This window comes from Astatotilapia calliptera, chromosome 11 (genome assembly GCF_900246225.1).
Source record: "Astatotilapia calliptera chromosome 11, fAstCal1.2, whole genome shotgun sequence".
NCBI lineage: Eukaryota > Metazoa > Chordata > Actinopteri > Cichliformes > Cichlidae > Astatotilapia > Astatotilapia calliptera.
The window spans coordinates 20,408,360-20,532,627 of record NC_039312.1 but is presented as its reverse complement, the minus strand read 5'-3'; the positions used below and the strand labels follow the sequence as shown (position 1 = coordinate 20,532,627).

General features: G+C 41.7%; 1 protein-coding gene across 2 annotated transcripts; it reads right to left on the bottom strand.

The window, feature by feature from the left end:
• Nucleotides 1–40,003: 40,003 nt before the first annotated feature.
• efna3b (ephrin-A3b) lies at nt 40,004–114,260 on the bottom strand. 2 transcript variants are annotated; one of them, XM_026183650.1, is made up of 6 exons: nt 113,610–114,260; nt 113,095–113,307; nt 54,067–54,359; nt 53,197–53,262; nt 52,096–52,173; nt 40,004–43,655 (listed from the first exon to the last, which is right to left on the bottom strand). In XM_026183650.1, the coding sequence occupies exons 2-6, from the start codon at nt 113,202–113,204 to the stop codon at nt 43,537–43,539; spliced, it is 666 nt and encodes a 221-aa protein (XP_026039435.1). In that variant the 5' UTR covers nt 113,205–113,307; nt 113,610–114,260; the 3' UTR covers nt 40,004–43,536. The 2 variants fall into 2 exon arrangements, with proteins under 2 accessions (XP_026039435.1, XP_026039434.1); XM_026183649.1 differs by lacking the exons at nt 40,004–43,655; nt 52,096–52,173 and adding an exon at nt 52,221–52,874 and having other exon boundaries at nt 113,610–113,728; nt 113,830–114,260.
• Nucleotides 114,261–124,268: the final 10,008 nt, after the last annotated feature.

The following is a 124,268-nucleotide window of genomic DNA, read 5'->3' as shown; positions in this document are numbered from 1 at the left end:
CACGAGGTCTTTAAGGGTATTGCTGTCTAGGCATGTTTTGTCAGATAGTAAAGAATTACTACAATCTTATCAGTAAGTCTAATCTTGTGGTGTCTGCTTATAGCTGTGGTCCTAGACAGGTAACTTTAGAAAACAAACTCACAGATGGAATGGATAAAGTCCAGATCGTGGGGTGTCGACGGGATTGTGGCCTCAGCAGGAGAGGGCTTCCCTCGAGCAGGCATGGAGCGCAGCCTGGGTTAGCTGCTTCAGAGGCCCAAGACTTCAGGGAAAAGGCAGGAGGCAGTGCGTGTGTGTGTGTGCGCGCGCGCGCGCGCGTGCGCGCGTGTGTGCGTGTGTGTGTGTTTTATATGCCTGACTGTCCCTAGGCTTAGCTGGGCAGGCATACACACGTCCTGGATCACAAACACAGACACACACTGTATATCCTGCAGGCGGTGGGGGTTAATCATAGCTCAGGGTGCTTTTCCATAATGCCTCCCCCCAAAATAAGGGTAAAGTAAAGTAAGACGATGAAGAATTGAAAAAGAAAACTGGGACAAGAGGTCAGTTTGAACAAAAATCAACCCTTTTGGTAATTTGTTCTAATGCAAACCCAGACATTTCCACAGTCTTTTGTGTATATTTTTCTTCTGTGGGATGATAAATATGTCTATGATCTTTTCAGACTACCAACAACAGGACTCTCCAGTTCTCTCTCATACACAGCACCAGGAGTGACTGTTGAACTGTTTGTCACTGCCAGCACACTTCCGGCACTCATGCTCGGGGTCTCCCGATGATCTGTTCATCTAACACACAACCAAGCTTGCAATAAAACAGAAACCCACATTCAGAATTTCACAACCCCCACATGCACCTCCTTTGTGCTGCTGCAGCCAACAGTCAGATGGCTGGGATCTCCCATCATGCACGTGCATCATATATACATGTGTACAAGCACACACAAAGATGTAAGCATTCTCTGCGGCCGGTTTGACAGCGTTGTTGCCGGTAGAAACAATACATGATTCTCAGAGTGAGACTTAATCCTCCCATAGTGCGCCCGCACGCACGCACACACAGACACACACATACACACACATACACACACATACAGAAAGGGAATACCGGGGATCCTGTGAATGACAGAAAGGCAGAGAATAAGAAGATGTCTGAAAAGGAGAGAAAAAAGCAGCTCACTGAAAAAGTGTTTCAGAAGATGGAAAATTTGACAGTTCTAAAAGTGGATTAAAGGAAGTTGGGGAAGACCTGACAGCCATACAAGCCTTTCAGGGAGCATAAACCATCTTGTTTATATTCCAAGGACTTATCTCCAGGCCTCAAAGTATCTGTCACATGTTGTTCAGCACGCTGTGGAAATCCTACAATTGCATAACCTGTTTAATTAAGACAGGAAGCTAGTGGCGCTACCTGTACCTGGCAATGCCTGTTTTTTCAGTTTCGCTCTCTTTCAACCACATCAAAAATGTGATCATCATTTTTACGGAAGATAAACACACAGCAGAGTGCTGTGTAAAGGAACAAATCTATAAAACCAAAACATATGGTGTCAGAGCTACAAGAGAAGTTTCGGTCCAGACAGAATAAATGTTTTGATTGGAGGAGTGAAGAATATGTGGGAGGCAGCTATGTTTTAAAAAAGGAAAAAAATATTAAATTTTCAGTCTTGCTTCTTTCTTCTACTCCTTCCTCTCTGCTCTCATCCTGTCAGCCCCCAGGTGGGGATCAGAGCTGGCCAGGGATCTGTGTTTAAAGATTTGAAGAGGTTTCTTTAGAGACACACACACACACAAATGTGAAGGAGTGTTTAACAGGGAGGCAAGGATAAATTGGAATGAGGTGGAGTGAAACTTTGAAAGAACAACAAAGAGGTGTTACAGTTTAAAAGAGGCATGGAAACACTGGGCGTGAGCCGCACTGGAGTGCAACAAAAACCAAAACGGGGATGGTGGAGACCAATCTTAGCAGCTGTTGTTTAATAGAGTATCAACACATCTGTCCAAACACAATGGCACAGGTTTTTATTGTGGAGTTTAAAGATGTGTAGAAGTTCTCTGATCCCTGGTTTTATCTCTCTCGTTGGTGCATTAGCAGAAGCGAGATGTTATCCTTTTGATCACATGTCCATCGTCTTTTTTGTCCCGATGTTATCACACCATCGCTCGTCTGCCCTCGAGCCTCTGCTGCTAGTGTACCATTAATGTTGCTTAACCTTCCTCACAAAAAAGAGCCTTAGCTAGCAATGGAAAAAAGGTCACATGGAAGATTAACATTATGCTATAATAAAGGGGTATAAAGGGGCTTAAAGGAGCTAAATCAGTGTAATTTGTGTATTGACTCTAGTTGATCACAGATTGTATTTCAAAGAGCTGCCTTTTGTTCCCCCAACCTCTATCATTACCGTTAGCTTAGGCTTGTTAACACTTGCCATTGTTTCATCTACACATGGACAGCTCGTCACCCTGCTGCCCTCTGTCCCTTTATCCCCGGCCTCCTGCGGACCCTTGGCCCTCTGGCTCATAGCGGCACACTTCGACAAGCTGCTCCTTCTCTGGCACCACAAAGGCACGTCTCCTGGCGCTCATTCAAACCCATTCATCTGCATACAGGTGGTCCTCTATTCACCCACTGAGAAGCACGCTTCTGCTTTGCAGATCTCCATGTGTCTAGATTTAGCCCCGGAGCAGGGAGGGGGGGATACTAATTCTTGTGGTATCACACACCGAGACATTAGCAGCAGAAACAACTCGGATTTGCAACACGTTTCTGCTCGGACCACTCTGGAAAACAGCCATGGATGCTGAGCTGTTTCAAACATGCTGCACATAAGCTGACAGGGTATCAAAACAAGCCATGGACACACACACACACTGAAACAATGTTATATGTGTGTTTCTGTGTGTCAGTAGGGGGTAAATGAGCCTCCTCCCTCCCTCCTGGACTAACACTGTCTCACTATTCAGACCACAGGAATCATTAACTTGCCCAGTCAACAGGCACACTTCCCTCGTTCGCTCTCTCACTGCCTCTCTGTCCTCCTTTCTGTCTCCCAGGGACTCTCGCACACATGCCCACGCACACACAAACACAGCAGCACACAAAAGCACAAATAAGCCCCAGTGAAATATTTAACCATGCTACTCAGCTCACATTGCCTCTGCCATCATTTGTTATACTGTATCTCCTTGTCTGTCTCGCTGCCTGTTCTCTCGGCTCATCTGTTGTCTCTGCTGTCTTTCCTTCCTTTCCTTTCTTCTGTTCATCTGTTCAGTTATTTCCACGGAGCCCTCATCAGCCCCTGGCCAGAACGTACCGAGTGCAACTCTGCTTGATACTTTGCCTTTCTCTTGTCTTTCACACTGTGTGGCTTTTAAACATCGCCCTTTTCCCTTCCCATCTTTTATGCACTTTTTTCCCTTTTTCACAGTTCTTTCTCCCCGCCTGTCTTGATGTTGTCCAGTTTTCTTCATGCTCGTTGCCTCCTTGAATAATTTTCTTTTCCTATCTCATTGTGTGTGTGTGTGTGTGTGTGTGTGTGTGTGTGGTTTTTTTTTTTCAATTTCAACTACCTTAAGCTGTGCATTGGTTTGGAGCAAATCTATTATCCTCATTCATCCTCCCACCCTCTGTCCTCTTTATCTCTCTGTGTCTCTTTCTGTCTGTTTCTGTCTCTTTTCCTCTCTCCTCTCCTCACTTGCTTCTGGCCCCAGCCCTGTATTCATTAACATAGTGTTAATGATCCCAGATGGACTGACATGTACTCTATGGTGGCGAAGTGTGAATGGCTTCTTCCAGGGTGTATGTGGGTGGTTGTGTGCCGGTGTGTGTATGTTTGTGTGGGCACGTACGGCTGTTGGGTACACATGTGCATAATTGTGTGTACATACGTGCATGCCTGTGTCTACGTACATGTGTGCATGTGTGGGCACTTGTGTGGGCACATGTGCTCGTATCAGGATTTTTTTCTTCTGGCGGTAGATTGCTCTGTTGTTGATGATAAGCATCTTTCATGCCCTGCTTTTAGAAAGAAAACAATGAAGCTGATCACACCACAGCCAAGCGCGTTCACAGGGAATTTATTCTGCATTTCAGTATCAAGTGAGTGCAAACGGTTGGGGATAGTAACAGTTCTGGACTTCACCGAGGTATTAAAGTCCTTTTTTTTTTTTTACATTTTTGGGACAAACTTGAAAAGGCCTCGAAAAAAACAGTCTGAATGCTAAATTGCTTTGATGGATGTCAGTGGCACTGCATAAAAGTCACACATTTAAGTTTCACATTTGTGGAAACAAAACTAGACTTTACCAGTGCTTCTACAAAGCTACACATCCAGCAGCTTATTGTTTCTTAGATTGCCCCTTTAGCTTGTCTGCAAATTCTTCATGAGATTTCAAAAACCCATGTTCAACAGATTTTTGTGATTTTGTATACAGTCCCATTCACAACAAGTCGCCTAAAGGCACTTTGCATTGTAAGGTAAAGACCATAAAATATTGGAAAGAAGGAAGTCAATAATACAGCGGTGAAAACAGGTGAGTGAAGAAGAAACACTCAGTGCATCATGGGAAGCCCCCCAGCAGCTTAAGCCTATTGCAGCAGAACTGAGGGTTGGTTCAGGGTTGCCCGATCAAGCCATAATTATAATCAGTCAATCAATTATCAAAAATCAAAGTTTCAAGCCCAATCTTAAAAGTAGAAGGAGTGTCTGTCTCCCAAATGCACTGGGATCTGCGAACTGCTTTCTCAGAAGAGACTTTGGAAAACTATAGGTACCAAAAGTAGGTCTCTAGTCTGAAAGCAAGGAGCTCTGTTATAATAATGAGGTATTATGAAGTAGTTAAGATAAGGCCTGATTATTCAAGATTTTGTATATGAGAAGAAGGGTTTCAAATTTTTCTAGATTTAACAGGGAGCTGATGAAGAGAAACCAACATTGGAGAAACATGCTCTGTCTTTCTAGTTCCTTTCAGCACTCTCATTCTGCTTCTGGTATCAGAGACACCTAATAATAATGAGGTTGGAATATTGTCCAGAGTTGCTTTTTTCTTGTATGTAACACCGAGCTTCAGACATGTTCTCACTACTGGAAATATTAGTTTGGACAGGGGTGCTACTTGGACAGAGTGTGCTGTAGGAGGGGTACCGGACACTCATTCGCCCACTGCAAATTCACCAGAGTATTTGCGCAATCAAACTTCACACTGACTTTGTACTTGGAAGCTGGACAGCTAAAGACTGCAAGCTCTAGTAAAATACTGAGCTATTCCTGAAATGGTTTCAGGTCAGCCAGTGTCGCTCCTATTAACAAAAGTCTAAATCCTGTTGAATGCAATTACATTTTAGATGAGAAAGTTTTTGAATTTATGAGTATTTTGCAGAAGGCACTGCACGTGTCAATGTTCTTATGCACAATGCAAAGTGAGAAAGATCAAGGTCCATCAAGAAGTGTTTTAACAAATTTGGTATATAAAAACTTGACCTGTTTGCACAGAGCCTTGAGCTTGAGCTCAGCCAACACCAGTGTGATGGATTGAATGCTGACTGTGAGTCAGGCCTTATCAGCACCAGTGCAGGATTTCACTAATGTCCATGTGGCATAACCTGAGCAAATTTCTGCAAGCTAAGCTTCCAAAATCTTTTAGATGTCTATAATTGCGAAAGACCCCGTTTTACTTTGCTCCTGCATCAACACTGCTTTTGACCATGCGAGTTGTTCATAAAGTAATATAGCTGCTTAATGATTAAACAATATATCATTCTGTGGGGGGCACAGACATGCATGCTATGTTAAATGCGTCTAGGGATAGGTCCAAAGGATCATCATGTTAGTGAAGGCAATAAGTTAAAACCCTGCTCAAGTTGAGATCCAACTGGTGCACACACACACAAACACACTGTGCACACACGTGTGCACACAGTCTGCTAAGGTTACAATGTTACAGATGCTAGGGCAGAGTGCATGTATATGTGTGTCACAGATGCCTTAGCATTCTTAAAATGTATACGCACACTTTGCCTGACCCACCCGCCAAATATAGTTTATTGCACTAGTAGGATAAATCTCAGTATGCATGCACCATAAACACCCACTGCCATCCAACTTCAGCCAAACAACAAAACGTACCAACCAACAACTTAACTTTATCTTTTAATACTTCTGAGCGGCGCATCTATTTTTTTTTTCTATCTCTCTGCGGTGCTTCTTTCCTTTTCTCAGTAAGTTGTTCAGCCCTGTCACGCTGTTCCCTCTGCCTCCTGTTCTGTCTCTCTGTTCTTTCTTTGTCTATCACTGGCATGGTCACGATCGTTGCATAATTGCACAGTTGCTTAACTATCGAGAACACGCCGTCTAGCACTTGCCATGTCAGGGACCGGTCCATTTTCCCTTCTTAATGTAAGCACACACGACACAGACTCTGGTGCACACAGATGCACAATATCGATTGCTGTCGCTACCTAAACCATTATCTCTGCATCTTTTGTTTTTGGTTTTTTTGTTCCTATTGAGAAGAAGCATGGCATAAAGCTAATGTGCTACTACAAAGACACCTGTGGATGCAATTACAGAAAGCAACTTCCACCCACACTCCGTTCAGCCACACACCTAGAATTATTACGCTTCTCTTTTTGTATGCATTTTCTTGTGCACTTTCTGTAATTGTATAGCTTATAAATCCCCACAATCATATTTTACAAATACACATAATTACAGAGAGTTCAAAGAGGAAACGCTCAGAATTAGAGCGCAGATGTGATTCTTGAAGAGATTGTCTAATGAGGGACTGAAAATCAATTTAGTGAGCACAGTTCATTAATAATTGATGTTCTCCAGTCAAACAGGAGATGTGCCTTTTTGTGTGTGTGTGTATTTGTGTGTGCAGCTGTGGGCAAAGAGTGGTCACCATGGTGATCTCCTTAACCAGGGTCTTCTAAATGACACAAGTGGGTGGCAGAAAAGTCACACGAATACACACTGGCTTTACTATTTTAGTGAGGACTTGGTATTGCCAGTGTATTACTGCAGTAATCCGCTGCAAACCTACAGCTGCAGCAGGGCCACAAGTGATCAAACGGGGACAGTTCGTATAGCGTCTCTTAACTTTAGATGGGGTGAATTGTGATAGGGTGAAGCAGGGTCGACAGTTACCCTCGCACAAGGCTTACTCTGATTGTGTGTCAGAATAAGCCTTTATAATAAGAATTCATCAAATTGTCCTTATTAAGAAAAACGCCCTCATTAGATCAGTGAACAGTCCCCACAACTGTGCAGGAACTTAACCAGAGCACATGCAAACACACACAGACAGATATGCTTGGAGGTTTTGATGGTTTATCCTTGGCAGACGGATACATGCACAACATGTTCCTGAGGGATTTTCTATACTGCTGCCAAACCTGATCAGTACAGGGTCATCCATACACACAGATAGGCACGTTGGCGATTTATGGATTTGCAAGGACTGAAATGATCCAAACTACATAAGCATGGACAGGTTGTGCATCCAATTTTCTGATCAGAGTACGTGATGGGCTGAGGGAAGATCGGGTCATATCTTGGAGGTTACAGACAGAGTTGAAAACAGACAGAGAAGGAAGGATCAGTAGTGGTGGTGGTCTCCTCCCAAGCTCCTAACTGCTAACAGATGGTCTCCTCTACCAAAATGAACTAATAGAATAAAATACCATGATGCAGTTAGACACACGCGCAGACACATTGATCCTGCAGGGGAAGAGGCTCATGGGGATCTTAGGAATGTTTTTGAGATTATTCATTTTAAGCAAAAAGGAGGTTCTTTTGGAGGACTCTTTTCAACAGGGACTTTACTCAACCAACTAAAATGTTCCTCTGATGTGGGCTTTTAGAGGACTGCCGGGAAGGAATAAGCTCAGAACCAAGACATCTTAGTCACTGGATGGTGCGCAGTCAGTACAGCCTCAAAAATTAATGAGAAGCATAGCTATAAAGTTTGCAGAAAACATATTTTCTCATATGATTCTGACAAAGATTTTCAAAGCTGAAACTCAACAGCAAACAAAATCAAAACTTTGATTTTTGTGTTAAAGCAAGAAGAACACATTGTGACCTTATCTGGTTTTGATATCTGCCGTCTGGATCAGCTGGCTTGCCAAACCTTTCAAAATGCTGGAATAGATTTTAACACGTTTGACTCAGAGACTCCTACATCTGGGTGTAGATTTAGCCCCGTATGTACAATATTGAGGGACACTTTGAATGGACACCTTTCATATTTAGATCTTAAAAGTTTAGGTTTTGAAAGAATGAAACACTTGAAATCTGCTTTCTCCTCCTTAACTAATGATCAACAGTGGAGGCTTTTTCAATTACTCATTAGCCAGAAGTCACATTAGCTGGGATGCACTCAAAGGGCAGGTGAGGGATGGTTATCCAAAGGACAGTCAAAGAACAGTACCGGATGGGATTACTTGTATGTGAGACTGTATTGTTACTCTTACACGATTAAAACCAATCACATTACTGCACCCACGTCTGAAAGGAGGATAATGTATACTAAGGAGGCACACTAAGTCTGGTTATAACAGGCTTAAGCGTTATTAAAGGCTATGAACTCAGAAGCACATTAGTTAGCCTGCAAACTGTGTAGGGCCTCACTAAAACCTTACATGTTGTGGGTTTGACTTCAACTGGAGACAGAACTGATGGAAAAATGGAGGATGATTCCTGAAAACTGATTTTAAGGTCATCTGAGTACAAATGCGACCCCACCTTCCTCTGCTCCTCTGCTCTCCCTTACTAGAATAAATCTCTAATCCCATTATTGGATATTATATGTAAGTGGGTTAACATCAGTGGCTATGCCTATTACAGGGATAAGTGTGTGTATGCCTGTGTGTGTATTTGTGCATTATGAATGTGACTGCAGCTAACTCTTCAGTGTGTTTTCATAGGAACACATCGTGGAGGATGTCAGTGCATCGTCCTAAATCAGTCAAAGAAACATGTCAGATTTGGAAATGATTATGGTTGAGAAAAAATGTAGCATATCACTTATCAACATCATAGCAGAGTGGATGTCTGGAGGCTTGTGCCTGCTAGTATGCTGTCATTTAGATCATTTGCATGTGTATTTCATTACAGTGGTTATTCCTATTTACGGGTTCATTTACTGTTTTTAATTCTTTTAGCTATTGTGCAAAGATGGAACCTAAAAAGTAAGACTGGTGTTTTACTCACGTATGTTAAAGTTATGTTACTTTCTATGTCTGCATTACATAAGGAAATACACTCGGTGGTCGCTTCTTTAGGTAAATCTTCCTAGTTTCAGGTTGGACTTCGTATTTCCTTCAGAATCATCTATTTCGTGGCATAGATTCAACAAAGAGCTGGAAGAAAGAGTGACTGCAGATTTATCAGCTCCACATCCATGATGTGACTCTCTTGTTCCACCACATCTCAAAGCTGCTCTAATGAATTGATATCTGATGCCTGTGGAGGGCATGTGAGTATGGTGTGCTCATTATAATGTCAGGAAACACATTTGAGATTATTTAAGCTTTGTGAGAAGGTGCGTTACACTGCTGGAAACAGCCATGAGAAGATGAGTACTCTGAGCACATAGCCCATAAAGGAGGGGTCTCCAAGTCCAGTCTTTGAGAGCTACTGTCCTGTTCTGACACACCTGAATCAAATGAATGGCTTGTTTCCAGGTCTTTACCAAACTTGATGACATGCTGAAGAGGTAATCCAACCGTTTGATTTAGCTGTGTTGGAGTAGGGATGCATCTAATAGCTGCAAGACAGTAGCTCTCGAGGACTGGAGTTGGAGACCTCCGCCATAAAGGATACCCATCCTCTGATGGTCAGCAACAATGCCTAGGTAGGATCTGGCATTTAAACAATGCCTAGTTGGTACAAGTGGACCCAATGTGCTAAGACAAAAGAGAATTCCCCTCACACCATTAGCAGCAGTCTGAGCCACTGACAGAAGGCAGGATGATCCACGCTTTCATGGTGTTGATGCCAAATTCAGACTCTACCATCAGAATGTCACAGCAGAAATAGAGAGGCAACATTTTTCAATTTTGGTGGCCCAGCGTGAACCATATCCTCAGTTTCCTGTTCTGAACTGACAATAGTTGTACCCGGTGTGGTCTTCTGCTGTTGTAATCCACCTGCTTCAAGATTCGAGATGCTACGTGTTCACAGATCCACTTCTACATACTTTGGTTGTAAACAAGTGGTTATTTGAGTTACTCTTGCCTTCCTATTGGCTCAAAGTAGTCTGGCCATCGTCCTCTGACCTATGACATCATGTCGGTCTTTGTAAACCCTACAGATGGCTTTGCGAGAAAACGAGATCTAGATCAGCAGTTTCTGAAATGCTCAGAGTAGTCCATCTGGCACCAACAACCATGGCATGTTCAAAGTCGTTTTTCTTCATCATTCTTTGAGGTTCAGCAGGTTGTTTCAGCCATGTCTACATGCTTAAATGCACTGAGTTGATGCCATGTGAAAGGCTGATTTAAAGGTGAATAGGTGTACCAAATGTAAAATTATTAGTTTGAATGCACAAACTTTTCCCATGTTCTCATGTGATCAAATAGTATTGCAGTTCATACTGATAGATCTGAGTACTTGTGTCCCAGTCAGTTACATATAAAATAAAAAGTAAATCATATCTGTGATTTGTACATACAATAGTAACGAATTCATACCAGTACAACTTTGTATGTAACATGTTTTGTCGGTTCACTGCAAACTGTTAAATGTTACCCTCCTTGACTCTTAGCACTATGTGATCTGAAACACAATACTGCCAGATATTTCAATGAAATGCCAACTTTCTCAATCGATTTGTGCTGCTGGCTTCAACCCTGCACCTTGTATTATAGGGGCTTAAAAACAGACAGAAGTCAAATGTAGCAAACTTTACATTTTAATAAAATAAGTTTGCTGAATGATATAATTTTCCAATTAATCAGCAAACCCCTCTGGCTCAAAAAAAAGCTTTTAAGTCAGTTTCTCTCAGGGTTGTCATCTTCTGCAAGGTGTGTCTGTTAGCTGATAAGCAAGCAAACGGCAAATGGCCTTTGGAATTTTAGATGTTTTGATGTTTAATGACTTTTTTTAAATTATATTTTAAAACAGAGAACTGGAGTAGTTTCATCACACAATGATGCTTTTTTACAAGCTATATGGTGTTGACTGTTTACTTTGCTGTTTTCTCACTGTTCTCAGTAAAAAGAATTTAATTGCAGTCCTCCTTTGTGGTTTGCTCAGTGTGGTTCAGGGCTGCACTCACGTGCTCGTGCAACTCTCACGGTCATGCAACCAATCCCTGTAGTTTTGCACCACCTTTTTGCTGGCCTCCACTCCATCATGAATGCCCTGGAAATAATTCCCTGACTACAAATGGCTGCCAGCAGGGTTGCCAGTTCAATTCCCACCAGCTGTTTGTCTTGTATGCCTCAGCAGAGGCATGACAGAGAAATGGGAAAGATATACAATAGGCCAGCTCTGGCACTTCTAATTACAGAGCAGGACACAGCAGAGAGAGGGCTGTTAATGTTCAGACTGACTGCTATAATTACAATCAGCCTGGATTCAGCCTGGTACAGCCAGGCCCCATCTATAGGGCCGAGGTGTTAAACCACCCATGGCTCTCATTAGAGGACATGGGCTAATGAGTGCTCTCCACACACATACGCCAGCAACACACAAAACACATACACAGTGTCCAGAGTTCACTGTGCTTTTACAGCATTCTGGCAAGCTTAATTTCACACTTTTGCCTCCAGTGAAACACACACACACACAGTCACCCGCACCCTGTGAAGGGAGTGATTTTAAATAGAGGTATTATGACTAGAGCTGGGAAAAAGCCAATTAAGAGTGTGTGATTTTAATTATTCCATCAATTTTACTATGCACCACTCAACGAGGGACCCAGAGAGCACAGGAAATGAGCGTGAGGGAGACATTTAAAGAAGAAATAAAACGGCTTAACTAGGTAGGAGAGGAAATGTTTTCAGAGATACAAGGAAACTGGGATATTAAAAAGAGACACGCAAAGCGAGACGAGGTAGGAGGAAAAAAAACACGGAGCAGGAAAGTGGGAAAGGGCGAGGGAGGTAACCTGATCCCTGCCCTGATAAAGCCAAATTTATTTTGGAGGGCAACAGAAACAGCTCCGTGTCACTACGCAGATCTGTACACCATGGAAGAAGAGGAATAACCAAGTACGCTACGAAGTTAGAGACATGTCGACTGGGCTCAAGAGAAACAGCAAAACAGAAATGACAGATTAGACATGGGCAATGACAAGTGCAGACAATTTCAGCAGTAAATAGAGCCCGAAAGAAAGAAGTGAGAGAACTGAAAGAATGGACTAAAAAGCTTTCTCAGCTGTCTGAAGGGGCCAGATAAAGCCAATTACTTCACAGCATTTATGTCTCTGCTGCACGAACCAGTGTCAGACCCAGGGTTGACAGTGAGAGCGAAAGTGCACGTGGGCTGAGCGAACATATATCGCACAAGCGCTAATCAGAAATGACAGAAACAGAAGAAACTTCATGATGTCACTTTGAAATGTACATAACGTCAGTGAAATCACAGTTTCTTGTGATACACCCAGTGCAACCTCACTGGAGTTACTGGTCTCTGAGGCCTGGGTGGTGTTTTTCAAACTGTTTGGGTGGAGCACAAGTGTTTTGGGATTGAGCCACAGGGTGTTTCTCGATCACGTCAGTGTGCTTGTTGGCACTGTCGGGGCTGTTGACTTTTCTGTGGTGAATGACTAAATGCGTGGACATAAAGCAGTCTAAATAAGACCAGCATCACTCAGGTTGTCTGTCTGACTCAATTAGGAACAGACGGAGGAAAAACAAACAAACAAACAACACATGCACGTGTATACACATGCAATTTGTCTCCAACTTCACAGTGCTCATGCAGAATGCTTGGCCTGACCTACATCTTATCGCCCATAGCTTCAGACAGCAAACAGTAGGGTAAGCCTTACTTATGAACAACATTACGGACACCTACTGCAGCTTAAAGGATCCTGGTCCGGTGCCATCGGCACCGTGTTAATACAGCTGTCGGAGAAAATGACGGCTGTGCATTTGCAAGCTGTCGGAGAATTAAGCAGAAAGACAGTCAGTGAACAATCTGTATTTAGGGCAGTTTAAAAAAAAAAAAAAAAGTTCAGCCCTGATCCTTGTGTCCTTAATGCATTGTCCAGTCTGCTAGAGTCTCCACAAATTAAGGACGAGTCATTACAGTGACCGGACTGCATCAGGAGGATCAGACAGATTCAGACAGGCTACATTTAATTGACAGAATCGCGGGAGACAGACAGTAAGCTCTGTCTCACACATTTCCTTGTTTTTGTCAAGCTGAGTTGTGAAGAAATGAAAGGATTGGAGAAGTTTATCGGACATAGACGGGCAAAGGAATAGAAACGAGGGCAAGTGAAGGGCCACAGATTGTAATTTGGCCCTGCTTCCTACTGGTCAATTAGTCTAGGTTACCTTGGCAACAGCAGACACAGCTGGGTTTTATTATGGGGTATATGGGATATGCCAATGCAAACTGCCAACACAACCCGCAAGTCTGGGTTATTAATAGAAAGGAGCATGTACGTGAAGAAACACTCGTTGGATGCTAACATTAACCTGCTATATCTACCTTTGCCCTGCTGAGTCACATGTTTGGAGCGTACGTGCTTTGGGTCACAGCAAGCTTAATATTATACGGGTACTATTATCCAGTTGTGCGTGCACCTTGTTCAAGAGCAGATAAGAAAGTCATATAAAGAAGATATAAACCAAGAGAGAGCGGGCCTGTGCACCTGTACAAGTGTTATCACGACTCAGTAAAACTTTTATCTTACAACTGTATGCGCAAAGTTCACCTGTGTTTCTCAAGAATTGACTTTGAAAGTTGTACTGTTTTGGCCTGAACAATGTAAACTGTAATCGCAGCTCTGGAAGCTTTCTTGTTGTGTGCCTGCAAACTCCCACAGAGACAGGCACGGCAATGCTCTCAAGGTTTACACAGACACTATTGTCCCTTCATCAGACTAGCATTGTCTCTGTTTGTGCATCGGGTTGCACTTTTGCAGCAGTGTGTGGAGGCATCCATTAGTACATAAAAAAAGAGGCATGCACGAGCATGATGACAAGCAAGAAAAGAAAAGAAGGAAAGAAACACCCATTGGACCTTTGTCTTATCAAACCTTATAAAAGGTGACATCATGCCTGCTGGTAAGGCCGGCCACTGATACTATACTATTTACATCACCAGAAACACTTCTCTTGTTTACCTCACCACATGCTCTGTGCTTTCTCATCTGAGTCAACCATTAATGCGATACAGTGTCCACTCCTCTGTGATGCCATGGTGCGGTCAGCATTATTCCAGGCATCGAAATTTGAAGCCTCCTGCTAAGTGTTACAGTCTATGTTACTAGTTTAGTATTCCCACTCAAGTATACCTGATAATTGTAGCTTTTGTGTTCCTGTTTGCATAGCCTTTGTAAATGGAGGTTTGATGTGGTTTCAGGAGACAGCAGACTGAGCAGAATAAACAGTGGAGTGCAGTAAATCTATGAAGCAACAGCTGCTGAGAGTCCTGCAGCGAAGTGTGAATTTCCCTTATTTTATTGTACCTTTCTTTTATAATGCCCAAGGCCAAAGTGAATGATGTGGTGTTTTGTAGAAATGCTCTTCTTTATCATATAAAAAATAATGACTGTGATTTATGGAGAAAGCCAAGGTTTGGTAATTTTCACATGTAGTTCTCAGTTCTGTGCTTGGCACGTCAAAACCAGCAATTAAGTCATCATCTAAACCATTGAAGAAATGAAAATATTTGTTTCTTACAGACATGTCCTGCTCCCATTTTCAGTCCATGTAATGTCTATTTGAGCACATGTGGGAATAGAGCAGGCCTATAATGTATAATTCTCTACCCAGACGCCACCCTGGCCTAAACCACTGTAGTATTTCCAGTAGTGAGAACACATGTTATGTGGACAGCCTCCTTCTGTGTGCTACATGGGACAGTGTCCTGACCTGATTCTCCCGACAGTGTCCGGACTTGATTTGTAGAAACAGCTTAAGTCTGCCATGGCAGGACCTAGTGTAGCCCAGCTTTGCATTCTAGGTCAAGGGAGCTCAAAGGCTATGCTCTTCCCTTTATTCCAATCGTTTTATGCGCCCAACAATAACTGGGTCTCTGTTTGGTGCTGCTGTAGTTTCCTCGTATCACAGAGCCCACTGTGGCTGTCAAAAATGTGTTTGTTTCAAAAGCGATGGATTTGAGCAGAATTCTGCTTTTTGTCCGAAGACAAACAATTAGATTAGTGTGTGCAGGGGATGTGGGTGTGGGTAACAGAGTGAGGGGAGCTGGCATTCAAGGCTGTAACTGAACAAACTCATTTACTGGCCGTTTGTTAGGCCTGAGACAGGACCAAACAAGACACAGAGAAGCAGGATAACAGAGGTTTGAGAAAGAGAGCAGGCTTCAAAATAGGTTTTTTTATTTGACCTTAACTCAATTCGTGGTCAGGTTACAAATCATTGTATTTAAATCTGCAGTCACAGTAGATGTTAGCAAACACATGTACAGGGAGGCCTAATCTTACTGAAGATACGTACACTAACTAGCCACTTTGCTGGGTGAAGCTGTGACATCTGATGAACATTTTTCATTCTACTTTTATGTGATAAATCTCTCAGATGTTTGTTTTTGAGGCTACGGTGGGTGCTGCTGGTGGAACACATTGCATCAAATTCAAACATGTTCCTAATAAATATTTTGTCCACACATTAAGACACATGCATTGGCAGGTATACCTAATAAAGTGGTCTGTGAATGTGTACGTATTGTTACACATGAATAAGTCTGTCATGCAAAAATTACACATTCTTATTAAATAGACTTCAACACTCTGACAACAGCCACTTATGCTTCATGTGATTTCTAATTCATACGGAAAAAAGAAAACCATAAATTGTATAGTATAGGTCTAATTTTTTTATAGGTTGTAAGTGCTAAAATGATAGAGTAGAATTAGGTGTGGAATTATTTAAACATTACTTTGAAAAATGATCTTTTGTTAGCACAGAAATTGTCCTCTTTATCATTATAAAACAAAGGACTGAGTTATGAAGAAAATGCAAATGGGGGCACTTTCATGAGTACAGCTAATATGCGTCAAGTCTTTTAAAACTTATATATATGTTTTCTATTTCTTTTCCATATGGGAAACACAATTCAGCTTGACATTAACGATGAAACCTAAGTGCTGAGAAAAAGCAATAAAGAAAAACTAAAGTTTGTAGTTCGGCTTCTGCGCCATATATTTTAAATAATGCATGGATGGCACATTTTAATAATACTGTCCTCTTGCATTAGGAAAACCATGAAAAATGGGCTCTACTTGAAGCAGCTGCAAAAACCAGTCAATCAGTCATTTGTTTCTATCTATTTTTGACCCTGTCTCATCAACAGGTCTTCTTGCTAACACCAACAATCTACTGAAGGGGACACAATCTGCACATCATTGTAGGAAGCATGAATGACTGTGAATCAGATCCACCTGCTTTGGTGCAAATGAAAGTGACAACAGGTGCACTGGAGAGCCAACAAGACCACCAACAATATGGCAACAATTTTGCAAGCGGTGCCGACAGACCATTCCTCTCTCCTTACATCTGCAGACAGCACAGTGTTTGCTATCGTGTCTCCAGACTCGTCTGTCACATGTTCAGCGCAAACCAGCTCTAATGTGCGAAGAGAACTGGGCGCTAGTGGTGGCATGCCAGTTCTGTTGTTCTTGGTAAATTGCCTGAAAACAATCACATCGTCCTGGGCTGTGAGCATAGGTTCCTCTAAAGACCCTTATGCCAAACCCATGGAGTCTGATACGTTAGTCAGTAACATGCACATGATCGCTGGAGGTCATCTGTAGGGATCTAGCCGGGATCCTTTTGTTCCTCCTTGCACAAAGATTCAGATACCACTCCCGCTGCTGTGTTCAGTTGGTCTTTCACAGTTTTGAGAGTGTGCAGGAGGCACATATCCAAATAGCGTAATGATACATGTGACGACATGTATGGATTTATGGATTTAATATTCTGCAGGAGCTGGATACCCTGTGCAACCTGAATGAGCTGCAGGTACCATCTCATACTACCAGCACTGATGAGGAACCTTTGTATTCTAGGCCAAGGGAGATCAGAGGCTATACTCTTCCCTTTATTCCAGTAATTGTATGCTCCCAACAATCGCTGAGTCTCTGTTTGGTTTTGCTGTAGTTTCCTCAGAAAAGCAAAACTGGAGAAAAATCAGCCAGGCGGGATAAGGAGAGGGCAATGATCTGTGGCAACCACCTGCAAACCATTGCTTTCTGGGAGGTTGTCTTGTAGCTGCCTCTCCGCTGCACCTGGTGTCACTTTCATTTGGACCAAAGTGGATGAAACTGATTCACATTTGTTTATACTTGCAAAGTGGACAGATTGATGTCCCTGAAGTTTTACGGACTTTGTGCTGTGTAGTTATTTAAGATGACCACTTGATATGTTTGTTGTTCAAAATTCCTTTTCATGTTTAGACATTTGTTATACTTTGAGTTTAAAAGCACAACTGCTAATAACAATTTCAATAGGAGATTTTTCACATTATATCTATTTCAAGAGAAAAAGGAAAATAAAATTAATGATGGCTCAGTTTCATTGAGTCCTTTTCAGGGTGCTCCTATTTGTGCATGCTGGCTCACTGAACAGACTGAATAGAAGTTGTTTTTGTATTTGATCGTTTTTGCATTAACAGCTGTGCTTCTCTTACAAAGCTGCAAAAAGGATAAAAGAGAAACAAAACAGATCCCACAGTTAACAGCTGCATCCGTAGGTCAGTACCTTTGTTATTCCAACAAAAACACCAAAATGAGAGAGGAAAATTACAAGTATATTAATAATAATACGTAAGCTGCAATGCAGATTTGCATAGAAAAAAACAAGACACAGTAACATAAGGCAGCTTTATTACTCATTTATGTCAGATCTGAAGATCAAGGCCACTCACCATCTTGCACTTTCAACACTGCCAAAAGGGAGAAATCCTCTGTAGAGCTGGAAAGGCAAAATATCAAATTCTTCACTGACAGTGGCCTCAGTAGAGCGTGATGCAACACAGCCAAAAGGCATGTCGTGTTTTGAGTAATGGACACAAAAACTCTGGCTTTCACCCACCGGGGACCTCCTGCTGCGACTACCACTAACACCTTAACTATCACTGCTGAGGTCTGCTCCAGGATATAAACAATGGCAGGATATGTCCAGGCATGTTTGGTGAAAGTGGTTCTGGGAAATGTAGTAAAACACTTAAATAGTGAGGCAGGTTGTGAGGCAACAGAAGGAAAAACATTCTACATAAAGCAGCAGGCAAAGAGACGGTCGTCATGGATGGAGAAGGGAGGCCAACCAAAAGCAGATCTGTTCTTTGGGTCATGTAGTAGAAATTATTTATTATCTCTATGTTGTGCATATGAGCGAGCATTTGTCAGTATAAGAAACCACCCCCGAGACAGCATGTCCAGATGTTCCCAGATTATTTTTCATCATCATCTATCATCCTTCCCCTTCTGTCCTGCCCCACTGACTTACTGCTGTTGATACGTGTAATCCCACCTCTTATCTCTCCCCCCCCCTCCCACGGCCGTGTCTTCATTATGTATTTTTCTGTCCATCACTCTTCCCCATTTAATCTCTTCTCCGCTACAGGAGGTATTTTTGGACTTGTTTTGTATAACACGTCTTTAGAGGGCGTGGGTGTATTTATAGCTCACAAACTCTGGTACGACCCTTCAGTAGACACGTGTTAATATGCTGATGATGCCGAAAGAAGCAAGGACAGCCCGCAGAATTGGTGTTAATGAGGTGTTTGGATTGATTGTAATGTAGCATACTATATGTGTGCGTGTTTTTCCTTTTTCTTTTTTTTTTTTCTATCTACCAGCTTCATGGGAGTTGCACAAACATGCTCAGCCTTGGCGAAAACAGGAAGCGCGCAGGCTCAAATCCCCACTTGTAAAACCAGAGCAAGATTTTCTATATTAATAACTTGTTTTTTTTATGTAATAGTCCAAAATAGATGTTATCAAACCGTCATGTAGGATGACATTTTGATCGCAAAAAAATAAGCTGAAGTGAGGAGAAGGGTTAGACCCTGTTTTTAAAATCTTTATTTTTGAAGATACCAGATAACCCTTCCTGATGTACAACAAAACAGGGAGATTTTTTTTTTCATCAATTCATAAATATCTCACCTTAAAAATTAATTAAATGGTTGTAGCAAAAAACATTTTATACAGTAAAATACAGACGATTTTGAGCCATGGATATGCACTGATAGATTAACTGTGCCTGAAATTATTTAATACAATAAACGTAATATAAATGAAAGTTTAGTTGCTATTTTTCATTAACCAATGGATGAGGAGATAACGTAATGCCCCTTCTTCTTGTGTTAGTTTACTTTTTACATTTGCTGAAATAAATGACTAAAGTTTGTGATGCTACTTTTAATCAGACCAGAGAGGAAATTGATGCCTCTGAGTTTATGTAAACTAGTATCTCTTCAAAGGCAATGCAGTCTTTCTCAAGTAGCAATGTATAATCCATGTTAAATTAGGTAGAGACCAATGCAAATACCAGAGAAACCCGAGAACTTACACTGCCTAAGAGGTGTCAAATCAACTTTTAATTTTTTTGTCCACAACATCGATACACACAAGGGCAAAGGTATTATGATATATACTATAGTATTATGATACAACCGCTGGATGCTGGAGTATTTCTCCAGTTAGCGCTGGTTCCTGGTAGTTTCTGGCAGTAGCTCCACCAAAAACCTTCTAGTGATTACTAGTGGTTGCTAGCACATTGCTTAGTTCGCAAGTTCAATAAAAAGGTTCATGTTTGGCTGCCAGTCTGTTCTTTTGCATCACTTCCACTTTCCCACGCTCTAAAACTCAATACATCATTGCTGTAGTCCAGACATATTTCTGCCCACCTTGTTTAGGTCAATCAGCCTACATGCTTGCACTTTAAATTGCACTGCTCATCTTTCGTCCTCCCTTCCAGACTCCTTAATGCAACCCACCTCCTCCACATCTCCACCTCACACAAGTCCCTCCATACAAGCCTCAATCTCATCTTTGTCATCACCAACATTTATACTCTGAGAGGTCCTGTCCTATTTCCCATCTCTGTGTTAATTTCATTCAAATTGTCAAATAGCATGGCTGATTTTGTACATCATTAAATCCTATTCATTTTCTTCCAGTGATCTCTCCTAATTGAATTACTTGTTCACTAAATTGCTTGTTTGCCTCACACTTTTCACCATGTTGCTACAGCTCAGAGAGCAGAAGGCGAGTATTTGAAGAGAAATCTGTCACTTCCATTAAAACTACAATTGCAGCAATGTACTAGTAACCAGATCATTCACAACTGGTTGGACAATACACATTTTTTACCTAGTGACAGGTTTTTGCCAGGGGGGGTCACTGACCGGCCTGTGGGCTAGTGTGAATGGAGCTTTAGCAGAGATTTTCCTGGCGACTGTCATCAGCTTCCAGCAACCACTTACAACATTTTGGGGAATGTGTATTTTTCCCTCAAGACCAGTGTTTGCTAGATGGTTGCAGATGGTCGTCATGTCAAACAGACCATTTCTCTCTCCTTATGTCATTGTCATCCCCCAAAACGGCAGAAAAATTAACATACCATGGTTAGAAGTCACATGTTTGTAAAACCTCGGTAATGTTCCAGGATCCTTTACAGTATAAAGTATACATAGTATATAGTAAAGACGTTTTTGGTTACTATTTTCATATCTCATATCAATCTAAAGTACTGTCCAAAAGATATTGACTGTAAATCTGAGGTGCAGAAACGACATTGACTCACCTTGTGAGTTAAGTGTCTTTTTATGCTTTAATGATTCATAGGTCAGTGGACGGATTGAAAATGAGTGAAAAAGCAATAAAAGATCAAAGAAATTGTGCCTCAAGACTTTTACACGCCACTGTGGCTTATAAAAACAATACCAGTCTCAGTGCAGTGCTTTAGAGCAAGTCAAGAGAGCATGAAAATCTGTACAACTGTATTAAAAAAAGTGAGACAGTCCATCCTATTGGAGGGGAAATATTACACTCCAGACTAAAGTGGTGTATACATTAACAGAGAAACATTTCTCCTGCTGGAGTTGCACAGCTTGAATGGCTAAAAATAACAATAGAGCTGAATCAACACCACTCTGACACCACATCAACAAAAGATGCTTCATTAACACGTGATCTGCTACATTCGATTGTATAAAGTAGTCCTGCAATGGCTAAACGAACAACAGTAGATACAGAACAAAATAAATAAATATACACCCTCTCTCAGATCCTATCCCAGGGGGGCCGGAAACATATATTACCAGATTTTTGGGTGCGTAATGTCAAAAGTAATCAGGCTTTTAGTTTCAGCCTGATACATTCAGTTAATGCATTTGTGTTTACATGAATGTGCGGAGTAATCACTGCTAATTAAAGGTAAGGTCAAAAACAGGTAAATTAGCAAAATTAGCAATGCTGCAGAGTAACTTTCTTTCAGTGAATTTTCTGTGTATACATTCACTATCTGCAGAGGCTCAATCACATTAATTATGTTTGGGTCTTTTGTTGTTATTAAATTTGGTCTCGACAGTGTTTAAGATTTAAATGATTTCTCATTTCTGGACTTTTCTTCTAGACAACCAAAGATCTTACCATCCAAAAGCTTGTACTTTCTGAACGTGAAATAAAAACTTTGTGCAACCAGAGAAGGCTGGGATGAATAAAAACAGGAACTTTTTGTGTATTTTGTACAGTTTACAAGGCTGCACTGTATGAGGCAAGTATAACTGTACATTACAAATCAGAAGTAACATAAAAAGTGTATACCTGCCTTCCAGCTGTTACCTTCTGGAAAGATATGGAAGCGATTTTCCTCAGATATCTTGTCCTCAGTTGTAAATATTGATAAGAATTACCTCATGCCTTAGTACAGTCCACATCATCAGATGGTGAAAGAATTTCTATGGGAGCAGAGGTTAAGATGCATTGGACTTTCTTTTTCAACTCAACTGTGCAGTCCATACATTCAGGACATGTTGTTCATTTAACCATCATTCTAAGTTCTCTCTTCAAATGGATGAATAATATATGTACATTGTATTTTATATGCATAGTGTTCTCTATGTTAAAGCACGGCGTCTTGTTTTTATTTGTAGGCTGTGTACACTGTGGACCCTGAGCTTCGCAGTTTCATCCCTCTCTATACTAATACAGAGATGACAATAAAGTTCACTTTGACTTCGACATAGGCGTTAAAGACTTTAAGCGGCCATCCTTCCCTGTGGCATATCTGGACCAAACCTGAGGAAGAGGAATAGGCATTATTTAGGATTTGTCATGGTGAAAGTGCAGTCAGTGAGCACTGATTCTATGGTGTGTGCGCAAGCAGGAAGAATATTGGCTTTTGCCTCACAGATTTCCCCACTTGGATGCTGTAAAAGAAACAAACAAAACCCCCAATAGCATTTAATTTGTGGCCAATGTGAAAACAGACCCCTGAAGCCTACAACAGAAAGATAGCATCAGCAGAAATGCATCGTTTGATCTGCAGCACCCATCACAGCAGGACTGCGCTCTTTTTTTTCTAATCCTAGCAGGAAAAATGACAATTGCAGTTACAGATGGAAAGCTGAATGTATGTGTTTAATACTGGCGAAAGCAAACAGTATTACAGTGAGGCTGAGTAGTTGGATTTAATGGGAAACCATTGTGGTGAAATGAAATAGACACAAATGGCTGTGCATCAAGGGATGACCTTTTTCAGATTCAAAAAAACAAAATAGGGGTTAAGGTTAGAAGACTGCAAAGGCGAAGTACATTAGATAACAGCCATGCGTTAGCTAATGCATGAATGTCATATGAAGTTTATTAATAATAAATGTTTGTACAAAACAATGTCTCTAATGCGTTTCACCGCAGGAGCACACATTTGAAATAAGGCTGACAATATAGGACGTGGCTCAGTCTATATTATGAAATGCAGTGACCTGAACACACCCGTTATGTCAGTTGCATATAAGATTTATCACAGTAATAACAATAACTGCGTTATACAATTGTCATTATTATATCCCGATTCTCATAGTCATTATCAAAACAGTTGGTGTATTTCTGGCATCTGATTTATGCAAAGGTCAGAGGTCAGAGGGGATCAGGACAGCGCAGCAAAAAAGCCAACAGTTATGAAATCGCTGCAAATTACGAGCCATAGGCTTTGGTGAAATCCCATCACGAAAAACTACTCACACAAACATCGTCAGAATTTATCATTAAGGAAAGTGTATTTCAATGTCTGTGAATCTTTTAAAAACAATCAAAAAGATTAAACCGTCATTTTGTAAATTCTTGCTTTTTCATCTGGCATTTATCCTCAAAAATCTCGACCCCGATCGCACAAAGGGCACAGAGTGTGAGTGATGCAGTTCAAGATGAATCCCAATCAAAAGGATGTTCTATAATTAGAATCAGAGGGGTTCATCTGCCTCTAACATACCCCCATATAATGAAAGGGCATTCTGGGACACAAGAAGAACAGCTTTCAGAAACTCGACATGAAGCTCCTGCAACATTAAGCCAATGTTGATTTGTAATTACATGAGATAAGAAGATGAGTGGAGGTTTAGTGCATGTCTTGACTAAACGAGAGAGGTTATTTGTGTTCCAGGGGCCACGGGATGATACACTCATTTTACAAGCTTAGGCCACTGCACTGCCTGCTCAGAGCATCAAGGCCACGAGAGGATCTTTGCCTCGTTCTCTTTTGTGCTTCCATGTGCTAACAAAGCACGTGTAATTAAACGCCGATGCAGAAGCGCACGTGTTCATGTGTAATGACAGTCTGGAAGATCTTTATTCCCGCTCTTTATTTCCTGCTTGGAACTAAATGAACATAACCTACATTGCCAGGATGCAGGTTACAGCCTCGGAGATGTTTACTAATCAGCATCTGTGAGTGTGTGTTTGTTTTTTCGCCATCAGCTAGAAGAGTCAGTTTAGAATTTATTTTATTATGAGTATTAATGCAGCTAGGATATTTGCTGATATCAAGGATGTCTCCCTCAAGAAAAAATGAAACGTAAGCGTCTCCATTGTGCTCTCTGTTTGGAATTAGAATGAGTGGAAAGTGGTGATGGTGTCGTCAGTGTGCAGGTAAAAACAGAGCACAGCTTCTGCACTGGCTTTTTAATCAACACCTACTGTTGGCCTTGGGTTTGTATTCTGCCATGTCACTTTGTTCCAGCAAAATGGTAAATGGCCTGCATTTGTATAGCGCTTTTCTAGTCCCTAAGGACCCCAAAGCGCTTCACACTACATTCAGTCATTCACCCATTCACACACAGGCGATGGCAAGCTACATTGTAGCCGCAGCTGCCCTGGGGCGCACTGACAGAGGCGAGGCTGCCGGACACTGGCGCCACCGGGCCCTCTGGCCACCACCAGTAGGCAAACATGGGGTTAGTATCTTGCCCAAGGATATTTGGCATCCAGCCAGGAGGCAGCCTGGGATCGAACCACCGACCTTCTGATTAGTGGCTGACCTGCTCTGCCACCTGAGCTACAGCCACCGCAAATCAGAGCCAAAATTCACATCGAAAGCTGAATGCAGTAAAAACAAACCAAAAAAGTTCTTATACACTGCATGTAGCGAGGCTACACAACCATTGAGATCTGATTGTTCTATACACACATGCACACGCATGTGCACACTGTCAGTGTCCCACTAGTTGTTATTTTTTCCCCCATTAATTCCTCTATTTGGGCCAAGCATTACTTTGCAAGTTGCAGCATGCTCACAGCTTCAGCCGTGCTCATCAGCTTGTGTGTGTGTGTGTGTGTGTGTGTGTGTGTGTGTGTGTGTGCCATGACGGCTCAGCTGTTTGCTTCAAAGTTGTTGGGCATTTGAGGGACTTGTGGATAACAGTGGCGATGGTAGTCTTAGAGTAAAGAAAAAAATGATGTCTGCTTTTTATGCGGGACAACAAAAAAAAGCAGCTAGAGTCAAAATGAGGCAAGAGATTAAGTGGAAATCTAGGGACAAAACAGCAGCTAGACGACACACCATATGCCTCATGGTCCATTAAGCAGCACTTCAGTCTAGCTGAATGCCACGGATTTTCAAAGACCAACTTAGTCAACCAACAAATAATAGCAGAGCTTTCCATTTTATTCCCCATTTCCACATAAATTACTTACACACAAGAGAATCGTTTTTTCTGTTCATTCATAAATTAAAGAGATAATTTAACTCCCAATTGAGTGTTTGAGTATTAAACAGTAACCCACACAGTCAAAAAGACATAGTGGAAAATGCACTAGAGGTGGGTCTTAGCTTAACTTAGCACGAAGACTGACAGTAAATAACTACAGTCACGTGAAAAAAAACAACTTAATCCTTACTGCTTCCGAAGGAATTTAAGAGGGTAAGAATGAGCCGTTATATTATACTTGGTTAATTGATCATCAGAAATTTCATGTGTGTTTACATTTAAAATTCATAACAGTACAATTAGGAAAAGGACTGAACTAAAAGACTGACGTATGTTTATTGGAAAGGGTTGTTGGGAGAAAGCCGCTCCTCTCTAAAAATAACGACTTCGGTTTCCAAGGTTGCATCTGAACAGACTTTTGAAACAAGGTCCTTCAAACAGTAGAGACCAAAGTGGAGCTTTCTGGCCATAATGCACAAGACCCTATCTGTCCAAAACCAAATACAACTCCTATACAACCATTAACACAAACACCTCACAGCAGTGCCGAGCACGGTGGTGCAGGTGTGATGATTTGTGCTTGTTTGAGCTTTTCATGAATGAATGCAACAAACTGAAGCAAAGGTGTAAAGAAGAGCGGTCCAAAATTCCTCCACAACAATGTGTGGCTGATAAAGTTACGCAGAAACTCATTACTTCAAGTTCTTGCTGCTAAAGGTGGTTCTGTTTGTGAAGTTTCAATTTATTTTGTATGTTTAGGTTGATTTTTAAATTGTGAACTATTCTTGTTCAACAGTGTCGGTTTTTAAACTAAACCATCAGACTACATATAACATTCAATCAACTCCACAATTATCTGCGTCACAGACACATGGAGCCTTTATGTTGGATTACATATAATTTTGTGGCTTTACATTTCTGGCTGAATAAGTTAAGAAAGTCTGAACATGCAGAACCTAAACAATAGATATGAATCCTCTTAAATGTATTCCATTAAACCCGAATGACCCCAAGCTGACCACAGGCGTTCTTTTCCAATGGGGAAATTAAAACCTTTTAAAAAACACATTTCTATGTATCTGTGAGTCTACAGAAGTAGAGGGTGTGGCATTTAAAAAGTGCATTTAAGGTTTATGGCCACGTTTAATCTGTGACACTGCATGAGATGAGAAAGTATAATTGAGAAATATTTTTAATTTAATGCAATTTAAGAAAAATCTAGATGGAAATTGCCACATTTAAGCAAACAGCTTCGTGTTTGTTATACTCCTATTCTGATGAGCATCAGAGAATCATTTTCACCATCCCGACCTGACATTTGGGCTGTGAAGTAAACATATTTCTCTTTTCATGTGACATGGATAAATGGATGAATAATGGAACGGCAACCGTACCCTCTTCTGCAGGTGGTGTGATGGCACGTGTGTCACCGTGTGTGATAAATCCTTTTGGTCTGAAGACCTCACATGACAAACGACACAATATGTCCACCGTGATGGCAGCCTTAGGTTTGTGTTTATGTGTTGTGTTGTTGTTGTACAGAATTAGGTTAAAGTGTGCTCCGTACATCATATGCTCTCTAGACTTTGGCTAAAAATCAATCAACTGGCAGAAAAGAGACAAGATATGTATCATTTCAGAGATATTGACCACAGGTACAACAGTTTGTTCATGTTCACTCATGTGTGACATTTCGACATGAATCAGACAATGACAATGATTCGCCCAGGCTTGCCACATATGTCACAGACCACACGTCTCTATGTCACGTGTTCTTTGTTATACATGTGTATTGTTAGAATAGAATAGAATAGAATAGAATAGAATAGAATAGAATAGAATAGAATTCAACTTTATTGTCATTGCACATGCACAGGTACAGGGCAACGAAATGCAGTTTGCATCCATCCAGAAGTGCTTTAGTGATATAGATATATTACAATATATATTAGCAATAATATAGATATGTGAGTATATTACAGAAATGGGTCTATTATGTTATAATGTACACGGTATGAAGTATGTTGTGAATATTCTATAACTATAAGTATGTACAGGCTGTAGTGAGTACAAGCTATGTACAGGATATGGACAGGATATAAATATGAAAAACTATACAGAATATGAAATAAATAACTTTACAGAAATCTGAGATATACAGCTATACAGAAATGGGAACTATGCAAGTTGTAAACAGTTGTAAGGTTAAAAATTATCGTTAGTGTCTCATAGTTGAACTCTGTGTAGTGTTTCTTCTGTTTTGAAAAGCTTGAGGTGTGTGTTCATGAGTGACATGCTTTTTGAAACCATAGTACAGTGTTTCTGTTAAAAGGTAACTGTTACTACTACACAAGCAGTCCCAGCGGAAGGAGATACATGAAGAGGATGTGGGACCTATGGAATATTCAACACGCAGTATCTACACTGACGAGGAAATAGAAGATGTGGAGGGTAAAGGCAGCAGCGGTTCCTGTGATAAAATGGAGCAAATAGGACAGCGACCTCCAAACTGGGCGAGTGGATCCAGCATCGGGCAGTTCCCAGGAATGACATCAGAGAAGAGCGCAGTCCTAGGAAGATACTTCGCAGGACCCTCAAACTCCAAGGCCTCTGGTAGAGGACAAGCGCTTTCTAATTAGCACACACCCACTCACATGACAATGAATGTATCTGGAGTAATTTGGGATTCGGTATCTTGCCCAGGAATGCTTTGACGCGTGGACTGAAGGAGCCAAGAGTCAAATAACTCACCTTCTACTACCTCAGTTACTGTTATTGGTGTGGCCTTTTAGTTGGTGCCTTTTTCTCTCATCAAAAACGTTGCTGTATATATGCTGTATATCTACCAGGGTAAGTCCTTAGAGTATAAACAAATTTGGTGAAGGAGTTACAGTACTTGCATTGGATCACTGGCTTCAAAATAATAAAATAAAATTTTAAAAAACTGAAAAAAAAACAACGCATAGGTAGCACGCAGAGTAACGAGTTACTGTAATCTGATTACTTTTTCGAGTAACGAGTAAAGTAAGGGATTACTATTGCAAAAACGGTAATTAGATTACCGTTACTTTCCCGTAGGAACACTGCATTACTGCGTTACTAAAACCGTGATTTTTTTGCGAGAATGTCTCACGACAGTGACGTAAGCGAGTGCGCCGTTAGTGACAACAGCTGTGTGCAGATCAACAATGGATCACATATTGATTGTGGGAGAAAACTTCTTTTTACAGCGAAAAAAAACCCCTAAACTTCCAAGCAAGCACCGAGTGCACAACAACGTAATGGGAAATTCACAGAGAAAGTCGCGGATTCTTCAACTGACCGCGGCACACCTGCACCAGGGTAAACCTCCGCCTACCGCAGTGCTGCTTAATAGGTGAAAATAGAGCAACAGGACCGCTGAGTCTTTGACTTTATTTATTTTCTGCTGTGTTTTACTTGCATCTATTTGAAAGAGTGAGTGTAAACACAAAAAATATTTTATTTTATGTGCTGGAATGTGCAGAAAATAGGTTTAAATGTTAAACTAATTTATTCAACTCAGAGAATGTTGCATATATAATTTTTGCTTGATGCATAAAGTTAAAAGATTAAAACTGATAAAACAAGTAAAAAAAAAGAGATTTTTCCATTTGATTACATTTTGTATGATGGATTATGTAGAAAAAGTAGAATTGGGCTGAAAGATCTATCGCTTTATCACCTCTTCAGGTTGTAAATTGTGTTTTTAAAAAGTAACTAAGTAACTAAGTAATTAATTACTTTTGAAAATAAGTAATCAGTAAAGTAACGGGATTACTTTTTTGGGGAAGTAATCAATAATTAGTTACTGATTACTTTTTTCAAGTAACTTGACCAACACTGGTAGCACATTTACAGTAAGCCACTATTATGTGACTTCCTGCCTGCACACGTCATATAAACAGGTAGAACAATTGGTTGTCGTCATTAGCATTTCACACACTCCAAAATAAAGACTAAAGACTATCACTCCGGAAATCCTGGCTCAGATAATCTGGTGCTTACAGGATAAGAAAAGAGGACTTGGCGATTAAATCGCACAACTCCATTTCTCTGATTAATCAATTAGACCTAACTCCATTAAGTCTATCTGAGACATGGTCTCACAGTAAAATCTGTTCTAAGAAGTACAAACACTACGTCGCAACGTTGCTATCTCTCATAATGGTGCACTGACCTTGGAAACATTTCAAATACTTTATATATGCAATATGCTTTTCTAGTATCTTGATCTGACAAATCATAGCAGGATGTTTTCACTCTCCGGTCTCGGTGAGTCTTTCATCTCAAGTGTGCATTTAAATGTTTGCACAGTGTTAAAGTACATGTGTACTGATGTGTGTGCCAGACAGAGAGACAGAGTAAATATAACCATCCCATCTGTTGGGGCTGTGCAGGTGCTGTCTTAGAAGCAGAAGATTAGTGCTAAACTTGGAGAAGAGGGGGACTTGTGAGGAGGGGACAAGGGGCAAGTTAGGCGGTGACTAATGCCAAAGGCATAAATCAGGGGGAGACTGACAGCATCAGAGCAGCCGCTCGGAGGGAGGATGATTAAATAGAGAGACAGCAGAGCATGTGTGTGATGTGACGGGAGGGCCGCGCATGTTGCGCCCACACGAGAGATGAGGAACCGGGAGAAAGGAAAATGTACAGATAAGGAAGACAGGATGATAAAGAGAACTCGCACAATTCCTTATCTCATTAAGTCATTAAGTATGGTTGGACACATATATCCATACCCTAGTCAGGGTGATTAAGCAGTTGAAGCAAGAAAAAGCAAATCTCTTTGAGCATGAAAGCAAAATTGCTTTTAGTGAATGTGTGTATGTGAGTGTGTGAGTTTGTCCCCAGAGACTGGATTACTCCACGATTCACATCAAAACTGCTAGGTATTTCAGAGAAAAAAAGATTTTTGCTTCATGAGAAATCCATGGAAACGTCCACAGTGATGAACAAAGTAAGGCTGTCTTTTCACCTCTGAGCTAAAATCCTGGGTATGCTGCTGAGTTTTCTAAGAAAAACTTAAAGTTGCATTCATCTAAATGTCCCTATTTTAGAACAGAACTTAGAAGGAAAATCCACAAATCATGTCCTCTGGTTATTCCTTTAGCATCATGCTTTGTGAGATCAGATGATTAACTTAGCGCTTTAAATGCAGAACAGAGAATTGGGCAGCTTTTGTCGCAAGAGATTCAAAGAGACACAAAAGTTAACATGAAAAGGTTTACAGTTTTTACAGACACATGCTGTTCACCAAATCTTCACAACAGACAGAAAAAAGAAAAGAGTTTTTCTATAAGGTTGGCAAAAAATAAGCCGTTTACAGAGGTGCTAATGAGCTGCTCCAAGCTGTCCTTTCCAGTGTTTGTACAGCAGGGGTTACACTCATTATAATATATGAGTTTTCTTCTGTTTACTCAGAAGAATTCATTGTTGTTTCTCCAATAAGTAAATAGCACATGGCTACCTGTTAACAAGTGTCATGTTCCCACGTGTGTTTGTGGTTTCTGCTTCTTCTTTTTTTTCTTAGGTTGTTTGGGATTCATAGTTTTATTTATTGGTCTGTGTATATAGATATATTTAAATCTTCAGTCTTACAAGCCTTTAGTGGAATCTTTAGTTCTTGTGTCAGCTGCCCAGTTAAGTTCATTCATGCGTCTGTTTCCCCATTCAATCATGGTTCTCACTTCCTGTTTTATTTTGATAGTTTTGTTTCTAGTGCCTTGTGTCCAATTTTACTTCCTCCCTCCTGTCTCATTGTCCGTGATTATTGTCACTTGTGTGTCCTGCTCTGTTCACTTCTCCTAACTGGCCTCATGTGTATAAAAGGTGCTATCTCAGTCTCAGTCTTGGTCTCAGCATCTTTTAATGTCTTCTGCATGTCTCACTCAGTTTTGATTTTTTTTTTTTATACTTTCGGTGGACTTTATATCTTAGACCTTTCATCATCTGAAATAAAGGCTCGTCTTTTGTTCCTTTAGTTGTTTTTTTTTTATCTGCGTTTGGGTTCAGATCTCATGCTTTATGACAGCCTGACTCTGCCATCAATGTTAAAAGGTCAAATGAAATGTAAATCACATGCAGTGTTTCACAAACAAATGTGCTGATTTAATGTGTGAGAGAAAAGCAGAAATTGCAATAAATAAATAAATGAATAAATAATCATACTAATTCAAGTCATATAAGACAGGTTAAATGATCAGCATCAGTAATCAGGGATAAAACTGCATCTCTCAAATGGGTCAAAGAGTTGCTTAGCATTAGAATCAAAACTATAAAATTCAGAATGGAAACTGTGTAAGAAGGTTTGAGACCTTAAATACATGTCATTATCCTGAAATTTAAAACAAACAACAACGAAAAACCGAGAAAAAACTTTTTGAATTTTTGTTAATATGTAGGAGAATTTACCTGAGGTGCATCGCTTGATCACCCACACCCAGGTTTAAACACCATGTAGGCGTTATGATTAAAAAGGTGGGTGAGACGGCTTTGTGAATTTGGCTGCAGGTTCCACCGCATTCAGTGACTCAGCTAGCTTTCACCTTCTGGGCTGGTTCTGGAAAGATGCTGCATCATTAAGCACACACACACACACACACACACACACACACACACACACACACACACACACACACACACACACATAGACACACATACACAGACACATCATATGCATCAGCACCAAACAACATGTAATCCAGTACATCTTGACGCAATCACCCTTATGTTCAGTCAGAGCCCTGACTGAAACACATTAAATACTGAATTAACATGCAGGCAGAAAGGCGAGGGTCAGGTTATTCAAACAGGAACCATAAGGCAGAGTAGGAGGGCTTCCCTTGTGGCTGCATCAGTCACAGGACTCATCAGCACACAGACGTGCCTTAGGGGACATGGAAAGTTGGTGTGTCTCAACAGGGGGATCGTCTGTTTCATATATGCTCTAGTCATTTCTGTGGGTTGAAGGAAGGTCTGGCTAAAACCACGTCTTAAAGTAAAAGCACATTCCAGCACCATGGCCAACAGTTCTGATAACAGTGTAATGACTAAAGTTATTTTTAAGCTCAGAAAGCCACAAAGAATAAACTGAGTGAGTAAACATGAATGGACCTTGCATTTTCTGATTGACTACTCGGCGCCCTGTTCCAACACTGGTTCAAACACTGCACTGCTCAGTGTAATTATGTAGCTTTAATACTCTATTGGCATTTTTCCATTTTTAGCTTGAAATACTGCCTGGTCAATTCATTAGGTACACCTTGCTAGTACCACGTTGGACCCATTCTTGCCTTCAGAACTCTCTTAAGTCTTAATGGCACCGATTCAACAAGGTGCTGGAAACATTGCTCTGAGATTTTGGTCCATATTAACATGAAAGCATGACACAGTTGCTGCAGATTTGTCAGCTGCACATTCATGATATGAATTTGTTGTTCCAGTGCATCTAAAGGTGCTCTATGGGACTGACTTCTAGTGACTGTGAAGATCATTTGAATTCAGTGAGCTTACTGTTATGTTCAAGAGACACGTCTGAGATGCTTCTGGAAGTATTCTTCAGAAGATGGGCACACTCTCTTCATAAAGGGATGTGCATGTTAAGTAGCAGCAGCAATACACAGTTAGGCTGCAGTGTTTACATGATGCTCAGTTGGTGCTAAACAGTATCACCCACTCTATTACACCATTAGACCACCAGCATCTGCCCAAACCGTTGATATAGGGCAGGATGGATCCAATAATTTAAAAAAGCATTAAAATAAAAACACAGAGCTTTTTAAAAGTGTCATGGCAGCATCTAAATTTTTAGCAAACTAAAAAATACTAAAATTAATTATTTCCTCTTTATTTTTTTTTTATTTTAGTAACTAAATAGTTGTGATATGGTTATGTGGGAAAATCCCAGTAGATCAGCAGTTTCTGAAACACAGACCAGCTCATCTGGCACGAACAACCATACCACGTTCAAAGTCACTTAAATCACTTTTCTTTCTCATTCTGAACTTCAGCAGCTCTTCTCGGTCTTGTCTACATGCCTAAATGCACCGAGTTGCTGCCACGAGACTGGCTGATTAGATATTTGTGTTAATGAGCAGATGAACAGGTTTACCTAATGAGGCGAGTGTGTAGTGGTTGCTTTACCCCCTCATAGCTTTTTGGTGTTGTGCTTGTTAAGAATACATTAGCTAAGGTAAGGATAAGAGTTTTAAAAACAGGAGCCGGTGTTTTGTATTTGCATTAAAATTGAAAACAGCTTTAGTGTAAGACAAGACCTGAGGTTAGCCATGCAGCACAGACTTTTCAGCTTAATTGTAGTGTCAGAGGTTTTCATTGCAGAGCAAAAAACATGGGTAGAACTAGCCTGTCGTAAACAGCTTCATATTTACAAGCTTGGCCATGCATAACGTTGGTTTCTCTATAAAACAAACACAATCAGAGAAAGTCGGGGTTATTTTCTCTCGCTCTCTTCAGCCTGACTCATTGTGATAAATGAATGCAGAAAGAAAAGCTGCTTTCAAGTCTTTGGCTGGAAGACCTTGAGTTTACACAGTCATTTGCTGAATCCTTGGATGAGCAGTCCTTGAATAATTTTTCACTGCTCAATATGTTATAATACGAGTACTAAGACGCAGTCATATTGATTTTAACCTTTACAAAGCCACAGCAAAGCCTTCCCCATGAACTCACCTATTGTGACGTGTGCAAAATTAAACGGTTATATCATAACAGTGACATAAATTTGTGCGATTAATCCAGCAGCTCTAGTTACACAATGTCCATTGTGGTTGTAATGGATTTATGTATTGAGGTAAAGGATTACAAGTCAGGGGCATTAGGGAGCAGTGCCTCTGCTCGCCAAAGCTGCGACTGAACAGCATCATCAAGTGGTCAGAACTCGGTGCTGCAGCATGGATGTGTAAGCGCTCCCTTCGTTATGACAAGCATGAAGTATGAGAAGAGTCACAGTTGTGTTTGCGTGAGGAGTGGCTGTTTAATTCAATATATTTTTCTGTTTTTAATACTTGGAAGTTTGGAGCGTTTGCTTTTTTGTGCAAAACTGAGATATGGCTGCGTCATCTTTAAAATGAAGATATGTGAACAGAAAGACTTGACATCCGTGAGCATGACAAAGAACAAGAGCCTGATGTGAATAAAGACTGGGGTCAAAGGACCATCACACACTCTGAACTGTGTGCTCCTTGAAAAAGCAGACTTCATTCTGCCAGAAAATGATTTGTTGAATGGTGTCAGTCATAGTAGTCATCCCTCAAGCCTACTTCTCAAATGCTACTGGAAGTCTGAATCACTGACTGCATCCTTTCCCAGAAGGCTGATGATGTGTCTGCTTCCAGATGGAAATGATGAGCACATTAGATCAGGAGGATGGACAGCTGCTCGTTTTCTTGTGATTTCAATGATAATAAAGAAAGCAATCAAACCGCTTCTTCTTATCTTGGTTACAGATCTGCCCAGGTAGCATAGGAGTGTCTGATTGTATTTCCTTTCAGATAATTATTTTTATACTAAACATTGTTGAGCCCTTCTGCAGCTCCTACTGGCCTTGCAGTGGAAGTGCAGAAATCTTAGAGTGGTGCGTGAGCTATATTACCTAAATGCCTAAAGTGCCTGTGGTAGCCTGGAATATCCAACACTCTACATCATCATACTATCCTGTTTTTCTTTTTAAGATTCATTTTTTTTGTTTGTTTGTTTGTTTTGGGTTTTTTGTTTTAGCTTTTTGTTGACTGGAATTATGTGAGAGAAAGCAGGCAGACTGGATTATATATAACCGTAGAGTTTTCACAGCACCTGAAGTATTTGAAATAAAACCCTGTTCTTGTAGACATAGTTGCTACTCTCTGTTTTGTGTTGCAGAGTGGATCTTGGCCAGCAATAGCAGCCAAGCTAAAAGGTATCTGGTACCAAGATGTTAACAACAGATCTTTTAAATCCTGTAAGTTGTGAGGTGGGACCCCCATGGGGAATTTGGAGGCCAAGTCAACACCTTAAACTCGTTGTTGTGCTCCTCAAACCATTTCTGAACTATTTTTGCTTTGTGGCAGGGCACATTATCCTGCTGAAAGAGGCCACATGCATCAGGCAATGCCGTTTCCATGAATGAGTGTACGTAGTCTGCAACAATGTAGATGATGTGTGTCAAAGTAACATCCACAGGGATGGCAGAAACCAAGGTTTCTTAGATCACTAGCCAAGGCATCACACTGCCTCCCCTGTCTTGCCTTTTTCCTACAGGGAGTGCAGAATTATTAGGCAAATGAGTATTTTGTCCACATCATCCTCTTCATGCATGTTGTCTTACTCCAAGCTGTATAGGCTCGAAAGCCTACTACCAATTAAGCATATTAGGTGATGTGCATCTCTGTAATGAGAAGGGGTGTGGTCTAATGACATCAACACCCTATATCACGTGTGCATAATTATTAGGCAACGTCCTTTCCTTTGGCAAAATGGGTCAAAAGAAGGACTTGACAGGCTCAGAAAAGTCAAAAATAGTGAGATATCTTGCAGAGGGATGCAGCAGTCTCAAGATTGCAAAGCTTCTGAAGCGTGATCATCGAACAATCAAGCGTTTCATTCAAAATAGTCAACAGGGTCGCAAGAAGCATGTGGAAAAACCAAGGCGCAAAATAACTGCCCATGAACTGAGAAAAGTCAAGCGTGCAGCTGCCAACATGCCACTTGCCACCAGTTTGGCCATATTTCAGAGCTGCAACATCACTGGAGTGCCCAAAAGCACAAGGTGTGCAATACTCAGAGACATGGCCAAGGTAAGAAAGGCTGAAAGACGACCACCACTGAACAAGACACACAAGCTGAAACGTCAAGACTGGGCCAAGAAATATCTCAAGACTGGTTTTTCTAAGGTTTTATGGACTGATGAAATGAGAGTGAGTCTTGATGGGCCAGATGGATGGGCCCGTGGCTGGATTGGTAAAGGGCAGAGAGCTCCAGTCCGACTCAGACGCCAGCAAGGTGGAGGTGGAGTACTGGTTTGGGCTGGTATCATCAAAGATGAGCTTGTGGGGCCTTTTCGGGTTGAGGATGGAGTCAAGCTCAACTCCCAGTCCTACTGCCAGTTTCTGGAAGACACCTTCTTCAAGCAGTGGTACAGGAAGAAGTCTGCATCCTTCAAGAAAAACATGATTTTCATGCAGGACAATGCTCCATCACACGTGTCCAAGTACTCCACAGCGTGGCTGGCAAGAAAGGGTATAAAAGAAGAAAAACTAATGACATGGCCTCCTTGTTCACCTGATCTGAACCCCATTGAGAACCTGTGGTCCATCATCAAATGTGAGATTTACAAGGAGGGAAAACAGTACACCTCTCTGAACAGTGTCTGGGAGGCTGTGGTTGCTGCTGCACGCAATGTTGATGGTGAACAGATCAAAACACTGACAGAATCCATGGATGGCAGGCTTTTGAGTGTCCTTGCAGAGAAAGGTGGCTATATTGGTCGCTGATTTGTTTTTGTTTTGTTTTTGAATGTCAGAAATGTATATTTGTGAATGTGGAGATGTTATATTGGTTTCACTGGTAAAAATAAATAATTGAAATGGGTATATATTTGTTTTTTGTTAAGTTGCCTAATAATTATGCACAGTAATAGTCACCTGCACACACAGATATCCCCCTAAAATAGCTAAAACTAAAAACTACTTCCAAAAACATTCAGCTTGATATTAATGAGTTTTTTGGGTTCATTGAGAACATGGTTGTTGTTCAATAATAAAATTATTCCTCAAAAATACAACTTGCCTAATAATTCTGCACTCTCTGTATGTTGCATTGTGGTGCCAGGTGTTCCCCAGGTAAGCGATGCACATGCACCCATGTAAAAGATGTGATTCATCAGACCAGCCCACTTTCTTCCATTGCCTCATGGTCCAGTCATGATGCTCACATGTCCATTGTTGGCGCTTTCAGTGGTGCACAGGGGTTAGCATGGCTACCCTCACTGCTCTGCATAAGCAACACACTGTGATGCACTGTATATTGTAACACCTTTCTATGAGAACCAGCATGAACGTTTCTGGCAGTTTTAACTATAGTAGCTCACCTGTTGGATAAGACCTCAGAGGCCGGCCTTTACCCCCTTGCATCAATGAGTCGGATGCCGATGACGCTGTTTCACCATTGTTCACTTGTGATAGATACTGACCATAGCAGGCGAGGGACAGCCCACAAGAGCTGCAGTTTGGGAAATGCTCTGACTCGGTTGTCCAGCCATTAAATTTTGTCAAACTTACTTAAATTCTTACACTTGCCAATTTTTCCTGCTTCTAACACATCAACTTTAAGGACAAAATCTTCACTTGCTCCATGATGCATCCCACCCACCAACACGTGCCATGATGAAAAGATAATCAGTGTTATTTACTTTACCTGTCAGTGGTTATAATGTCATACCGGATTGGTGTACAGTCATGTGAAAGTCATTAGAAAAGTTCCACAGGTCTCTGAAGTCCTGTGGAAAACTAAGAACACCCTATGATTCAATAGCTTGTAGAACCACCTTTAGCAGCAATGACTTGAAGGACTTGTTTTCTCTATGAGTTTATCGGTTTCTCACGTCATGGTGTAGGAATTTTGTCCGTCTTTTCTTTACATTGTTGCTTCAGTTAATTTGCACGCACACCTCTCTTTGAGTCCTGCCACAGCATTTCAATCAGGTTGAAGTCTGGACTTTGACTAGGCCATTGCACCATCTTGATTCTTTTCTTGTTCAGCCATTCTGTTGTGAATTTGCTGCTGTGCTTGGGGTCATTGTCCTAATGCATGACACAATTTCAGCCAAGCTTTAGCTGTTAGACAGATGGCCTCACATTTGACTCTAGAATACTTTGGCATACAGTACGGTTCATGGTCGACTTAATGACTGTAAGATGCCCAGGTCCTGTGCCTGCACGACAAGCCCTCCACCACCAATCCCGTGCTTAACAGTTAGTATGATGTGTTTGTGCTGATATGTGTGTGGATTTCTCTAAACTAGTCATTATGGCGAAACATCTTAGAAGTCCTGTGGTTTGTTCAGATACAGCTTTCAAAACCAAAGCCGTGTTGACATGTTCTTTTAGAAAGAAGAGGCCTTCTCACAGCAAAACTTCCAAACAAGCCACACCTGTTCAGTTCTTTTCTAACTGTACTGTCATGAACTTAATCAGGTAACATGCTGGCTGAGCCTTGTTGTGTCTGAGATGTAGCTCTTGAATTTAAACAAAACATCTCTTGAACATTGCAGTCTGATCTTGTGGTAAATTTGAGAGGACATCCACTGTTGGGAAGATTGTGGCATTATGTGTCATGGTTCTCAAGATCTGGAGAGGTCGTGGTGTGTGTATTTTTTGTCTTAACCTCTCCCACCAGGGTGGAACTGGACCTTTGTTCCCCGCCTCTGAACCCACCCTGAACACACACCTGTGGCTCATTCACACTGATCCTGGCAGACTACTTAAGATGGCAAGAGAGGCTGCTTCCCCGCTGGATCGTCACACTACCAAGTGTCAGTGTAGCCTAGCCTATGAAAGTGTTCCTTTGATCCCCTAGAGTTTCCTCCTGACTTTGTTTTTTTTCCTCTGTGTACAGGCCTTCTAGACTCCCTGCCCGTCTTCCCTGCCATCTGGATTTCAGTGGATGTGTGTGAGTGAGCGTTAGCTTCTTAGTGTGGACATTTTTGAGTTACGGATCAAGTGGAAGAAGAGCGTGTGTGTACCCCCGTCTTGGACCTTCCCTTCGGACCCCGCTCTACCCCCTGGAGCCCCTGTGTTATCTGTTCCATATATGTATATATTCTCACTTGGTGTCACATTGCAAATAAACCCTCACCTTCTCTCTAAACTTCAGAGTCCTGCGAGTGAGTCCTCTGCCTACTAATCTGTGACATTATGTTAAGAACCCCCTGAATGCTCCAGCCCTGCAAATTGCCAAAACTTGCTAATCATCACTTAAGTGCATTTGATTATACTTAGCTTTAGGACTGCATATAGTCCTTTGAGCAGTGTCCTTTTCAAATGACTGTAAATATCCACACTTTGACTTTCTGTATAATCTCATCTTTCTAAATGTCTAACTCTGCATTTCATATCTCCATCTCCTTCTATACCCCAACTCTATCTGTTTATCTCAACCCTTGTGCTGTCCTGTCACTCAGTGGTGAATATGTTACCTCTACCTGTTGCATAACATCACAGCCTTTAAGCTTGGCTGCACTCTGACATCAGGAGCAGCATTATCCCTCCATCAGCCGGTCCAGACGTACAGGTACACACTGCTGCCCTGTCCCATTGTCATTCAAATGTTGGGTTGGTGATTGAAGTGCTTATCTCTCCTAATCGGAGTGTGTAAAGGTATTACTGCAGAGGGAGAGCCTTGCCACACCAACTTTGATATGGAAAATCACATCTGTGAGCTCCCAAACAACATTATCTACAGAGAACTGAGTATACCAGGTAAAACCTTTTTTCTGCAACCCCTCCATCTGTTGTCTTGGATTAGCTCCATGCTTATTTTGTTTTTTTTAGATCCTCAAAGACTTAGAGAGCAGGGAGGGTGAGGGAGATTAACAGGGGGAAGCAAATAAAGAGGCGAACACACGTCTTGTTAAAAGTAACATTTGTAAGCTTATTATTTTGTTATCATGATCATTGTTATAACCTCTGTTATGGTTCGTTCAGTTTACAGTTTATTTTCAAGTTCATTTAAAGTCATTCCAGTCGAAGGTAAACATGATTGTAATTGTTGTTTCCAACACTAGTAAATGCTTTTATTGTTTTGCCAGACAACAATCAGTCACATTTTCTCATTCATACGCACACATGGAAAGATCAGAAACAAAGAGTCTGTCGCTCGCTCACTCACTCGCGCTCTCTCAATAATTTGCACACACGAACGCACCCATGAACACACATACATGTTTTCTCGCCCGCGTGTCTGAGTTCTTAAGTGCAACTTCTTGAAGAGTGATTTAACCTTTCAAACTCTTCAATTCTCCCATTGGACACCCGAACCCAAACCTTTCCTCCTTCACCCTCCCACCATGAGCTATATGTACACCTGGGGCTGGATCACACATGGTCTTTTAATTGTTTGTTTATTTCCACAGGCACAATCTCTTGTCAGGGTGACATTTCATTAGACTTACTTGCATTCTTTTCAGTTTTTCTTACTAGACATGTTGATCATTTTAACCCATTTAGGTCTCCAAAAAGGCCAAAATAGGTAAAAATTACACCTTTAAAAAGGTTCAAAATATATCTCTGCCTCAGTGAAACATATGCTATCTATATACAATTAATAGCAAACAGACATAGTTTATTTTAAAAGGTTATCACTTTAGTACTTCCCTTTTATAAATCTGGGATTTCTTTAAGATAAAAGCACATGGCCAAAATGAAAACGAGAACAGCTAAAACAGATAACAAATACCAACTTTCTGTCCACACTATAAAATCCTCAACTCAAAAATACTTGATCTTACAATTCCCATGATGCAACTCTGTAACTCCTCTCAGAAGTCATGTCTTGTACAAGCCTATATTTTTCAAATGTCATGGCCCTTACTGATTAAACAAGACATCTATTTAAAATTTCAAGGCTAAAGTTCAGCTTAGTTTACTTATCCGTTTAACTTTTCTAAAGGTTAAAGTTATCATAATTAGGCATGTGGACTGCCAGGAAGCTGTAGCCAGTAGTTGTCTGTTAAGCCACTGAACTGTACCTTTTTCCTGTGCTTGCAGTGTTGGCAAAAGGCTAAAATAATGGCTTCAAAACTGGACTTCACAAACCAATATGTGATGTCACTGTTGCTGTGCCCATCTTTTATTTACAGTCTATACCCCAGAGCCAGAGATTACATTTAAAAACGTTCTCACGAGTTCACTAATGCTCCTAATTATCTCCTAACTCATGTATATAGTCACCGGAGCGTCTTTTAAAGGAAATAAAGCGACGCGCCAGTGTTGTTGTTAAAAACATAGTATGCAGCATGACTTTACCTTAAAGTTGAACGAGTTGAAGAGAATCACAGAGTGCAGCCCAGGTTTACATAAAGCTTAACCCAACCCAATTTTCAAACTTTTAAAACCCGTCTTCCCATCTCAACATAAGCAGTTATGTACCACAGCAAACTCAAGAAAACTGAAAATTAAAAAAAGAAAGGAAAGGAAAACAACCGCAAAGAAAACTGAGCTTCAAGTTTGTAAAAATGCTTACATCACATTTCACCTTGTCAGATTTCAATACATTAGAATTCCATTCTGTTCTGTTGTGACATTTACACGAGTACTTGAACGCCTCACGTACCGGTGGGCGAGCCGCGTGGCGTCAGTCCTTATCGACTAACGGCCAGCTCACAGTCCATCGTCATCATCCTCTTTATTATCATTATAATCAACATCACCTTCATCATTGTTATCAGCTACTATGGTAAGCCATGCCCTAGTAGAGTCCATCTGTTGGCAGGGTAGGGTAACCATGGTGAATAAGGTGCTAGTTGCTATGGAAACGCTATTCTGAAGCAACCAACTGGTACATTTGTTTGAGTTTTGGACTGCTGTACCTCCCCACCAAAGCACTTGGTTTGTATGTATAACTTGCTGCTTTAGTCGTGTTTTGATTTTTTTTTTTCTTTTTTGCGTTTTCATACTTATAAGATGTACAGTATGTGGATGTATGTATTTTTTTAGGCTGTTAGTACCTTTTAAAATAGTCTCTCTCTCACTCTCAAACACAGACAAACAGCACACTCGAGATGGTTTTGTTTTTTCCCCACTCGGGCACGCATAAAACACACTCAAACAGAAACGCAAAAATGTGGCAACTGACATATGGGCGTACAGAGAACAGGGTTGGTAGAGCAGGCCGCTAAACCAACATGGCTTGGACAGGACCTATTTATTGATGCTCGTGTGAGTGACTGCTCCTCCTCTCTCGTCCCCTCCTCCGGGTTCCCCTTCCTCTCCTCTGAACAGCTTGCAGTCGCTTGTGAGGAGCGTAGTATTGCTGAGTGTATCCATGGCTGCTCGATGGCCATCGTGTGCTTCATTAACCTCGGAGCTGGAAGAGGACGAACTGAGTACTTCAAGGAAAAGACAGAAAAGTAGCACAGCAACTTCTAACGTCCACAAACCCTTGCACTGTCTGTCAATGCCACATATTCAGGTTCCTTTCCCCCTCTTCTATCTTTTCCTCAAAATGGTGAGTCGACATTTAAATGCTTTGTATTTTCCCATGACCCCTTTCTGTCCTTTTGCCTTCTGAGCGCTGATGGTGAACACAGAATGACACAGCATAGTGGAAATGGCAACTGAAACACTGGTGGTCTGGAGTCCCAGGGTCTATCTGTGTATGAACTACCGGCTACTTTGACTACATGGGGCCAACATAGTTCATCAGCTGGCTCCATTTTTTTTTTTCCTCTGTGTGCTGGGAAAAGCTCCCAGTATCAAGATAAACAACAACAAGAACAACAAAAAGGCAATTTCAGTTCAGTACCGCTGAAATCTATATGAATCAGTTCATTTCAGTTCTATTTGTTGCAAGAAACTATGGCAACTAGACTTAAGGATTCTTACAGCCAATCAGATCCAAGGGAAAGTCTTCAAATAGGTTTCAGTTTGGTGGTTGGATTTCATCTTTTTATTAGGATTTGAGCTCCACCTCACCTGTGGAATAAATGCTTTGTGTGGTGTGCAGGATTCAACAAGCTCAACATTTGGCCTGCTCATGTACACACACACACACACACACATTCACACACACGCACACAGAAACAGAAAAACACACACTCACAAACAGTCTACCCCCACCTGCACCTGTGGGCACAGGCTGACTTTAATGCCAGATATGGTTCAGTCTGTGTCACCAAGTGTCTGAAGGTGCCTGTACTCTGCCAAAACCACACTCCCTCAAACACACAGCTGTACACACACAGACACACACATGCACGCACGCACACAAAGACACACGCACTCCCCCCCCCACACACACACATTGTGATTCTTCCAAACTCTAATTTCAAAGTCTTGCTCGTCTTGCTTTCTGCTCTATTTGCCTCTCCTCTCCTATCCTCTCCTCCGATATTGTACACCTTCCCAAGGCTAGTTGGCATGGTGACGCTAATGGGATGGCCGTTGCTAGGAGATGCAGAGAGCGGCCAAAAAGAGCATCGTCACGGTGAGAAGAAGGCGATCCCTGGATGGGCTGCTTCCACTGACGCTCTTCTCCAGCTTGGGAATAACAGGATTAAATTCAGCTTGAAAAATAAAAGAGAATGAGAAACTATTAGAACGCAACAACAACAGGAGAGAGACAGAGAGATCTTAATTATAATCATGTCAGATGAGAATTTTTCTGTACTTTTAATCCAAGGTTTTATTATTTGGTCATTCAGACGCCGTCTTTAACATCGGCAGCGCTCCTTATATTAGCTGCAAAATTTCTATGTCTGATCTTAGACCATGTTAAGGACAGTTTTTTCCAACTTTCCGATGTATCACCACTATAACCACATGCCACTTTATTAGGTACAAATGTTCAGCAATTTGTTCATGCAAATATCTAATCTAATAATAATATCTAATCAACCAATCACATGACAACAATTCAAATGCATTTAGGAACATTAGACATGGTCAAGTAGTATTAGGTAGTTTCTTTGTACATTTTGGGCTCCTTAACATCAAATGAGCATCATTTAAACACCACAGCGATCCTAAACATTGCTGCTGGCCTGACAATCCCTTTATGACCACACTGTACATATCTTCTGATGGCTGCTTCCAACAGGATAATATGCCACGTCATAGAGATCAAATCATCTCAAACTGGTTTAATGAACATGAAAAGGAGTTTATTGTACTCAAAGGACCCCAAAATCATAACCTGAAATCCATCTCAATACAGTAGAGCCCCTTTGAGATGTGGTGGAACAGGAGATTCGCATCATGAATAAATGTCAGTGCCTTGTTAAATAGATGCTCTCTAGGCAAAAGAGGTTCAACCCAGTAATACCAAGTGGCTGGAGTACACAATAATACACTAAAATAACAGATAATATAAAATATTAGCAAGAGCCTCTACTAATTGAGACTTCAGCTAAACTTCGGGGTACAAAATTTAGGCACTTTTTCCCCCTCAGGTGACGTGGCTGGGATGTGTTATTCTGTATAGCAAAGTATCACAGGGTGCAGTACCCAAACACACTGAGCCTTTCAGGATTTCTGTTGGTGTGTTTTTAGTTTTAAACAAGCATTGTTATTTCAGCTAACTGCTATCTCTTGTTACCTGGCCTCTGTACCAGGACTACAGCTGGCTTCAAATGGAGCACTTTGTTTTACAGTACACTCCACTGACACAAAACAGTCACAAGTCCTAAAGAAATATCTTGATTTTTGAAACAAGAATACCATGCTTACGCAATCCACAAAGCATAAGTCTGCATTATGTTGTTGTTCAAAGTCTGGCTCTTTGTCTCAGACGACATGTTGCCCATCCCTGTCTTAGATCATCTGACCAGATGCTCCAGGTGGTTTCAAGTCCAAGTTACAAACAAAGAGGTTTTGTACTTTTTCAGCTGGCACCTCTAAGCATCGGAACAGACTACCCGTTCATATCAGATCTGTCCTACATTTTTCCCCTCTAAATCCTCGCTTAAGACCTACCTGTCTGACAGAATTGAGACCCGTATGTAATTGGGTAGGCAATGTAATAAAGCGATTACTCTTTAGATTATCTATTGCCCAGTTGTCTTTTTTCCCTGTGTTTTGGTGGCATACTTCTGCAACACTTTTTTGCTGCTTTGAAGCATTCTCTATAAATAAAACTCGGCTCATCCTTCAGTGGAACATTTAAAAGCGTTTATCTGGCTTCCTAAATGTGCTATAATCTGGTTTCACAGCACAACTTTTTCTCAAATGTGACAAAAAAAATGATGACAGCCCAAGAGAACAAAAGGCAGCTTTCAGTCTTACTCCCACTGAAATATGGTCAGTCTGCACTAAAAACAACACAAAGACTGCAGCTGTTACCAGACAGCATTCATTGTTCTAATAAGGTGACACATTGCCCATCATACCTGAGACATAAATCTACTGTATGCACTGTAATAGCCCCAATACCCCTGCACTTACACCTGGAAACAGGCTAAAAATAGGTTTCTTGAGGGCAACACACCAAACTTTGATGTCTAGTCAAAGTGAGAAACACATGACCGAGCAGACAGTTTGCTACAAGCCTGCACCTATGAGACACACGCAGGGGCAGACACTCCCTCTGTAGTCATTTGATTAATAAGACTGGAGACCAGACAGGAGCACAATTTTCTGTCTGTACAGAAGGTCCCTGATGCTGATTAGCAACTATTGTGTTTACGGTCTGATGGCATTGAAATAAAGCAGGGCTGCTCTCAGTGTTTCCACTCGTCGCTGTATCTATCTCCAGAATATTTCCAGCTGCTCCGTGGGTCAGACAGGAGAGTAATGACTCTCTGACACCTGGTTTTAGAGATGGGCTTCTCTGGTATGCTTTGCCAGCCAGTCTAATGAGGTCCATGCAGCAGCGGAGCTCAGGTTAAATGCTTTGACCGTGGTGTAACTGAGTATGCAGCTGAGGGGTCAGGACACTGTGCGGCTTCAAACTGTTGTTTTGGTGCTGACTGACAGAGGAATGTGGTTTTGTAGACACCAACAGCAGACGGCAGAGCATCTCGTACAACTGGTTCCAAAGTGAGGCTCTGCTAATCGCCCCATTACACAGAGACACACAGACACTCATAGTCTGCCACTGCTGTTAATAACCGTATAATTATTGGCGTACAAGTTGTTTGTGCAAAGGTCATGTGAGGTGCATTGTGACCTTCTGACATGCTGGGCTGAGCTAAACATACAAACGTCTGCATGTACATATTACAGTGCACAAAAAGCAAGTAGCATCTACCTAATAATTAAGCTCAGACAGCTGTAAGTGTCTATAAATCTGGAAGTCACGAAATGCAGTGTTGTGCAAAAGTCTTGAGCCACCCATCATATTTCCTGGGAAACTTGCCAAGACATTTTTGAAACATGTGTAAACTGAAATGGAAATATAGTATATTAGGCAAAAACAACGTTTTTACAGTTCTAATGAGCTTGAAAATCACCACCTTTATACTTCTACACAGCCTGAATTCTCTGAGACAAGCTTTCCTGTCATTTCTTCAGGAATAGTTTTCCAGGCTTCTTGAAGGACATTCAAAACTCTTCCTTGGATGTTGGCTGCCTTTTCTTCTGTTCTCTGTCAAGATGATCCCACACTGCTTCAATAATGTTGAGGGCTGGGCTCTGGTGAGGCCAATCCATGATTGATGGTGTTCCACTGTGTGTTTTTCTATTTAGGTGTGTGTTTGCAGCACAGGCAGTGTGTTTGGGATCATTCTCGTGCCAATCAGATGCTTTGCAGATGGTATTTAATTTAAATCAAATCAGAATCAGAAATTTCTCATTTGGATTCATCACTCCATCAGACCTGTTGCTCCCATTTTTGTGTAATTTGGCCTTTTCTCCCTGTTTCCCTTCCATAAGCTTCTTTAAGAGTGGCTTCATTACAGCCACTCTTCCACTGAGGCCATTTCTGATGAAGCTTCAGTACAGTAGATGGAACAGCTGAATATCTAGATGCATTTTTCCTGTGTCAGGTCTTTGCATGATTTCCGGATGCTGGTGTAGATACTATTTTAGAGCTGTCACTTGTTTGTCCACCACTTGTCCAGTTTCCTCAGTTTTTTTTACAGAAAGCACTACACACCCGAAAGAGATATTTTATTCTGTCAAACTATATTATCTTTGACATTTTTCATAGACTCAGATAAAGAAATGAAAGGAAATCGTGTGTTTTTGCTACAGGCTGCTAATAATAAAGAGTCTAAAGATGTGCCAACACACAATACTGGTTCATCCCTTGAGTTAAATAAATAAATTGAGTGATTAATAGCTCAGTGATAAAGGACTTAACAAAAAAATCATCTGACATTTCCCTCAGACAGAAAGACTGTACTGAAAATTAGTGAAAAATCAGCCAATGCCCAAAGAAAAACTTTGAAAGACTTTCAGGAAGCCTGGAGAACCATTGCTCACGGCCGCTTTTTAAAAACTGCAAGAAAGTCTCCTTGGAAGCCAAATATAGAGTTGATCGTCAGCTTCAGGAGACGTGAAGAGGAACCTGCTCCGCTTTGCATAAGTGGAAACATTGTAGAGAGAGTGCCCAGCTTTAAAATCCTCGGCACACTCATCTCACACGGACTCTAAACACAACCTCTCGCGTGAAGAAGACACAGAAGCCATTTGACTTCTTAGAAACACTGCAAAGAGCAAACCTGCTCAAACAGCTGCTTGTGTCCTTCTACCACAGCTCGGTGGAGTATACTTAGCCTGGCATCTTGGTGTGGTATGCCAGCTGCACCGAGGCTGACAAGAAAGCTGTTCAGAGAGTCATTAAATCAACATAGAGGACAACCAGCTACCTTCACTCGAGCAGGTCTACAGACAATCAAGGTCCAAACGGCAATCTATCCATCTGTAGCACTCAGAGACAGGCTTCAAATTTCATTGTACTCCCATATAATCAAAAATAAAGGCATTCTATTCTAAAATATAAGAAAATAAGAGTAGCTTTTGCACAGTGCTGTAGCTTAGACTGGATTACGTCTGTCTAATCTGTATTTGTGAAGGAGTGTGTGAGCTAAATCCTCTTTTATACACATTTTATACTACATTATGTTACTGTGGGAGTATAAATCTGACCTTATTCTGTATTTTATGAATACTGAGTAATTTAAAAAGAACTTTTACAGCATTATGCAATTCAGTAGAAACGTCCTGGCATAAATAATTTAAGAGTGACTTTGTTGACACTGTGAGATGTGTTGAGTCTTCTCAGAGCTTATAATTTGTGGCGCTCTTGCATCAGAAAGCCCTCATTAAAGGGGCACTGCAGTGATTTAGTACTGCATTTTTACATAGTACTGAGGCTTTAGAGAAGCAGGTTAGAAAAAAAACAAACACACAAAAACTGTGACCGAGACTGTTACAAGAGCGCCTTTCATCAGATCCCGCCTGACTGGTTCATACACACGTCTTTCATCATAGTCTTTATTTAACAAACATCTCGCAGAGCCTCCGAAGACAATAGTCAACTGTCTGCAAAAGCCGCGCAGCTCTCGCTGCGACTAGTAAACAGAGTTTGACATGCTAAATCAGAGGCAGGTTACTTAAAAATAAAGAGCGAACGTTAGCTAAACAAACACTGGCTGTCCAAACAAACGCCACAAACAAACAGCTGTTAGATTGCTGAAGAAATTCAAAAGAAACTGACAGCAGACCGCATGCATGTATGCAAATAATTACGCTTTCCAGGAGTTTAACTGCAAGTAAACAGAATCATTAGCAGTGACATTTGGAAGGGATAAATGGTAAGCTCGAGTTATTCATGTTATTGGGCAAATAATAAATAAAACACATTTTAAATATTTACTTATTTGTTACACTTTGCTCCAGAATGCACTCGACCATCTCGCTTCTGTTTTTCTCGTGTAATCTTAGCTTTGTAAACCAAATATTTAAGGCGTGTTTAAAGGTTGCAATTGTGTTATTCAGCTCTCCCATACACCACAAAAATGCACAAATAGGTTTGCACGTTACAGCAAACGTGTAAGCTTGCCAGATAGAGATCGTTTAAACTGGTTGAGTGCAAACTGTCTCACAACTCTTTCTACAAATTGACCTAAAAAACAGTGACAGGTACTTTCACACCTAAGTCCAGCTAAAACAGTTGTTTTTCACTTTTGGGGCAGTTCGATTGGAGAGGTGTGATCATTCACGTACAGATAGACCCCCCGCTTTTTTTTTTCTTTTTTTTTTTTTAGAAAAAAGGTCCTCACAACAATCCGAAATAAGTTTATTTGTGATGAGCACGGGCTCTTGACCTCGATGCAACTACCGGGTGACCTGGAGTTTGAGCTCCTGTAGCCAGGTGTGCTGTAATGTAGCAGGGCTCACAAACTGCCGTCCTAAACACCTGACTTTCCTCTCACCTCTGCTTTGCCAGCTATATCTTAACACCCAGTGGGCTGAACTTTCACACATCCCTTGCAGTGGCACATCATAATTACCTGCTACCTTTTTTCCTCAAAAAGAAACCACAGCATAGGGAGAATTTACAAAATTTACAAACTGCAGGTATGAAAACGTTGATCTGTAACTGTGCTGTCTTCTGATGCCAAGTACCTTAAACACACTGTGCTCATAGGAATAGTAATTGCTACAACAAGCCCCATTAACAAGAACACGCTACAGATTTTTCTACTAATGGCCAGAGCTGATCATCGGATGCAGTAATCTGAGCCAACAGGGTGGGAAAATGAGCGTCCTCCCACTGAAAGCCTTCAGTAATCGCACGGTTGCACGGGGAGCAGCTAGCGCCATTCCATCTGCGTTGTAAATGAGATCTAAATGAAATCTAATGCCGTATTCAGCAGGGAACCACATTGATTGAAAGGGGAAGGTGCCCAGGAAATAAACTGCGAGGAGAGAAGGGGGGAGAAAGACACGGGTGGGTTCCAATACGCAACATTTGAGTTATTTCAACATTTCTACACACAATAATCAGGCAGATTTGAACTGCGCAGTCTGTGTGAAACTTCAGTAACAGTAATTAAAACTACGATGTGAGGACATCTAACCGGCAGCCAGGAGGACTGAGAGCGAAGGAGGAGAACAGGAAACTGTACCACTTCTTTGTCTTCAGCTCGTTTCGCAGCTCCCTGCTGATCTTCTCACTTCCTCTCACACCACTTGGGTTATCGTATTAATTTAATTGGCAACACAGCACTACAGGTGAAAAAGACCCATAGGGGCTGGGGTAATTTCTTTTCAGCTATTGTGTTAGCCGCTCACTATCAACAGTACAGCTAGAGTGCCATGTCCTCGAGCTGTCTCTATCAGTTTAACACATTAAATGTAGATATTCTTCTGTTGAAATGATCTTTAATGTCCTTTTCCTTCGCATAAAAAATCTGTACATGTGTAGCGAACAGATTTTATTTTGCAATAATCATGTTTTGCATTTACTGTATTAGAAAAGAAAGCAAGGAAGGACCAAGTACTGAGGAAATGTGATAAGAATATATCGTACATATTGTAATATATTGTTGCTAAGTAGCGAATGGGAATTTTTAGCTCTAAAAATTGTTTTGGCATAAAAATATTTCAAACTTTTTTTAATATCACTGTGATAGTGTTAATGAATACCATAAAACCTAAGATAAATATCGCTTCGGGGCGGGAAAAGTATTAAACGAGGGAAAAACTCAATTTCACACATCAAAAGGTGAATAAACTGAGTTTAGGTGGCTTTCTCCTCGACTGCATTGCTACTTGTGCTCTCGGAGGAAAAACGGAAGATGGGAATTAAAAGGCAGAGGCATGAGGAGGGCATAGAGAAAGGAGATGGAGTGAGAGTGAAATAAGATGAAAGAATGATGAGAGGAAAAAGAAGCGAGGGAGCGGTATCTCACAGAAACTCGCATGACCTGCAGCTATTTGCCGCAGCCAGTCATGAGTTTTCTTACGACAATTATTAGAACAAACTGACTTACACGCGTGCGCGCATGCGAGCGCGCGCACACACAAACACTCAGGCACACGGGGAGATTAACAACAACGCAACGCCATATTTTACAAGATACCTTGGAGGAGAGCGTGTGATAGCTAGACAGGATTATGATTGATACCAGCATGCCTGGTTGTGTAACGGCTGCTGGATAGGTAGGCCAAGCTACCTGCATGTTGTTACTGTGTTGCTATGCTGTTGCCACAACACTAAAAATCAACAATATGAACAGGTGATCCCAAAGTCTGTCATTTTTTGATTTACTTCTTCGCTTCTCTCTTAAATCGCTGCCAACAGATTTCACATTATACACACGATCAATTTAATCATATAACTCCAAATCGGAGCAACACAACGACAAACAGGAAGCACTTCCAAACGGGCAGGGGCTATCTGAATACGGGATATCTAAAGAGGCCCCGCTTTTCTGAATGAATTTTATACTTTTTGTTGTAAATTTTCAAGAAACTCTGTGTTCTCTGCTCATCTGGGTGAAAACGGCATGAAATGTGTGAAATGAATATTCATGTCGTTGTTTAGCAGGATCAGCAGCTTGCCAAGCCAGCTGGCGCTGTGAAGTTAACTGCGCTGAATATCATTTCACTTGGTTAGCCACTTTTGATGCTGCACAGTCGCACTGCCATCTATATCAATATCATTGGTCAGCCAGCTGACGCGTTCAAAGAATAATGCTGATGATCTTCTACCATATGCATTTTTTTTAAAAATTGCAAGCAAATCCAATACAAGCATGTCGTATCCATGTTTGCAATAATCCACTGCTGAAAATACAGCGAGCAGCATTAATAGGAAGTTGTTATTCCATATTTTCAGTCACTTAATATTTCAGACTAATAACTAATACATTGTTGCTTGTTTATGAATTTATGAACTCTGCTTTAACTTCAATGAGACGTTGAAGGCAAATAATCTGATTTCCTTGATTTGGTACTAAAGTGATCAAAATCAGAGTCTGTCGCTGTTTTTGTGAATCGAGCTGCAACAGACAGATGTGTCTTACACTTCCTGAACTTCCTGTGTGTATTACTCACCAAGCTCATCAATTTTTAGGCCTGGTCTAAGCGTGTAGACTCCATCTGTAGGCCCTGGCTCATCGTCCACATCAGAAGCTGTGTGTGAGAGAGAGAGAGAGAGAGAGAGAGAGAGAGAGAGAGAGAGAGAGAGAGAGAGAGAGAGAGAGAAAAGTAATTGAGCTGAAAAAAAAGGGAGCAGGGGTTAAACTATTGCTCCAACCAAGAGGACTTTAATTACTTCCAACATGACATCCAATAGAGTGGCATGACAAGGGTGCAGGGTTGAAAAACCCCACAGCATGCCGACTGACAAGCCACAATATCACAAGAAGCCCTGACAAAAAGATAGAGAGAGACGGGGAAAAGAGGGAATGTGAGGAGAGGCAGATCAAACTGAAGAGAGTCAGTGTGTGAAAAGGGATGGAGAGTGATGGAGTTGTGGGGGTGAAAGAGGGAGGAGAGGTTAATACTACAAAGGACCGGACAGGCCAGGGATCAAAGTCTGTGTGTGTGTGTGTGTGTGTGTGTGTGTGTGTGTGTGTGTGTGTGTGTGTGTGTGTGTGTGTGTGTGTGTGTGTGTGTGTGTGAAAGTGAGTGAGAGCGGGTCGAGAGATTGAAGGGTGGCAGGAGAGCGGATAACACTACATATACATAGCCACCCACTGACCGCACACGGCAATAAATGGATTCTGACAGGGAGAGAGGGAGGAGGGGTGGAAGAGAGAGGGAGAGGAGTGGAGAGGAAGCAGGAGGGGGTTGAGGGCCTTCAAAGCTGAAGCTGCTCCCTTTTTTTGCTGCTGTAAAGAGAGGGAGAGAGAGAGAAAGTGAAAGAAGAGTGAGACGGGGAAGAAGAGAAAAAAGAGGAGCTGGGACGTGGGGGGCTATGCTGTGAGTGAAAATGCTGCAGGAGACTCAGCAGCAGTATTAATAGCTCTGCCTGTTTTAGGCTGTATTTAGATTGTGTGTGCATCTGTATGCAGAGAGTGTGTGAGTTCGTTGGGAGCCTGGTGCTTTCCAGATGGGCAGAGTGGCCAGATGGGTCCAGGTAAAGCCTGCGAACAAGTCCAAGCATTATAGGTCAAACATCACCCCCCCCCAAACACAAAGCAGGAGACTTACCCGTGGAGCAGCAGACGTACACTCGTAGTCTCAGACAGGCGCGTCCGTGGTGATGAGTGGGCGTGGCTGCACAACAAAATAACACACAATAAATTAAATGCCGTGTGCACTTTTGTTACAGAGCTTGTACTTAAATATAGCCAGAATTAACCGTTTGGGTCACTATTATCATGCATTTGTTAAATAGAAAAACAATCAGCCAGATGTTATGTTACTACTACTTGACTAATCAACCGGCTGGCAATCAGCGACACAAAACAATGACTCGAGAAGGTGGGTAGAATGTTTTACTGCATGCGGCTCACTGTGGTGTATAGTTAAGTGTTGGATTTTTCATGTGAAGCAGTGAGAGCAGTGGTCTGAAAATGTTAGGATGGCACATGATTCTTGTAGATTTGCTCACTTACCTACCAGAATCCTACGTTAATATTACCAAACCCACAAATACACACAAATATGTACAGGAGTAAATGAGTACTGCACCGATTATACAGTCAGTAATATCTGTTTTGGCACTGTTTTATGACAGGCTAAAAGTTCATTATTTATACAGTGGCTTGTTGGCACAAGGTGCTGCAAGTTAATTTGATTAGCAATCAACAAAATGGATGAGCCTGCACGGCTGCAGGGCGATATGATTAAATGTGAGGCTGCAATTTGTCATCCCCATATTACTCGAGGACATGACTTGGATGATCGAGCCGAATATTCAAAGATAAAAGTTATATGTGTAATATTGTAACGAGCAGGGTTTTTTTTAACCTGCTGCTCTGACCTCAATAACATCGTTCTTTAATATTTATATCTAGACATTTACGACATTAGTGAAATTTCTTTTATAAGATATACAGGAGGTTCGATTCCACTCACAGATGTAGTAATATTCCTGGCCGACGTGGAACTCGTAGCCCAGCGAGAAGGCGCTGTAGCGCTGGAACTTCTCGGAGAACTTGATGGGCGCGTGGGGGGCGTGAGGCCGGTTACACTCCCACCGCTTGAAGCCCATCTGGGGATCACAGCTCCTGTAACCGCGGTAGCTGACCATGTAGAGGACGTACTGCTCTCCGGTGCCCACCATGCGCTGGCTGTCGTTGTAATGAGGGCAATAGATGTCCAGGTAGTCGTTGACGTTCACCTGCATTGTGTAGCCCTCCCTACGCAGACTGGACAAGCAGAGAAGCAGCAGAGATTAAATTATTAAACACTCAAAACAGCTACATATAAATATTACTTGAAATTCTGGCACTTTCTGTCATCATTTACATCATTTTTTTGAAATCAGTGCCATTGCAAAGCTGAACAGAGGTGTTGATGAACACACATTTTACACTCTTTATATTATGAGTGCTAATTTTTGAGTATGTTCGTACACAGATGACACAAACAAACATAAACATGCTTTGGGCATTTCCTCAACACTCAGTATCACATACATCACTGCACAGCAGCAGCAGCGATGTAACATCTCAGATCACTGCACGGGATTTTGTCTTTCGGATGCTTTCTGCTTGAACAATCACCGGGCGTAACACAAATCTTTGTTTCAGAGGTATCGAGTTATTAATACCAGTAAGCGGGTGTGTGCTTAAGGGGGCGAGGGTGTGTATTCGTGGCTGCGGGGCTGCTGCATGCAAAGAATGCGGAGCTGGCTCTTCAGAATGGACTCAAGGCCCCAGGGCCACAGCTCCTTCTCCTGGTGTCAGCGCAGCGTTGTCCCCTAACCCCACTGCTCGTACATCAACCTGAGCGCAACGTTGCACTCACGTCAACCGTCAACGTCCCGGCAACGTTTCTTACCCCCCAAAGCTCATATATCAGCGTCAACCCTAAAAAAGATTCAGCTTGACAAGAAGATAAGGTCTGATTCTGTGTCTGGGAGCTTGTGTGCGCGCCTATGTGTGTGTGTAGTTTCTGTGACAAAGTGAAATAGGTTCTTTCCTGACATCCAAAAGCCCCTTTTTTTCTCCCCATCACAGACACGGGCCCATATCTGTGAGACTGAGACAGGCTGCAGTTGTAAATCATGCACACTCCGATGAGCATGTGCGTACACACATCCGCTCTCGTTCACTCAGACGCTCTAGTGGTGACACCATAAAATCACAAGGGGGCAGCAGTGTGTCATCCTCAGCCCGACTCTGCCTCGCTCCCTCTTTGCCAGTTCTAGGTCATGTCTCCAGGGAGATTATTATTCAATTATTAAATGAAGATCGAAACACTGCTCTCAATGTCTCCTTCTCTCCATCACTTCTTACCGCTCTCTTTAAATCCATCCTGAATTTCTTTTTTCTCTGACCTCTTCATTTTTCTCTCATCTCTTTCTTTCAGAGCAACCTAAGACTAATTGTTCGACATTCATCCTTTACTCCTTTTGCCTCGTCTCCTATCCACCCCTCTCACTTTCACTCATTGCATCACTTAATAGCCTGCAGAGGAGATTTACTTTTTCTGGCATTAGTGGTAGAAAAATGCAGAAAATGCTTTAAGGGAACTATATTTATAGTGAATGCAAAAGAGAGAGACATGGAAAGCAAGCGAGAAAGGACTCGAGTGAGCGATGAGTTTGGTTCCACTAGGGAGGTGTGAATGCAAATTGAGTAGAAGAGGAGTGAAAGCCAGAATAGAGCAGACAAAGAAAAAAGAAAAAAAAAGAAGCAGCAATTGGCGAGTTTTATGATACCAAAGAAAAGCAAGTTTTGAAAGATGAAGTGATAATGGCAGAAAAGAAAGTTAGAGAAAATGAGGGGGAGGGCATCTCAGGGCATCTTGAATAATCTGAAAGCAAATCACTCCTCCAAGATAAAAGATGCCACAGGATTCCCACTGTGTATGTCCTGGTTTGGTGTGTAGTAGGTACGAATGAGCATTTCTCCGAGCGTACAGCGCTGCGATTTGCCAGCCATTTATTTGATATCTTGACATCTTTAGGAGCCCCATCTCTGACACGCACACATGTACGCACATAAAATCCTACATAAGTGACTTAACAGCAAAACCAATCTTATATAAAAGTGGCATCAGATCATATAATAGCCTTTGTTTCACGCCGTGGATAATCGGAAAATCAGACCAATTTCAGAGTGAGATTAAAGAGCAGATAGAGCATTGAGGGGGCTTGCATGATATATCATGCCTGCAGTCTTATTCATATATCACAATAATTATACGGCTCTTGCATAAGCAGAAAGACTGATTGCATTAAACAAAAATGATCCATATTCTGAACTATACACAAGGATTTTTTTATTATTATTACTCGATTAATGACCAACTACGTGACACAGAAGACACGAAAAGCTGAAGAAAAAAAAGCAAAAACCACGCACAATAAATGCAATGTGGCATTTTGAACAATTTTAACAACACAATCAGATTTCATTATATGTTGCTCATATAATAAAAAATACAGTGTGTTTGAATATTCGCTTTAAATGTAGTTATGAATTATGTGAACTGAGACTCTCTCATCAGAAGAATGACCCCGATGAATTTGACAAGTTGAGATAAATTTTAATCAGAAAATATGCAGGTAATAAAAATGAGCCAATAAAGCATGTTTTGGTTTTACTCGAGTGCGTTACACAGTAAGGCATTTTTACATTTTAGTCGATGCATATGTCAGTAAATATAGAAACGTTTCAGTATAAAGCAGTTCAGTTTAACTACGGCTCAAAAGATGTCCAATAATGTGGCCAACAAATAAACAAAAAGCTTTTAAGCTATAATTTACTGCATGAGTGCGACACTGCATTAGAATCCTGGGTCAGCATTTCCAGACGCTGTTAACATGCTTTGCTCACTATATTTTTAACCATAATGGTACACACTAATGTACTCATGTTTTTAGAGAAATGTGTTAATTCTTCTATAAAACACTTTTTTTTATTCATTTTTATTTACCAACAAAAAGTCGACTCACAGTTACTGAAATATTGACGACTATCATTCATGTACCAAAACATTCTTTTGAGCAAAGAAGCTGCGATAGTCACGTACCAGCCATATCGTTCCTGCCGTCTGCTTCAAGTCCAAAGAAAATGCAATAAATATTTTAATTTTAAAAACAGATTTCCCTGAGAGTCGTGAGCGAAAGTCGCTCTGGCTGAGAAGACTATCACAAAATGTTCAGCCTCATTTTGGAATTTTCTTTTATTCCTCTCTATGATACCGGAGTTTATTAGATCGTAACGCTTCCTGAAATTCCAAACAAAGAGAGACGCAGCGATACAGCCCAGCAGGTTATGAAAAGTCAGAATGTGCTGCTTGCTGATGCTGCCTCCTGATGCCTCAGTTTCCTTTTGTGTTGAGGCACCACTAATTTCCTCTCTTACAAGTGATACCTGGCTAGGTGACGCTGATAACAGCCAGAGACCTGATGGGACATTTCATCGGCCTGAGCAAAAGTTTCCAAGAGCAAAAGATCACTTGTATACAGATCCGCCAGAGAGATGGAGCGATGGAAAGACGGAGAGAAAGATGAGAAGATTTATAGCATGAGACGAGGGGTAGTTGGGGTTAAAAACAGCAGACTCTAGCAACCAGAGAGCCAAGGGTGATAGCTGGAGGGAGTGAGAGCGAGCAACAGCTAAGAGCAAGATCAAAGTGGGCCTGGATCAATGTCACTACTGTAAAATCACATCAGAGAGTGTGAGGGAGATACAGAGAGAGAGAGAGAGTATGTTGCCTGTATAAATCAGTCATAGGCAACATAATGCCACAGAGTTACCCTCTATCTACTTATTATCTGTGTGGACTGTTGGAGCATCATATATCAATAAAGCACTTGACAGTAAGCGCCATCGTTCCTTTTTGTAACAAGAGTTAGTGGGACTGGCTTACTGTGCTCTTCTGTTGGTTACATGGAAGATTTTGTGGACAGCGGAGGACAATAAGGATAGGTAGAAGCTCAAATATTTAATTCAGCGAGAGGGTCTCCCCCTTAGGACCATGTTTTTTGTGAGAACAGCACATTGGTCAATATGCTGCATAGTGTATGGCACATCTATGTGATTCCCATTACGTGGGATACGTGTCCAGGCATAGCTCCACTATTTCACTGTACCAGCAGTGTTTGATTAACTGCTGAAAATGCTCTCATTTGTTACAATTATTCTAATGCAGGGTATTTTAAACAAGGGATGGTGTGAAAGCTCGCTGATGCCCCGGCTAAGGTGGAAAATGTTACTTATTAAGCATATTTTTCTTATGGCTTATTAAACCTTGCCATGACAGGTAAGCAAATGTGGGAGAACGTTACTTTGTAGCAAATTTTAAAATAAAAGCTCAATTTCAGCAGTGGGCTTGAAAATTGCCATGGAAACAAAAGGAAAGACATTAAAAAACACAATGTAACAGTTAGCAAACATTGTTTCTGGGAATAAACTGTCTTTTTTACTGAAGACACTTTGCCACGTTACAATTAGTTGTACATAGATATATAAAAAAGAATAAAAAAAGAAGAAATCAAAGAATATAAAAGTAATGCTGCTTTGTTTTAGTGTTCTTAGGCTGTGGATCGCCTGGTTTACCATCACGCTATTACAGAAGTTTGTGGCGCTGTCATTACAGTTGTTCTATTAGTCACACCAGTGTTTTTTCTGACATGATTTTATACACCAAGTCAAAATGCTTGCTGCGAAGAAGGCCATCTGATTGATTTTTCCTTATTAGGGGAATCAGATTTACTTTTAGAGATATCTCTGAAAATGCAACCATGACAGACGCACAGTAATTTGGAGACGTTACATTCTGCCCCTTTCAAAACTATGATAGTGTCAAGATAGTTAAAGAAAGGCCAAGTCTGGCTGTAACAAACTTTCCCTCAGTAACTCTGACTCACTTAGTTTCTGAACTAGAGCTTTTGAACTTTAATACAACATGCTCAATCCGTTTGCTATAAATGACACAAAATGTAACATTGTGGGTTCATGTCAAATACATCACACTCATTTGAATATCCGTCGATGTGTACACATGGTAGAAAATTTTTCAGAATAAAAGTTGAGCCGACTTCACGGATGTTACCTCAACTTTGTGAATGTTGTCTGAATGTCCTTGTTAAACTTCCTGGAAAGAAAGAGTTTGTTTTCTCCTACTCTATATCGATTAGATCAAATTTCACTGGGGGGATAACCTCATGTTTTGCTTGGATTCTACCAACTTGGTAATACATGCTGGGGGTTAGCTGAAGCCACAGTAAATACTTCAAATAAGGGTTTACAGTTTTTAAATTCTTTGGCAACTCTTACTCTTACAATGTACTCTGGAGTCCACTGTCTAAGCTCTCATTTGTTAACCTTGGGTGGACATCCCAGACCATCGGGAGTTCAGTACCAAAATTTGGCAAAGATGTACATCTTAAGTTTCCTGATGGTTATCAGTGTAAAACATTTTAATGTCATCATGTTGCCAACATCCACCTAGCAATGGATGAGTTAAATGACCTGTCTTTTTTTTTTTTTTAGCTTTTATGCACCTATAATGCCTTGAACAAAAGAATTATATAACTTTTATCATACACCATTTAATTTATATCCACAAAAGTTAAATTATACCTTATATAATATGCCATAAAGCTCCCTGGCAAACAATTAGTAGCAGAAGAAAATGACCTGTGTTTACCTTTTATTACCTACGACACTATTGGTTTATTTCATCACAATAACATCTCATTTATAGCCACAAAACTTGAATAAGACATCCACAACCACCTAGCAATGAGCTAAAATGACCCATTTTTAAGCAACAACTACCCTTGCTATTTTGTTGCCAGCAGCACATAAACCAAACAATATTGTCACACAGTTAGATCTTTAATAATAACACTACTCTGTAAAATATAGTGTTACAGTCACATTTTCTTTTTTACCTAAGTGGGTGTTTTCACCTTTGGAAGGTGGGGAGGAGTGAGGAGTGAGGAGGAAGACAAAAATTTCTCATTTGTCGGTGATTGATGGAAATTAACGTGTTGCAACTCTCTCCGAGTTGTAGCCATGCACAGCTGCCTACTCTCCCACTCTCCAGTTATTTAAAATAAAATTTTGATCTAAATAAAAATTTAACTTCAGGTGCATCAGAAAGCGTCACAGCTGTACCGTCCAATGATAAAAACAACCATCTCCCTGCACGCTGGAGAGATGGTGTTATTTTATTACTTATTAAAGTATGTTTATGTTTTTAAATGCTGACAACAAGGCAAAAATAAATCATTTATGCTTTTTCCCCCTTTGTAGTAATACATTTTTTAAAAAGGATGTCAGACGCTGTATTTTATTAAGCTTTTTAACAACTTTTTTCTTTTTCCATCAACCTTCTTTGAAGATTAACCATTTTGAAGCTGTGCTTCAGCAACACAGCTTTCTATAGTAACTCGGCACAGTGAATGCTAACTTATCTTTGGATTTAAGTATGAAGCATTCAATTTAATTTTTCTAATCATTTGCTGATCAAAAGTGGAAAACCACAGGTGGCTGATTGGGTTGTAAGACTTTAAGTGTGCGTTACTGTTTGCCAAGATAAATCAAGGTTAAAGAAATCAAAAGAGACACACCTGATGGGCACAAGGTAGGGCTGGATTAAAACTTGTCCAGCAGTGTTACAAATGATTGCCAATCAGGACTTAAAAGCCACTTTGCCTCCAGAGGCCAGACTTCTTAATCCCATCTCGGCTCGCTACAGAGATGCTAACATTGTTGCGGGAGGACTCCAATCAGCCAGCGGAGTGGTCGGTGTAATTGAACGGCTCCCCCGGTGAATGGAGACTCCCAGAGATCTGTAGCATCAATGAGGCCCTCATCAAAGGCAGACACGAGTCTTTCCCACTGCCTTGTCATTCTACTCTGCCTTTCCTTCTTTTCTCATCACCTTCATCTTCAATCTGTTTCTGTCTACGTTTAACACCGCATGAGAAGAAGCGCGCAGACAAATTTTGATTAAAAACTTGCGTAGAAGCTTGCTCAAATGATGCCGTCTCATTAAATACTGGTTGCAGATGAATTTATCCCTTTATTTGAATCCAGCTGGATTAGTTGAAGAACATGTACAGTATGTGTGTGTGTGTGTGTGTGTGCCTGAATGTGTGTGTAAAGTGGTGTTTGATAGGGTGTAAGGATTGAAATGGTTCTAAATTCTCCCCGTTAAAATCAATAGCTGTCTTGAGTGTGTCCAACAGCCTGGAATATGCTCCCTTTTCTCAAGGCCACTGCACACACTTCCTCTCTCACACACATACAGCCCAGGCCTGCTGAGCGATGTTTCATCGTTGGTAATTGATCAAAATATTACAGGTAACAGGATTTATTCCCAGGTGGCCTCACACACACACACACACACACACACACACACACACACACACACACACACAAAGCACCGAAATGATCACACAAGTAGCATTGTCCAAATCACTCCCTCTTTTGCTTAATTTCTCAGCTCTCATTTGACTTTTTCGCTGTCCTGTCCGCTCACTCCGTCTCCCTTCTTCCCTTCCTCTCGGTGTCTGTGGATATTGACTGCACGGTGAGAGAGAGAAACTGTCCCAGCAGCACAAAACCTAATGGCGAGCGTTATTAGCCCTTTGAACCGAGCCGTCTCGCTCGCACACAGAGCCACATTCGGCGAACACACTCCCACACCATTATGTATAATAATAAGCATGTTCTCTTCCACACGTGTGTTTCTGCAATCAATCATACATGCGCTTTTTGTGGCTCTTGTTCAAACACTCGTGACACAGATGGATGAATGTGAGGAAATTAAAATGAACAAACGCACATGGAACACCAGATGGCAAAAGCCGAGGTCGGAAAAAAAACAAAAAGAGGGAAAAAAAAAAACACATGCTGAATAAGACAAAAGGCAAAAAAAAAAACAGATCAGAGACGAAGGCGGATAAAAGCGTGAACGACAACACCAGGAAGGAGGAAAGACAGAATACTTCAATTAAGAAAAATGTTGTTTAACCTGTGAGTAAGACCGGGACTTGTGGTCTTTACCTTAATTTGCGTGTTTATTGATTTTGTTTTCAGCTTTAATTTATTGTCCATTTCACCACCATCCCACCCACACAGCCTATTTTACGCTCCAAAGACTTTCTTCACTTTAAGGCTTCTTTTATCTCCCAAACCCCAAGTGTCACCCTCCATGTGTCTGCCAATACAAACCCATCTTTCCTTCTTATTCTGTCACTTTGTTGCCATCAATCCACCCTGCGTTGCTCTATCCCTCTGTTTCCCCACATCTCCCTCTGTCTCTGTTCCTAAAGCCCTTACATGAGCAATAGTGATCCCATCAGACACTGGGCCAGCAGAGGCAAAGAGACGCACTGAGAGCAGAGAGTGTATGTTCCCTAAGCTCTCCCATGATTGATAGTGATCCTGTCTGATGGCTGTGTATAGACTCAGCACTCAGTGAGACATTACCCTCTGACCCAGCTATTGATTCTTGCGTTCCCCGCCCCAAACACACAACTCTAGCCTTGACCCCCAAACACTCATGCTGTGTGTACAGTCCTACAGATTGATAGTTTTGCGGTGTCCTGTGAAACCTGATCAATCTGCTGCATAACAATCGCTCTCCCTGCCTGCCTCAGCCCACTTCCTGGCCGAGTCACACGGCACCAATGTCCTGTTGACTGATGTGTTTGGGTCAGGGAGGCTTGAATATCAGGGCTGTGGGGAAAAGAGCTCCAGCACTGGGATAAACGGTTCTCAACAACAACAAAAACATTACTCAGATCCCTCTCTTGAGCCACTTTAATAAGGGATCCGGGGCAAGAAACGCTGCTTGCCAGGCGTAGGGACAATGTAGAATGAGAAGAAATGCCATCCATCAAGCAGAGCAGGGTCAGGCAGATAATTCTTTATCTGCTTGAACTTGTTTTAACCTACTTGAACTGTAAGGTGGGTGGGGCCTACCATATAGAAGCTGGAGCTACTTAACCAAACTCTTTAAAACTCAGTGAGTTGATTTTCTGTGCCATACCCAGCTGTGCTGCTCTGTGAGACCAACTCGGGTGATGCAAGAAAAAGTATCCCTCAACGAGCACTTCAAACAAGGTGAAACAAAAGCTCAGAAGAATTTAAAACCCTTATATGACCCTCAGCCAATATCGCAAACTCAAGTTAAAACCAGAGAGACTATATTTCACCATTGTAAGTCAAAGGAGGCAAAGCCACAAAGAAAAAAAGAAACCGAGAGAAGTGCCAACCGAGCTCCAGCCTAATGGGCTGCCAAGACAAAACCACAGCTGGCTTTCAACATTAGTCTCCATGACGACTGAAGAAGCCCTTGCTATGGTGCTATTGTAGCAAAAAAAAGAAGAAGAAAAAAATAGGAGAGGGGGCGGACTACAGGGGTTCATTGCTTTGTGCAAAAAACCCATCCCCTCTTTATCCACCATCTCCCCTCTGTGTCTCTAATGGCTAATTAAGTACCACTTATTACTCTTTGCCATTATCACAAATCATCAGCTATTACTGTGGCAAATTTGGTTTCACACTGTTTTTAGGTGGAGAGTTTCTTTTGTTACGTCTCAGTCCGGCTGCAAAATGAACATAAAAATAAAGGCTAAAAGCAGTGGGAGAGAGCAGGGGTGTGTTTTTAACGGCTACAGGCAAAACTCGAGTCGGTCACGTCCTTTACGACCAGTCAGACATACAGTGCTTCACTTGTACATAACGGGGGGAGGGGATTGCCCCAAAGAGAAGCGCTTTTTCCCGAAAATGTACAATTAACTTACCAAGACATGGCAACATATTTTAATTTTTTACGGACAAACCAGATTAAATATTGATATTTTTATTAAACACAAAGTCGAGCTAAATGGATTCAGCTGACGGGGTTGACTTGCCAGATTTACTCCTTTATGACTCATCGAGGTGGGCGCTTATAAAAAATATATGAGGGAAAAGTTGAGAAAAGTTTACCAACATGAGATGGAGAAGAAACTGATTGGGAAGGAGGGATAGGCAGAGCAGACAGCGAGAGAGAGCTAATTATGTGAAATGACACAAGAATGATGATGATATACCCACACAATGATAACACAATACAGTGAATAAACACATAACTCATCCTATTTGCCTTTTAGGGGTATCTTTCCTCTTCTATTCCACAGATATTGTCATATGCCCATGATTACTGCCTTGAATTGTGCTGGGCATCGCTGTGCTGTGATACGAGGTTTAGATGGCACTATTGCAGTTAGTATATAATGTGTTTCTCTGCGATTCCCACGTCTTCTGAGTACTATGTCATTATAACAAAAAGCCCCCTGTGACCTTTCAATGTTCTCAGTAAAAAAGAAAATAACATCAGAACAAGCAATTATAAGCTTTGTTACTCTCAGGGTAAGATACATCAAAGTGGCGAGACACATAGTGGACTTGGTTGGACAAGCAGGCGCCAGCATGAAGTATTTAAGTGTTTAAAAGCGTCTGGGTATTCTTGTCAGATAGGAGATGACATTGAGCTCTAACATTTCTATTAATGCATTGTGACGGGGAGAATTAATTACATATATTCGCATATACTAGCTCAAAAAGGCCTGAAATTAAAGAATGCAGACTGAAGCGCGGTGCTAATCGAAACAGCAAGCATTCAATTAGCCGTTTAGGAAAGATGGAATCAATGGAGTAAAACAATGAACGGAGAGAAAAAAAACCTGCACAATGTTCTGCCTCACTTGATCTTGAGAGTTTTCTATTTTTATTCTTTATCAAAGCTGAACATAAAAGACAAGCGGAGCACAGATGTTTCAGCGTTAAGACCTTCTCCAGTGTGCGGGCCAAAGTGATAACAGAAACAAACGGATTTTGTTGGGTGATAAATGAGCTAAAAATCTATCAATGCCAGTTTTTTAACTCAACTCGGTGACTGGTGCGGAAACAGAAACTTTGACTTTGGGGAGTATACTTAATCACTCAGCGACTGTGTGCAAGGAAGTGGGGGTGGTCTCTGTTACTCATTGCAACTGTATATGCTTTGCTTCACTATATGCTCAATCATTCCCCCTAATCAGGCCTGAGAAATGCTGAGAGCCAATGGTCAGCTCTGAATGGGGCCTGCTGCACAAAACCTCCTCGCACTCGGGTATAGTGCTTTTCAGAGAAACGCCATTTTAATTTGCAGGACAATAAACCAGTAAAGTGGACTATTTGCACAGTATCACTGCGGTGTTTAGATAATCAAAGGGACACGGGCTAGCCTCGTTTGCCATAGTAATGTAAATGCACTGAAGTACAGTGAGTGAAACTGATAGTGTAGGATTATGAGCTAGAAGCCTTAGATCGTGTGGATTTTATAAGCTTATCGTGCATCTGTCTGTGCACGTTTGCAGGTGTCGTTGTCGTTGTCTGATGATGTGGCTGACTCTCTCTGCTGAACATGAGCAGACTCTGTCAGACTCGACAGTCTATCAGTGCAACATCCGTCTCACATCCCCTCCTACATCCCCCCAAAAGCACACACACACTATCACTCGTTCTGCCCTACTCTCCCTCCTCTGTCTGTCCATCCTTATCAGCGTCCTTCCATCCGTCTCCTGTTCAATTTTTCATTTCAGGTTCAATCTTTCTGACGTCTGCTTACTCCTCCTCTGACGACACCTCTGCCTCCCTTTCTGTCTTCCTCTGTCAATCTGCCCCCACCCCCCCAAACACACACACACACACACACACACACACACACACACACGCTCTCTCATGAAGTCGATACACCTCTCGATGTGGCGGCGACCTGCCAATCATCATGTGACAGTCTGTGCTTTCATCTGGACTTTGTGTTTGTGTGTCTCCCAGGGGTTTACTGAATGCACACATAATAATCACAAAGTGCTTCACAACAAAACACAAGAAATAAAAGTGTAACATATAACAACGTAAAGCAATAGAATTCAACATAAAACAACAAGTTAATTAAGGGCTTGTCTGTATAAAAATGTCTTCAACTGCTTTTTAAAACAGTCAGTGGCGTCTATACAGTGTAATAACAGTGGAAGACAACCTTGGTGCCACTGCCTGAAAAGCCTGATCACCACAGGTTGTGTGGGGCTAGCAGCAACCTCTGGAGCCAACACTGGATTGATATGCGATCTTCTGCTGATGCACAGTCTGAAGGCGATCCAAAGCTGATTTGTTGAAACGACTACAAAGCGCATACTTGGACACAAGTGTACAAGTAGGGATGGGTACCGGTGTCCGGTGCCATGATGGCACCGGTTCTGACATAAACGGTAGTAACCAGACCGAAAAGCAGCGCACATTTCGGTGCTTTATTTCGGTGCTTTTTTTTCCTGAGCTGTGATACACTTCTAGCCAATCATTTTACTTTTCCGAGGATAGTAGGCGGGCCCAGGTACGTACGTTCTTGTAGAGCAGAGCTACAGATTAAAAATGTCCAAGGCGAAGCGGTCAAAAGTTTGGCTGTACTTCACAGCAAAATATGCAAACTCAGCAGCAACAAGTGCTTCAAGCTGATACTGTGATACTGTCAAAGGAGGTAACACCTCAAATCCGATGAAACACCTGGCGACGCATAGCGTTTTTTTTTTAAAGCCCAGAAAGCCCAGAAAGATAGCTTGCTGCGAGACCTCACACCGAGCGCATCTACTGCGGGTGGGTTGCCTGTTATGCAACATCCCCCAAAAACACGAAGAGAGTCCTGGCCCCTAGCCCTGCCAGTGTAGCAGAAATGATGACGGATGATGATGGCAGCAGCAGCCGTTCTTTTCTGCGTGAGTAGCTAAATGTTGTTCGTGTGTAATTTACGTTGAGTTGGCTAACCACGTTATTACATTAATGCATGTAAGGTGAACTAGCAAACATCATCATAGCTACATGCGGCTGTCTTCTTGTTTAATGGCAGATACTCCCTTCACCCTGGCCAAAAAGGCTAAAATGACCAAAGAAAAAGTGGAAAACAGTTAAACATGAGAGGTTTTGGACAAAGTTTGTGTTTTTTCCATTGTTTAAGCACTGCTTCCAGCCAAGAGTGATACCATATATGCCCCATAGCTGCAGAAAAGGCTAACATTGATATCTTTTTACAAAAAACAGCTGAACATAAGAGGTTTTTGGACCAATTTTGTGTTCTCCATTCTTTTGAGCACCGTTTGAGCACCGGCACCGTTTCAAAAGTACCGATTTGGCACCGGTATCGGATAAAACCTAAACGATACCCATCCCTATGTACAAGTGGTTCACAAATGCAGAACACCTGCATTTGAAAGGAGTATAAGACTTCTAAAAAATAAAATAGTATCATAAACATGGGAAAAATATCAAGTTTTCTTTTCCTTCTATGTTCTTGTGCGTGTACTTCATGTGACTTAACATCTTTTGCAGAGACTGATGAGAAAAAAAACCAACAATACATCATGGTGATATGGTTTTTCTTTGATGAGCTTTTCTGGGTTTCAGTCTTTTCTCTCATTCTAACTACTGAACTCTTCATCTTTTTATTCCAAAAACAAACTGCAGTTGCTGCTGGAGGCATAAAAAGCATCACATTGCATGTGCCCAGAGGTATTTCTGAAGAGAGAAGAGAAAATGAAAATGGAATCAGTTCAATCACTATTGTGTGTTTTTTGTGTGTTTTCTTATGTGGGAATGGAAAGAAGCAAAGTTAGCATTTTTATGTAAAGACTTCAAGTCAAGTGATGTCCTTTGCATTAAACGACATGCAAACGTACACCTGGTAAACCAATGTTAAATCATGTAACCGATGGCCACATGGGTCCGTTTGAGATCTCGTGCCTTTGCCCAACTTTAAGGTTTATGGACATCTTTCTGAAATGTGTTGTATTTATTCGTACTCGGGCATTTATTCAAAGGGGACAAAGCTGTGGGATGGGTATATGAGCTCTCATAAAGTCAGCCCACGTCCCAGTGCAACATCCTGGCCATATAAGCAATGCCTGCTCTGCTCTGCTTTGCTGCTGGAATATGAAATATGCATGGGCCATAAAGAGCATATGGACCATCCGTCTCAATACGCGCCACAGAAAACCATCAAAAAGATCATTAAACCTAACACACACTGGTGTGCACGCACACACTTACGTACACACCAAATGGCACACAAACATGCACTCCCACGTTGTGCATAATGGTTTATCAGTTTCAACACCAACTTTCTGCTGACAGCGCACACGCAATAACAGTCAAAAGCACGTACACACAGCCGAGCAAATACTTTTTAGGAGAGGGAAGAGATTTGACACTGATTCGTGTACATTTTTCACTCGAAGTTCCTCATGTTGATGTAAAGACATTACAAAGAGCAGCAACATAGCAACAGGCGAAAAGAGTCCTCACACAGAGAAACACAAGCAAATGTCTCGACTGTCTCAAAGACATAAACAAACACACATCCACATGCATGTGCCACCCCACTAAGCTGTCACACTGTCTTTATTTTCTTTGCCACACTTCTGTCAGGCTCTGTCACTGTCAGGCTCTCCGGCCCTCCACTGCAGGGAATTAAAATTTAATATAAGCCACGCAGGGAGGGGAAAAGAGTGAGACACGTGGACAGACAGACAGGCAAACAGATAGACAAACAGACATGTTAGCATACCGGAAGAAGAAGAGGAGAAAGGCATAAAAGAAGCGAGGGCGAAGAGGAAGAAAATGAAAATTATTTGGGCAGAAAGTCCATTTTCATTTATTCAAAATTTACAGAGATGACAACTAAAAACACAGCCTACCACAAAGCACTAGTGCATCCAAATCTATCCATCTCTCTACTTTCATCTCATCCCTTTTTTCGTGCACATCTCTCTAATCTTTAACTACACTATGTGTCAGCGAGGAGTCTGACACTAAGTCAGCGTCAAATTCCATCATCCATGCAGACAGAGACGGGAACACACACAAACAGGACAGCTACAAGACGGGCTTCGTTTCCATCTAATCTCTTTACTCTTTCAGTCAGCCTTCCTTCATCCAGCTTCCCCTAAAAGTTGTCAGCTCAGGTGAGCATAACATCAATCTGCTAATGGGCACTGCTCTCTAGTTACTGCACTCTGCAGGCTAACGAGAGCATTCCAGTCAGCAGAAAGCTCTCGCTTTATTTTATTTGGAAGAGCGAGGTGAGAATACACGGCCGACAAGATGCGAGTGTTTGTTTTCAGACTTTATGTGTATGTGTGGAGGTTCAAAGTTGTAGGAACTCCTGGTTGGAATTAGAGATGGCACGATACCACATTTTTATGTCCGATACCGATACCGATATCATAAATTTGGATATCTGCCGATACCGATATGAATCCGATATAATGTTTTTTAATCAACAAAACTGTTTTTTTTTTTAAATATCTTGCTGCATTTTGTATAAGTTCATACTCAAGTTTAAAACAACAACTACACTAAAGCTATTCTGTTATACCTATATGCAAAAAAAAAATATTTCATAGTTCAGCAATACTGATCAATCTAATAAACTTAAACCTACACCATCCTCCCTATTCTGGTATTTTAAAGAGTACTTAGCGTAAATATTAAGCAACCTAATTAATAGGGTTCCAACTCCCAGCAACAACAAAAATAAATAAATAAAAAATAGGGAACCACCCCTCACACTCCACCTCATGATGCTTAATCAACGTAATCAACCTTAATTTGATGCAGTGTGAAAAAAAATGCACAGAAATCAATTATTTTTCAAGAAATATTAAATAGATTCAACATCTTTCTTCAACAAAATTGCAGACTGCACAGATGGTACCTTCCCAAAGGAAAAAGTACTATAGCTTACTAGGGTATATATATTAGACTTAATAGTTACTATATACAGTAATTGACTTCTATTCATTTTACATCAAATTAAAACTTTGTGTGTCAGATAATTATTTATTAAAAGCTAGACATTTTAAATGAGAATAAGAAAGAAAAGTATGTCTTTGTGCCCCCTTTTCCCTGTTAATGCCCTATCGGCCCCCCTGGCTAAACTTTGCTAGATGCGCCCCTGCACAGTTACCAGCGTCAGCTACGTAGAAAAAGATCCTCGAGTAGAAAGTAATATTAAATAAATTCTAACAACAGCTGATCAAGCTTAAACGTGCTGCTGTTGTTCAGCCGCTGGTTTCCTCTTTCTGGTGCAAAGTGGGCCAAAAGCAAACTAGAGACACGGACTCGCGACAGAAAAGCCGATCAGCTGATCGTTAAGCAGTTTCATGATTGAAGTAGCAGCAAGAAGAGGCAGTCGCTCCATATATCGTTTGGTAAGCTTAACGCAGGAATGCTTTACAAACATTCAGAGATGGACTTACACACTTGCTATACTTCTCTCGGGATAACTTTGCCGGAGATGAAATGCCGGGTTGCTAGCGAAGCTCCACATGCTATCCAGACCACCGACAGGTCCTGCATGCCACAGCCGCTCTATCACGTGATGCATACTGCTCCGACGTGCTAACGTTCTGAGGTGAGTTACGGGGTGTTGCAAGTTTTGTGAGGTGCTTTCATGATATTTAATGGATCGGATTACATTTTTTATTTTTCTCCGATATCCGATCCAGTAATTTAGGTCAGTATCGGACCGATACCGATACGTAATATCGGATCGGTCCATCTCTAGTTGGAATTCACACTCTCTACAATTGGGAACGTGGGAAAACACGCATACACAGGAGGGTACAGTTAATATACATGACAGGTTTTATGATCCAAAGAACAATTTTAAATATTTATTGTCCAATTCTGAAAAAAAAAAATTGTTGCCACTTTGATATTGCATGGGGCGATCGTGGCTCAAGAGTTGGCAGTTCGTCTTGCAATTGGAAGGTTGCAGGTTCGAGCCCCGGCTCCGACAGTCTCGGTTGTTGTGTCCTTGGGCAAGACACATCACCCTGCTCATGGTGGTCAGAGGGTCTGGTGGCGCCAGTGTTCGGCAGCCTCACCTCTGTCAGTGCGCCCCAGGGCAGCTGTGGCTACAATGTAGCTTGCCATCACCAGTGTGTGAATGTGTGTGTGAATGGGTGGATGACTGAATGCAGTTTAAAGCGCTTTGGGGTCCTTAGGGACTAGTAAAGCGCTATACAAATACAGGCCATTTACCATTTAACTTTAAATACTGTAGTGTACTGCACTCTGCTTTTTTTGTGTAGTTTATTTTTACTGATGTACTTTTCAGTTTCCAGAGAAATCTGCTATAGTTTGTTTTTTGGGGGGTTTTGGAAAATGTTTAGTTTTAGGATAGTTTGCATTATTTTCAATTAAATTTGTTTAATTGTTTTTTGTTTTTTTTAAAGGTGTGTATTCACAAGAGCTGAAAAAAAACAAAACAACAAAACCCCAACCTATGAACATTTATTAAAATAAGACAAGTAATGAGATGCTCCATCGCAGTATGTTTCATAATACTGACAAAGACTAAAACTAAAAACAAGTAAAATTAATGATTGATCAAAAACTTAGAATCATACACTTGCATGATTCTTACAAGTGTGGTTTGTATTGTCAACATATAGAAAGTACTGTATAAAGATTTAAATATGATGCTATACATGTAATATATGTATATATATATAGTATAAAGAATAATACAAAATAATTATATTAGAAATTATGTCATGTATGTCAAAATGGATTTTGAAGTAACTTTGCACTTGTTTTTACTCCCCTACAATCTTCTTGAAGTGTATTTAAAAGGAACAAAAAACAAAAAAACAAAATGAATATATACAAAATACAATACTATTTTCTTAAAATTAAATACTGCCCTAAAGTAAATACTGTAACATTTTCACTGCAATTAAAGTGAACTTACTGAACCCGAACAAACTAAAAAAACCTGATGAAAAACAATTATTTAAAAGAAAAACATGTCAGAGGGACTTGGTGGAATTATTTATTCCAGAGAAACAAGACAACATTAAGACATGCAGGGACAGCCAGTGTGATTGTTTCTGACCAAATTTCCAGTGTCCCCAACTCCTATTCCCATTAGTGCACATTCCTTGCACAGAGTATATGTGGATCTTCATGCAGCCAGGAGAACATGGCCTGGTTGATCATTCTCACAGGAGCTAACTGAACTAAGTCTGTTCATTCTTCATTAAATTCAGGTCCAACTGTACTTTTACACTGATCTTGTACTCAGCTGTGTTATTCATCGAGTCAAATACCTTCTTTATATTCAGTCGAACATACACAAAGCATAGTTTTAACCCTGATATCACCAGACACTGATGACACTGATTTCCTTCTTGTCATTTGACTTTAAAAAAAGCTCTGACTCATAGTAAGCTGACTTTCCCAGACTTTACAGCTATCCAGGGATGCACTACACCTCCGCTTTCACTACACTATCCCCCACATATTGCCAAATGCTAATTTTACATGTGAATGCAACAATAGTAAAGGAAAGTCATTGGTATACTGCTCCTTTCTGGGTTTAAAAATATCTCTTTTGAAACCAGATGTGCCACCTGCTCACCTCAGCTGCTGTGGAGCTCTCTTGACACAAACCGACTCGCTTTCTTGTAAAAAGCACTTTGATTTAGCCAATTTCAGGATTATGAAAAGACGCTGGTATGTCTTGGGAGACCGTTGTTGTGCTGTTACGGAAGGTGCTGTGTATGTGCGCACCTGGCTAAGGTTTGATGCCGTACGTAGGCGTGTGTAGTCCTTCAAAGATGTGTGTCAGAACACAAACAGCCACAACTGACATCCAGGAGCGGAAAAAAAGGAGAGAGAGAAAAAACAAAAAAAACACACACACACAAGAGAAATGAATCAAGTGTTTGCTATTTGACGTTTTTGTCCCCTCTGGCAAGGACTTTCTCCCTCACTCTTTGTCCTTACTCCCCTTCAAACGCGCTCTTTTTCCAGTCTTTTCTGTCTGACATCACCTGCTCCTCTCGTCTTCTGTGCCACTGTCCTCCCCCTGTCTCTCTCTGTGTGCCACTACCAATCTAGCCACCATAGTGTAAAGTTATAATCCCTTTCCTTTTCATTCCTGTCGTTTACATCCTTCTCTATCTTTGTAATTATCTCTCCACCCTGTCCCCTTGTCGCGCCTCCTGTCAACCATCTATCTGCCTCTATGTAAAATATCTCCATCTGTTTTCGCTTTCATACTCCATTTCGCATTCCCTGCCCTTCCTTATCTCACAGGACTGACCCCTTCATCCTTCCCTTCGTTCCTTCTATCCCTCCTCCCCTCATCAGCGCCCTCCTTCTGCTTCCCTGCCTCCGTCTTTCCGTCCCTCCCTCCCCCCGCTCACGGCACGACTGAAATTCAAACCCGAGCTTTATTGACGGCCCGTGCGGTCAGTGATTTGCTTAGCGCACATTCCTGTCCGGGGCCATGGAGGTTGTGAGCAATCTGGTGTTGGGTGTTAAGAAAGAAGATAAAGCGGCATCAGAGGCCGCGGTGACCGACTCGCCCATCCATTAGTTTGCTGTAATGTTTATCATTACCGCTGAGCTGAGAATACCAGGAGCCGGCCGGCTCTGGCTCTTCTGTCTGAACTCTGAACCTGGTTCATCTCTCAGAGGCAGACTTAACTCGCTCATCGGCTCATGTGCAGCAAACGCCACGTGGCACCATCTGTGTTTTCTCTACTCTCCACCACCTCCATTTTTTCAGTTATAGCAAAACAAAGGAGCGGCAGTGAGACGGTAAAAGAAGTGATGAAGGTCAACTTTTGAGTGGACATTTGGGGAAGTGCAATAAATATTAGAAAATGTAATCTATTACTGCCAGTTTAGTTTAGTCCTTTATTTTAAAATTTGTTAACACTTGACTTGATTTGAACTTACATGTAATTTCAGGATAATGTAAGCGTGGCAACATGAATTTGCACTGTTTGGCAGTAACAGCAGCGAGGCTCCTGGTTCAGACCTCCTGGTTGGCTGTGGCCTTTCTCAGTTTGTAGTTTCCCCCAGGTTTTCCCTGATAGTCCAGAGAAAAGCGTGTAAGGTTAATCGGTTATTCTAAATCGGCTGTCGATATGGATGTGAGCGTCTGTGCCATTGTGTTACCCCTGTGATGGACTGGCGACCTGTCCAGAGTGTGTTATCTGCCTCTCATGCCACGTCAGCTGGGACAGACTACAGCTGAATAAGTGGATAAGTAAATGGAAGGATGGATGTATAGCATGATTCACACTTTAAATTGCATATTTTAATATAGAATTTTCAGAGAAAATAATTTTTTTAAAGGGGAGAAAATAGACAAAATTTAGCTCTATAATATAAGAATCTTTATCTTTTTTACTTTAAATTGCAGGAAATTAAATATGTAGTGATTTGGGAGTGCAGGTAGGCCAGAGCGAGATATTTTTACTGTTATCTGGTGTGTTAAACAAAACCCTAATTGTTAAAAAATTGAGAAGCATATGCTGGATGAGGCGAGAGAGAGGGATGTTTGTTTGCTTCTACATACATTACAGGTGCCACAACTGTTCCTGTCAGCTGACCTATTGTCGCATGAGTAAACCATCCCGTATGCACGTGCGTTAGTGTCTTCACGTGGATTTCTTTGCCATGTGCGTATCATCTGTGAGACCATCTTGCGGACGAGGACAGCTGCTTCAAAGATAGCAGTGTGAGCTTTTGTTCTGTCTCTTCAATCAAAGTGCTTCCCCACAGCTCGGCCTGCCAGACAAAACCAAAGTCAGCCAACACTCGCCTCAAAGCTCGGCTCAATCGGACTGAGAGGCAAACAGCGAGGGACAGAAAGAGACAGAGAGGAGGAGAAACAGAGAGAGAGAGACCTGTAGGTGAGGAGGCCACAAGGTCTGCTTCTGTCTCTGGCGCAATGTGATGAAACCGGCAGGCAGCCAATCAGACATGACGACGAGCCAACCCGGGGAATAACCTGCGGGTCAGCCAGCATGGCGACATGCACACACACTGGCATGCGCGCACAATCGGCAGCGTGTGCTCGTTTGAATCGCGGCATTGTTCGCAGAGGCCTGAGCACACTTTTCTTGATATCAAGTGTTGCATGTAGACAGTAATTGGATTGGTTGTAATTGGTTGTGGTCGGCTGGTTTGAATAGCAAACGCTGGCTTTGCATAAACACACAAATTAAATCCTTGTTTATGATGTGTGCACATATTTTTGTGCTGATATATGTTTGCGTTGGGGGGGGGAAAAAAGCAGTCCTTAAGCTAATTTTCTATTGGAGACTGAAGATGCTAGTGGTGAAAATGGGTGAAAAAGAAGAAGAAGAGTGAGTGATGTGTGAATCACATGAGCAAGAGATGGAAGGAGCATGTGAGGGTGGTCAGGGAAAGAGACAGCAGGAGGCCAGAGAGGTCAGCAAGAAAATGAAGGGGAGGGCTAAGGCTGTACTGATGTTTCTTGCGGCATGAGGCTTCATGCGTGGCTAATGTGCTGCGTGTCTGTGTGGCCTCTTGTCTGAGGGACTGCTCCGTTTCAGTGGGTCATGCTAGCAATACCAAGGAACTGACTACAGTTCATTAATATGTAGTGTATGTGTGTGAGTGTGTGTGTGAGCCATGCTGGTGGCTCTGACAGTCGCTGAACGCAGCAACAGACAGCCAGGACATGTCTCTCCCTCCCTCTCATGCAAATGGGCAAACACAGCCATCAGCAGTGCATTTGGAAACACTAAATGAGACAAAGAAACTCCAGAGGTGCGCGAAGTACACAACACTTTGGACCTCCCACTGAGTGTGGATCTGCAATGTCAGCTTTTATGTCTCCGCCTGTCTTTTATTACCCTCTTGTCTCTCTCTTCTCTTCTTCTCAACTTGTTAAAACCTATTCGCTACCTCACTCTCTCCTCCCTTCCTCCCACACTCGCTGCAAGGATCCCTCTCTGTGAAGAGAGCGAGCAGCGATCACCAGCGCGTCTCACGCCGCTGTACTTGCGCCTATATTGGGTTGTTAATACGTCTCACTGCTCCCCATCGCCGTCCATTACAGAGGGTTAAATGCGCCGCTTAACAGTGACATAACACTGTTACTCGATGTATGGTATTTTGCATTGTGGTGGCGCACTGATAACACATTAGTCCCATTTTTACATAACCACTGAGAAAGGAGCAAAGTGGGGCAGGCAGAGAGGCAGCAAAACATTCAAGTGTGTGTTTTGTCTCATGCATACTTTTGTGTGTGTGTATTGGTCTGCGTATGCGCGTACGTGTCAAGGGTCAGCGAGACAGGGAGAAAGAAGACAGACAGGCAGGCAGGCGGTCTGGATTACGAGAGGAGATGAGGGAAGAGCCTCATCTTTGCCACACACCATTCTCTAGCTCTGTTTACAGAAAATAGAAGGATCTACTGTCATCTACAATATTTCCGTTTGTTCTCAAAAGAGTTAAGCTTTTCAGGATGCAGACATCTTTAATTGGAGCGTGTGACAGAGACAAAGATGCTTCACTAAGCAAAGACCTCCCACTTAACGAAACCTGCGTGTGTTGCACAGACTTGTTTGCAGCATTACATCTTTTTGAATAATCTTTCTGGCCATATGAGCAGGCAGAAGGTGCAAGGATGAGATGCAAGACAATGTTAGGAGGCAACAACTACAGTTTAGAAAGAAGCCAATAAGACAAACCAGGAGGGATTGGACAGTGTTGCTATATGTAGTGTTTATAAAGCAATTTGTTAGTGATGCACAACTCGATGTAAATATGTACTTTTAAAAGGAAAAGGGAAAAGAATCCATTCGTTGACTATTATTTGTATTTCTTTTGCTGATTATTCAAAACGCCACCTAACTGTCATTGAGAAACATGGAGCCATTAGTGTAGCACAACTATTTGCTAATGTTGTATCATCTGCATCTCTAACCTGTGCTTGCTTTTTCTGGACCAAGAGAAGTTTGACCTTTGTTCAGCACAGGTTTAAAAGATGATTCCATCTTTTCTTCTCACTTGTTGTAGTCTTTTCCTTTTGTCCAAAGGCTTTTAATGTTTTCCTAGTATTTTGTAATGCAGCTGTAGGTCAGATGATTACAGATTTTGAACCCCATTAGCTTCCCATTTCTGTAGAAAAAAAGAGCTCCTACCAAATGAAGGAACAGTCTGTAGCATAAAGACTGGGACAAAGAAGGAACTGTTTTATAAACTAATTAAGGTTCATCAAATTTTATTGAAATTTTATTTATTGAAAAATGTAGGAAGACAAAAAAATTCACACTTTTTTAGTCAAATTTGTTGTCTTTGTTTTTGCTCATCTTCCAAATGTGACTGCTGATTTTGAGTTTTTTCCAGTCAAAGTGCGTCCATCACAACTTCCAGATAAAACCAGTCGTTAGTTTTTACGATGAGCAGGACGCTGCAGTTTTTAGCTTTTCACTGACACAAACAGATTACCTACACTAACTGAATCAGATGGCTCCTGAGGCTTTCTGAGCTGTTTGTTATTTATTGACCTCAATGAGGCTGAGAGGTATTTCAAGATGTGCTTAAAATGTATGTAATCATGTGCATTAAAGCAGAATTAACAATGAAGACAGAAAAACGTAAGATATAAGTAAATCAAATTCTAGCCACATTAGAATCAAGTTTTAATTGAGAATGTGTCAAGTGAGAGGAACATTAGCGTGTGTTTACACAAGCATTAGCACTTCTCCTTATTCATTTCACAGTGCACAGACAAAAATGCAGAGAAGTGACAAAACAGATTTTTGGTTATTGTTATTTCTTTCTTTTACATAACGCTCATCAAAAGAGTGTCGCTTGTTGCAAAGTACATGGAAGCATCTGTGGGTCTAAAAAGTAAAGCCAATGCAGAACCTGCATTATATGTAATAACCAGCAGAGGGCAGCTCCTCTGGCTACAAAAAAGATAAAAAGTCTATAAGAAAACAACCCTTTGGGTATTGTTTTTGACCTCACTAAAACACTTACCTGATATTTATGGTCCCATTGACCAGTTTCAAGACCTTTTTATTACAGCTGTTTTGTAAATGATGGTGTCCATTAGAATAAACAAAGGATAAAAGGACGAGAGCGCACCATCCGCTCCGAGCTCCCTGACCTGCACTCAATCTACAGCAGGCGGTGCTGGACCAAGGCCAGGAAGATCGTGAAGGACCTCAGCCATCCCAACAACAGACTGTTCTCTCTGTTGAGGTCAGGAAAGCGATTCCGCTCCCTGAAGACCAACACAGAGAGACTGAGGAGGAGCTTCTTCCCGCAGGCGATACGGTCTCTCAATCACACCACCACACAGTACTGACCCACACATATGGTTCTTACACACACACTGGACATTCTGGACATTGGTTTTGCACAACACTGGTCACTATATTCTTCATTTCCGGTTAATACTTGTACAGCTGCTGTTATTGTGTATATATTTATTTATATTTAGATTTCTTCATACATTCTTATATATTTCTATATTGTGTATTGTGTATTTTGTTGTACAGTTATTTTATTTTCAACTTTAATTTATATATTTATCTTTATCTTATTCTTCCCAGTTAAATTTACCCTTCATTCTAATTTGTGTTGTACAGTTATTTCATTTTTAACCTTAATTTATATTTTATTCCTTCCTAGTTAAATTTACCCTTTTTAATTTTTCATATTTATTTCCTATCTTATTCATAGCCTTTCCTTTTTTGTTTTCTTTAGGTCACGAGCAGTTGTCCAAGCATTTCACTACATATCGTACTGTGTATGACTGTGTACGTGACAAATAAAATTTGAATTTGAATTTGAATTTGAGAACGCAGATTATGTTTTCAGGAGGTACACTCTGTAACTGAATAGTACTGTACAAGCACACAGTGTCCCTCATTTTCTCAGTCAGATCCACTCTTCAGTTGTCACTGCCAATTTCAAAATGATCAAAATACTTGGCTCCAGAATTCACACTGGAATTTTACTAAGGGTGATGTCAAGGGTTCTACCAGAAACACCGAAATTTCAGATATCTGTACATGGTGCTGAGTTGGACTCCTGGCTAAAGGCAGTGAGCAGAGGGGGAGGGGGGAAAAGCTGCTAAAAAGCGTTTAAGCAGGTGCTCTTAGTACCAAAGACATTAGTGGGTACTATCCACAATGAAAACCCATAAAAAGAGCAAGTACAATCATACCACATCGAGCTGTAACATGCAGGGGAAGGAATATTATGTTTTCAGGTTTTCGATTTATCCATCTATCTTCTTGTTTTGAATCAATCTCTTTAACGTCTTTAGAGACTTCTCACTAAATTTGGTACAAATGCCCTTAAGCTATGAAGCTATGATGCTATTATGAAAAACTCCCACACAAATATCTAATAGGATTAAAAAAAAGACAATTTATACCCTAAAGGTCAAAGTCCACAGCTGGATGGAAAGAGATTTAGGGGTGTTTTTCATATCTGCAATGTTTATGTCTGTTTACACTAAACTCTGGGTTGTGCACTCTCCCGTTGTGCAATTCATTGTGCAGACGCGAACATGGTCATTGGACTCGCGTGCAGACCAAAACAAACCCACAGAGACCCTTTGGAGGAGGTGGTCTCCATATGGTTCCAAACAAACTCTATAATGGTTTATTTATAGTGAGAATGTGATCTGACCTCAAACTAACCCATGTAGCTTGTGTACACTGCAAGATTGAGCACCTTCCCATAGCCAGGTGTGTTTTGCATTGCGGGATGATGGCAGAACACCATAGACATGTACAATACACAGACGACAGCTAGCTGTAAAATTAATGTAAACCCTAAATGTTATCCACTAGACCAGAACGTAGCACCTTCTTCCTGTATTTACTTTTGTTGCTCTTGTCCCACATCTGGGCAATAAAGCAGACTGAAGGCTCTCTTGTGCGGTTTGATTTGCTTGGACATCGGTTGGTGTTTTTGTCAGTGAAAAGAAACCAAATTTCAAGGAAAAGCTCTAAGTTTACAAACTCATCAGCTGATTCTGACTCAAATGTACTACAGGTGTGAGCGTGCCCCAAAACTGCAGTTTTGACTGGTTGGTGGAGGCGTACAACTGCAACTGTTTAAAGTGAGCTACATCCTGCTAACTTAGCTTGACACAAAGACAAAACAAGGGGTAACCGGGAGCCTAGCTTGGTCTAGAGATGCAAACGTCTCCTAACGTCTGCATCTTTTATATTACACAGTTTTCTGCTGACTGTAGCTTCAACCAGCAGACATAGCAGTGGTGTCAGCGCTCTTATCAACAACGTGAACAAGCGCATTTCACCACATGCCACACCGTACCGTTTTCATTAACAGTATTTGTTACTCAATCCATATCCCCTCCTACACGTTCTCGTAAATCTAAAGTTTCAACCAAGCAGACGCCCTTTAAACCCACAGCCGCACTGCTGCCAGGATACTGCAGCAGTGTCATTATAAAATATCACACAGGAGGTCACTCTGCTCTCCATATTTAAAGAATTTATTAGGATCATTATTCAGGAAGTAAAAGTTAAAACTGATGAACAAGGATTACGATTTCTGTCACTCTGTGACAGGGAGTGGCAGTCGTTAGCAGGAGATATTAATAGACAGGCTATTAGCTTAGGTCAGAGCTTTGTGTCAGACTCTGTTACAGTTACACTGACTTTCTCTCTCCCTTCTCCAGCTTCCTCTCCCCTTACTTCCTTTCTGTCTTTCCCAAAACATCTCCTTACTCCTTCTTTAGCCAGCTCTTGGTTATCCCGATTTCCTACCTTGACTCGTTTATGGCTCCACTCTGTTCCCGCCCTACGTCTCCCACCAACACACAAACACTCTCTCTCTCGCTTTCATACACTGGCTCTCTCTGTCACTTTACTCGCACAGTTTTCCTCGCTACGGGCCCAAACCACTTCCCCGCGGCGTTGTCTATCTAATCCTGTTTTCCATCATTCTGCGCTCCCCTCTCTTTTCTCACACTCACACCATGCCATTTCTCACCATAAATCCTCAAACCAGCACGCATCATTAAATAACACACTCTCACCACTCAAACCCATCTTTTTCTATCTTTCACATTCACTTTAGCCATGACCGCACTATTGCAGGAATATGTGAACGCACTGGTTCATTGTTTTGCTTTGGGGTTTTTTTTTGTGCGTACACGCATTTATTGTTGCTTGCAAACATCTTACCACCTTCGTCTTGTTGTCTTTTTCTTGGCTATGATGTAATTATGCTCCACCGTTGCTGTTGGTACAGAGTGTCAAACATTTAAACAAACTTGCCTTTTCAAGGATACACTTTGTTCTCGCGCCTTGTGACCTTCTATTTGATCACATTATGTTTCACTATTGACTGCAAATAAAAACACTTAAACCCTGACACGTGTCACGACTGAATAAACTCCTGTATAACTATTTATTGAAATAATTCACACGTTATTTGGTGGTTTAAAGTTGGAACAAATCCCTGTAAGATCGACACACTGTCCCCTCTTCCTTAACCACAACCGACTCACGCCCCCCCCCCCAACCAGGTACAAACAAATGTTAATATAGCATTTGTCCTATCACACTATGGAAATCAGCCACTGTGCTGATAGAGCGGTTGATTTCCACACTGCGTGGTCAGATGCTTCCAACGCCGCGTCTTTCATGTGAACACGCAGAGGGGAAACACTGTGTGAACTTCTCAAGCTGATAACAACCTTTGTGTGACTGATCATCCTGATATCCTGGGTTTGTTTAACTCGGTTCGTGGCACAGGGCTCAGGTCTAAGGTCTCCTCATTATTATTTTAGACATAAAATAGAACATTGTGGATACTTTAGCCCCCTGCTACTGTTTTTACAAAAGTTTTTAAAAAGTAACAAAAGAACCAGTCATTTAAAAGCATTAATACCTGTCATTTACATTCACTTCCAACTTTTCTGATGGAGGCTTTATAATGTGTGCAGCTCAAGAAGCTCAGAAAGCTGCCATTAGTGCAGCTTTTCACCACAAATATCTAATATTTTTTACAGTCAGATGCCAGGTTCTTTTTACAATTTGATCAGATAATCAAATTTATAAATGTTCCGTGCTAGTGTTACAGTGAAAGTACAGTTTTATCAGTCTGTTATCTCACTATTTTAGTCCAAATAGCTGTATTTACTTAAACTATCTCCTGGGATTTTTCTAAAAAACGCCCCATCTCACGCTCTCACCACTCTAACTCATCTTTTTCCTTTCTCTCATCTTTTCACATTCACTTTAGCCTTGACCACACTATTGCAGATATATATGGAATCACAGTTTGTGTGCCCATGTGCATCTGCATTTATTCTTTTGTTAGTTTTCCTGCCTTGTGACCATCTTTTAAATCACTGTTTGTTTCATTGTTAACAGAAACTAGACACATTAAATGTCTGCAAGCCTAAAGCACACTGTCTGCTCTCACCACAACCCCCTTGACCCACCTCAGGTACAGTTAAATGTTAATACAGGACTCAGCTGGAGGTGTGGAAGAAGATAGATTCCAGGAACAAGACCTAAGCTGACCCCTCGCCAGGCTTAAGTACAGAGATTTCTACTTGAAGCTCTGTGTTGGTATACCTATATTTATTTAAAAGGAGAGTTGTTCAGAGTTCAGATTGTTGGGTTGGATTTTAAACTCCAAATATACATCTATTTTTCAAGTAATCACTTTCAAGTAATTTCATTGTGACTCATTTAAAGATTTCGTGGTTCCTGTGAGTTTTACATTCAGGGTTTGAAGCCTGGAGACCTGCCTTAGGCCTGTAGAACCAGGCAGGATTTCCTCTTATCAAGTAAGAAGGTAACTTTAGGGTTAACCCTGGGTTTTCTGTACTACAAAAGTGGTTCACTTCTTACAAGGGTATAACGGTAACTTGTAACTTGAGAGAAAAGGTAAGAGATCAACAGGTATGAATTCACTGCCTTTGGATCAACCAATTCTCCAGGAAATAATGCCACCATTCCTGGAACATCCCTCAGACATCAGAGTTCAGGAAGTAAAAGGGTCTAAGCTTTCGCTGATGTGCATCAGTTATAAGAAGCAGCAACTTGATTCATTTTTCTCCTGTTTGATATATATATATGATGCTAAAACAGGGCACCTCATTGTACTTATAAGCCTTTTATCAAATTTGTATATAGACTATACTGAATTTCATTTTTATACTGAAATGCACTCAGATTATTAAACACCACCAAGGCTGCAGTAGAAAGAATAAAAACCAACTCTGTCTTTTAATGCTAATTTATTGATATACTCTATTAGAATCCATCAGAGCTGTGATGCTGACTTGGCTCTAGCAGCTGTGTCGTTTTCAGTCTGTCTTATGTGTGTAACTTCTTCATATTTTTCCCAAACTATAGTTTCATCTTTCTTTGTAAAATCAGCTGCTCTGCAGATAGAGCAGCTGATTTCCACGCTGTGACGGGTCAGATGCTGCCCACGTTGCCTCTTTCATGTGAACACACAGGGGCAACCCTCGGTGAACTTATCAAGTTGATAACAACTTTAGTGTGACCACTTATCCTGATTGCCAGGTATGTAAAGCCAGATAACCAAAAGACATCATGGGTATGGTGAACTCGCTTCATATTACCAGGTGTATGCATCAACGCTTCATTATTTTTATCATTTCTTTAGATGTTATTTATTTACATATTTGCTCCTCAGGAGGCTCAGAAAGCTTGCATCAGTGCTGCTTTTCCCGAAAATATCAATTTTTACAGTGCATGCCAAGTTATTCTAACAATTTGATCATATAATCAAATTTCTAAATATTTTGTGAAAGTATTGCAGTGTTCTTAAAATACAATTTTACTGCTCTGTGCACTATTTTACTCCAAATAGCTGTATTTACTTAAACTACTTCGTGGGTTTAATCTAACAACTCCCTATCTGACACCCTCATCATTCAACCCATCTTTTCATGTCTTTCTCTTTCACATTTACTTTAGCCACAGCCACACTATTGCAAGTATATATTAAAAGCACAGTTTTCATATCCACGTACATTTGCATTTATTGTTCCTTTCTAAAATTTGACCACCAGAGTCTCATCATCTTTGTTGTCTTTTTGCTGGCCATGACATAACTGTGTTTCACTGTCACTGTTGGTACAGAGTGTGAAACAGTAAACAAAGATGGCTTCGTGTAATGCTTTTTTCTCCTGCCGTGTGACCTTCGATTTAATCACATTTTGTTTCATTAACAGACACTAGATACATTAAAACCTTGAGATATGTGTTGTAACTGTAACTGTAAAGTCGTGTGTGACTATATATCAAAATAATCTCCAATTGTTGACCCTGGGAAAAATCTCTGCAAGCTTAAAATTCACTGTCTCTCTGCTCTCTTTCACCCCAAACCCCCTGACCCACCTCAGGTACAGCTAAATGTTAGGCTGTAGCTTGAGGTGTTACATTCCAGAAACAAGACCCAAGATGACCCTCTCACCAAGCTTTCTTTTATTTTAAATAACTGGTATAGAGCGTATCTTCACCCTCGTGCTGGGTGAAATCCACCAGGGTCATAAACATTTGTGTTGGAAAGCCTGTACTTGTATAGGTACATTTATTTAAAAAGGGCAGTTAGAGTTCAAATTGCTGGCTTGGATTGTGAACCCTTGCCACTGTTATCACATTGTGCACAGTGTTATTGTTCAGCCACTAAATTTCAAGGAATTTTATTTTGGATCAATTAAAGTTACATTTTGTGGTTCCAGTCTAAGCTCTCGGGCAGTAGTAGATAAAATCCAGTGTCAACCTTCGGGTTTCTATACCACAAAGGTGGTTTATTTCTTACTGCAATACTATATGATCCTAAAATTTGTACCTGTGGACTTTACTCTTATAAAATTTGCATGTAACTTAAATAGATCTCTGATATTTACACCTACACTGACCGTACATTGACCACAGAATCTCTCCCCACACCAGTATGCAGAGGGACATTAGTGACATTAGCATCAGTCCCAGCAGCACTTGGCTCTACCAACTTTTCTGATGGAAGCTTTATGACCTGTGCAGCTCGGGACGCTCAGAAAGGTGCAATTGGTGCTGCTTTTCCCTGAAAACAAATGTGAATTTCCACAGTATTTTTACTTCTTCAGTAACTCAGGTCACTTCCTGAGACTCTCAAAAAATGCCTTACAATGATGAAAATGGTAGAAAGAAATTGCCACTATGTTGAACTACATATTTACATTATACATTTTAAAAAAAGATTGACTTTACTTGTTCAGCGAGGATAAAAAAAAGCTTTCATCTCGTGCCACAATTGGCTTCACCCTAACACTGTCTCCATTTTATTCCCCAACAACGACCTTTCCGTCCATCCCTATATCTTTAAGAAATTCCCTCATTTCTTCCCAATCACCTTATCTCTTCTCTTATCACTTCTCCATTGTGGAGCTGTGACCCCCCCCCCCCCTCCCTCCCCACAAGAGAGAGAGGTTGAGAGAAAGACAGCTTCAAAGGGTGGGAAAAGAGAAAGGAAGAGAGAGGCAAAGGGTAAAGTTTCGATTTCACAGGAGACAAATAGGCTGACTTTACGTAGGTAACCTCTGTAAATGGGTTTTCGATTTCTAATTTTCAACAGATCCCAATAAACAACTACATAAAGACACATGTGAGAGCAAGAGGGGGGGGGGGGAGATAGAAGAAGACGAAAAAGATTAAAGAATGAGAGGGAGAGACTTTTAAACTAACACCTACATAAAAACTGGCAAATCACCACAGAATTTCCCGGTGGTTTCTTAGTCTGGTCAGTGACTCAACGTTTACAGTCAATCTGACTCCTACACTTAACATCACATAAACATATCACCAATTTAAACACAGATATACACATACGGCTGTCGCCCACGCTAAATATGGTTTGAGGTCGGATCTTTATTAGTCTCCCACCATTTGGCGGTTTGCACAATCTCTTGGAAGAAGATCTCGCAGCCTGTTTGTGACATTATTCATTCAGCAACCACTGACCTATGCTCAGAAGACCTCAGAAATTATGCATCCAAAAAAAAAAATTCAAAATTCAAATTTTATTTGTCACGTACACAGTCATACACAGTACGATATGTAGTGAAATGCTTGGACAACTGCTCGTGACCTAAAGAAAACAAAAAAGGAAAGGCTATGAATAAGATAGGAAATAAATATGAAAAATTAAAAAGGGTAAATTTAACTAGGAAGGAATAAAATATAAATTAAGGTTAAAAATGAAATAACTGTACAACACAAATTAGAATGAAGGGTAAATTTAACTGGGAGAATAAGATAAAATATATAATTTAAAGTTGAAAATAAAATAACTGTACAACAAAATACACAATATAGAACTATATAAGAATGTATGAAGAAATATAAATAAATATATACACAATAACAGCAGCATATACACAATAACAGCAGCGTGATTTAAGTAATGAAGTGAAAACAATGTCCAGAATGTCCAGTGTGTGTAAGAACTGTATGTGTGGGTCAGTACTGTGTGGTGGTGTGATTGAGAGACCGTATCGCCTGCGGGAAGAAGCTCCTCCTCAGTCTCTCTGTGTTGGTCTTCAGGGAGCGGAATCGCTTTCCTGACCTCAACAGAGAGAACAGTCTGTTGTTGGGATAGCTGAGGTCCTTCACGATCTTCCTGGCCTTGGTCCAGCACCGCCTGCTGTAGATTGAGTGCAGGTCAGGGAGCTCGGAGCGGATGGTGCGCTCAGCTGACCGCACAACCCTCTGTAGAGCTCATCTGTCCTGCATGGTGCTGTTCCCGAACCAGGTTAAGATGTTTCCCGTCAGGATGCTCTCTATGGTGCAGGAGTAAAAGTTCCTGAGCACCTTGGAGGGCAGTTGGAAGTCTCTCAAGCGTCTGAGGTGGTAGAGACGCTGACGGGCCTTTTTCACCACGGTGTTGATGTGACAGGACCATGACAGGTCCTGCGTGATGTGAACTCCAAGGTATTTGAAGCTGTCCGCTCTCTCCACTGGGCACACGTTGATGACAGGGGTCTGGTAGTTCCTCTCCTGCTTAGTGCTGAAGTCCACTATCAGCTCCTTTGTCTTACTGACGTTTAGAAGGAGGTTGTTCCTCTGGCACCAGTTCTCCAGATTCCTAATCTCCTTCAGGTAGGCCGTCTCGTTGTTATCAGAGATCAGGCCCACCACGACGGTGTCGTCAGCAAACTTGATGATGGTGGTGGAGCTGGTAGTGGCCACACAGTCATATGTGTACAAAGAGTACAGCAGGGGGCTCAGAACACACCCCTGGGGGGCTCCAGTGCTGAGAGTGGTGGAGGCTGAGACATGTCCGCCCATCCTTACTGCCTGTGGTCTGCCAGTTAGGAAGTTGGAGATCCACTGACACATAGATGAGCTGAGTCCCAGATGCTCCAGCTTGGTGGTGAGTGTGGAGGGAATTATGGTGTTAAATGCAGAGCTGTAGTCTATGAAGAGCATTTTAACATAATTCCCCCTTCTAGTGTCCAAGTGAGTGAGTGATGTGTGGAGGAGATGAGAGATGGCATCGTCTGTGGAACGATTTGGACGGTAAGCAAACTGTAGTGGGTCCAGTGTGTCTGGTAGTGAAGAAATGATGAAGTCTCTGACCAGGCATTCAAAGCACTTCATCACTACTGAGGTGAGGGCTACAGGGCGATAGTCATTGAGAGAAGCAGGGTGGGGTTTCTTCGGGACAGGAACAATGATGGACTCTTTGAAGCATGTGGGGATCACCGACTGAGATAGAGAGATGTTGAATATCTCAGTGAACACAGGAGCTAGCTGGTATGTGCAGTCTCTTAGGATACGACCTGGGATGCCGTCTGGTCCTGCTGCTTTCCTGGTGTTCACTCTCTTGAAGGCTCTCCTTACTTCATGCTCGGAGATGACGAGCACGTTTCCGGTGCTGGCAGTATCTTCCTGTCTGCAGCCGTTAGCGCCGCTAACACTAGCATTGTTGGAGTCCTTAGCTGCAGCCTCGAAGCGAGCATAGAAAGTGTTCAGCTCGTCTGCCAGAGTCACGGCCGCGTTCGTCATACCGGTTGTTGGTGCTTTATAGTCCGTTATTGTCCTTAGTCCCCGCCACAGGCTCCTAGAGTCACTCTGTTGGAGTTGTGACTCTAGTTTCCTCCCGTAGCGGCTTTGTACGGGTCCATGTCCCCCGTCATGAGTCCCGTGTTGTAGGCAGCGGTGCGGGATCTCAGAGCGTCGCGGATGGTTTTATCCACCCACGGCTTCTGGTTGGGAAACGTTGTGATAGTCTTTGTCTCCACGGTATCATCCGCTAGTTTCCCGATGAATCCCACAACCGCTTCCGTAAACACGTTGACATCATCATCGGAGCTGTTTCTGAACATGCCCCAGTCTGCGTCATCGAGTGCGTCCTGTAACGCGGCCACCGATTGATCCGTCCAGCGCGCGACCTTCCTCTGAACCGGAACTTCCTGTTTCAGCCTTTGTTTGTATTTTGGGATGAGGAAGATGGCGGCGTGATCAGATTTACCAAAAGGAGGGCGGGATTGTGCCTTGTAGCCGTCCTTGACCGTAGTGTAGCAGTGGTCCAGTGTCCTTTCACCTCTGGTGGGGCAGGAGATGTGTTGATAAAAGTTCGGCGCTGCGCGTTTGAGGTTGGCGCTATTAAAGTCCCCCATCACAATAAGCGCAGCGTCCCGGTGTTGTGTCTGGTGCTGTGTGAGTGCCTCATGCAGCTCGCATAAGGCGGTGACCGTGTCCGCTTGTGGTGGAATATAAACGGCACTTATAATGACCGATGTAAATTCCCGAGGTAGATAAAAAGGACGACACATGATGGACAGTAGTTCCAGATTTGGTGTGCAGGAGCGTGTGAGAGGAACAACGTTCGCACTGTTGCACCAGTTGTTGCTCACCATTAAACACACGCCGCCTCCCCTTGACTTCCCCGAGTCCCGTGTCCTGTCCATGCGGTGAACCGAGAAGAACTCGGCCGGCTGGATGGCGTGGTCCGGCACCGCTGGGTTCAGCCATGTCTCGGTGAAGCAGAGGAGATTGCAGTCCCGAATGTCTCTCTGGAACTTTACCCTGGCCCTGAGGTCGTCAAGCTTGTTCTCCAGTGACTGGACGTTGGCGAGCAGGATGCTAGGCAGAGGTGTGCGGTGTGCACGAGCTCTCAGCCTGTTCCTGACGCCGGCTCGCTTCCCTCTAGGCCGCCGCCGCTTCCCTTTGTTCTCCCTCAAGATCTCACTCGGCCAGCTCGGATCCGGAGTTAAAAACTTCGAATTGTGAGTACATTGTAAACCAATAGAAACAAGAGTGTCACTGTCATACCTAATGTACCCAATGGTGGTGATTTTGCCGATTTAGAAACGCTGAAAACTAACTTAAAAAACAAAGAAAAAGAAAAAGTGGTCGGAGCAGTCGTGACGGCAGCCGACCTCACCGGCGCCATCCTATGATTCAGATTGACACAGCATTGAACAGTTTGTAATTGAAAGGATGCAATGGCATTGCTTATCTCATCTCAGTACTCTCTTCTAAACTAACCTAACCAAGTTAGTAAGTAACAATTAAAAAAAAAAAAAAATTCTGTACAAAAAAAGAAAAAGTAACATACCACAACTGAGATGGACACTAGCATGTATGCTGGCTTTAGAGAGAGCAATGCTACCACACTGAGCAAAATTACTGTACAGAAAAACCATTTTCATCCAGAAAATGAACAAAGAGCGCTGCAACAGATGCTGCGGCCCCCACAGATCTCCGATCTCAACATCATCAAGTCAGCCTGAAATTACATGAAAAGACAGAAGTGGTCGAGACAGCCTGTAGAAGAATTTTGGGAAATTCTCCAGAAAACAGATACAAGCTACCTGGAAAGTAGCGCCGCACGCAAACGTACATCAAAGAACTGCTGCTACATTAAATGCAAAGCAGAGCATCAGTTTGTTTTCTGTTTTACTGCACTTTCATTGAGAAAAATTAAAGTGTCCCCGTGTTACTTTTTCAGCGGTTGTAAAAGAAAACAATACTCAGATACTAATCACTACTAAAAATTCCTATGTGATTACATACTCATTTGTGGCCACATGTATAACAACAATGATACCTTCACCTCCAGCTGACACACACCTTTGCACAATATGACTGCACAAAGGTGTGAACACAGTCCTTCCTCTCACTCATTGCTGAAGCAGCTGGACAAACCTTTGTCAGGAATTTCGGGAGGTCAGTTCGAACTACAGTGGAGTACTGTACAAGTATAGATGTAAACCTGCCCACACATGGGGTTAGCTATGGTTAGCTAATAAACTATTAGCAATTAGCTGATAGCTACATAAGCTATTACTAAGGAAGCAGCTAGTGGCTATGGCTAATTATTTATGTCTAAAAAGTTTATGTTTATCTTAAATTCCCACACCAAAGCTGAGAAAAGTACACCAGCAAATGCGTATAAAGAGTGGCAGCCTACCTTCCCAGGTCCATTGGAAAGCAATAAAATATGGAGCCAAGTCAGCAGAAGCGCAACCTAAAAGTTTCATATTTTAAACCACTTGTCTCACACACCTTAAAGTTATGATACTTTTTTGATACCAATGATTTTTTGCCATACATAAACACAAAAATAGTGTTGCAAATAGATATTGTTTTTGTAATCTTTATTTAAAATAAACCCTTTCATCATATCAAAAATAGTACAGAGCATTGAGTGTACCGGGGTGTTCAGTAATGATTTTGAAATTCTAGTACTGTGACAACCCTACAGTATATAAACGACATGGCCCTTGAGTGTGAAGAAAATCTTCCAAGGAGTAATTTTTCTAAGTTCTAAGTGAGAAACAAGCTGTTTGATTTAGAAATAAGCAATCACTCACTGGTCAGCTTTACAAGCTGAAAATATTGGGAAAAACAAAACAAAATAAATATCAATCCATCTGTGATTTGAGAGGTAAACTGCAGACAGGACACTCAGCAGGACCGTTAAAGTGCTGGTTTATATAAAATACTTGAGTACCCAAAGGAAACCGATGCAGAAAACAGCCAAAGTTGCAAGCTTCAAAGGGAGCGACAATAACAGCCTTCTTATGTGTACGTCTCACAATATTATGCAGCAGCTGGGGAAGTGTTGCAATTAAATTTTACCACTGAAAATATTTGGCTTGTACTGAATGGCAAAAAAAACTGCTGGCGATTTACATATCAAGTAATTATTTAAGTCATTTCTCAAGCAAACATTTGCAAAACATTTGCTGCTTCCAGCTTCTTAAATTAGCTTTCTTTTATTTTCCATCACCATAAATTGAACATCTTCAAATTCTGGACCTTTTATTAGAAAAAAAAATGCATAAACAAGAAATGGAATTTGGCTCTGCATAATTGTAAATGGGGTTTTTTTCTAAACAATGTTGCTAAAAAGAGACTGATTGATAACAGCAATTGCTCTAATAGGGCCATAATTACTCAGAAATCACCTCCCTCTAAAGGGGATTTCTCTTTCATTCATCCATCTATGAATCAGCAGATTTACAGTCATATTGACCTTTTTTAGTCAATGAAGAAGAAAAGAAGAGCCAGAGCTCATCCTCCCCTCCTAATAAGCCTGATCTGTACTTTTTTGTTTATTTCGTCTCGCTCAAAATTGCTTCTAGGTGCGGCTTGTTCAAAAAGTAATTCTCCTCCACCATATTTAATTGTTTTATTGTATCATTACTTCATGTTGCCGCAGCATTAATGCACTGCACATTCTACTATGCCTATTAAACTGTAATGGCTCTACAAAGCAATATACGTCGTGATCAGGCGCACGCACACATACACAAACACTATCCTAACGTACACAGACTATTAAGCGCCAATGTTGCCAGAGAGTGATATGAGGCAATATTGCAGACGAACAATCTGATGAAGTGTGCAGAAACAGTCATTAGCTGAGTCGTCGTCCTCATTCAGTTTACCACACACTTAACATCTTAACGAAGGAGCTGCGTTACTTCCACACTTATAATCACTTGCAGCAACACTACCAAAATACAACGCGCGTGCACGCTGTCTGTCACCGTGAGAGCACGCAGTCATTTTTAAGTCATTTCTATCAACTTCTGTCAGCAAACTGGAGAAAGACTGAGAATATGTGCATACATTACGCTGCATGTAAGTGCGAGCTAGCGAGAGAAAGTCTTAAATGTTTCTGAGAGTGTGAGAGGAAGTAATAAGATGAGGGGAGTGCGTTTGTCTGCTGAGAGAGGGATGATGGATTGTTGAGGAGAGGCAGGTGAACCTGTATATCTCCCTACAGCGCCGGTCATAAAGCATGGGAGCAGCCTCCTCTCCAACAACACAATGAGATCAAATAACCTCCAGTGCCTCTGAGCATAGGCGCACACATACACACGCGCGCGCACGAGGTGAACGCAGCATCAGTGGCTGGCACTGATATTCAAGTTTCGCTCTGTTTTGAAACATCCATCATATTTCTGAGTAGAAAGGAAAGCAATGAAAGCATTAAGGCGAACACCCTTTGACGCACCCCTCTGCCTATCTCTAGCAAAAACACATATATGCTTACACGTATATGCACGGGGGCGTGTGCACAGCAGCCCATGAAGTAGCAGGTGAACAGAGGTGAAGTAAGATGAACAAGCATGAGAGAAGGAGAACAAATCTGAGCAGGAAAGGGGAGAAAAACAAGGCAAAGGGCTCAAATGGAAGAAGGGTCGCTTGATGGGAGAGACTCTTCTGGGCTTGATGAGGAGGGAGGGGAGGAGTGTTAGGATCCAGGCAGTGCGTGATTGTGCGTGTGTGAAAAAGTGAGAAAAAGGAAAGGAATGGCATCAATCTTGCTGAATCTGAATGGTCACTTTCTTTCATAAAAATAAACCTATGAGCAAGGCATTTAACAACCAGCATCTATCACAAAGCCCTGACACCGCCACAGTCCTACTCCCTTTCTGTCCCTGACAGTCATTAACAGGCCTCTCTGACTTCTCGCTTTGCTTTCTTATTGTGCGTGTGCTCCCGTTTGTGTGTGTCTGTCCACATGTAAAGCTCCCCACTGCTATACAATGTGTGTGGAATTTCACGCCGTAATCAGCCACAGACCGGAACACAAGGCAAACAAAGCAATCGGCACAAAAACACGCCGCAACACACACACACACATGCAAGCATCGTGTTGCAAACACGCACTTCAAGCAACGGCTGGCGAGATCTGGCAGGCTTTGAGATTTTTGCACTTTGCCCTCTTCTGCAGATGGCCAGTTACATGATCAGCTATGGTCTGCTGCACTGCAGCCACTCACCGAACTGTGCAAACACAGATCATGAAAACATCCACCAGCACTGGACCTGGGGCTAATTTGGGATTAGGGTGTGTGATGCCTAAAACAGCCTAAAACATGCTCACATTGATATGGAAATGCGACCAAATACCCCAAAAAAACAGTTACTTTAATGGTGAAAAAAACCTGTTTGTACATGCGCACACACAGATATACATATGAATGGCATGCGAGGGATCTGTCCCAGAGTTTGGTTGCGCCTATCAAAGCCTCGTCTCTCCCAGAGACCAGTCGGGGCCCAGCATTGCACACTTAGCATTAGAATACATCAATGGCACAGGATTGGAGGCACGCAGGCTTTCATACTCAGAAAAACCCACCTTCAGCCTCTATCTTCCCCTTTTTTACTCCCTCTTTGGTTCATCCCACCCCCACTGTTAGCCCTCTCCTATTATCTCCCACTCCTCTTACTCCCTCCTCCACTCCACATCCTACCGCGTCTTAAGACTCCACTCCCCCCTCCTCTCCAGAAGGAAGCCTTTTTAACCGTGACCAGAACTCAGAGCTGCATGGACCGTGACCACATAGCCATACAACACCAGATAGGCTGTGTGTGACTGTGTGTGTATGTGACTGACATAAAATAGTCATAGTTAGGGCTGCCACTGCTCAGTCACCCTCAGTGTTGTGAGCGTCTGAACAGGCTGCTTCAGATCCTGTTTATCTGTGTGGGATTCACTGTCGGGCCATCAGCATTCACCCCCAAAACTTCACTGACTAACTGACAAACTCCACTTAATGGAATCAAACTTGGCCCATCAAATGTGTGTCAGTGCATGCATTTGTGTGTGCGTGTTTGTCCCATCACTTCTGTCTGTCGATACCAAGAGACAGCCTTCAGCCAGAGAACAGAGGAGAGAGAGGGGAGAAAAAAACAAGCCAACTCTCCTTTTCTCTCTAATTACAAATGACAAACCTGCTACCAAGAGTCGGTCTGGCACCTGACGACGCATGATAACCTCTCAGCTCTCTGCCAATATTCAGTAACAGACTGGAGGCTATCTGTGTGTGATCTGTGTGTGTGTGTATGTGTGTGTCTGTGAACATGTTGACTGACAGATTAAACAAGAACACCAAATCAAACAGTGTCCTGCCCCGTGGCTCTGATTTCCAATGACAAAGCAAGAAGTCTACGGCCAATATCTCACCTATCTTCCTCCTCTTTCCCTCTTTACTGCCCTTTTAGTTCATCCTCCACTTTACTTTCATCGATTTCCTCCTTGCTTGCTTACTTCCTTGCCCTCTCCCTCTCATACTCCGCACCTTCTGCTCGCAGTTTAAAAAGTAACCCTTCTTCTCGAGATCATCCATTTCCTCCCCGTTGCGTAATAATCAGGTTATCACTACATTGTGGCTTGTACTCTTACTGACTACTATCTCTAATCCCATTATAATGATCTAAAAGGCCATATACTGCGAGTGCCATGTGATATAATAAGTTTAGAACACGGGGAGGCTGTAACCTGCTCTCACATCATGCGCTCTCATTTTTCACACCCTGCTCCACTGTGTTGTTTCGGTCGTCTTCTATCTGAAGCAAACTGCACAAAGATGGTAAGAGCAGAGATGATGTACCAAAACCTTCATGTAGAATTTATTCTCTTGCGTTCAAGCATAACTTTTTATTTGCGAGAGCCACATACACTAAGTTTAAACTATTTGTTGTTCAGTCATATTGGAGTAAAAATAGAGCAACTAAGAAAACTTTAAGGTTGCCTGGTGATTACATTTGTTTGTTGCTGTCAGAGAATGACTGCAAATATCTTCAGCAGCCAACTGACTGCCCAGAGGTTCAGCATGTAACTGGACGACCGCTTTAAATCACAAAGCACCTGTACAGGTTGGTTCGTGGGAGGCAAGCTGTCTCCAAATGATTGCATCTGACTCTGACTGCAGTAACTCGTTTTGGTGAGGAATTTCTGAATTTCTCTTTCAAGTTTGTGAGGTTCTGTCTGGACTCTGGATGTAAATAGTTATCGTGTATTTGTCTGTATGTAGACAGGAAGAGATTTGTAGCAGATCTCAACACATTTCTGATTTTCACCAATTTATCACAGTTAATTACAACATGTAGCTGCCAACTCGACCCTGTTCAGTCACAAGCTAATAGCAGACTGACGTTTCAGTCTGAAGTCCAAATTTTCGACTTTGAAATTCAAAGCATCCGCACCAACTCCAGGTTAATCCAGGTTAATCCAGATTAATCCAGGTTAATCCAAGATGGCCGTGGTGAACGTAAACATTAGTAAAACTTTCATCTGAACCAGCATTGTTGTGTGTTGGAGACTTGCTAAGTCTGGTATGCACAGACCGCTGATCAGGCAAACAAACAAAAGTATTGCACTTTATTGGTAGTGATACATGAACGCCTCTCCGTAGCTAAAAAGATAAACAAATTCTATTTTTCTTACTTCTGAAACTTTTTTACTGGAATGTTTTTAACTCGAGAATGACATCACTTCTTCTGCACCATGTGTCTTATTGCTATTTTATTACTATCTTGATCATTTCAAGATGGCAACTGAATTCAAGCGATCCCAGACCTGGCCGCATTCTTCAAAGCAAGAATTTCAAAGGCAATGAGTGTGCAAGATTTTTGCACATGGTCGCAATAATTTTAGCCGTGCAATCTCCAAGTTGTTGCTGTGGGGCTTTGAGTCGCATAAGTGCGACACACACTGTTGTCTCTTAATGTGGATGTTCAAATTTGTTCATGTTGTTTTTAAGAAACGTTTTGTGTTTTTAAACAAACTTAAATGTTGGCTGAGAACTTTCTATAAAAAACATTTTGTGCAAAACTGGCAGAAATATGATTAGAATCAGAAACTGGTCTGAATTGAGCAAGAACTGGATGCCTGTCTTTAGATTTTTCAAGTATTCAAATCTCTGCCAGCGGACACATATCAGTTGGCACTTAAAAAGTTCAACATTCAGCCCCAGAATATAAGAGCAACTTGAAATATGAAAAGAAAGAGTCAGGCAGAGACAAGGAAAAGGGCTGTTTTCACACATTCCAACTGCAGACAACATCAAGAGTCCGAGTATTGTCTGAAGTTGCCCTTTCTCACATGTAGCACACAGCATGAAGTCCGCATCAGACGCGTTCTCACTACTGAAATATTAACTTTAATTTAGGCAAGGGGTGGCACCTGGGTAGTGTGTGCAGGAGGCACACATGACGCCCCCTCGCTTGCTGTGAATTCAGCAAACAATTAGCTGCACTGCTCCCGCATGAGCGTTATTGTACACAGACTTTGTACCACAGAGCTGGCAAGCTGAAGTCTGTTTAAAGTCAAATCTAAGACACATACAGATCCACCCGGCAATGCCTAGAAAAGCCCAGGGCTGCAGTGCATGTGTGAAAGCTGCATCATATACACGCCAACGCTGGCCTGAATGCACAGCAGACATGGGTTCACGCTACAGGGGTGAGCTTACACTTCTTCCCATTCACACTTAGTATTGAGTTAGCATTGACACCCTGCTGAATAGTCTTGTGAAGGCACAGGACGATGCTAACCGGCAGGCACTATCACTAGCCGCCCTGGTCCTTGGCGGAATAGCCGGGGAAGCATTGATATGGTAATGCTGGGGACATTTCAGGGCCAAAGCTTGGGACCGTGGGCGCTCTGTGATCCTCCAAGCCCAAAAAGGACAGATCTCCAGGGTATTGTGATTTCCCCAGTCAAGGCCCTGAGTGATCAGGATAAGCCCGTCCATGCCGCTTTAGTGCTGTCACTCAGCCGCTATTGTGGTCATGTGAACGGCCATTTTCATCACAATTGACCTCGGTTTTGGCAGTACTGTTCGGCAGGGCCCTCCTTTCTCTATTCTTTGGTGCCCTCCCTTTCCTTCTCCTTCACCCTCCATCAATGATTTTTTTTCTCTGTCTGGTTCTTCTTGTTGTATGCGCTCCCTGTCTTTTTTTTAAGTAACAACAATTGCCAGCAGATATGCCTTATGCAGAGTTAAACTGCTCTCCCGCTCTCTGCCTATCCTCATCCATCTCCAAAGCCACATCCAGCCTAAGAGGAGAGTAGCTTGGAGGTTCTGATTATCTCATCTGATACTATAGCAATGCGTGATGCAATACATATGTTGGGATTTACTGTTCACCTCTAGGGGAAAACACTCGAGTGTGTGCAGTGTGAGTGACATTTTACACACAGCGAGTGGGTGGTTGGGTGGCGCCGTTCTTTTTTCTTCAGTCACAATTTTGCAAACAGGACTGTATGTGTGTTTCTATGAATTTGTGTGTGACGGAGTGTGTTCTCTTTGTTCCATTTTATTTGATCAGGGCTGGTAGCAAATAACAATGTACCCCCTTGAGGAATCTATGGGGAGCAAAGACAGAGATTGCCCCTGTGTAACCAGTTTTTTCTTCGGCATATGTGCATGTGTTGGTGAAAGATAGTACGTGTGTGTGTGTGTGTTTGTGCATGGATGGAGGTGAGAAAGCAGAGGGGAAAAATGGAAAGAACAGCAGAGGAGGAGAAAAGGGAGAAGTATGCATATGTATGGGTCTAATACATGTGGGTAAAATGTGTGGGTGGTATGCTCGTAGGCTGTGGGGCATTCACATGCCTTCTTTCTTGATTTCGTTCTGCACCCCAGTGCAACACATATACGCATATTCACACACGCACACACATATACACAAATGCACGCAAACACTAGAATGGGAGGAGAGTTCGTCTGGCTGCGAAGAACTCAGCTCCATCAACACAACACATCCTATTTCCCAACATCTCCTCCCACATCTCCCTCTCCCCCGCCACCACCTTTATTTCCCTCTCTCCCGGGAAGTGACACAGAATTCTTTTTAACTGCAGTACATTCATTACAACAACCCTGCAACCCCCACATCCTCCACGCGCCCCTCCACCCCCCAATCCTCTACCCTCCTTCTCCCTCGCCATCGCACATGTGAAATAAAGAAAGTGGATGTAGCCACCTCCAGCAGCTGTCCTGGACTTAAAGCTTTCATTAAAAACAAGACAGGCGCTCAGGACAGAGAACTTGGCTGAGAGATAGTACACACTCATTCATATGCAGTCTTACTACGGTGGCGCTACCACATTGCCGTACCTCAAAGCTAGGAGAAGAGAGTAGAGCCTACAGACAGCGTGGGTGTTAGCGTAGAGGCCAGGCAGCATTGCTAGCTCTCAGCCATCCTCCTCTCCCTCCACTGACAACCATCAACTCTTTTCAGTGTACTCATGTATGCACCTCATTAAAATATATAACATACATACATTAAAAAAAAAACACATCTGAAGTCCAAACTAAAGGTCGAAAACTCAAAGGTATTCAGAGAATCACACGTGAACATGCTTAAAAACAGAGCAAGCATAGACAATACATACATAGATTTATTAATATCCATTTCATGTAAATCAATAACTGCAGCTGCTTTATAGAAGCACTAGATTTGTATAGCTGTTATGGAGCTCCTCAGATGTATAAATCCACAAAACCACAATTATTAGTGGATTCCAGCAAGAAATAAATAAATAAAGTATTTTATAAATTGATTATATCTATTGGTTTTCACCCAGAGAATTAGGAGACCAAATATCATTAAAGCTGTGTATTGCATTGCTTTCTCTTCCAATACGTCAATGACACACTGGCGTCAAACATTATCTGATTGATTAAAACATGCTCGAAAATGGATTCCCCAGAAAATTCGTAACAGAGTCACAACTTCTCGACTCCTCATCATCGAGCTTATTAAATGAATAAGTGTAAAATGAGCAAGTTAACTAACTCACAGTGAAGAAAAAGCAATTCACAGGAGGAAAATGGTGAACAAATGAGAAAGCAAATCAGAGAGGCAATTAACTGACAAATTATTAAAACTGAATAATAATATAACGCACACACACACACACACACACCTTCACAATAGATTGCAGTGAAGACTTAATACCTGCTTTTTGAGGGCATATTTTCCTTCATTTACAAAGATGCTGTTACATATTACAGATTGTGACGCCATCGCTATAGAGGACAATGTATCAAGATAATATTTGTCATCATCAGTTTCTCTGATGTCTTTGTCATCATCAGTTTTTGTCATCATCAGTTTACCTGTAGGGCGTTTGTAGACATCAGGGATGAAAAGATATTAAAAATTACTACTGGATTAGACACTAATATCCAGCAGTGTCGACACCAACACTCCTATCTTTGCCTCCTCCAGCTGACTTATACCTTCACGCAGCCTCTCCACTCAGTAGCAGCTGAACACTTGAACAGCAGTGAACCTTCACAAGACTGAATAACATTTTATGAGGAATTTCGTGAGGTTAGTAAAGCCTGGCCATCTTAAACATTAAGAGACAGCGTTAATTTATCAGGATAACACAATTATTTGTGTCTAAAAGGTGTCATGTTTCTCCTAAAATCCCAGATTGGAGCAGAGAAAAGTCTACCAGCAACTAGACAAAACCAGTGGCAGGCTAACTTAGCAACTCTGTTTGATCAGCAATGAAAAAATAGAGCCAAATCAGATTTTTGTCCCTAGCCTTTGCAGAAATATAACACTTGAAAAACACCTTTTTATTTCTGTTAAAAATAATATAAGAACAAACTATGTTATTTAAACAATTAAACCTTCTGGAGGCATTAATTTAATATATAGGCGCAAGTAACACACAAGGGTTTCTCCCGGGATAAACACACTTTTGAGTTTAAAAAAATGTTTTTAAATACAAAAATATAAGTGTACCTATCAAATGTACAATAAACATGACATAACAATTTTTTAAAATAAATGTGATATATATAAAGAACGCAATTGTCCCGTGGAGCTATGTCACATATGTTTCCGTTTAAGAAATAAAATTTTGAAATAAAATCATGACATTGATGACATCACTTGACTTCCTGAGACATATTTCCTGACGGTCTATAGAATGTATTGTAATTTTTCTCTTCTGTCTCATAATTTCATAAGACACTTTAAGTCACTGGTTTGACCCAATTTTTTTGTAAAAAACAAAGAAAATAAAAACAGCAAAAAATTATTGTCAATAATAATAATAATAATAATAATAATAATAATAATAATAATATGTTTTTGTGTAGAGTATGTCTCACAGGTTTGATGCCTTTTAGCAGCTATTTTGTTAAAAGCATTTTTCCTGAAAATTTGTCACTGCTGTTACTTACTTAATGGTAACATCATTGACGCCCATCTATAGAAAAACTTTATCAAAAGCTGTTCACAGAATATTATAACATAATCCTCCTTTTGTCAGGAACGTTCAAACAAAGTGTCTCCAAACGGTTTACCTCGATGTTACTGTGTGTGTGTTTTTTCCTGTCTCAAATAAAACGTGTCACAGACACTGACATGATAATAAAGTTAAATCAATGAAATTATGTTAAACTTAAGGAATGAATCATTACTTATTTTGAAGTATTTTCATAGTTATAGCAAACAGATGGCTGCATACACCTGATTGGAAATGGTAACATATAATTTATTTTTGTATAATTTTTAATATTCTGTGACTCTGGCTACGTGTGCTAAATGTTTAAAGTAACACCAGTGACAAAAAAGCAGGACATGGTGTCTATAAATAAGTAGGGAAATAAGATTTAAATCTGTCATTTTTGTAAATACATAAAGTCAACGAGTTATGTAATAATGCAGTCGAAGTTAATGCCAAAAAACGAAAGCAATTCTTGGTGTCGCAAAAGCAAATATTTTGCAGAATGACGCAAAAGCAGAGCACTACCTCAGACGGCCTAAAAATACTCGTTTTTTTTTTTTCCTTTGTTGCACTAGGAGAGTGTTAACGTGTTTGTCATACACACACCTTACAGTTAGATGTTTTTTGCACTTAAACACAATTTTGTCATTGATGTTACGATTTGTTGGATCTTTACGAAAAAACGATGCGTCTTAATTTTCTGTCAATTTTTTCTCCACTAGTACTGAAAACTTTACCAAGTTCTGAGTATTTTCCAGCTTATCATTACTGAGTTTGAAATTTTAGCATCTTAAATTGAACAATACAGCAATAACCAATATAAAATTACAATTTAAGGCTGCAGATTATGATTCGAATCATCAGCTAATCTCTCAATAATTCATGTGTTTCCAACACAATTTCCATCAGCCTGAGGTAATGCTTTGAGGTAAGTTTTTTTTCAGTCTTCTCATCAGAGATACACATAATGGAATATATAAATAGATCACATTTTAAAACTCTAAGGAAATTTGTGCTAAAAACTAATAAACTCCTTTTTTAGCCTACAACATATTAACTGTATTCTTATTGCTGACCAAAAGTAGTTAAAATAATTATTTTTAATCTTAATGATTTACTTTTTTTTAAATAAATGTGAAATACCTTGTTTTTATCCAAAACCAGACACATTTCACACAAGTCCTCAAATGAGAGACAATGAACTGATGAATCATTGTGGCTTAATTTCTGTAGAATGAACTGTTTTGGTACAAAGCCACATACACACAAACGCATACCAGTTAAAACTAGTACAGAACCGCTGCATCACATTGGCATTCACCACACAAGTGCAACCTGGACAAGATGTGAATACAACAAGAGGAATCCCTCATAAAGAAGCTCTAATAAATGCATACACTTAATACACACACACACACGCACTGAGAGCTCATTGTCTGATGTGAAGAGAGACTTGAGAGTAGTAGGATGATGCAGAGGAGGACAATGAGGAGGAGAAGAGGAAGTGATGCCAAGAGGCCGAGCCAACAAGTGAGATGAAGAGGTGGAGGGAGGGCCGAGCAGCAGATACACGGCGAGAGAGAAGAGGAACAGGCTGAAACATCCAAGAGAAGAGTGCAGAGTCTGTAGGACACCATCGATCCAGCTTTGGCAGAAATAGACAACCAGACCAAGAGCGGCACAGGCTCTCTGAGGCACACTGACTGACAGCAGCATGGCTGGCCCTACACACATCAGAACAGCAGGAGCTTTTCATGCTGTACATGAACACTTAACACCCACACACAAGCATCCATGTGTACGCACAAACACATTAACAATGAAGGCACAGATAAAACCACCAGGAAATCACAGGCAAAAAAACGGAGATTGAGACCAACATCAACAGCACGCGCATGCTTGGCAGAACTACTACATATTTTCTGATAAAAAAATAAATAAAATCATACAGCTTGTTTTATGCAGCACCACCTGGAACCAGTTAACATTACGGCACAACAATCTTTTCAAGCTCATTCCAAAATGAATCCAAAACTTGTAGTCGTGATTTATGCACACAAAGTAAGCAAGCTATAGCTACAAATACAAACCTCAGCTTTTCCTGCGTCATATTCAAACCAAGTTTCCACTTTTGATCACGACAAATATGTGGTATATATATGTTCGTTTGGATTGTAGGGCCTCGTAAAACGATTAACAGGACACTTTCAAAAGCTACAATAATCGGACATGAAATCAATCAGATATGAGTTAGTTGGTTAAGCTTTTTCTGCTGAACATTTTTGGGGATTTTGAGCTAGCGGTCAGAAAACAAGCAATCTGGTGATGTCACATGTGACTCTGGCCTCTATTAAAATGTAACAAGCAAATTTCACTTGTCCTGTTATATCACACAAATTATCTGAGAATATTACAGTCGATTAGACTTCAGATAATATATTAATTGGTAATGGAAATGTCCATTTAAGTGATTTCAATAACAATGATCTTAGTGATATAATTGCATTTCGAAATCTTTTTTTAATTAGCACCAAGGCTGTATAAAAATTAAAAAAGAGGCTCTGTGTTTTCAGTATACCTGTCACATGACATTGATAATGAAAATAAATCACCAGCCCACCTAACCAACAGTACTCTTCAGTAGCCACTTGGGGACGGCTTAAACTGGGAGTCAAACCCATTAGATCAACAGGTTTAAATGCTCAAGCTTAGAGATGATATTAGCATGTTTACAACACTGTTTAACTCACTATTTTTTTTTATATTCAGGCTTAAAGTTGGGGTCACTCAGTCACACAGTGAGCGGCAGCCGATCCTCGTCTCAGTGAAGCTCTCCCAACAGTGTTTGTGGTTTTAGTGACTTCTGCAGTATTATTAATTATATCAAAAATAATATGGCCTGTTGGCAGGTGTTCAAGAAGTTTTTGCTTCAGTTTTGAAGAATGAAATCGCTGCTGTTGTTGCTCTGTTGTTTAACTCTGTACATTGCACCCATTAGCTTGCTATCCAAGCTTGCTATTACTAGCCAATAGCAGAGCACTTCTTTTTCTCTGAATGTGGCTGCTGCTGGCTCCAGAATAACAATATGGTGATGACGCCGGGTGGAATTTTCAGTGGCTGCATCTTTTATGTACAGTCTATGTGCTGCGCAGATACAGAATGAAGAAAAACGAACCAAAGTGTCATGAATGCAACAACCCTCATTTCAGTCTTATCATCATGCATACATTTTCTGCAGGTGGTTTTGGGACTAAAGCAGTCTGAGTGACTGCTTTGCATTGACCCATCAGACCGGCTGATTGTCAGCTTTACTGACTGGCTGCTGTGGCCATCAGGAGCAGAGTGCTTGTGCAGCGAACATTTCTGCCTCCCTCCCTGGCCTGGCTGGGACTGATTAAAGCCTTCTGCTGAAACAAGGTCATAATTCACTTAGCCATTTCCCAATTTCCGCATAATTACCCTCCTGCTTCACAAACGCTAACACGCATGAACACATCCGCACCCGCACACATTCGCACTGAAGCTCAGACACAAACACATTTCCTCTCTGATTTGTGTCATTACTGAGAAGAGAGTGGTTAAAAGGTTTCAGAGTTGGCCTCTTAGTGACAGCTTAAATGGATAAAACCTCAATTAAAGACTCTCTCCCTCTCTACATGCTGTCTCTCTGTGGATGGAATAAGCATAATTCTGCGTCCTGTGCATTTTGCTGAAGTGAGGACCTTTTTCCCTACTACCAGGTGCTAAAACAAACCTTCACAGTCAAGACTTTCACACCACAATTCTTCCTGTCTTACGAAAACCTGTTACAGAGAAGCTAACTTCCCAATAAAAGCTCCCATCATTCCCTCACAATTCAGATCTGATGATGTTTACGTCTTGACGAGCCGATAACAATATTCATAACTGAAGCTCAACAATAAACATCAACATTTCTACCCAGCGAGCAGTGACAATAGAAACATTTCTCCTTCCCTGCTGCGCCTCTGTATTGTCCTGGCTGGCATCAGCTGATTCCTGGTTTGTGCAGAGTTGGATGCAAACAGCTGCATTTTTCACGTGGAACTGTACTGTCTTTATGCAGAGGAATACTAATTGTCACGTCAGTAGAGTTTATTAACGCTAGACCACTCCGCTCTGTTGTGATCAGGCTCAGCATATGGCCTCAGACTGCCGCTCTGCTGCTATCATTAGCCGCGTCACAAACACACCATTGGAGCATCTGGTGTGTGCGTGCGCGTCCGTGTGTGTCTGTGCAGGAGCTGACAGTCATTATTAGTACCCCCAAAGCCCCTAGAGCGCTGGTGGGGAATAGAATATAGAGAATGCTCACATATACTTCACACATACACACACCAAAACAGCTTGTAAACATCGCAGCCTTGTTATTAGCACCTGATTACACTGCTGGAGCTTAGACAGCGGCTCAGAGTATTATGTACATATCAACAACAACATCAAGTGCGTGCATCTGTGTTTATGTGTGTGTGTGTTTTGTCTGCTCTGACTCCAGCTCGTCGCTATGGGACTTGTTCTCTGCGGACAATTTGCTCAAATTTAACACATGGGTGGGAAAGATAAATTCTTGTTGCACCCCATACTTTGCCTAAAATCTACAGATAACAAGGGAAGACGGTCATTCAATAATTTGGCCGTCAAGGAAAAAGGCAATTCATCCGCTTCAAACGGCACCGTTTTAAGTTAAAGCGCTGCGTGACTCGGTGACTCTGATGTGGCCCCTCTTGTTCTTGCAACGTGATTTCTGAGGATACTCCTCTTTGCAGTCACCATTTGATTTGTGCACACACTGCTTCTGTCCTGAGATAAACTCCAGGTTATGCTGAACAGACCTCGACTTTAAGAGCATTAACAGAAAAGATGATAATGTGTTTGACTGTGTGAACTCGTGTGTGCCATTGTGCAAGTATATCATTTACATTTTAAGGTAAGCGGTGATTTGCATCTGTTTAAGCTTAGAAAGTGGTCAAGTTTGAGTCAGTGGTACAGCGGTAAGAAGAAAGCAGAACTATTAGCAATGCATATAAGGTTAAATATTTTTGGAGTACGCTTAGGTGAGAGACTAGACGACCAGGGCTGTGCCATACCATAGAGTTCACAATAACTATGCAATATAAAAGTGTCATATTGCAACGTCATGGGTTTATGTTCAACAACAAGAAACACTCACAGATACAGAAAACAGTATGACAAGTCCAGGCATGTCTGAGAGGAAGAGCACCTAATACGAGAGCTACTTCAGAAACCTCCAACAAAACATGCAAGTAAACTGTTCTTGATAAAGGTCGAAACAACACACCTGTTTTAGTGTATATACACCTTTAGGGCTACAACATAAAGTTACGTTGGCTATTGTTAAACTGAACTGTTAAGTCATGTTTTACTTTTACTTAAAATTCCCAGAAAAACACTACAGGGGTACTTTTGTGCTTTCATTTGAGTGACGCTGTGTCACTGTGTTTAATGCTGTGTCACTACTATTGTAATATAATGCTGCTGCCGGCACCTTGTTTCAATAGATTCACACTTCAAAGTAGAAACGGTGACATCAGTGACAGCATTTTATTGGAAATGAAGGATGAAAAATGCCCTTCATTTACTTATAAATTCTGCTGCCTGCAAGCATCAATCAATCACTGTTCATTTTAATTTTTTTTCTGTATCATCAGAAATATCATTATTGCAATTTTTTTTTGGTATCATGATGTAAATTTGAGACTATATGTTGTATACTATGTTGCCCACCTCTCCAGACAACGCAGAAATGGAAATGGTGAACAACAGACTCAATGCTTAAAAATGATTTGATTTTCTTGTAGTAAGACTCTTTCTCTGTTGAGGACCACAGAAGAGTTACTGTAATTCAAAAACACTGAGAGTAAGTAACGGGAGAGCTGACTCATATTTGTCCCTGGCTGTTTTTCAGATCCTATTTTGGCTGCAATCTCTTGTGCTTTGCTACAAAAGCAATCCCACTGTTACTATAACACAGTGCAGTTTAGCAGTGAGTGTTGGGCAGTGAGTAGAGTGAAGCGAGTGAGATGGAGGAAAGAATTTGCACCGCATTTTGAGATCACCCAATTTTCACACCTGGCCAGAGCCCAGGTGTGGCTGTCAGATTGTTGCTTTAGGAAAGTTGCATTAATTGGACAACACTCGCCCACCGTGTCTGAACACCTGAGCTTTTAATCACTTTAAGACTGTCCAGACAGCACTTCTGTGAGAGTATACAGTGGCCTTAACACAGAACACAGCAAGAAAAGCAATCACTCACACTCTTAGTCCCGTCTTTGGTTAGACTGCAGTGGCTGGAAGCACCAATAAGGAAACACATGCACGTTCCAAATGCCACACGAGCACCAACCTAGAAAATTTTTTTAAATAACAGCTTCTAAAGAAATTAATCTCATATTGATGCATGATTTGAGCCACACCACTGGGTCTGTTGCATGATCAAGCTTTTCTACTCTGTTATTTAAATCAGCTTTTCCTAGTCAAACTGTGACTATTAGCACAGAATTTCCAAAATAAAATATGTGCTTTCTTCATAAATATACATGCACATTCCAGTAGATGTAGACATATACTGAAGCAATTAAAACCAACTTTAAGTTACAGACTGGATGAAACACTACTATACTAGTGTGATTAGATCTTTTACTAAGGGCAAATCTGGAAATTATGTGCAACACGTTATTGATTATACCCACTGACCTACAAAGCTTCAATACCAATCACTGTTTGTAATATACAATGAAAGAGGTTTCTGTGTCCGAAATATGTGTTTGTTTTTATTAGTCAGTGTCATTAATCGCATAGGTCACTCATCCAAGACCCAACACTGACAATTTCCAAGTAAATCGATATCACATTATCAATACATACTGGTCATATGTGGATTAGCCTTGACGTTTTGGCCGGTTGACATACTGATCTATAAGAAATACTGATTTATTCAGTATTTCTTCACGACAAGGTTGTGTAAAAACGCAGATGAAATTTAAAACTGACTCGGTCTGCAACAATACAGCATTTATGTGCAGCTCACTGCAGCCCACCAAGCTACACCTCCACCTCCCATGAGGTTGACAACCAAAAATAAATTCTCAACCAGTTAGAAACACTGATAGGATTATAAATACAGGGAACCACATTACTATCAAACACATGCACCAGTTTTTAATTATTCCTGGTCATAAAAATAGGCATATTCTTTCTAGATCGATGGTTTACTTCTCTTACCGAGGTCGTGTAGGAAGATTAATTTAGCAAAGACTGTTTAACTCAGCTCTGAGGTGAAAGCATTTCTACTCCTCAACAACACAGTGTTGGTAATTCTAACAGGGAATCTAAAAGGCTTGATAACAACACCCTCTGCTAACCACTGAGCCACCAGAACAAGATCAGCAGTCACATAAATCAATACCAATCCTGGGTCAGATATTTGTACCTGTGAGACCTTTACTTTTTGCCAGGCTTGATCACAATTGCCGGACTCACAGTGACTCTCAGATGTGTGTTAGTAGAATTACAGCCGTAAAATTCCCCCACACCTCGACCCCCCAAAAGCTCTTTTTGAATCCAACCATTACAGTGACCAGTTAGTGCTAAACCCAAGGCCAAGCAAGCACGAACACTTAACATCAGTACTTCATTTTCACAGCAACGCTTCCGATTAGTCGATGGTGTAAGCGAGACAACATTTGAGGAAATGAAAGGGCCAATCGAGATGCAGAAAAAAAAACAAAAGAAACCAAAACATGGTGGGCTTGATTTTTCAGGGTTTTTGAGTGTTTCATGTGTGAGCTTTGAGAAAGATGCACGGCAAATGGCTTTAGTCAACATTTCAAAGTGTAAAAGAGGAGAGGAGAGAAGAAACAGGAAGAAAGTGTAGGTGGCGAAAGGTGAAGAAGAACTCAAAACAATGCAACATACCTTCTAGCACATGCAGTTCAAGTTTATTTGACAAAGCAGGAAATATCGCATAAAATCGACATTAAATTAAAATACCACCACCTTATGAGTGCTTTCAGGAGAATGAGAGAAAGACACACACCCTTTATATCTGGCTCATCTGCAAAGTTTAAAAAAAAAAAAAATTCATTTATTTTCCTCCTTTGCATCTCTTATTGCTCCTCTCACCTACCAAGCAATGACTGTCCAATCAGAAAAAAATGACTGCAGCATGCACACGCATATATAAAGAGTGAGGAGCAGCGCAGGACAGAGAAGACCACTGAATCTTGTTACGCAAACAGGAGTCATCCATCACACAGGTGTTCCCTATTGCTTTTAATTAATGACATCTCTGTGTGAACGTCTGACACCACGCATGGACACACACCTGTACACCATGTGGCCTCATGATTCCTTACTAATGAACAGTCTGATAAATATGTCTATAGCACAGTTAGAACCCTGTGTGAGGCTTTTGCTGCAAGGGTGCATCAACACACATCACAGCTGTGGCACCTCAAACATCACGGATAGATGGGTTGTACACACACATGCATGCCACGGGTCTGGTGATTGTGAGTTATACTCTTCTTTGTGCAGCTACTTATAAATGTAAATACTGTTGTCCCGAGTAGGGCTCAGAGACCGATAGTTTTGCGTTGCTGTCGAGGAGAGTGTTGATTGGCCTGCTCGACCCTCCCGTCTGTCTTAGAGTCTCCCTCTTTCTTTCTCAGGCACAGCCGCGTGTACGAACTCGCCGCGCGGATCAGGGCACCGGCCAGGCATTATTATCATCATTATTTTGAAGGCCGCCCTGCCCGTGCCCTATTACAATTCAACACAGCATCCACCTGAATTCGTCCTCCCTTCTCCAACCAGTCTCGCAGTGTTTCTCTCTCTCGCCGCCTCAGTCTTCTCATATTCCTGGCATTATTTCTCTCCTGCCTTGCGTGACGTGTCTCTGTTCACTCCGACAAGCCGGATGAATATAAAACAAGTTCCACCTTGGCATCGATTACCACACATGCACATGTGCATTGGTATGAGGAGTAAATTCTCCCTGCAACAGCTGGCTTTATTCCAGAGGTATGCATAGAGGTGACAGTGTCATGAACAAACACACGCACAAGCACGCACACACACACACACACACACACACACAACGCACACGTAATGCCTACAGTTTCTTATGTGTTTGTTTATCCGCAGCCTAATTGCTTGAAAAATATACAACTGATAAATTAAGAGATATCAGCAGATATCTATTATGCAAATCAGTTAACTGCTGTGTTATTAAATTACACGCATACACATGTATAGCCACGCACACGCTCGCGTACGCGCGCGCTCACACTCGCAGCAGTGGTTAATTGCCAGGTGGTGGAAGATAATGTGTGATTTAACAGGCTGATGGATTTGTTTTTGTTTCGGTCACCCATCAATGAACACAGACATCTGTAACAGGGCAAACACACATGCACACACTCACTCTCACACACACACGCAAAAAATATGCACACCGTTACACACACATTCATGCCCAGGGATATCAGTGACAAGTGACTGATAGGCGGTGGCACCAGCCTTTGTGCGAGACGCAAACGTGGGAAATAATCCATCTTATAGAAGTTTAAAAAAGTACACAGCAGCGATGTGCGTGTGTTTTTACGTGCACACACAAAGCTGCGCATGTAAGTGGGCGAGCTAGCATGCGCACAAATGTAGGCCTGCAGACCCACATTTCTGCAAGCGTGTGTGTGTGTGTGTGTGTGAAATAGTTAATGCTTGGTAACAGTCTCAGCCTGTCTCTTGTGGTTGATGAGTGGCTTGGGGTCAGAAGCTGGTTGAGAAACTGCTGGGTCCTGAGGCTTTACAATGTGTTTACCACTCAATCTGACAGCAATACTACAGCTTATTATTGGCCTTCTAAACCTCCACACTACACTGCAAGTTAGAGAAACTCCAGGGAGGCGGATCGCCAACGGCTAAAGACACGCCAGCCAACCTTACAAATGTCGGATGTTGTGCTGTTGAGTACAGAGATTAAAATAAATGCTGGAAATAGGATCTGCGCTGCAGAAAAATGGTTCAGTAGTGAATGAAAGAGTAGATTAGACAGGCTCTCCTGCCGTTTATCTGTCTTTTATGTCCCACTGTCCATGGCCCCTTTGTCTCCTAACTCACTAAGTAGGCTGAATTGAAAAAGTTAGCCCCACTCACTGCTCGTGCATTGTCATTGTGCATGTGTGCAGTGAGAACGAGAAAGAGAGAAAAAGACGGGGAAGATCAGGGATGAGGCAGGTCCGCTGAGATGCGGCTTGTTCTTTAATTAAACACAGTCTTTTATAAAAGACTCACACTGCAGGGGCTAAGAATATTCTGCCACTGGGATGAAAACAGTAAAGGCAGGGAACCTGCCGAGAAAGAAAAGACTGACTGCTGGGCTCTGCAGTGCTCGAGTCCTGGACAGTAGGGTTAAAGGTTAGGCTGCTCCAGACTGCTTGAGTTCTTGCCCTGCTTTTTCTAAAAGAAAAGAAAAGAAAAGAAAAAAAAAGAAAGAAAAAAATGACCACACGCTGAATTTACAACAAAAAAAAAAAATCAGCTGAAATTGCTTAATTGAGTTTGCACTTCACCAAGGTTAACGCAGCTCATGTTACATCGAGCTGACTGAACCGAGGTCTGGGGTTCACGTCTCGCCTTTCTTTTATGCCTTTTAGCGTGTTTCTTTTTCCTGCGTTTTACCAAAATCAACTTCTGTCTCTTACATAAAAAGCAAAGGTGGAATTTCATTAGCATTTATTATCAAATTTTTATAGCGGGGGGGGGGGGGGGGGGGGGGGGGATATAGAAATTGAATATGAGCACCTTCCACGCGGGCGGTGCTTGGAGAATAAATACCGGCTAAAATGCATTAGCAGCAACTGTGCGTGCAATATTACTCTCTAAAATGTGCAGAGATTATTTTCTTACTTTCAGGAAAACTAATATTGTTTCCACTCACGTCACAACGAATATCCTCATACCTTCCGCGTCTATTACTTCACGCAGCATTTTATGTGTAGTAATTCTGCTGCGAGATATAAATACACCTGCCTCTCTTTGTTTTATTCCACGCTGTAAACTAAAATCACTGGCCTTGAGTAACCGTTGGCGGGCAGACTCATTCATCCTCCTTAAAGTAAAACAACGCCGTATTTTCTGACCTTTCACTTTGTTTATGCTTTTAATAAGCACAGTCATAAAAGAACCGCTATTTATCCGACTGCTCATTCGAGGAGGTCGGTAAATTCTGTTGAAGAGGTAAATATCACATGCTGAGCTGCTCTGAGGGACACCTGGTATCCGAAACACTTTGTGCACAAAGACAGGATTCACTGCAAGATGGAGCGCGAAAAGGTAGGTGCGTGCTCTCTTCTGTACTTCTGACACATAAAGCTGTGATTTTCTGACATTATTGAGACAAGCCGACTATATTAAATCTAACAACTTACTAAAAATATGGCTTCCACGTTTCATCTGTGTTCATTCAAGCGCAGGACAAAGTGCCTGTAGGCCATGTTGAAACATGGCTGTTAAAACATGCAACATTTTACTATGAATTCTACCAGGAAACATAAACCCAGAGTGTGTTGCAGCAGACTGACGCTTCATTCTTAAGAATCCAGTGGCAGAGCCCTGAACTCAAGAGGACAGTATTAGAAAGGCAGCTTTCCAAAAAGAGGGGGGGGGAAGAAGACGAGAGAGAGAAAAAGCTTTTTCACTTGATTCGAGATAGGGGCGAGGAGCGAGGGATTAGGAGGATAACAAAAAGGCCAACGGACTGAGTGTAAACAAGAAAGGGGGTTAGGAAGGGATAGAAGGAGAGAGCAAGTTGGAGAGGGAGCGGGAAGGAGAGATTGAATAGTGACACTGCTACAACACAATGGGGTCAGGATGAAGAAGTGCTCCTAATTGAACCAGATAGAGGAGAAGACAGAGAGAGGAGAGGAAGGCAAGAGAATCACATGTGATTTCCTTCCTTTTCTTCTCTCTGTTCTCATCCACCATAGGTGTAGCAGAGATGGGGAGAGAAGGGGGGGGGGGGGGGGGGTAAAATGTTACAAGCAGAGATTGGTGGCTGAGTAGGGAACAGAAACCAAATATGTCTGACCAGTTGTGCAACAGAAGGTGTTGAAAAGATGGTTTGGAGCCACCTTGACTTCACAGCAGGGGTCTGACAGAGCTGTTTGGGGCTCAAAAATAGCTTAGGAGAAACGTGAGAGGCCTGCTTAAACAGTGCCTGTGGATCTACATCATTTCTTCCATTAAGTTTAAAAAAAAAGAAAGACAGACAGAGAAGGTGACTGCTGCAAGGCTGATAGAGGCTTTAGAAGCAAGGCTCACAAGAGAAATAAACAACTGATGAAGTTCAAGTGTGATGGTACAAATACGTCAGCTCGGGCCAGACAGAGCACATCATTTTCTTCCCTTTAGAGGGGGCAGATTAAGAGAAATAGTAGACACACACAAACACAGACTGGTAAACATAAGAAAAATGGGGTCTTACTGTATGTTAGAGCTGTTCCAGTAAACGGTATGCCTGTTGGCTGACACCTGGAGCAGGTTCGCCCAGGTGAGACTTATTAGCACCCAGAGAGACAGCGCTACCAGAGCCATGCTCTCGGCTCCTCTCTCGGCCTCCGATCCTTTGGTCTCTCCGGCCACACTCTCGGTCCCTTCACCCCACCAACCAACGCGACTCAAACATCCCAGCAAATGCCTAACAAACGGGAGAGGGGGAAAACAGATGCTTCATGCATTCATACAAAACGTTCAAAGTCCATACCTGATGTAGTAAATAAGTGTTGGAAAAACTCAAAAGTCTATAGCGCTGTAAAGTAACTGAGAACCCTCCCCTCCTCCGTAAACCAGACCTCCTTCCCTCCCTCCCCAACAAATCCTGGGGGCTTCAAGTAAAAAAAAGGAAAAAAAAAAAGAAAAAGAAACGGGGAGGGGGGGGAGTATTGTCCGTATGTGCGGTCCCCCCTGCTTTTTCTGACTGAGCTGATCCTCTCTTCTCACCGGGAACTGCTGCTTGTGAACCCGCCAGAGGAGTGTGGGAGGACGGTACTGGGTCCAAACGGGAGGTCGGTCTTTCGTTGAGCACCAAACAGCCCGGTGCGCCGGGAAAGAGTTACGTGCTGCAGATGTGGAAGGAAAAAAACAAGGCTCAGGCTACTGAAGAAAAAAAAATGAAGGATGAAAAAACGATGCAAAAATCAAAGATACTGAGCAAGTCCACCTCTTTTTGTCCCTAACTGTTCTTTTTCTTCTTTATCAGGATGCTACTGCAGTTCTTTTTCCGTCCAAGGATCCGAGAAACGCAAAGCACACCACTGAGCTCTATTATCGCTGCAAACAATTCAAGCAGCCAGTTTCATTAGGTCTTCAAGACTCTTTCCGACAACCATCCTTTACGGTGAGCACCCTGCCCACCCGTCTCTCTCCCTTCTCTCTCTCTCCTCCTTCTCCGCCTCTCTCTGTTTGGTAGGCAGCACTCGTTCACTTTTTAACTCCACCCCCAGCGAGCGACAAAAGCGCATTCCTCCAATATCGTGGCCGAGCTGCAGTCCATCAGGCATCACTGCAACTTTAAGTTTTTTCTTCTTCTTCTTTTGGTCAACTGTTCGACCTCCACCGATGGCGTGAAAGTAAAAAGCTCCGAATCTCCCTCGGTGCCAGAGAAGTCTGCAGCGACCATCTGTATTTATACCCCCTCACCGCACTCAAACACACACACCGAAGGACGTGTGTGTGTGTGTGTGTGTGTGTGTGTGTGTGTGTGTGTGTGTGTGTGTGTGTGTGTGTGCGCGTGTGCGTGTGTGTGTGTGCGTGTGTGTGTGTGTGTGTGTGTGTGTGTGTGTATCCTTGAGTTGTCGGATGTTTCCGTTTATTACAAAAGCTACAAACACGCATACACTGGCGCACTTGCAGGCCTGTTCTCCACAACTGCCCGTCTTTGATCCCCAGACACTGTAAGTCAGTTTAATACAGCGCTGTTGGAGCATCACCTGCTATTCTGTTATTGGTGCAGCGCACGCAGGCTCGTCCGTGCGCTGCGGGCACTAATACACAGAAATATACAAACTGTACCCTTGCAGATAAGTCATGTGCCTCTGTAATATTAAGATTCAGCCTTTTTTTTTTAATGCACAAATAGATCACATCCAGACAGTGTCTGATAGATTCTGAGTTCTTTGCATGTCCTGCAGGGACAAGGTGTAATCCCCTCCCCACCACGACCACCACTTTCACCTCCACTGACACAACCATGTGTTTAAGGTGTGTGTGTTTGTGTGTGTGTGATACAGAGAGAGAGAGACAGACCAGACAGGAAAGGAGACACGTGGAGAGAGGGAGAGAAAGAGAGAAATTGCAGGTAGGAGAAAGATTGTTACAGTTTTCTAGCTGCCTGCTGGGAATGAGTTGGTTAAGGATAAGTCAGAATGATTTATTGGGAGAAAAAAGGAGGGAAATGGGAAGAAGGGGCACAAGAAAGAGAGAGAAAGGGATGAAATGCCATTGGGGAATCCCTCTGTCTTCTCCGGTACTTCCAACCCTTTCACGAGCTGTCCATTTTATCCCCCTCTGTCTCTGTCCATCCTTGCTTCCTCTTCTCACCTTTTTTCCCCCCTCAGATTTCGATGAAAATTCTCTCCTCTGTGTGCAACGTTCTACCTGGTAGTTTGCTTCTGTCCTTTGTTAGCTCTGTTTCTGGTGGTGTCCAGATCTCCTCTGCTTCTCTCTCCATCTCTGTTACATCAAGGAGGCTGTTTTTTTTAATAAGCACTCCTCTTTTTCCTTTTCTCCTTGCCCCTCTGTCTATCATTCTTCCTCAGCCTGTCCAGTTCATAGATCTTGTTAGACAGTGTAGTATCACAGCAGCACAGTCAAACATCTGGTACAGTTAATTAGTGAATATTTGGTCTCGTATTCAATCGTTCTGCCTTAAAAAGACTGGTGCTTGAACTTTGAGAAAATGATATTCTTTCAGAGCGTGAGGTTACTCTGTGTGCTAAATATGAACAAGGTTATTTTCAGCTCAGTATAAATTGTGCTTTCTTCTGAAGCCCCCCTCCTTTGTTTTTTTCCTCTACCTGCCCACTTTTAATTGCATGCTGCCACCATGATAGAAAACAGTAATAAAAAAAAGTTTCAAAAATAAAAACACACTTTCCATTTTCAGATTTTGTGCTAAGCTAACTGCTGACTAGCATCTTAATCAGCAGTCGGATATATTTCATTTTTCACAAAATAAGTAAATTTCCCAAGTTATTATCACACAGCCTTTATAATGTTGACCAGTTTTATTCCTGGCTATGATGCAATATTAAAAACTCGAGGGACACTTATTAACTTTTTCTGGGGGTTTAACTTCCATCTCATTGCCTCTTTATTGCAAATGAAATTTGTTCAGGTGTTATTGTGTAACCTTACAGTGGGGGAAATAATCTTTTGATCCCCTGCTTAATTTGTAAGTTTGCTCACTTACAAAGAAATGAACAGTCTCTAATTTTAATGCTGGGTTCGTTTCTATGGAAAAAGACAGAATAGCAACCGAATCGCCCTCGGTCTAAAGCTCCTCACAAGATCTTACCTCATGGGGCGAGGGTGATCGTGACGAAATGAGAAAGATGGTGGATCAGCTCACAACTACACAGGAGGAGCTTATTTGTGATCTGAAGGCAGTTAGGACCTAAGTCACCTAGAACACCAATGGTAGCACATTATGTCGTAGTAGATCGAAACCTTCACTGCCTGCAAGATCCTCCTGGTCTAGAAAGTGCACATACGTGCCCGTCTTTGCCGGTGAACATCTGAACGATTCACAGGAAGCTTGGGAGAAAGTGCCGTAGTGAGATGAAACTAAAAAGCACGCTCTTTGGCATCAATAAGACACCTCATGTTTGGAGCAAGAGAAATGCTGAATATGACCCAGAGAACACCATCCCCACAGTCAAGCACAGAGGTGGAAACATTGTCTGTTTTTCTGATAAGGGTACAGGATGACTTACTACTAATGGATGGGACCATGTGCCGTATGAACCTCATTCCCTCAGCCAGAACACTGAAGATGAAAATTACCCAAAACATACCACCAAAGTAAGAAGAGGAATGACTAAAGAAGAACAATAAGGTCATTTAATGGCCTAGTCAGCCTCCAGACCTCAGTCCTAGACAAACTCTGTGGAGGGAGCTGAAGTTGTGAGTTGCCAAGTGTCAGCCAATAAACCGAAAGAGTGTCTGTAAAAAGGAATGGGCCAATATCCCTCCTGAGATGTGTGCAAACCTAGTGACCAACTATAAGAAACGTCCTACTGCTGTGCTCGCCAATAAGTCATGATTTTCTTGGGGATCAAATACTTATTTCACTCAATGATATGCAAATCAATTTATAACTTTTATGTAATGTGGAAGGTTTTTTTTTCTAGATTTATAGATGATTTTCTGTTTCTCTCTATTAAAACGAAACTATCATAAAAATAGAGACTGTTCATTTCTTTAGAAGTGAGCAGAAGTGATCAAATAATTATTTCTCCCAGTCATTAAAAAAATAAACAGTTCAAGATGTTTCCTCCTATAAGGTGGGATGACACGGTTAAAAGACTAGAATATTTGTGAAGCGTGCATCTTTAACAGCAGCGTCTGTGGTTTATCCAATCTCTATTTCTTCAGTAACAAAAACACTGAATATTTTAAATTGGTTTATTGAGAACGGAAAAAAGGTGACTATAGAAGCAGGTGAGGAAATCTAAATCACCAGTTACGTAAACATGCCCTTTATATCTCATCCTATAGCACATGGGCGACTGAGTGTATACAGGCTACAAGATACTGGCAGTAAATATCTTATATGACTGTGTTTTAAAGGAAACTATAGATCAAGAAGACAAAGTTGTCCCTCACAGAGGCACGGTTTTGGTCCTTTTTTGAATAATAAAAATTCGGTTTCTCGCTTTTCCATTTGGTTTCCCTTAAACAGATGCTGACATGCTCTGTTTCAGCAAACGCCCCTGTCAATTCTAATCATCCAGGTTGGATTTTTCAGGCGTGGGTTGCAGTGCTATTGGATTACTTTTGTATTGGGGTTATTATGAGAAACGACCTCGGGGCTGACTGCATGCGGTGACACAGAGGCTCTTATGACATTTCCAACCCATAGCCGGCCAACAACACATCTGTCAAGGGCTTCTTTCTGAAACCTCGAAATCTAATCGGAGCTTTCTCATAGCACTGATAATTGGATATTAGGCCCCTATAGGGCTCACATCCCTCTCCTGGGGCACCAGGAAGTAAGCACTGCAGAGATGAATTCAGCAGGGCTCTTGTATGTGCATGAACATCATGTGAATATACAGCAAAGCCTTTTTTTGTTGAATACTTTTGTTCTGATGGCATTCTTGAACTGGGAGTCTCTTTCTCACTCTGCCTCCTGCTCGCTCCGTTTCTTGGCCTGCTTCGCTGTTCACTGTTGTGTTAGTAAATTGTACTGACACTCCTCCCGCCTCCTCCCGCTCCCTCACCACCTCTGCTGCTCTCCCTCCCTCCCTGTCCCTCTCTCACCCGACTGACTGACACGAATTTTCAATTTCTCTGTTTACCTTTCACCGCTGTGCCTAAAACAACACTGGTACAGCCTAAGAGCAAGGAGGAGAAGACCGGGGGAGTGTGTGTGAGGGGTGGAGATGGAGATGAGTACGGAAGAGTGTCGTAGGAGGGAAAGAAAAGAGGGGGAGAGAAGGAAAGGTGCCACTAAGATTGGATGAGGAAGAGGGGGTGGATGCCAAAAAAAATGAAAGAGGTGCAAAAAGAGAGAACGGGGCTTTCTATGTGTTTTGGTTGGAGGGGAATCCAAGGGGGAAAGAGGAAGAAAAAGGAGTGAGGGGTTAAGGGAAGGAGAAGGGGAGCTGATACTTTCGAACAGTCACGCAAACTGATCCAGAGGAGGACGCAGGAGATGAGAGAGAAGAGGAGTAAAGAAAGGGAGAGGAGAGGAACTGAGAGAGTGGAAGCCAGGGTTGGGAGAAAAAGTTAGATGGGGCACAGAACATTAGGAGTGCAATGAGATATAGAGAGTGGGGGTGGCGGGTGGGGGGTGTAGAGATTTATAGAGGTACAGAAAGAGGGAGAGGACAGCAAGAGTGATGTGTGGAGAGAGGGTTTTTTAAGACGAGGAAGAGATGGAGGAAGAGGGGGTAGAGAGGGCGTATATAGAAAGAGAGAAAGAAAGAGAGAGCTCAGAATAGATACGCTCTCAACGGCATGAAATATTGAACGAAGGAGACGAACACAAGGAGGGGCGAAGAAAATGGAGGGCCTGATAAAGACAAATACAATCGTTTTGTGTGTGTGTTTATGTGTGTGTGTGCGCGCGCGTTGTTTTGGAGACAGAGGAAGATGAGAGGGAAGAAGAGTAGGCGACAGGAATATGAAGAATAGTCGCTTGTGACTGGAGACCATCACACACGCGTGTACACACACACACACACACACACACGAGTGCACGCACTGATGTTGCTTTGAGTTTAGATTATTCCCATGTGTGGTGGAGCTGGAGTGGAATTTGGTGGTGTTGAAAATATCACAGTGCAGAATACGTTTCATCACTACTTGCACCATCCCAACACACACTCAAGCGCCCATACGCACTGGCACGCATGCACCCCCACCCCACACACACGCGCGCTCGCGCACACCCCACTCCCACATCCTTTGATCTCACTTCTCACTGATCTTCTCCCCTTCCATGTCAAATATTTAGGCTGCGTTTGGCAGGTTTGACGAAAATTACCATGGAGAAATGATTTTATTTATTTAACTTCCACATCATCAGAAGTCAGTGTCAGTAGCTGAGAGAGGGATGATCCCAAATTTCAATGAGAAGAGACTGGCGCTAATCCAAAAAAACTGGAATGCTGAGGTTCCTGTTTCACGTGCTATTTTAATGCAGGGAATCACTCTTGATAGATTTCTTAGAGGAGAAAAAAGAAAAAGAACGCGAGAGATCCGTTTAGAAAAGTCGGAAGAAGTTTAGTTAGCTTCAGAAGATGCTACACCCTGGCATCCAGACACACATGCAAACACACGGCAATCAACACTCCAGCGATGAGTAAACGCTCACGCTGTTTCTGTCATTTAGAGTCGAGTGTCGAGATTATGTCTCACTTTGGATAAATAATTGTAATTTTTAATTGATGCAGCGCCTTCAGGGAATCTTGATTTTCAGCCGAGGCTTAGAGGTGTATCATTTTAACGACAGCCTTCATGCAAATATCTAACCAGCATCTCACACATAGAGAGAGCGAGCACAATGGCAGATCTCTCTTCCCGCCCTCCCTGTCTCTCTCACTATCACGCTCACACATTCGTGCAGTCACTTACTCTGCATTTTTTTCTTAAAGCAAGGATCTTGACATAAATCAGATAGGGTGCGTCACTGAGGGGAACGATGGGCTCACTGTAGATAAAGAAGCAAGAAAAGGAGGAAGGAGAGATGCAGCAATTACTGCAGATGTACTGAGCTTACCTTTTCTATAGCATAACCATTTTAAAACTGTACAAAGGCCTCCGCTGTCTGCATGCAACATGTTAGTCAAATACACGTTACTTGCCAGGATTTTATAAAAGAATCGAATGCCAAATGAAATAAGTAAAACAGATATTCACTCATATAATTACTTCCCTAAAAAGAGAAGCTGGTATAATTTCATAGTTCACAGTATATACTTTTTAATTTAACAGTTCAAAACAAGTTGAAATATTTGTTTTAGTAAAAGAATGGACTTACAATCATAGAGCAGCAAAACTGTGATAGACCACACCACAGCAAAGTAATGGCGCTCATTGGATTAGACTTTCATGGTCTTTGAGCACCATCCATTCAAATGAAAGGAATCAGTGTAGTCATTGTGGTGCAACATCTGTGCGTGATGAACCGAGCAGAAAGGATACAAGATGACCAAAGTTTAAAGAGTTCAAAATAAAAGTTAAAACAAATAAAGGAAAGTAGTCTAAATGAGTATGTGTTAGTTAACTTTGAATTAAGGTTTATTTTGGGGTTAATTGCCCAAATTAACTCAATTAAGTCAATGTATTTACATCTTCTTTTGATATAGGTGTCCCAAAGTAATAGCATAAGCAATTTAATATTAATCCTCGCAGCCCTATGAAAAAGAGCATCATTACTTCTTCCATGGCAGTGACTAGGGTAAGAGCAGTGCTAATCAAATGCACTTGGTTGACTGATCATTGGAAGGTGTGATCCCCTCTACAAAAGCAGAAGTTTTGGGAGTTTTCTGATCTTGAGCATTCAGGTGTTAAAGTTCATGACAGTACAATTAGAGAAAGACTGAATGAGTATGTCTTGTTCAGAAGGGTTGCCAGTAGGAAGCCTAGTTTCTGTAAAATTAATCATGGCAGCATGGCTTCAGTTTAAAAATCTGCATCTGAACAAAACTCGAGAATTTGGGAACAAGTTGAAACCTTTGAGACCAAAATGGAGAGGTTTGCCTTATTTGAGAAAATTAATTAATTAATACAGCACAGTGGTGGAGGGGGTGATGATTTGGGCTCGTTTTGCTGACCTTGCAGTCATTCACTCAACTGTAAACTCCTCTGTTTACCAAAGTATTTTACAGTCAAACATGAGGCCATTTGTCCAACAGCTAAATCTTGGAAAAACTGTGTCATGTAGCAGGACAATGGTCCCAAGTACAGCAAATTTACAACAGAATGGCTGAAAAAGAAATGACTCAAGGTGCTTCAGTGGTTCAGTGCCAGGACCTTAGGAGAACTGTGAATAAGTAAATGCCAACAAAGCCTTTTAAAGAAGAGTAGATCAAATTTACTCCACAACGATGTGAGGCAAAGTCACACAGAAAATGATTACTTTAAGTTATTACTGCTAAAGATGGTTCTACAAGCTAGTGAGTCATGGACTGCAAAGAGTCCTGTGAAATCTTTCTTTTCCACAAACGTTCTTTTTTAAAATGCAGATAAATTCATGAATTTGTCATTCAGCACAAGGTTCTGTTAGGTTCCAGTTAAAGTGAATGTCCAGTACTGCAGGGTAAGTGTAAGGGCAACTGCAGCTTTGGGGCTATTTAGACAAACGCTCCTGACGCCTCATATATCAGAAGTCTCAGTACTGTGTACTTCTGCAGACAACACAGAAACACTGAAGACAACAGGCACGGACGCACATACACATACAGAAAGACATAAACAACAAAACCCCTTCTCCTAGACAGACACGCATGCCCCCACCCCCCCACCCCCCACCCCACCCCACACACACACATACACACACGTGCACAGAAAATGAACAGGTGCAGGTTGAAAAAGCCAGCTGCCACCCGTTCTTTGTAACATCTACATTTCATCAGCCACAGCAGCAGCACAGGTGATGCCGAGCTCAGTGGGCACCCAGATTAGGTGAGTGGGAAGAGCTTTAACATACACTGTCATCTAAGGTCAGATTTGCATTTTCCTTTTATTGTTAAAGGTTAGGTATTCCAGTGGCTAAGCTTATCTAAGATCAATGCCGAAAGGCACCTTCCACCCTGAAGGACAGCTTCCTGGTGCATCTGATGGTGGCATCATAAATGTGCAGGAAGTTGAAAGAACTGTGGGGAGATGTTTTTTTTCTTCTATCCAGGCCATCATGGTGGACACTCTGTGTCATCCGGGCCTGTATCTGTTGCTTTCTGTCTCTTTCCTTTCTTCCTCTGTATCTCCATTTTTTTCTCTTGCCTGTAGCTTCCTCTTTGTTATTCTATCTCAATCCCCTTATTTCAGCTATCTCTGTTGCCTCATTGCTTGGCTTCCTCTTTCCTCTGTCAGCCTTTATTTCCCCAACGCTCTCTTCCTTTCCATCCCTTTCCTCTGCTCGACTGCTGTGAAAAAGCGCAGATTAACCTCTGACCCTCAGCGGGAGGTGGGACCTATTAGCTTGTAATGGCTATCAATGCGGCATGTGTGTGGGTTATCCATTTGTGTTTGTGTGTGTGTGTCTTGTCTGGATTTAGAAAGTGTGATGCCTATATGGCTGCCGGCAAATTTAAAGGATGAAATACATTCTGGGTTGTGATGGTGCATTATGGATGTAAGTGGGTTTTGGGTGTCTCCACCAAAGAGGATAATAAAACAATTTCTGCTGCTCTCAGCAAACATGCTGCATCCACAACATCCATATACACAAACATATGCAAACACACACATGCACAGTACAGAAAACATAAATACAGTTTTTTCCCTCTCTTGCAGTGACTTTGAATGACACCTGATTTGTGCAACAGTGAGTGCTAAGGTCCCTGTATGGCAGAATGTCTGACTGGGTTTGTGCGAAAGGTGTGGGCAGAATATTCACCACTCTGTATGCAAGTCTGCCAGGGCACTGGTGTGTTCATTTGTGTTCATGTGTATGCGCAGAGATGAGATTGGATTTTGTGAAATGCAGGCTCTGACTCCCAGCAGTCCTTTGTCACACTGACTGACTGCTGAAAGGCTGAAAGCGGGAAAGCCATTTCAGACTGTGGAGCTAAATGATGGCAGGTACTCTGATCCGTCCGCTGCTCTCTACAATAACACAATACAGACCAGTCATCAACAGCCCTGTCATCTCCATCTGTAAATGCACTTCACACACCCCCTTCTGTCTCTGACTCTCCTCTGACTGCCATTGCAAGTTCTGTAACTGTCCCCTAAACTCAAATGGTCCTCACGCCGCTGAAGCAGAGCTGGAGCCACTGAAATCATTTATGTGACTCCTTTTAGCTTGTTTCCTTGCTTTGGTTCCCTCGTGTCATCCCCAATTTGTTTTACAGTTGCTGCTGAATTTGGCTAGTTGTTTTGGTCAGGGAGATGTCAGTCGACTTTAATGTATGAGTCACTTAGAGTAGCCATGTACCTCTGGTTCTGTCGCTGCTACTTCTTGAGCCTATTGATGAAATTAATGACCAGGGGGACTAAATGGCCCGTCACAATACATGGCCCTGGAGACTCACGGGGGTGGGCAGGCTTTTACACTAGCCAAGCACTAACAGAGTCAGCCACAAGAGAGACAGAGCATTAAAAAAAGAAAAGAGGACTACAGAGTATTTTCAAGGTGAGGTGGGCAGAAAGACATCAGACAGAAGAAGAAGACATGCAGCAAAAGAAAAGGATGGAAAGAAAGGGGGAATAAAAGCGGGTGGCAGAAAAGGAAGGGAGGGGAGGGGAAGCGAGATAGTGAGTAAGTAAAAGCAGGTCTGGTCCAGGTGGGGTTCAGACAGTCAGTATGTTATTTTAGGAGGGCAGAGGGAGGGAGGACGAGAAAAAGGGATGGATGGAGGGAGGGGAAGATGAATGTAGTTAATTAAGATGAGCAGGCGGAGGAGACAGTGTGGAATTACACAAACACTAATTAGAGTCTTCGTTAGGGGGCACAAAACGAGAGCAGCACATCCATCATCTCAACCCTCCATCCCTCTTTTCTCCCTCCTTTACCTCTGTTCTCCATTGCTTTTGCATGGCAACCATATTTCCTCTCACAGTCCTCCCTGCTGCCCCCACCGTCTCCAATCCTCCTCTGCCACTTTCCCTCCCTCCATCTTCCCTACCCTTCTCAATTTTTCCCTATCGATCCTGTCAGCAGTTAACTAAATAGGTGCCATTTAACACCTGGAATCATAATCGAAGCAA

What these genes read in the sequence shown, in the direction of transcription:
- efna3b (XM_026183649.1), bottom strand. Translation starts at nt 113,204, where the DNA reads ATGGCTCTGGTAGCGCTGTCTCTCTGGGTGCTAATAAGTCTCACCTGG. An exon ending in TGGAACAGCTCTAACATACA is followed by an intron (nt 54,360 to 113,094) that starts GTAAGACCCCAT and finishes CTGCTTGTCCAG; the next exon opens with TCTGCGTAGGGAGGGCTACA. An exon ending in GTACGTCTGCTGCTCCACGG is followed by an intron (nt 52,875 to 53,196) that starts GTAAGTCTCCTG and finishes CTCTCTTTACAG; the next exon opens with CAGCAAAAAAAGGGAGCAGC.